Below are 144,179 nucleotides of genomic sequence, written 5' to 3'. Positions count from 1 at the left end.
GCCTGCATTGATGGAAACCTTAGCAGACAGAAGATGGGATGGATGGCTCAGCAAGTATCCAAGTTATCAGGAAGCAGTTGGTCGATGTGCGCAAATAGTAAACTCGCCAGTCTTTTGGCGTAATGTAGAAAGAATAGTAATTGTGTCAAAGCCATTTGTAGATATTTTGAGAGCAGTTGACACAGATTCTTTTATTTTTGGTCGGGTCTACTGGTATATGTCAGAGGCTATACGCAAGCTAAGAGAAAATGTCAGTTTTGGTGCAAAGGATAAAGCTACCATGATTACAATTGTTAACAAGCGTTGGGTGCAGTTGCATACGCCATTGCATGGTGCGGCTTTTGTATTGGATCCTAAGTTTCAAATGCATCAGCAATCTGCCAACAAAGAAGTTATGTCCGACTTCAAAATAGTGTGCTCCCAACTCTTAGGGCACGAAGATGGAAAAACGGCTTTTCATCAACAAGTAGATTCTGCCAACAGAACTGGTATGTTTCAGGATCCGTGGCATATAGATGCCATTGGCAAAAAAAGTGCACCTTTATGGTGGAAGGAGTATGGTGGAGAGAAAGTGGAGCTGCAACACATTGCAGTTAGAGTTTTATCAGTAGCTGCATCAAGTGGAAGTTGTGAGAGAAACTGGTCACCATTCGACTTTGTGCACACTAAAAAGCGAAACAGACTTCATACTAAACAGGCTACTGATTTGGTGTATGTTTTTTGCAATATGAGACTTATTTATAAGCCTCAAAACATTGCAACTAGAGCCGCTCAAAAGCAATATGAAGTCTTCCAAACGCATGAAGCTATTTCTGCAGAAGTTGATGATGATGATGATATGGAATGGGAGATAGTTTCAGAATGCTCAGATATGGACGAAGTAGATGATATGGTTGCAGTTTTTGAAGATGGAGATGATTTGTGAGAGTACCATTGTAATACTTACTCAACAAGTTTTTGTATATGATGAAAGAAATTGTTATCTCGTTGTCGTTCACATCAAAACCTCTCTCTTTCTCTCTCTCATACGCACATATTCACTCACACTCAAATATAAACTGCCGATAATATCTTGTCGAATAACAATTACATAAAGTCGATGTAGGTTTGAAATTACAACAAGGTTCTAGGAAATTACTCAATCGAAAAGAGTTTGATATAATTTTGAGATTACAAAAAGCTTCTGAGTGACTTATGAGTTTGATAGATTTGCTATAAGTTCGTCTATGGTAAAATCTGTAATTCCTAGCTCAGGGGATGGTTGAGCAACATCTTTATGTGAAGTGGTAGTATCATCTAGCAAAGGTCCATACAATGATTCATATCGTTGAAGCTTTGCTTGTGCATCACTTAACTCTATTTCAAGCTCAAGAATACGGCCACGAAGCATGTCCGGTGTTTCTCCTTGGCTGGCAAGGTCTTGTCCTCGGCTGGCTAATTCAGTCAGTGTTTCTGACTCTTCAAGAAGTAAAACAATAGGACGCTTGCGAGGAGGCATTGGATTATTTGCATTGCGTGCTGCCACCTTTTCTGCAATGCGTCCACGTCCAACGCCAGCGGTGCCTGGACGATCTGACCAATCCACTCTCTTCAGCAAAACATATGGAACATAGCATTGCTAGATAAAGTACATTGCTACTTGGTTGTTGTTTGGTAGGCATCTCTCTTGTCGTATAAACCTTTGCAGCAATACACGTGCTAGTCCTTTATGTTGCAAATCAGAGAGCTTTAACGGAGCTGTATCTTTTGCATTGCCACTTATTTGAAATAGTTGATGGCATACAAAGTGATTAGGGAAAAGCTTTTTGCACTCTTTAAGGGTTCATGGTTCGTCCTGCACATTAGATTCATCTTCTTCAATGTTGGCAATAGTAGAAAGATCTGCTTGTCCACATCTAACTTGTTCTTCTTTAAAAATTGCATGAGCTTCAGTGTGGTTGAGTTCTTCTTCCATATTTGCATATTAGGTGAACATGTCATTACTTTTAAATACCCATTCAATTAATTTGACATTGGACAGTATATCGAATGACAAACATAGATATTTTGTTCAATTAAACATACAATTAAATCTGACACCAAAAGTAAAACAATGATGAAATCATGAGAGTGTGTTTTCATTAATCATCAGCTGTTCGTAAGCCAGATGTCATTACAATGTTGTAACCCACTCTATGGGCACCATTTAAACATAAGGAGAGATCAAAAGCATTAGGCCGTGTTTTGGGGTTTTGGCACTTGCTGGTTTCAAGATGAGCAAGTACATTACTCAAAAAATGTATCTTGCTTTGTTCTTGGGGCTCTGGTAAGCACTTCAAAATGCGTTTACATGTATGACACATGGAATAAATATCCATAGCTTTGGTCCAGGAGGGAGGATTACTAGATATACATTCGAGGGCTGCCCATGGATAATCTCTCTCATATTGTTTTCTAGTTTCTATCTGCATATCGCGTAGAGGAGGAAAACCGGCTGTCGTATTTGTTTTGGTGCATGAACCCCAATCCACAATGCCGGCGTAAACACCTTTTTCGCCAAAATGCAGCATCATATTCTGAGAGTGTAGATCATTGTGGAGGTAGTTATGCGTATGTATATACTTCAGAGTTTGGAGGAGAGCATTGATAATCTGCAAAATATTCTCATGGAATAGCTCTATTGTTCCTGCAGTGAGTACGTAATCGCGAATGACAGGCTGGCTGCCGTCTGCAGTGCATTCTTTGATCCATTGCTCCACATGGCCGCCATTCCAAAATCGTGAAATGAGCATTGGTCGCTCCACGTGGCGCACCATGGCAAGAGGGTAGATAATACCTCGATGTGAAATATCCAAAATTGTTGCTTCGTCTTTGACCTGTTGCTCCATGGTGGGCCCATGTAAGTGTACTTTGAACACTTTTGAAACATACACTTGATCTTTGAAAGCGGGATGTGTGACACCCACACACTTCACATGTGCCCATCTTCCCTCTCCCATCTGTGGAGCTTGGATATTGAAGACGGCTGTGTCGGGTAAAAGGTGTAAAATAGGTGGTAGCTGAGAGGTCTAATGTAGCAACGGATGACATTGCAGGCTCTGTTCTAAGAATGATTTCTGGTTCAACAGCAGCTTCAGAAGAGCTGGCTTCCACTCTTGCACGCTTTGCTGCTCTTTCTAACTTTTCCTTGCTCTTGAACTCCGTGTAAAGCTGTTACACAAGATGTATGCGCTCAGCTATGTTTGGCAAGGAAGTAATTGCAGGATTTTTCAGTTCTTGAAAGGTTTTCATGATCTATCCAATGGTTTGTTTGACCATGTTTACTAAAGCACCTGATTTTAGGAGGGCTATGTCAAAAATAGCTGGTGCAAACTCTGCCTGGAGAGAGATGCTCAAACACAGACTTGGTTAGAGTCTCTGTAAGCTGATAAAAATGCTCCGAAGCGACAGGGTTTAAACCCTAATCTCTGCCTCTGACGTGTAATGGAAGTGTCTCACAATCACTTCGGAGACGAACTTTCGTTGATGTTTCGCTAGCTTCGTGTCTGCCATATCTGTATGACAAAATTATAAATTAAGAATCTTACGAAAATATTGTACACCATAGTAACATAGTTATTATATAATGAGTGTTAATCCTATATATATTAAATGATGATTCAAATTTATTAAATAATATTAAATTATTGCAAATTAAAGAGAAAATCTTATGATTACAAACCACATTGTGCGAATCGACCATGAAAATTAAATTAGACAGAGAGAGAGAGAGAGAGAGAGAGAGAGAGAGAGAGAGAGAGAGAGAGAGAGAGAGAGAGAGAGAGAGAGAGAGAAACAGGCCAGGAGTGTGAGATGCTTTCAGCACAAGAACTGGACCCTGCTATGTGCAGAAGTGTAAGATGATGAAAGAAATTACATCTAAAGGGTTGGAAAATCGTACATGTGAACAGCTCAGCTAGTGTGAGATAATCTCAGCACAAGTTCTCGATGCTCTTGTAAAATAGATTGATAGTTTTTATCAATCTAATCCCTGATAAAGTGTGTGGAACTCACAACACAACTATCAGTGGATAAATTAACAATTGCATATGTAAGTTGCCTATCGTATGTGTTTATGTCCAAAACAACACCAAGTCATTTAATGATGAAAAATGTTCTTTTGGAATATGAAACACATGAGTAACCAGTATGTCACATTAAGATGAAGAGGGCATGAAAATATGCATCTCTTCACTCTTAATATAACGAGTGGTAACGGTTGTGTTTCTATGTAACACATATGACAGAAAAACTTAATCTAAAATTGTAAATTTTATAAGCTATTTCTAATAAAGTGTGTGGAACGCACAACACAACCATCAGCAAACAACTCAACAATCTCAAATGTAAATCAATTGTTGTATATATCTACGTTCAGAGTAACACCAATTCATCTGCTGATGAACAATGATGTTACTACAGAAATAGAAGCACAAAAATAACGAAAGTCGCATTAAGATGAAGAGGGCATAAAGTATACATCTCTACACTCTTAAAATGACAAACGTTAATCTTTGTGCTTCTATGTAGAATAATCAATAATGATTTACTTTAAGATTGTAAATTTTATAGGCCACTCTGAAGTGAGAGGTGTAGCATCATGCCTACTACACTCCACGAGTCGACCTCTAATCCTAACTCATCTCTATGGTGAGAGATATACTACTACACCATACGAGTGAGAATCTAAATTTACCCTAAGCCTTCCCTAGAGTGAGTTATATAACTACACACCACGGGAAAGGAAACTATATTCTACACACCTCTGGAGTGAACCATATGGCTACACACCACGAAGTGGCCTACGACCTACAAGCCAACTTTGTGGTGAGAGCCGAAACTACTGCACCACACAAGTCTGGCACAACAACAAAAAAAAATTAGTATTTACTGAAAATTTAAAAAATTTACCTGAAAACCGCTGTAAACCAAAGACGCTGTCGCTATCTGTCAAACTCTCAAAAGCTTCAAGCTCTCTAAACTCCAAAAAAGTCCACAATGCTTTTCGATCGAATATGGCGACGATTGTATATATATATACAGTTTTTCAATCGAAATATTTTTCGATCGAAAACGGTTTTATACGGCTATTCGGTAATTATTCGGAAATACAGCGTATATTGACGTTTTATAGGTATAATTTTTGTTATACGAGCGTATAAATGCAACGCAGATGGAGAAGATGGAAAGCTTAAGCATTTAAACATGGCTCTTGGTTGGATTTGCATTCCATAGCCAAGAGTGTTGGTGTAGGCTCTCAACTTCTCAACAAGCTTGAAGAAGGAGATGGAGCTCTTGCACTTTGCAGTTCAACAATGAGAGAGAGAGAGAGAGTGAGGGAAAGTATAAGGATGCCCAAATCAGCACCCCCTCTCATGCTTGGTCAACCCCTCTCTCTCCCTCTCTCTCTCTCTCTCTCTCTCTCTTTTGAATTATTTAATTATATCATTTGGACAAGTGTCCTCTTTTATCTCTTTGAGAGAAAGAGCTTAATTATTTATTTAAATACATCTAAATTCTCATTGGACCCTTTTAAATCCTATCCAATAGGATTCAAGCATACCATGAAGGCAAGAAAAATGGGGAGGATCTTGACATGTGTCTTTTACGCTTCTTAAGAGACCATGTTTGAGTTGAACACTTCAAGCACCTTAATCATTTAAGAATGACAATCTTTTATGCCTCTTGAGAGATTATGTTTGAAATTGCTTAGTCATTTAAGCATGACAAGCACCTCAAGGTGCTTGGGCACGGTTTCCACAAACACCTTAAGCACCTTAGTCAGCAAGCATGAAAGGAACCTCAAGCTTGGGTAGGGTTCCCACCTCAAGGTCAGCCCCAACTTGCTTAAGGTTCTAGGTCTAAGGATTTTTGAACACTAGCCTTTGGAGGTCTTTAATGAAGCTAACCCTAAGGTCTTTAAGATCCATTAGGTAGCATTACTCTTTGACAGAGCATCTCTCATTTGGACCCTTTTACCTTGGCCCCTTGTTGAGATAGATCCATAAGCAAATGTCTATATCCTAATCCTTGTTCCTGTTTATTCTCCCACATTAAATGATCAGTTTAATATGAGAAAATCATTTGGCTTGGTTAGATATTACATTTTATGACAAACATGTGGAGACTCAACGACATTGAGCCCCACGATCTTCACATTGCTTTTAGGAGGTGCACAACTTACGACAATGGATTTACCCTTCTCTTTTTGCAAAAAACAAGAATCCTTTTTCATGTGTCCTTTCTTGTAACAATGGTAGCATTCAATGTTCCTACACGTCCATGACTCTTGCTACATGCATTCTTGCGATCCTGAGAACGACAATGACAATGACTACAATCTCTCTACCTTTGATTGTTTCTCTTGTTGTTTCCACTAGCCATATACGCATCACCATCCCCACTAGTGTCAAGAGATTGATGTCTGATCTCTTCCATGAGCAAAGCGCCAGTAACATCACTAAAAACAAGGTTGCCCTTAGGGGCGGAATTACTAATGGCAATGTTGAATATATCCCATGATGCGGGCAAAGAACATGGCAAGAAAATGGCTTTCATTTTTTCATCGAAATTAAGCCCCTTTTATTTAAGTTGCACACAAGCTATTGAACTCATTTAAGTCCAAGCTTACACTGGTGTGCTCTTTCATATTCAAAGGCATGAGCTTTTTCATGAATGAAACTTTGTGCAAGGCACTTTTGCCATCCCAAGCTGAGCATAATGATTCCCATAATTCCTTTGCAATAGTCTTGTCCATAATCGTAAAGAAAATGTACTCACCAAGGTGCAGGCAAATGGACACAGTCTCCTTTGTACAGAGATGAAAATCTCAACTGAAAACTCAGCAAAATCACTACAATGTCAATGCAGAAGAGTGTTATAAGCAGAGTCTCCTATGTACGGAGATCAAAGTCGCAAGCAAAACTCAAGACAAAATCAACGCATAAAATATCAAGAGTGCTCTCTGGGCATAACTGGCATATATTGCTCAAAAAAATTATCAAAAGACTGTCAACTTGGTATCAAAGCACCTATACTTGTCTATACATATCATATGTCGAGGTCACAAATGGGGATCTCCAACAACCTAATCCACCTCACATTGGGTAACACCGCCCCCAATTGTTGGCTTCCAAAAACCTCATGCAATGACCCTCACAAAAGGTTATGCAAACACGACTAGCCAGAGTCTCAAAAAGAGCTCTTTTGGACCGAGTCTCAAAAACAGTCGAGACTATCAAAACAAGCCAAAATTGGCTCCACAATGACATACAATGGCAGTATCCATAACACAACGTACATCCAAAATGTGAAATTGTCATTGCAAAGCCGTAGGACACACACTCAGGTGCCAATGAGTATGCAAACAAAAGCACAGAGCCATCTCTTTGTGGGGAGAAACGCTCTCAACAGAGCATAAGCACTCTCAAGTGCTACTCATGCATAAACTATATGCATCCAAAACTCCCGTTGGAATTGTAATGGCCGTCACTACCAAAGATGCTTGCAAATACACTATGTCAAGAGAACCTGTGAGACTGTCTCTGTGCGTGTAAAACTATATCTAAGAGTTGTCTCTGAGAATCCATCAACAGCTATGCATAAGCAATACCACAAAGAACATGCATATGTCAATCCAAATTTTCTCTCAAAAAATACATAGAAATATTGCCAATGGCAATCTCTAACCTATCTCCCAGTGTTGCTCTCTACAATGTTAGAGAGCATGTGAAAATCTACAGTTGATGTTGCAAAGTAGATGCCAATTATTTTTGCGGGATGGAAACACCTCGGCGATACCAAGTGTCAAGAAAGCCAATGTGCTCTTGTTGTCACTCACCATGCCCAAAAAGATGATACCATTGATGTGGAGAGCCGAGACCAAAAGTAAAACCATGTGTGTGTGTGTGTGTGTGTGTGTGATACTACGCACACAATCCCTCTCTTTTTGTTGAATCCTCTTTCTCTTCTTTGTCAAGAGTGTGTGTATTCAAGGCCTTCAATGTTGAAGTTGAGATGAAGTTATCTCTTTCTACACTTTCTCTCCTCTCTTATTCAAGTCGGATGCATAATCTGTCCTGAGAAAATAGCTTCTATGTTTTTTCATTTAGTTCTACAAAATGGATGCTAGTTCTAGTTATTGGTGCAATTTTACTCCAAACGGGTCGACTAATGGCTTTCAAGAGCAAGAAACTTGAAAGCATACAACATAATTACTCCAAAAGAGAAATTGGAGACATTATTTGTGTGGAGCCAGTTTGTTGACAATGAAAGAATAAAATGGTTCACAAATCAAACCAATTTATAATTATATTTAAGCATGCGAAGCACTTTGTTCTAGAGCAAAAGGAAAGGAGGTGGGGGTGGGTTACCATAACGCAAAGGTCGATATAACGTTATAGTAGGTGCTCTTAGTAGAACGCCAAATTCTATTGCCTGGTCTCCTCAAGAGACTCTTGTTTGTTTTAGTTTACTTGGACGTTGTTTTCAGAACTATACCTTCAATGTTGATCAAGATTTGCACATGTTAGTCAATGCATGTGGTGTATTAAAGTAATAAATGCATAAGTAGTGAATACATGAGTACATTACAGTAGTAAATGCACCTTGTAAATCTTTACTTTAGAATAAACAATTGATGCCATTATATATATAGCCTCAATTGGATATAATGTTCTACAAGCTCATCCCCCTCACTACTACAAGAAAGACATGTTCTTGAAACAAAAAAGAAAGATTTAAATTTTCCTTTGCCACTGTCGTACACATCTCATTGAAAGCTGTTGTTCTCTCTGCGAACTCAACATCCTCTTTCTTTCTTTTCTCAATTATTGTGCCCATAATCCATTTGAAATTCACACAAGTATATTGGTTCATTGTTAAAATACTTGCTATTTTATTTAAACCAACATGTTGATTTCTAATATCAATCTATTTGATTCTCATAAATTTGTACTCCCACAATAAATAAACATAATAACAATTTTAAAATGTGTCTGCTTCTACTAACTAACCCTCTCAGGTCTTAACTTTGCGTCCTCCCAAAAACATAATATCATTTTCCACGTGTATATCCCTTTCACGCAATGCCACCGTTGCCAAATTACTCATGCTCTTGTTTCTTTTAGTGTGCGATACTAAATGTCAACTTTTATATGTCTTGCTATATTCTATAGATGTTATATAGCAAAGCCCACCAAGCTAGACTAGTTTCTAGACCAAAGGGTGGTGTGTTTTCATTGAAATGTGCACTGAAGATGAAGTATGCATTTACAATTTTAAAAAGTGATTTTTTTGTGTTAAACCGTTTTAAAAGTATCCGTAGACTTTTAAGCTTTAAGTAAGTTTGGCTATCAAAATAGATAACTAACAAAGCAGTGTTGACCAGTAGGCAATGTCACAGGGTGCAAGATCGCTCCCCCCTTTATATATAGTATAGATGCTTTCAATGCTTACCTTATGTCCCCACATAGAACACATAAGAACAATGACATACCTAAGGAGAAAGAGTGAACATCAATCAAAACAATCTCTCAAAGATGAAGAAACTAGGCTATATAGGGTGCCATGCCCCATCCAATACCCCCCTTCACTGCCACCAATACACACTCATGTTGCCACCAGAAGAGTCACCTCTTGAAGGGTGTCATCACACCATCAAGTCCTCAGATTTTTCTCTCTATCATTGGGGAGAAATCCCACCATGAACTCTAGCACCTCCAGTAGCTGCAACCACGTGCAAGCCCTATCGCAAGCTACCGTGATCTTCCTTGCTCTATGGTCTCACATGCTACTCTGTGTCTAGCATAGATCTCCCTCTTGTAACTTCCAAAAGTCTCTTTAATAAGATCTCTTTTTTTTGTGCAGAACTCACGATGGTGAGTGAATTATATTAGCATAACGCAAGAATTACAAATTCTAGTCATGCTTGTGCCAAGCCATGATGTCTCCCAAGCATAGATACATCGACTGACTGGGGATCCACCCCAAAATAATGAAAAGGACACCAAAGAGAAACTTGGTTAAACATCGAGTAAACCTTGACCTAAGCAAGGACCAAAGTACTAACTATTCATTGTGGCACAAATTGCCTCGTTCCACTCATCAGAGTTCATCCATTTCCCAATGGCGACAATTGCTTCCCTGATTTCTTGTATAATCTTTGTGAACCTAGCTATTTTCAGGGTGTTCTCAAAGACCGGATAGTTCTTGGCCTTCCACACGTTGGTACAGCCAAATGCTGTCGACGGTAGAAGATGGCCCATGCAGTGATCTATATGCAAGCTTGTGCATGGTATGGTGATAGTGTGGCTATGAAGTGTGGCTGCAGCGAGGTGGATGTGGAAATGTAGGTTTGACGTGGCTTTTTAGGCCGATGGTATGCTACCAGGTGCTAAATTGGATGGTGGCCTCATGTGTCCGAAGTGATGGTTTTGTGTGCCAAAATGTGGTGCTTGGTGTGTTTTTCAAGCAAGTCCAGGCAGCTCGTCAAACGGAGCCCGGATGTGCAAGATATGGCAAGTTGAAGTGGGATGCGTTTGCAAATCCTCGCCGGATTGGGCGGGCACGGGTGGTTGGTCAAGGCGGGTGTGAAATCATACACTGGAAGTGCTCCAGTTGTGGAGCACGCCGGTCTTTTCGGATTGAGAATCGGGCTTCTGGATGGAAAGTTATGGATAGTCATGTTTTGACAGGGGCTAGTTTCGAGGCGGTCGGGGGCTACATTAGGAAACGCTCCATTTGGTGTTTTCTTGAGCTCGCCAAGTGTCTGGTGGGTAGTATGCAGCATGTGATGCTAGTCGGAGTCGACGGCACCTGAATCGAAGTCCGGAGCATGGAGATATGCTTGGCCGAGGTCGACAGTTCGTAGCAAACGTGGATGGTCGGATGCTTTTTTCTATGTTTGGGACACGCCATTTGAGGCCGTCGAGTCGTCATGATGCGGAGCCAACAGGTGGATCTCCCATGTGGCATGATCGAAGAACTTATTGGGCGAACCTGAGCACCAACGATATTCAAATCAAATGCTTAAGTCTTCTTAGTTGTAAATAAAAGAAGAAAAGGGTGGCTGGACTCAAGAGGGGAAGAAGGAAAAAAAAAAAGAAGTTCAAACCTTATTTTTTAGGGGGGGGCTAAGTGAGGGCAGTGGCTCCATGCACTACTGCAAAAAAAAAAAAAAAGGGAGGGTTTTTTTGGGACGCTCGGCGATCAAAGTTGGCACGCAATAGAGAAGCTTCGTGCGTTTGCTAATGGAAGCCAGGACGTGTTGTCTGTGAAGTGGCTCGGAGGAGTGAGCGCCTCGCAGAAGAATAAGCCAACGAGGGCTTCCACGAGGAGGAGCCACTATGCGAGCGAAGACAGCGGTGGATTTGTTGTCAAAGTGTTTGTCGATGGAATTGAGTTACGAAAGCGGTGTGCGCCCCTTTGTATGAAGCGGCGATGGCCATGGTGTAGCCTTGAGCACGGTTCATGGAGTTTGTATACGCTGTTTTCTTTTGAAGAAGAAGCATTCACTACTAGTTTTGGCGTCGTCTCCCCCCCTTCCCCCCTTTCTTCTTTGCCCGTCTCCAAGGTGTGTGGTGCCGGTGTGTGTGAGCGTGTGCGCCCCCCGAGCCCCCTGTGTGTGTGAGAGAGAAAGAGAGAGAGGTGTTGAATTGTGGAAGTGCGAGAAGCGGGCAAGATCGGTGTGGTAGCTGTCTGAGGATTTTGCAAAGTGGGTGTGCATTGGCCGAAGTGTATGCAAGGCCCTGCTAGTGTGAATTGTTTTTTTTGAAGGTGTTTTTCGAGAGGACAAGGGTGTTGTGAATACCCTGAGCTATATAGGGGCAGTTGTTTGTGTGTCGGGTGTGTTCCCCATTCCCCCTCTCCAACGTGTTTGAAGTAGTAAAAATTAACAATTTGCATGCCGATAAGTAGCACTTGGCTCTTGAGCACCTTCCCACCCAAGAAGAAATCGTTCTTGAAGAACCCTATCTTCCAAGACTTTTGAACCCATTTGCAAATCTTCCCTGCTAGACCACAAATTGTTAAGCACTTCTTGAATAAGTGAGGGAGGTCCTCACTAGCCGTTCTGCATTGTGAGCATCTATATGGAACAATACCTCTGGCTACCCATAAAACCTTCCATAGAAAAACCTTCATCCCAAGTTTTAGCTTAGACTACGGAGGGGCAAGCAACTTGTTGTGCATCTCAACCCCTTTCCACCAGCCACCTTGCAAGCATAGGTTGACATTTTCCATCATGGACTTTGTCATAATAGCCCAAGCTTGGTATTGCTTTGTAATTGCTACCATAAACTTGGCACACTAGGCCTCCACATGAGTACTAGGGTTAACAATCCCAATATCACCTTGCTCTACAGGTCTCGCAACGGATTCCCACCCTGCCTTATGCCATGGAATTGAGTCTTTATTGTTGTTTTTCATAAGAATATTTTCACCAATTTCAAGAACTCTTTCCAATTGCATTTGGCTAACTTTAGCAGTGGACCATTGAAGGCTATGTAAGGAAGCATAGAAAACTTGACCATGTTCACTTTGCTCGAAAAATCAAGAAGCAAATACTCTCACCTTCGCATCTTGCTCCTTACCTTATCCAAGACCATAGGAATCTTTTCATGTGGGTTACGTCCCTTCCCCAGAGGGGGCCCCAGGTGCTGAAATACCTTCCCTTTTAGCATTATCTCCTCGGTCCTTTTCTTCTTATTGTTTGAGCTAGTGGTGTTCCCTATAGAGTTGCACTGTTGATTGAGAGTATGCTCATAGATCACAATCCATCTCCATGGATCACGACCCATCACCAAAATATGTAGGGTACAAGGTAAATACTGTGAGAGTTTTCCTTTACTTGGTGCGGGTGTGCTTGTGCTACCGGTGGTTGCCGTCTAAGGTGAGGCCTTGGTCATGGATTGCGATACATCCACTCCTAAGGGCCATGAGCCATGACCTATCAAAGGGCTTTAAAATCCTTTTGATGCTTTGGATTAGGGCCAGATCACACCAACACCTTCTCTTGAGGTATGGCCATGGAAAACATGCACAAGTTGACATACACAGAGGTGGTGGTGGGGGCCCAAGGGGAGGCAAAGGACCCATCACCTAGCATGGCAACTAAAGGCCCAAAAGTAGTAATAGCTCAGCACAACAGAGGTGACCAGGGTGGCATTTTTGGGCAAAACAAGGAGGAGTTGAAAGTATGCAAGGCACATATCAAGAAAGAATTGGCCAAGATTCTTAGTGTGGTGTCCTTGAATAAAGAAAACTTTGGAGGAAAGCAGAGGCACCCTCGGGCCTCTAGATGTTTCCAAGGGAGATAGGGCCTATCAAGCTCTTAAAAGAATGCTCCCACAAAGAGTGGAAGTAAAGGATGCACTCACCATTGTAGTCCCTCCTACTCTGACAAGAGACAACTCATCGAGCTTTCTAACTCTACGTTGGTCTTCAGATTCATGGGCAGGGTGCTTGCCAAAGCCAAACTTGTCAATTGGCTTCATAGCTCCAACATCCTCAATCAGGGTGGATCTATAATGATAAGTTAGCCCTAGAGTGATGGGCGTATACACAATGCACGAGGAGAAAAAACCTCCTAGTGTATGGAAAAAAATTCCCCGGTAGTTCTGAGTGTGTTCACACACATCACTACCACATGTATATGGTAACAAATCCCCCCTAGAAGTGATGCGGTGAATGAGAGCTGGCACCTAGAGTAGACAAAAGTGACATTCCTATGAGGACATGATCAGTCCGCAAAGGGGAGTAAGCCCAAAGCTTTGCGGAAAGCTTTGAACTTCTCATGAGACAATACCTTTGTGAAAAGATCAGCAGGGTTGTCCTCTGTTGGCACATAAGCCAAGCTAATATCTCCTGCTAAGAGCATCTCCTCGACATAGTGGTAATGCACCTCAATGTGCTTTGAACGAGCAAGAAAAACTGGGTTCCTCGTAGCTGCCAATGCGCTCTCACTGTCAGTGTAGATAGTGTTGGCAGTGTCCTGTCCAACACCCAAATCAACCATAAGGCATCTGAGCCATACACATTTGATCGTAGCTATGAAGACTACCATGTACTCAGTCTCACAACTGGAAGTGGCTTCTTGCTCAACCATGATATGCATGAGTTGTGAAGCATGAAACAAAAACCACTTGTGGACACTCGTCTGTTAAAACAACCATCCCAATTTGAGTCCAAAAAAGCATGTAAATCTAGCAGCAATGATGCCCCCTTGGGATAAAACAAGCCAAGATGTAAAGTGCCACTCAAGTAGCAAAAAATCCTCTTGACAACCTACCAATGCTTAGACACTGGACTATGCATGAATATGTTGACTGAATATGCGGCCTCGTGTTGCATACATAAATGAGGTAGCCAACAGCAGTTTGGTAAAGAGTGACATTGGTAGGATCACCAGCACCATGAAGAATTCAAACTTGTTTCCATGGAAGTGGCAATAGGTTTGCAATCCTTAAGTCCAAACTTACATAGCAATGTCTCTATGTAACGTTTTTGACACAAGTTAATACCACCATCACACTACTTAAATTGTATACCCAAGTAATGATGCAACAACCCCAAATCTTTCATCTTGAAAGTAGCATTCAAATCAACCTTAAATTCAGCAATATGTCTCTCATTTGGTCCACCTGTGATCAACAAATCATCTACATAGAGAACCACAATGAGAAGTACATCATCCTCACGCTTCACATACATGCTTTTTGTTGGACTATTATGAAAGCCTTATTTGACCAAATGAGTGTCATCCTTCTCATACCAAGCATGAGGAGATTGCTTCAACCCATACAAAGCTTTCTTACACTTGCACACTTTGTCGTCTTGTCCTTTCTTGACAAAACCGCGAGGCTGCATTACATTAACTTCCTCAAATATGTCACCATCCAAGGAAGCAGTAACAATGTCTGATTAACGTACATCCCAACCAAAATGAGCTGCCAATGCACATAGAAAATGCACAGTAGTCATAAGAAAATGGGAGCAAAAGTCTCTTCATAATCTATGCCTTTTTGTTGTGCATAACCTTTTGCAACAAATCGAGCCTTATATAGCAATCAATCTCACCATCCGGCTTGCGTCTCAACTTGTAAACCCACTTTGTACCAGTGGAATTTTTGCCAGGAGGCAAATCACATAAATTCCATGTGTCATTTCCTATAAGTGCATCATATTCTGATTGCATGGCAGCCATCCTATTTTTTGAATTTTGTGCTTCCTCAAAAGACAAAGGTTCCTCAACATCATGTAAGCTAGACACAGCCAAAGCATAACAAGTTGATGCATAAGATGCATGGCAAGAACCTAAACAAGTACGACTAGACAAAGGTGCATCCAATTTACTATCACACAAAGTATGCACCAACCATTTAGGCATACCTCTAGCATGCTCATTCTCAGGCCTTTCCTCATCAAGTAAATCATGTACATTTGCTTGAGTGATAGGCTGATCTGTAACATTTTCAGAAACCCCTATAGGCTGTACATTTTCCTCATTGGGAATTACACTCAAACTTCCACCACTGAAAAGAGGCAACAAAGTGTCATAAATGTGCTGTGAGCAGATTACTATCTCTAGTACATGACAACAAGGGCTAAAAAGAATCTTCCACAAACACAACATCCTGTGAGATCAAGATATGCTTATTTTGTGGATGATACAAGATGTAACCTTTGTTTTCAGCACTGTAACAAACAAAAATACATTTGACAGCCTTATCATCCAATTTCCTGCACTACGTTTGTGGCACCAAAGCATATGCCAAAAAACCAAAAACACGCTGATTACCGAAAATGACATGCCATATGGGGTGGCCTCTACACCACACATAGCTTGCAACCAAACATGATGCCATGAGCTCTCTAGCTTGGGGGGTGCATTATGTGCTTAATGGTGCTTGAAATGTAGAGTGCATGGAGGTAATGTGTTTCTCCTTCACATGTGCATCTTTGTGCTTAGCAAAGGCCTCTTTATATAGGCTTGAGAGGTGGTCCTTACCCAATGGTCCTTGCAAATATCCACTGGTCGCTGTAGAAGGTCTAGATGCCTCTCTAGTAAGAGAGATAGAGAGAGAGAGAAGGTAGAGATAGAGAGAGAGGAAAGAGTGGGGTGGGGAGAGTTTTTTTTTTACAATCCACTAGCCACTGGCTAGGTTATTAGGAAAGAGTGGAGTTCGGGGAATTTACAAGGGTTTTGTTGATGGTTCGGGTGGTCGGTGTGAGGTTTAAGGCTGCCAGAATTGGTAGTTGTTGCGGGAATCCGAAATGCTACGTGTTGCTTCCTCTCGGTGCTGGCCGAGGCGTGCCTTCGGTGCCACTTCTTGTTTTGGTGTTGGCAGAGCGCGAGCTGGCCGTCTTCTTTTTTGTTGTTGGTGTTAAGTCCTTAAATTTTTTTATTATTATTTCGTGTGTGCGTATATGCGTGCGTGTTCGGTGTGCCTATGGGTGAGTTTGTGTAGACGTGTGTGTATATAGGTGACTGCGTGATTGTGTTTATGTGTTGTGTGTGCGTGCATATGTGTATGTATATGTGTGCGTATGTGCATGTATATGTGTGTGTATGTGTATGTATATGTGTGTGTATGTGCACGTATAGAGGGTGCGATGTGTGGGAACGAGAGAGAGGGGGGGTAATTTTATAAATTATGTGTATATACAATATATAGAGAGAGATGGGAGCAAGCCGCCGATAGTGAGATGGCGAGGGTGGGTGTGTGTGTGTGTGTGTGTGTGTGTGTGTGTGTGTGTGTGTGTGTGTGTGTGTGTGTGTGTGTGTGTGTGTGTTGGTGTGTGGATAAGAATAAGAGAGAGAGAGAGAGAGAGAGCGAGAGAAAGACTTTATATGTGGCTGCCTTCAGGCCTGAACCAGGAGAGGGAGAGAGAAAGAGAGAGAGAGGGGGGCCCGGGCTACTTCTGGCCATCAGCGAGCGAGGAGGGGGGGGGGGGGCGGTTTAAGGGTCAACGGGGTGGGGTAAGGTAGGGAATTATTAGAGAGAGAGTGTGTGAGAGAGAAATTATGCAACCCTGGCGGTGGTATCCACAAGAAGAGATAGTAAGAGAGAGAGATAGTAAGGGAAAGAGAGAGAAAGAGGGAAATAAGAGAGAGAGAGAGAGAGAGAGAGAGAGAGAGAGAGTATTATTGTTCTTAGGAGCGCGGTGGCCCACCGGTGGGAGAGAAAACAAGAGGGAAGAGAGGGAGGAGAGAGTGAGGTCGAGGGAGCGAGGTAAGAGAGAGAGGGATGGTTGTGGAAAATAATGAAAGAGAGAGAGACTTAAAAAACAAAACGACGGCCCGCCCTGGAAAGACGGTAGTTCTTTTATGCGCCCTGCGGGGTTTTTGCGAAAGAGCGAGAAGGAAAAAAGTGAGAGGGAGTGTGGGGTTAGTGGCGGCAGTGATGATAAGAAAAAAATGCTTTTTTTGTGGTTTTCTTCACCTCCGGCTCCCCGAATGGATTGATTCATACGATCTCGGCTTCGAAAACCAAGAACTTTAAACTCTCAGGCCGGGCTAGAGGCCGGTGCGGTTAACCTCATTAGCCCTCCCTCTAAGGTTAGGGCCATTCATGCCTCTAACTCATCTGTTTGATCATTGTCGTCGGAGGTGGAGGTTGATGTTGTATCCTCATCAGGAATGTCGATAGGTGGAATCTGATCAAATCGAAGAAAATAAGGTTTGAGCCGCCAACCATTTACTATGGTCTTATGAAGCTTGCCATCGGCTTCCATAAGCTGGTAGCTCCCATTGGCATACTTTTTCCTGATGATGAAAGGGACCTCCCATCGGAGTAGGAGCTTCTTATATTTGCGTGTGTCAAAGCGATTGTCATAGCGGAGCACTAACATTCCTATCTTTAAATCTTTGCACCGAAAATGCTGGTTGAAACTAAATCGTCTGTGCTCTGCCTGTGTCGCATAATAATTGATTGCTTCTTCTCTGTCCAGCTGTAGTCTTTCCAAGTCGAGGATGTGATCTCTCAAATGCATGTTGGGCCGTTGAAGCTGTCTTGCCATCACTCTGAGACTTTGTAGTTGCACCTCAATAGGCAAGATTGTCTCCTTGCCAAATACCAAATGATATGGTGTGAACCCAAAAGATGTACGGAATGAGGTTCTGTAGGCCCACAAAGCTGGGAGTAGATACTTATCCCAATCTCCAGGATGATTGTTAACATGTTTGGTGATAATTTTACAAACCATTCCATTCACTTTTTCAACTAAGCCATTACATTAAGGGTAATATGGCGAGGAGTGCCTCCTTGTAATGCCAAGTTTTTGCATTAACTCTCCTACAAAGTCTACTCTGAAACCTGGTCCTCTATCAAAGATGATTTCTAATGGTGTGCCAAACCTGTAGCATATGTGCTCATAGACAAACTTAGCTACCTCTACATCTGTGATCCTAGTTGTGGCTGTAGCTTCCACCCATCTAGTCATATAGTCGACTCCCATGATGATGTAGAACTTCCCTGAGTTAGCCCTAGGCAATGGTCCTATGGCATCTATACCCCATTTTTCAAATGGTCCATATGAAAGGATAGGTGTATGTGGTTCAGGCATGAGTGACCTAGTGACGGCCTTTTGACATAACTTACATGTCTTACACCAGTGGTGTACATCACAGTGGAGGCTAGGCCTACAAAACCAGCCTACAAGATTTTCCTACTTGCTATATCTAGGGCAAAGTGACCACCACAAACACCATCATGACAACTGGCAATTACCCCCGTAATTTCATTAGAGAGAGAGACCTTCCTGAGTATTTGGTCCTTACCCTTACAATACAAACCGTCATTGATAAGCCGAAACCTTGTGGCCTTCCGGGTAAGCCATTGCTTATGTCCTTTTGTTAGATCCAGTGGACATTCCCTTGTTTCCAAAAAATGCATGATGCTAGGTAAAGCGTCACTACCTTGGAATAGAGGGAGCTTTAGCTTTATAACCTCAACCACCACTTCCTGTACTCTTTCGCTTGCTAGGGCATCAGCTTCATGGTTTTGAGCCCTTGGGATGTGGTGTGATGAACTGCTTCAAACTTACCCAACAAGGTTTTTACACAACTTAAGTGAGTCCTCAAGCTAGGATTCTTGCACGTCCATACTCCATTTACTTGCCTTATCAAAAGTAGAGCATCCCCAAATACGTTAAGGCGCTTTACCCCTTGCGAGACGGACCATTGTAAACCCTTGGTTAGTGCTGCATACTCAGCTTCATTGTTAGAATGTGATTCTAACAAATGGCCAAGCGAAAATACATTGATACTTTTGTCATCAAAGACCACTATGCATGCAGCTGCTTTGTCAGATGCTTGCTTGTAGGCTCCATCAAAGTAGAGAGAGTGTGCTCTTTCTACCATCGGTGGCTCTGGAAGTGATTGAATTCCCTCCCCTTTAGATTGCTTCACCTTCTTCTCAAAGTTTTGGTAGGTCATGAGTCTCCCCAAGCTTGCCCTTGTCGTGCTTTCTACCTGTACGTGTAGTCAAATTCTTGCAGACGAACTAGCCATTTAGTAATCCTAGCAGAAACATCCACGTGTTGTACAACATAGGGAAACATCTCATCCATGGTTAAAATGACAAATTGCCTAGGCAGCAAATATGACATGAACTTTGTAGTTGCACATCTAAGGGGTAGGACTAGGTGTTCCACATGGGTGAAACCTTTCTCTGCTGCTGTCATCATTCGACTGAAGAAGTAAATTGGCCTCATGAAAGATGTTGTATCCTTCTGGAGTAGCACAACCCCCAATGAGTCATCACCCACACTTGAGGTGACATAGAATTTTTCATCCCACTTAGGTGGTGAGATAGTTGGTAGGGTGGCTAAGACCTCCTTTACCTTGTTGTAATGATATTCGCTCTCCTCGTCCCAGGTGAAAGTTGATCTTTGAGTGAGTTGTTGCAGTGGTAGAACAAGTTGGGATAGTAGATGTATGAATCTACTCAAGTACCTCACCTTTTGTAAAAAAGAGACCAGTTGACGTGCGGTTTTTGGTGAAGGTAGGGCTATGAGTGCAGACACCTTACTTGGATCGGTGTTGATACCCTTTGCTAAAATTTCATGGCCTAACAGAATGACTCTACTTTCCCCAATGTGGCACTTGTCCACATTTAATTGACCACCTAGGCTTTGCAACCTTGCCAAACCCTCAGTTACCTTTTCTAAGTGTGAAATGCGAGGGCTATATATACAAAAATCATCAATAAACACTCTGGATGTTCCAAAGAATAGTTGAAAGACATATGTGACATATCTTTGGAATGTGGTAGGTGCATTTGTGAGACCAAATGGCATAACTTTGTATGCAAAACAACCCCATGGCGTAATGAAAGTGGTTTTTAGCTGATCTTCCAAGGCTATGCGTATTTGAAAATACCCGGAATAACCATCACACACGGTGTAGCATTCAAAACCCGCCACTTCATTCAGAATTTCATCTAAGAAAGGGAGAGGAAAGTGGTCTCTCTTTGTAGCTGCATTAAGTGGTTTGTAGTCAATGCAAACCCTCCACTTACCATTCTTCTTAGGTGTCACTACTACGGGTGACACCCACTCTGAGTTTTCTACAGGATAGATGAACCCTGCTTCAAGTAGCTTCCTTACCTCGGCCAGGAGTGCCTTTCCTTGTATGACCCCCAGCTGTCGTAGCTTTTGCACAACTGGTTTTACCCCTTCCTTCAGCTTAATATGATGTTCCACTACTGTAATACCTGTGATTCTTTCATAGTTGTCAATGAAAAGTTTAGGAAATCCCATCAACATTTCCAAAAATTTATCTTTTTCCTCAATTGTTAATTCCATAGATAACATGCCCTTCAACCTCCTTTCTCCTAGGCCAGGTGATTTACTTTCCTCTTCGTTGTTTTGCCCTTCTGATGACGGGCCGCTAGTTGTGCTTACCCTTTGTGGATCCTTCATGATGATACCCATCACATCGATGGAATTGTCACTTTCGTCGGTGGATGTGATCTCCTCCTCAGAAGTGGAAGACTCACTAGTGGTTTCATCTGCTGATGTCTCTAGGTCCATTTGCTTCTGCTTACCAGTCTTCATGTCGTAGTAGATTGTCTCCCCTTTCTTAACAGTCATGCGTAGAAGGCCAGTGCCCCAATCCTGTTTTGCCTTCATGGCCATCAACCATGGCCTTCCCAAGATTAATGGATAGCCCTCCCCCTTAGTAGGAATTACAAAAACATCTACTTCTACCTCAGTGTTGAAAGTTTTTATCTTCACAGCACTTACCACACCTGCACATTTTACTTTTGTGTTGTTTGCCATCTTTTCCTTGCATGGAGAAGGCCTATCAACCTTCAGCCCTAGCCGAAGCATCATAGCTTCACTCATCACACAAATTTGTGCACCTCCATCAATGTAGGTGTTTCCAACCCTCTTACCTTTTATGTTGACGTCGACAATTGGAAGGATGTCATCCATGTTGCAACCCGAAATTGCTCCGGCTACCTTTGCTTTGGAGCGCCTTGTACTTACCAGTTTGGACCATTGCCGCCTTACCTTTGGTGCGAGATGTAGCAGCTGTGGCCATGTAATATTTGGTCCTTGCTCCACCATATCCAATGTTAGATCATAGGGCCTAGAACTTTCCCCTAACTGTAAGTCGGTGATGCCTAATTTCCGTTGTGGCCTTGATGGCCTCTTGCTAGTCTCTCCTTTCATGCTCCTCTCATCATGAGATTGTGTAGCTTTCTCCCTCCTAGCTCTCTTTACAGTCATGGCTTCAAATGGTTCTACAAAGGTTACCTTCTCCTTACCCTTATCCCTCTCCTTTACTCTAGGTGGATCCACTACTACGGCCTTTCCTTTCTCTTCTAGCCTTATGATCTTTACAGGGCGATCAGGTGGTGGTGTCGGTGGAAGAGGTGGAATGGGTGCTTGTGGTGGTGCCTGGGGTGGACGTAGAATTTGTGTTGGTGGGGCTGGTGCTCGGGGTGGGGGTGTTCTCTCTCTAGGGGGTGACAGTTGGTTCCTCCTACCTCCTCTATTATAGTTTTACCATGGTTTGGGACAGTAGTACATATCGTGACCATCTCCTCCGCAGTTGTAGCAGTGATACTCCCTGTTTTGTCGTCGTGCTCTTCCTGGGTCTTGATCTCTTTTTTGATTCCTTCCTTGCTGTATCAAGTGGATAGACAAATTCTGCAGTTGGTTAGTAATATGGGCCAACATATCTTGTTGGTCATTTCTTACCCCAGGAGCCGGTGGTGGTGGAGGAATGGTGGTTGTCATGGTTGTTGGTTAACGTGATGTTTCTGCTTCTGTTGCCTCGGTTTCTTTGGCTTTCATCCGTAGCTTCTTGTCCTTAAGGCGAGCAATCTCGACGGCTAACTCGTACGTAGCCGAGAATCTACCCTTCACCTTCTCCTTGAGAAGCGGCCATAAGCCATGCGTGAACCGGTCCCCTTTTACGAAATCGGGTGTAGCTTCCCCTCTTGCCAGTGACTCAACCCACCGTTCCCACAAATCCACAAACTTGGACTCATAGGTGGCATATTCTAAAAGACCCTCCTACTTCAAGTCTCTCAACTTGTCCCACAGCTTCTCTGACGTGGTACCTCCCCCAAAGCACCTCTTAAAAGCAGTTTTTAAGGGCTCCCAGTCATCCTTAGTTGCTTGTGGAAGTGCGTTGTACCATGACCTAGCTTCTAGCTTCCTGAGATGCTTAAAGATTCTAACCTGGGATTCATATGTATCTTTGTTGCTTACTACACATGCTACTTCAAAGTCATCTAGGAAATCTGTTACCAAATCCTCCTCCTTCTTTCCTTTAAATGTTGGAAATGCTACACTTGCCATGATTACTGAGAGAGAGAGCTAGAAAGACAGACTACTTAGCTTGCAATGAAAAGTTTTTTTTTTTTAATACAAGGAGGCGTGTATACCCTTTACACTAGAACATAGATTAAAATCTCAAACGGTACATTGCCTTGTACCAAAGGTAAGACAAATGGCTGATCTGATGCCATAACCTCAAAGAAGCGCTCCCCACCCAGCATGGTGTCCATGACGTGCTGGTAGTGAGCCTTCAAGTCCAGTATTACCTTGATTGAGCGTACTTGTATCGGAATGTGTGATCTGCCTTGAGGTAAGTTGTACTGATTCATGTGCAGCTTAGAGGTGCTTAGTCACTATCCAAGCTTGTGGGAGAGGGTGGTGTTCTTTCCTGAAACAAGCTCAGTAGATCCCTAGTCTCTCTAGTGAGAGCGTGAGCATGTGCTTCCGTTATCTGTGTTGCAGCATCAGGTGCAACTTGGAAACTGACTGTGATAATTACCTCGGTGACTTATGTTACCCGATTCTCAAAGTAGAATAGTGTTGATTCTCTATTGTGTAGAGCTCCCTCCATCTTCTTGTTGCGGGTTGGTTGTAGGTTGCGGACATGGTCTTGACTTTCTCCTTCTTCTTCTTGGCACTTGGCCTATGTATATCCACTGAGTTTGGCGTGTTGGTTGACTCTCCCACTGCAAATTGATTAACGTTACCCCTAGCACTCGAGCTTCGATGGAGATGCGGAGTTCGTATAGTTGTGCTTGGAGCTCTTCTTCTTCTGTCGTCCAGTTAGCAAACCCTACTAACCAGTCATCCATCCACAAAAGTTTAGGGGTTTCAGTCTTGTAAATTGGAGGGTTTCATGTAAGGATCCTTGATGGGGGAGCCAAGAAAATGATTACCAAAAATGACATGCCATACGGGGTGGCCTCTACACCACACATAGCCTGAACATCCCCAAGCATCATCTCAAGGTAGGAGTAATCCTATAGGTAGAGAGGGGCACCACCTAGCATAAGTGCGGCTAGGACACAGATATACATGATCTAGGGTAGCAAAAGTGAAATGCCCTCTAGGTAACCAACATGAAATAGTGATATAGCAAACGTCCACATGTAGAAAATGCCTAGTCAACAGTGAGGAGTGTGTGTACAAGGGAGGTATGTGACAAGGTTGGAATGGAACATACTGACTGTTTGGAGAGGCTTCACGTGATGGAGCACAAGCAAAGTGATGGAGCACGTGATGGAGCACAAGCAGAGTGATATACAAGAGACAAAACATCCTGTGAATGTGGGAAAACAAAAGCAAGGAGAACAGAGAATGGACCCCAAAGATCAAGACAACATTGCACCATTTTATTGGCGATGATGATACTTACAAATGGTGGTCTTGACGGTTACAAACCTGGCTCTTGGCACTAGGGATGCATGATGGAATGTGAGTGCCATATGGTGCATGGCGAAGTTGGAGTTAGCGGGGAGGTTAGTTGAGGAAAAGCATCAAGACAATGCAACCACCAACGACAACAATCACCAACATCGAGAGTGGCCCAAGGTAGCATGGTGTCGATGCATTCAATCCTAGCGTGCTCATGTTGCCTTGCGGGAGAGTAGTGACTACCTTATGTGCACGGAGTGGTCGTGACTAGTAACTCAACCATGGTGTGGTGGATAATGGGGGAAATGGTGATGTTGCCAATGCTAAAATTCCCAAGCTTGCAACCAAACATGATGCCATGAGCTCTTGATCTTGGGGGGTGAATTATGTGCTTAGTGGTGCTTGAAATGTAGAGTGCATGGAGCTAATGTGTTTCTCCTTCACTTGTGCTTCTTTGTGCTTAGCGGAGGCCTCTTTATATAGGCTTGAGAAGTGGTCCTTACCCAATGGTCCTTGCAAATATCCACTGGTCGTTGTAGAAGGTCTAGATGCCTCTCTAGTAAGAGAGAGAGAGAGAGAGAGAGAGAGAGAGAAGGTAGAGATAGAGAGAGAGGAAAGAGTGGGGTGGGGAGAGTTTTTTTTTACAATCCACTAGCCACTGGCTAGGTTACTAGGGAAGAGTGGAGTTCGGGGAATTTACAAAGGTTTTTGTTGATGGTTTGAGTGGTCGATGTGAGGTTTAAGGCTGCCAGAATTGGTAGTTGTTGCGGGAATCCGAAATGCTACGTGTTGCTTCCTCTCGGTGCCGGCCGGGGCGTGCCTTCGGCGCCACTTCTTGTTTTGGTGTTAGCGGCACGCGAGCTGGCCGTCTTATTTTTTGTTGTTGGCGTTGAGTCCTTGGATTTTTTTATTATTCTCTGGTGTGTGCGTATATGCGTGCGTGTTCGGTGTGCCTATGGGTGAGTTTGTGTAGACGTGTGTGTATATAGGTGACTGCATGATTGTGTTTATGTGTTGTGTGTGTGTGCGTATGTGTATGTATATGTGTGCGTATGTGCATGTATATGTGTGCATATGTGTATGTATATGTGTGCATATGTGCACGTATAGAGGGTGCGGTGTGTGGGAACGAGAGAGAGGGGGGTAATTTTATAAATTATGTGTATATACAATATATATATACTTTTATTTACGTGCTTACTGTGCACAAGGAAACAGAGCGAGAGAACGAGAGTGAGAAAGAGAGGGAACGCGGGCGCGGGGAGAGGGAGGGGGTGAAGGGTGTATGTGTGTGTGTAGTTAGAGAGAGAGAGAGACCGGTTCCGTTTACTGCTGCACGCCTTCGGGCTGCTCGACTCAGAGAGCGAGCGAGAGAGCGGGGTGAGGTGGCAAGGGAGGGAGAAGGTGAGGGAGTGGGGTGTGTGGGTGTGGATAAGAGAGAGAGAGAGAGAGAGACAGAGAGAGAGAGAGAGAGAGTGTGTGTTCAGAGCTGCGTCTGCACAGGCCTGCGAGAGAGAGAGAGAGAGATGGGAGCAAGCCATCGACAGTGAGATGGCGAGGGTGGGGGTGTGTGTGTGTGTGTGTGTGTGTGTGTGTGTGTGTGTGTGTGTGTGTGTGTGTGTGTGTGTGTGTGTGTGTGTGTGTGTGTGTGTGTGTGTGTGTGTGTGTGTGTGGATAAGAATAACAGAGAGAGAGAGAGAGACTTTGTATGCGGCTGCCTTCGGGCCTAAACCGGGAGAGGGAGAGAGAAAGAGAGAGAGGGGGCCCCGGGCTGCTTCTGGCAGTGAGCGAGCGAGGAGGGGGGGGGGGGGTAAGGTAGGGAATTATTAGAGAGAGAGAGTGTGTGTGTGAGAGAGAAATTATGTAGCCCTGGTGGTGGTATCCACAGGAAGAGATAGTAAGAAAGAGAGAGATAGTAAGGGAAAGAGAGAGAAAGAGGGAAAGAAGAGAGAGAGAGAGAGAGAGTATTATTGTTCTTAGGAGAACGGTGGCCCGCCGGTGGGAGAAAAAACAAGAGGGAACAGAGGGAGGAGAGAGTGAGGTCAAGGGAGGGAGGTAAGAGAGAGAGGGATGGTTGTGGAAAATAATTAAAGAGTGAGAGACTTAAAAAACAAAACAACGGCCCGCCCTGGAAAGAGGGTAGTTCTTTTATGCGCCCTGCGGCGGGGTTTGGCAGAAGAGCGAGAAGGAAAAAAAAATGAGAGGGTGTCTGGGGTTAGTGGCAGCGGTGATAATAAGAAAAAATGCTTTTTTATGGTTTTCTTCACCTCCGGCTCCCCGAATGGATTGATTCATGCGATCTCGGCTTCAAAAACCAAGAACTTTAAACTCTCAGGCCGGGCTAGAGGGCGGTGCGGTTAACCTCGTATCAACGCATGTGCTCAATAGAAGGCTTTTTATCATGCCATGCTTCATATGGAGTCATAGACTGCAAAGCATTCGTAGGACACCTGTTCAGTACATAAGTGGCACACATGATGGCCTCAAGCCAAAATGAAGGTGGGAAAGCTTGACTTTTGACCATACATCATGCCATTTTTGTAAGTGACCTATTTTTCCTCTCAGCAACACCATTTTGATGAGGCATATAAGGCATTGTACATTGATGTTTTATCCCATGACTAGCCAGAAATGCATTAAATTCATGAGACATATACTCCCCCCTCAATCGGAATGGAGGGTGCCCATAGTACATTTCGAGACATTTTTAGCCATAGCCAGAAATTGTTTGAAGCACATAAATACTTTAGACTTCACTTTAAGTGGATATACCCATGCATGCCTAGAGTAATCATCAATAAAAGTCACGAAGTAAAGGTAATTGCCCAAGGACAAAGTTTGCATGGGCTCACAAACATCACTATGCACAAGCTGCAACCTACATGTGGCCCTAACTGAACCATCCTTTGGAAACTTAGAGCATTGCATCTTACCCAAAATACAGCCTTCACAGACATGTTGGCAAAGAAGCAACCATATCAGATTTTTGCAAACGCAACAAACTGGTAAAATTCAAATGTCCAAAACGTGCATGCCAAAGTTTTTCCTCTAAAATAGCCTTAGAATCTACAACTGCATTTGAAAAATTCTACCCACCCTTGTCATACAAAGTGAGCTCATACAATCCACGACATAAAATGCCAGATGCAATAATTTCATCACCAAAACTGAGATCATGTATTGTACATCTGTCATCCACAAATTTGACTACAAGACCAAGCCTAGCAAGTGCAAATATAGACAAAAGATTCTTCTTGATCTTATGTACATACAATGCATCAACAAGTGTGAAAGAACTACCATTTGTAGCAGTAAGCACAATTCCAACTCCCTTGATCGGAAAAGAGGCATTGTTGGCATAAGTGACTGAATTCCCATGAGGGACACCCTTGACAGAGGTAAACAGGTCATGATGAGAGGTAATGTGCTTTGTAGCACCACTATATCAAAGTACCACACTTGAGCATCTGCCGCAACTGACAAACATGCATCATGGACAAAGGAATCATAAGTGCACTCGGCACTAAAAGACCATTCTGTATCAACATCAGTAACACAGTGTCCTTTCACAAAAAACTCGACAATAGCTGCATTTGTAGTGGAACTAGCCTCTTTCTTCTTAGCCTCTTTGGCCTTCAACTTAGGACACTTCTTGATCAATTGATCATTAGCTTTACAGTAATGGCAACACATCTTCTTTTTGTCCTTTCACCAAAATTTCCAGATAAATTTCTACCGACAGAAGCATTAGGAACATGTAATTTTCCACTCGCAGAAGAACCATGAGAAGTGGTTGCATTGTTGTTACCACATTTTCTTTGAAGCAGTAATGAAAGCTTGTTCAACTGCACACTGTCTAGTCCTGTTTTTTTCTAGAAAGTGACTCTTGCAACAACAATGTGCACAATGCATCAAACTTGGCTTTAGGATATCCTTGGGTCATAAGTCTCCATGTACTAGCAAAATTCTTGTAAGAATCTGGCAAGGCATCAAGAACAGTCAGCACAAGGTAACTGTTAGAAATGACTTCACCTGCAAAAATAAGTTGTTGATTGATATCCTTGACACCAGCAAGGAAAGTTTCCATGCCATCTTTCTCATGCATAATCTTCGACTCCAGCTCTTTACACAGCAATGCAATTTTTGCCTCATTGCGACTTGCATAAAGACCAGCCAAAATATCCCAAGCATTTGCAGATTTCACTGAACAAATATGGGGAGTAAAAGTGTGCTTCACAAACAACCACAATCAATGCATGAGCGTGCACATCTTTTACATCCCAACGAGCTTGCTCAGCTGTAGGCAAAACAGTTCTAACAGCAGCAATCCTTGCAGCAAGACCTGCAACATCCTCAACATCGTCTGTATCCTCATTACTAGGATTTACATCGATCCCCTGCACAATGTTCCAAACAACCTTTGACACAAGAACATGTTGCATCATATGAGCCCACATAAGGTAATCATCCCCATCCAATTTGTCCTCTACAGCAAACATCTTGAACACATCTGTGTTGTTGTCAGCCATGGTAAATGATGCACCTGATGTGAAAACAGCCCGAAAAGAGGAGAAACCAAGTGGGAACAACACGTGCTATATAGCAAAAACCATAGAAGACTATAAGGAACATGTTATGCAGGAAAAGGCACTAACAAAAAATTTGCACACAAAATGACAAAATAGTACGCACACTACTGCAACGGAGGCCGAAATGAGCTCAAATCATGAATCAGAGTGGACTAAGCTCTTTGAGCCATCCCAAAATATTTGTCGACGTGAAAATGCTCAGCAAAGCTCACAAAAATTGGAGAAAGTGAGCAGGCGTGTGTTGTAGCTATTGGCGACTAAGCCCGAGAGGATGCAACCTGCTCTGATACCAATTGTTGGAATTAGGGTTTCAAGAGAACACACATAGCTTGGAGAAGATGAAGGAAGCTCAAGGCACATAATAGAGAGTATATTAATTAGTGTGCAATGGAAAGATAAGTTAGCCCTAGAGTGATGGGCGTATATACAATGCACAGGGAAAAAACCTCCTAGTGAAGGAAAAAATGCCTCGGTAGTCCTAAGTGTGTTCACACACATCACTAGCACATGTATATGGTAACATGGGCAAATGCTAAGCTTTTCAATATAGAGTCTATCTCTGTGGCAGGCATTGGACTATTATAGAACTTTTGAGACTCTACTAATTAATAGCCTTTCATTTAGATTCAACTATGTTGCACCACCAACTGGTCCACGTCCTTCAATTAGGAGTTGCCATCTTTCCAAAAATGTGCCAGCTTGGAGATCCTTTGTTATTCACCTTTCCTCCAAAAGGTATTTAGGGATCTCCTCCTAGCTTGGAGAGCCAAAGGGATCATTGTAAGATGGAGTACTTTCAGGTCTCCTCCCATCCAATGACAATGTTTCTTTGTTGCACTTTTTTTAGCATCTCCCGTATGTAGCCTCCTAGCTTCAAAAAACTCTAGCTTGGAGTTAGAATTTTGTCATGTACTTTAGCCTCCTTCCATGGGCATCCTTGTGACAAAAGCTCTACTTTGTCAATTGTATCATAGGCCATGGCTGCCCAATCGTGCCTTTGATTTGTTAAGGAGACTACTAGCTTTGCATACATGGGTTTTGTGTGCATTGTTGGGTCTAGGATCCCAATGCCGTCTTGGTCCATGGGTCTCGCTACCCATTTTGATTTCGCCCACATTGCCATGGACTTGTATTTTGTATGATTTTTCCAAAGGAGTCATTTGATGGATTTTAGAAGTTTCCAATTTCATTCCGCCATTTTCAACAAAATAGGTGAGACAAAGAATACGTATGGTATAATATGTCTTATTTTCAAAGTTTTAGCAATAACTTCTGTTTGAAGCAAAATTTGATTGTTTTAAAAGTTGTCCACAGTTTTGGAGTTTATTCTGATTGTTTTCATTTTTTAAATTTTGACCTGGGACACACTTTGGGAGCCACTTTTGAGGGTGTTAATGCAAGATTTGGAAAAAGTTTTTCACGCAAAAACACAAGGAAAAGTGTTGGTTCTTTGAGTATTTTTAGAATTCATCATTTTGATGCTCGTTTCAACTCCGTTTTGATGCTTGTTTCAAATTTTAGATTAACAAAAAATTGAAAAATGCATGTTTTATGTTGTTTTTGTAGAATCCGACCAAGATATGACTTTTTTGCATCACACGACTGTCAAAGAGTAGCATGAGGCAAAGAAATTTATGTGAGATAAGCCCAGATAGATTTGGACCCGACTGGGAGCTACAAGCTGCTGAAAATAGCCAAACTTTTAAGTTTTTTGAAAAAGTTTTCTACTTTCTTGAGATTCACACATATGGGATGGGATGCCTCCTTTTGACCCTATTTTCATCATGCTTTACCAAAGATGGAAGTTGGCTATGCAAATAGCCACTTTTCGTCCAGCTATTTTGGGAGATGGTCTCTATCAGTATAGCTGAGGCTCCACAATTGTGATTATGATTGAGATGATTGTAATTGCAAGTGTGTGTGAGATTGGGATTGTGAGTGAGAGTGACATGTGATTGAGAGCGAGATAGCTTGGGGGTGGTCGGGAGGTTATGACACAAGCTAAGCTCTTTGTCAATCATTACTCATCAATACAGATTCTCTATTTTCTCTATGTATTTATCAATTTTCTACTTGTCAATCTATTTTGCTCTCCGGTGTCGCATCACAAGTGGTATCAAAGTAGCTTTGACTCTACGGTGAGATGGAAGAAAATGAGTAGAGATTGAAGGAACAAGCTGAGCTTATCCAACGGCTCATTGAGGATCTTAATAGGCATGAGAAACCTGACAAAGAAAAGGGAATACCTAATGCAGAAGGTGAAAGTGGAGGAGAAGGTGGAGGTGGGATTTGGGTGGAGTTGCCAGGCGGCAAAAAAGGTCCATCATCACCTCCACAAGGTGAAGGGTCAAAGAAGAAGAAGCAAAGGAGAAATGATGACAATGATGAGGATGACAATGTGAGAGAAGCAGCAATCAAACAAGTTTATCAAGACGGCTAAGCTTTAATGAATTTGATGAAAGGATGGGTGAAGATTTGGAGGCATGGATTGAAGAACTCAAAGACTTCTTTGCCTCTTTCTTTTCTGAAGAAGAAAATGCAAAGATCGCTATCTTGCAACTTCGTAGCATTGCAAAGCTATGCTAGAAATCATACATGCAGACTCATACCAATGAAAATTTAATTGAATGGAAGGAAATTTGTACACAAGCTGAGAAAAGGTATTTTTTTACCTCACCTACAATATGGAAAAGAAGATGGAATTTTATGGTTTCAAGTAGCATGAAGCCGACAAACCAATGCTAACCATGAATGAGTACAAAGAGAAAGTTTTGCATTTACATAAGTATGCTCCAGAGTTGGGTGATGCATAAGGGATGAAGTTTATTGAGGACTTGCAAGACATGTTGAAGTTTTAACTGAAGGGTGTAGGCTGTGTTGATTTCTTAGATACTGTGGCAAAGGCAAAAGATTAGGAGAAGTGGGATAAATTTATACAGACTAGGAGGATGACTTTAACGATCCATCCTTTGAATAACGCAGCAACAAATCTTGGAAACCTACCAGATCATTCTTTTCCTAATCGACAAAGTAACAATGCACAACAACAACGAGGATTGTTCCCTAACTAATTGGGGAAGTTGTGAGGCTAAGTACAGGGCAATCTTCATAGCTACGGTTGAGTGTGTATGGCCAGACGCCTTATGGCTGATTTGGGTGTTGGACAGGACACTGCCCACACTATCTACACTTCATGCTCGCACAAAGCACATTGACGTGCATTACCACTATGTCAGGGAGAGATCCAATTGGCTTATGTGCCAACACCGGACAACCTTGCAGATCTTTTCACAAAGCTTTGGGCTTGCTCCCCTTTATTTCTGGACTGATCATGTCCTCAGGGCATGGCACTTCCCTTTACTCATGTGCCAGCTCACATTCACCGCATCACTCCAGAAGGGATTTGTTGCCATATACATGTGGTAGTGATGTGTGTAAACACACTAGAACCGCCACGGCATTTTTTCCCTCTTTAGGAGGTTTCTTCCCCAGTGCATTGTATATACGTCCATCACTCTAGGGCTATTAATCTTTCCATTTCACACTAAGTAACACACTCTCTATTGTGTTCCTTGAGCTTCCTTCATCTTCTCCAAGCTGTGTGCGTTTCTCTGCAAACCTAAGTCCAACAGCTTGCTGATACACACAAAACTGTTTTACAAAAAAGGTTTGGACAGTATGAGTTTTTGGTTATGTCCTTTGGGTTGACCAATACACCGACTACTTTCATGATGCTTATGGACAGTGTTTTGAAACCATATCTAGGTGTAACGGAATTGGACTTGCAACATGAAAAGTAGCGGAATTAAAATAACTACAGTGATCATTTTTAAGAAAATTCTTCAAGAGCATAAAGAGAAGACTTGATCATAAATAGTAACATATTCATTATACCTAATAAGCTTGACATGAACAATACTTTGCAAGAGAGAGAATTAGAGAAGTTGACAACAGTTGAGGACCGGATCTACTTGGAGCCGGTCCCCCCTCCAAAAGCCTTTTTGTATTATAGATTCTCCCATAATGAGAGACTTGGTACAATACAAGCTTTGTGTTCCTTAAAACCTAATCGATGCAATTAAGATGGAAAGCTTCATGCATAAAAATTATACCCTTAATCAACTTAATGAAAGCATTAACTTGTCCCCAACCTCAATCCCAGGACCTCAAACACCTTCACAGGTGGAGAGAGCTAGCAGGGAATGAGGGTAGGGAAGAGGAAGAAGAAGTAACATACGAGAAATAAGTACCTTCCTCACCATAGATTACTCTTGTAGCTTAGCTTAGCATAGTAATATAGATGATAGAGAAGATGACCATGCCATTGAAGCTTGGCTCTTGGTTGGATTTTCATTCCATAGCCAAGAGTTGTTGGTGTAGGCTCTCAACTTCTCAAGCTTGGAGAAGGAGATGGGGTTATTTGCTTCACATAATCAATGTGTGTGTGTGTGTGTGTGTGTGTTGGAATGAGAATAAGGATGTCCAAATTAGCCCCCCTCTCATGCTTGGTCGAACCTCTCTCTCTCTCTCTCTCTCTCTCTCTCTCTCTCTCTCTCTCTCTCTCTCGTATTATTTAATTTTATCATTTGGACAAGTATCCTTTTTTCCATTTTTGAAAGAAAGAGATTAATCATTTATTTAAATGCATCTAAATTCTCATTGGACCCCTTTAAAGCCTCTCCAATAGGATTCAAGCACATCATGAGGGAAAAATGGGGAGGATCTTGACATGTGTCTTTTATGCTTCTTAAGAGATTATGTTTGAATTAAACACTTCAAGCACCTTAGTCGTTTAAGCATGACAATCTTCTATGCCTCTTGAGAGATCATGTTTGAATTGAACACTTCAAGCACCTTAGTCATTTAAGCATGGCAAGCACCTCAAGCTTGGGCAAGGTTCCCACAAACACCTTAAGCACCTTAGTCAACAACCACGACAAGCACCTCAAGCTTGGGTAGGGTTCCCACCTCAAGGTCAGCCCCAGCTTGCTTAAGGTTCTAGGTCTAAGGACTTTTAACACTAACCTTTGTTAATGAAGCCAACCCTAAGGTCTTCTAAGATCCATTATATACACATGTCTATATTCTACCTCTTGTTTCCTTTCATCTCCCCCATATTAAATGATCGGTTCAATATGAGAAAGTCTTTTTGGAATAGGTAGATATTAGATTTTATGACATTACCTCTCTCTTGAAACCATAGTCATCCTCGAATATGAGGTAGAAGAGATAAAGTCTTAGTTATTAATCTATGTTTCTTAGCGGGTAGAGGATCCCTTTTTACCCTACGACATCATTCTAGAATGGATGACTAGTCCATTTGGTGCTTTGGAGACTTTGCGGCTTGACAGACTTAGCGATCGAAAGCATGTCTGCTCTTTAGTCCATATCATACTCCCAAAGTAGAGTGACAAATTCTACTTGGTTTTGAGTGACGTCGTCATCACAAACATGATTCTAAGCATGCATACTATTTAAATTTATGCACAAAAGTGGTTTAGTTTTATAAGACAAAAACATTGTTCATTTAGAAAGCATTTACATTTGTTGACTCTAGTGTAGCATTGTAAGCTTAAGCTGCTGGGTTCCTTGCATCCATCTAGCATCTTCAAAATGATAGTTTTTTAATTTAATAAGATACCATCAGATAATCTTAGCATGTCTTAGTACTTTGTCTTCGTGTCCAAGAATCAATTTGGGCTACAACACCTTTCTTGGTCTTCAATCTCTGGCTGGTCCTCAATTATTGGTTCTTTTGGTGGCTCGCCTTTGAGTAGGCTCACATGAAAAGCATTGTGAATGATCCAATGGTTGGGCAACTTGATTTGATAGGCCATCTCATTGATTGGTTTTAAGATTTGGAAAGGACCATAGTATCTTTTTGCTAGCTTAGCATAATACTTTTGGTGGCCCGTAGGATTTTTGCCCATAGTTTGCCTCAATTGAGCCTTGGGAAACTTGAGTAGGACCCAATCATTTTCCTTGGGCCCGTAGGATTTTTGCCCATAGTTTGCCTCAATTGAGCCTTGGGAAACTTGAGTAGGACCCAATCATTTTCCTTGAAAGCTAAGGCCCTTTTGTGCTTGTCAGCAGTAGCCTTTGTCCTTTGTTGGGAGATGGATATAGCCCCCTTAATATTTTGAAAAGATTCTTGTAGGTCTTGTCTATACTCATCAACGGCGAAGATCTTTCCATGTACCTTAAGTAGAAAGGGACTTTTAGGTCTTCCCTCAATGATTTCAAAATGAGCCTTCCATGTAGTGGTATGGACAATATTATTGTATGCATACTCTACAAGAGGTAAGTAATTCTCCCATTGGGCACATTGGTCTACTTCTGTAACATAAGTCTTGAGCAGATCGAGAATCGTAAGGTTGGCTATTTCACTTTGGCCATCCATTTGTGGGTGATAGGCCGAAGAGAAATTTAGCCGTGTACCTAGATTCTCAAAGAGGCCCTTTCAAAAATTACTGGTCATTCGAGGATCTCTATCCGAGACTATTGATGTTGGCAAGCCATGGTGTTTAAAAATTTGGGATATGAAGAGGGTTGCCATTTGGTCTGACTTGATAGTCTTTTTTACATGTATAAAATGTGATTGTTTGCTAAACGTGTTAGCTATCGTCCATATTCCCGTATTCCCATGGATAGACTTGGGCAATCCAAAGATAAAATCCATGGATATGCTCTCCCATGGTGAATTAGGAATTGGCATTGGTTGGAGTAATCCAGGTTGCTTCCCCCTATCATACTTGGTCTTTTGGCATACCATACATTTGGAAACATACTCTTGTATATCCACTTTCATGGTAGGCCAATAGAAATATGTCTCTACTCCTAGAAGAGTAGGTTGAAGGAGCATGGGACTCATACTTTACTTTCTCACGAAGAGAGTGAGTAACACATAGCCGATGGCCATGGAGAAGATAACCATCCTACAAAGTGAATGGTTCTTCTTTCTTCCCGAAGGCAAGGGCTGAAACTACATCTTTAAAGTCGGGGTCAGTAGCATACTCATCTATCATGGAAGATAGATCATTGTGAGTTACTATGGACACTGCATTGGCCCTTGGTCGCCGTGATAGTGCATCAGCTACTTGATTGTGCTTGCCAACAATATGAAAATTAAATTGCGAAAGAAAATTTTTCCACCTTATTTGTTTGTCGGAGAGCTTGGTTTGCGTCATGAAGTACTTAAGACTTTGGTGATCCGTTTGTAGGATGAATGGAATCCCCAAAAGGTAGTGCTTCCATGTATCAAGGGCATGTAGGATAGCTAGTAGCTCCTTTTTGTAGATGCCCGAGACATGCTCATCGGAATTGAGTCTTTGACTCTCATATGCTATGGAATGCCCTTCTTGAAGCAAGACTGCTCCAAGGCAATCTCCACAAGCATCACATTGGACCTCAAATGGTTTTTAGAGGTTTGGAAGTGTAAGCACAGGTTGAGAGGTAAGCTTTTCTTTAAGCTTATCAATAGCATTTTGCTCCTTGGCATACCAGACGTACTTAACATTATTCTTTGTCAAGTCATGTAATGGTCCCGTCATTTGGGAGAACTTAGCTATGAAGCATCTATAGTATGCACACATGCCAATAAAGCTTTGTAGCTCATGTAGATTCCTTGGGTTAGGCAATCCATTTATTACCTCTAACTTTGTTGGTATCCATACAGATACCATCTTGAGAGATAATGTGACCTAAGTATTGAATCTCTTCAAGGAAAAATTCACTCTTCTTTGGATTAATAAAAAGTTTATTCTCCCTTAAAGCTTGAAAAAGTACCTGGAGGTGTTGCTTATGCTCCTCAATGGATTTGGAGTAGATGATGATATCATCAAAGAACACTCCAGTAAACATACGGTAGAGTCAAAAGATTTTCTCCATCAAGCAGTTGAATGTGGCTAGAGCATTTGTCAAGCCAAAAGGCATTACAAGATATTCATAAAGACCAAACGTTGTGTGAAATGCGGTCTTTATGATATCTTCATTCACTATCCTTATTTGATAATAGCCACTTTTAAGGTCAATCCGACTGAAGTAGGTCAAGCCTTGTAGCTTATTGAACAGATCGTCTACCTATGGTACAGGATATCTGTTTTTGATAGTGATACTATTCAGTTCTCAATAGTCCACACACATGCGGTATGTGCCATCTTTTTTTGCAGTAGGAGGACTAGTATACAAAAGGGAGAGGAACTAGGCCTTACCATCCCTTTATCTACCAGTTCATGCACTTGCCTCATAATCTTCTCTTGTTTAGCTTGAGAAACTCTATAAGGAGGCTTATTAGGTGGTATGCTCCCAGGTAGAAGCTCTATGTCATTGTCATCATCCCCTCATTTTGGAGGTAGCTCTCCAGGGATGTCTTCGATAAAAACATCTTGGAATCCATTTAAGAAATTAGACAACTCTAATTCCTCTTGATTCCTATCATCTTTACCTAAAACATTAGGGTCATTAGTGGATTCTTTGACAAAAATCATGTACATAAAAACCGAGTTTTTCATTGACTTATCAAAAGCAGGTGAATTTACAAGTGGTATAGTATGACCAGATTCATTAGCATCTATCTAGATGCTCTTTTTCCTCTAGGTGAAGTAGATTCTCCTTTCAAGAATCTTTATGTTGGCAGCCATGGAGTTGAACCATGGTATCCCTATGATAGCATCCTCATATTGGAGAGGGGAGATGAACTTCCCAATTAAGGGTGTAGCAGAGGCTTGTTTTCCCTTGAAAGCTCCATCAGCAGTGACCGTATCTCCCATCTCAAAAGCTTGTATGCCTAGCTTGGTGGCCAACTCCTCTGATATAAAGTTGTGAGTAGAGCCAAGGTCAAACAGAATAAGGGAATCATGATCCCTCACCTTTCCCCAAGTGTAGGAAAGGGATAAGCCTTTGTAATGAGTATCCTCTTTTGGAGCTTCAACCATGGAAGCTCTAGGAGTGTCATTGTGTACATTTCTTTTGGGGCAAGAACGATAACCATGTCCTTGCTCCCCACACTTAAATCATTTATGGTCTTTACAAAAGGCCTCTAATTCTTTGGGAGAGAACTTATTTTTACCTTTGTAAGCTCCTGTCTCCTTGGCCTTGTTGTTGTTGTTGTTGGTGTTGCCTTGGGAAGGGTTTTGAGCATTGCTCTTCCCTTTAGCTTCATTTTGATCCTTGTTTTCCATGGGCTTGAAATTTCTTATCGCCCCTTGTTGGAAATTGATCCTTGAAGCAACCATAGTGTGGTGGAAGACTTCGGTGATAGCGTTAGGCCGTTGTGAGTTGACATACTCCCCTCATTTCTTTAGGTAATCCCGCACAAAGTTATTGCTTTTGTTAGGCAAAGTCTATCCTTTGAAAGACTGTAGCTTTGAGATGTAAATCCCAAAACTTGCCTACACATTTGTGGATAGACTCATTGAAGAGTAGCTTTTAACTTTGCCATTCGGTGAGAACTTTGTCCTTGGCATCGCTTGCAAGGAATTGCTTCATTATGGAAACTCGTAGAGTTTTCCATGTTCTTGGGGCTTCGCCATTCCCACGGAGACTAGCCCACCATTGACGGTCAAACTTTTGGAAGTGCATAGCTACATGGTGTAGTTTGGAGGACTCTGTGAAGCCCTCGTCTCCAAAGGCCACATCGAACTGTTGGATGAAGTCCAAAACTTTGTCTGTAGCACCAAAGGTGCCATCATAGGTGAGAAAAGAGATGCTCTTTCCTGCCTCCTTGAACTTATTTAGCTTGTAAGACCTTTTCCAAGAATCATGGGACTTGCGATGTCCTCTCCTCTTGTATTCTTTAGGAAAATAGCTGCTCCATTTATTGGGAGAGGAGGAAGATGATGAAGATGGAGAAGAGGGTGACCTCTTTCTTGTCTTTTTCTTCCTTTGGTTCCTCCATTCCTTGTCAGAATGACAAGAAGAAGGACTATGCGGCATTCGTTTCCTCTTAGGAGGAGTTGGTAATTGTTGAGATTGTCGTCTTCATGGAGCCACATCCTCCGAATCACTTCTTTCTCTTACAGTGGTTTCCTCTTCTTCTTCCCGAAGGGGAGAGAGTCTTCTTTTGGAAGTCTCATTGCTTCCTAAGCTCTCTCTTGTCTTGGGGAGTTTGAAGGAGTCCATAGTTGCGAAGTTGCTGGGCAACTTTGGCTTGTAGGGCAAGGTTGCCCATAGCTTGTTGCAGCCTACTGACAAGTTAGTTCACAAGCATTGGGGCATCTTTAGAAGCACCTTCATGTGCAAAATCAAAGTTACCAACATTCGTTCTACTCTCTTTATTATTGTCAGCCATGCTAAATAAACCTATGTAAGTAGTACTTTGTGCTTTGGTACCCTCAAAATCATAGTTGCTGCCCTTCTCGACTCTTGAAAATCAGCTCTCAAGCAACCACACCCGTGGTTTAGAGATTGTTGATTGCAAAGAGTAGTGGAAAGGGTCTAATAGTGCTCGATAGATTATGGTTCCTGATGAGTTTGCTATTAGCTCAATGATCAAAGGCAAGTCCCAAAAGACTCCATTATTAAGTTTATAGTTCTCAACGGTGTACCTTAAGCTAAGCTCTTCCCATCGAGAAAATAAATCCATGTCCCATTTATCCTCTTGCAATTAACAAGTCCAACCTTTTGTGGAAAACTTAAGGACCTTTCTTCTTAAGCAAGAAAATAGAAACCAATAGCTCTGATACCAATGTAATGGAATTGGACTTGCAACATGGAAAGTAGCGGAATTAAAAATAACTATAGTGATCATTTCTAAGAGAATATTTAAGAGCATAAAGATAAGACTTAATGATAGATAGAAAATATTCATTATACCGAATTAGCTTGGCATGAACAATACTTTGCAAGAGAGAGAATTAGAGAATTTGACAACAGTTGAGGACCGGATTTACTTGGAGTCGGTCTCCCCTCCAAAAGGCTTTTGTATTATAGATTCTCCCATAATGAAAGACTTGGTACAATACAAGCTTTGTGTTCCTTAAGACCTAATCGATGCAATGAAGATAGAAAGCTTCATGCATCAAAATTATGCCCTTAATCAACTTAATGAAAGCATTAACTGGTCCCTATCCTCAATCCCAAGACCTCAAACAGCTTCAAAGGTGGAGAGAGCTAGCAGGAAATGAGGGTAGGAAAGAGAAAGAAGAAGTAACATACGAGAAATAAGTACCTTCCTTGCCATAGATTACTCTTGTAGCTTAGCTTAGCATAGTAATATAGATGGTAGAGAAGATGAGCATGCCATTAAAGCTTGGCTCTCTTGGTTGGATTTGCATTCCATAGCCAAGAGTGGTGTAGGCTCTCGACTTCTCAAGCTTGGAGAAGGATATGGAGTTCTTTGCTTCACACTATCAAAGTGTGTAAGTGTGTGTGTGTGTGTGTGTGTGTGTGTGTGTGAGAGAGAGAGAGAGAGAAAGACTGAGAATAAGGATGCCCAAATTAGTCCTCTCTCTCTCTCTCTCTCTCTCTCTCTCTCTCTCTCTCTCTCTTTTGTATTATTTAATTATATCATTTGAACAAGTGTCCTCTTTTCCCTCTTTGAGAGAAAGAGCTTAATTATTTATTTAAGTACATCTAAATTCTCATTGGACCCCTTTAAAGCCTCCAATAGGATTCAAGCACATCATGAGGGAAAATTGGGGAGGATCTTGACATGTGTCTTTTTATGCTTCTTAAGAGATAATGTTTGAATTGAACTCTTTGAGCACCTTAGTCATTTAAGCATGATAATTTTTTATGCCTCTTGAGAGATCATGTATGAATTCAACACTTCAAGCACCTTAGTCATTTAAGCATGACAAGCACCTCAAGCTTGGGCAAGGTTCTCACAAACACCTTAAGCACCTTAGTCAACACCCACGACAAGCACCTAAATCTTGGGTAGGGTTCCACCTCAAGGTCAGCCCCAACTTGCTTAAGGTCCTAGGTCTAAGGACTTTTAACACTAACCTTTGGAGGTCTTTAATGAAGCTAGCCCTAAGGTCTTACAAACTCCATTATATGCACATGTCTATATTCTACTTCTTGTTTCCATTCATCTCCCCCATATTAAATAATCGATTCAATATGAGAAAGTCTTTTTGGAATAGGTAGATATTAGATTTTATGACATCTGGGAATGTTATCCTTTTCCTCAATGAAATTCTAATGTATAGTGCCTCGGAGACAGAGCACTGACAACATCTAAAGTAGATGTATGAGTTGTTACGGCAAAACATTTTATATGCCAAGGAATCCAAGTGTGATTTTCTCCACGAGGAAAATCACTATTTGGGGCATGTAATTTTAGCTGCCAGGCTATATATGGATAAATCCAAAGTGGATGCCATTAGGAGATGGGTCTTTTTTCAAAAATCGAGAAGAACTTCTTATTTTCTTGGAATTTGTAGGTATTTACCGATTGTTCTTTAAAAATTATTCTCATATTGATGTCACGATGATGGAACAAATGAAAGCCAAGGTAAAAACCTTTCAATGGGGAGAATCTCAACAGCAAAGTTTGACACTCTCAAGGTTGAATTAGCTGCAGTTCCTATGTTAGCTATTGTGGACCCTATGAAATTGTTTGAGTTAGAAATGGATGCTAGTAATCATACTATTGGAGTAGTCCTTCTACAAAATGGAAGGCCAATTGCATTTAAAAGCAAGAAGTTTGATTTTGCATGACAGCATTGTTCTGCTTATGAAAGAGAACTCTAATGCAATAGTTTTGACTTTGAAAACGTGGCGGCATTATTTGTATGGGGCTCAGTTTGAGATTGTGTTTGACCATGAAAGTATAAAATGGTTTACACAAAAAACCAATTTAAAGGTCGAAAGGCCAGGTGGGCTAAGATTCTTCAGGAGTATGATGCAAAGCTCTAGTATCATAAAGGATTATACAATGTGGTAGCTAATGTCTTAGCCGTATTACCATCATCAAGTCTCTTCTCTTTACAGAGTTTATAGTGATTAATTGGAATCTCTAAAGGGCAAATATGAGCATGATGAAACATATTCCAAAGTGTGGAGCCATGTGAAAATGAGGAATCTTCTCACTCCAATGCTGGCAGTGTATCTTTTTCCTCCACACTCAGTTCTCCTCTTTCAAGTGATGACTTGTGAAGATGGATGAATTCTTCCATAGATGATGGATACCTCTCCACAAGGAGAGAGTTTGTGAACCGACGAACGTAGACATTCAGTACCAAATTGTCTATGAATATCATGACAGTGTCAATGTAGGGAACCCAAGCATTAAAAAAACTTATGCACTCGTATGAGGACAGTTTTACTTTATAGCGGTATGTTAAAGACTATGTCTTGCATTGCCAAAAATGTCAAGTGAATAAAGCCAAGCGCCTAAAAGCAGGAGGTCTCTTGCATCCATTGGAGATTCCCAATTGTAAATGGGAAAGTATCTTTATGGACTTTATTGTGGATTTACTAACGAGTATACATGGTCATGACTTAGTATGGGTGGTCGTAAATTGGTTGACTAAACTTTGACAATTTATTTCAACCAAGTCCAAAATTAAAACTTCAAAGTTAGCTAAGTTATTTGTTGACAATCTATATAGGATGTATGGGTTGTCCAACAATATTGTGAGTCATGATCCCAAGTTTAACAGTCATATTCAGAGGGTTGTGTTTAAACAATTGGGTACACAACTCAATATTAGTATTGCAGATCGTCCTAAAATGCTATGTGTGTTAATCAAGTGGTAGAGAATATGCTAAGCACATACGTTAGCAAAAAGCAATTAGATTGGGAAGATTATCTCTCTATTGTCGAGTTTGCTTACAATAGTGCCAAGCATGTGATGACTAGTTTCAGTCCTTTCATGCTTATGTATGGTTTTCAACTTAGATCACCAGTTATGGTGGGGTTGGCAACTGAGAAATTTCAACATGTCAAGGATGTTCTCCAAGACCAACACAGACATGCTGAAAATTGCTTGTCAAAATGTTCGACAAGCATAGGATTGATACAAAAAAGTATGATGATGAGAAACATCGTCAACTAACCTTCACGAAAGGGGAAGAGGCGTTTTTACGTGTGCTAGAGCATTCAAAAAGTCTGAAGATTGGGACAATACCAAAATTGTTGACCTTTTAAAATACTCAAGCAAGTTGGAGATATGGCTTACAAACTCTCTTTATATGTGCACTCTCATATTCATCTAGTTTCATGTAGCTCGTTTACATAAACGCTTACATAGGGACGACAATGTCATTGACCAACAGATTTTTGTCGATTTCATTGAACCTCCAACCTAGCCGCATGAACCTGAGCGCATTCTCAACTATCATAATCGATGTATTCGTTATCATGTACGTTGCCAAGTATTAGTCAAGTGGAAAGACAGGCCTGAGGAAGGTGCCACTTGGGAAAACATTACTGCTCTTAAGAAGAAATTTCCCACTTTTGTTTTTTAGGATGAAAATATTCTCCAAGGGGAGAGTAATATCAGGCTAAGGACAGAGGCCAGGGGCCAATTTGAACCGAGCTAAGGGATTTGCCTATATAAGGGGCAAGAGGCTGGGAGGTGAGACAGGTTACAGATTCCCTAGTCTCACAACTAAAACTTCAAATACCCGAACAAAGTGATCGATAAGGTAGAGCGGTCCAAGATGGCTGAAGTGGAGACTGTTGGAAATGCGGATGATAAAGGTAACTCATTTGAACCTCCTTTGCGGTGCTTTACGTCTTCTGTGTGTCATTCAAAAGCTTCTATAATGAAATTTGTAGGTAAAATAAAAAATCTAAATTTGATTTTATCAATCAATTCAAGTAGAACACATTGCTTCATGTCCTCTGAATTGGTAGATAAATTAAACTTAAAATTAACCCGAGAGATTGAAAGACTTGTGGAATTAGCCAACGGTAACAAAAACTTTACGAAAGGGCTATTTGAAAATCTATCTTTTTCTTTGAATGGTCAAAACCATAAAGGCAATTTTTATGTCATGACAAGGGTGTGCATGATGTAATTATTGGCATGTATTGGATGATTGAAAATCACGTTCTGATTGATTGTGAAGAAAGGAAAATTTGTTTTCAAATTTTTTGATGGGTCTAATCACACTATTCATAGGGAAGAAAGGGATTCCAAGTCTATTCTAATTTTGGATATGAATCTAATAAGGGGACTGAGACAGGGATGTGAGACCTTTATAATTTTTACAAATGTGAAAAAGAAAAGGGGAGAAATCCATTGTATGTGGAACTACTTGTTGATCAGTTCAAGAACGTTTTTCCTGACAAACTATCAGGTATGCCTTCTCCTAGATCACTAGACCATGGGATAGAACTATATCCAAGAACCAAACCCTACTCACAATCTCCATACAGATTCAACACAGATCTAAAGAACTAAAACTCCAACTTGACGACTTGTTGAAGAAAGGTTTAATCAGACTTAGTCTATCTCCTTGCGACAGTCCTATTAATCGAACCTAGTGCATTTCCTTTGGGCAGCCATGTTGAAGAAAGGGTTAATCAGACATAGTGTATCTCATTGGGGTATCCCTGCTCTTTTTTAGAGGAAAAAGGATGTGACATATAGGTTGTGTATTGATCACAAGGGTCTGAATAAACAAACCATTAAAATAAACATCTCCTTCCACATATCAATGAATTGATAACTTAGCAGTGCCCAAGTGTTTTCAAAGCTTGATCTACAATCTGGATAGCATTAGATCAGAATTAAGAAAGGAGATATTTTCAAAACTGCTTTTGGTACATGTTGTGAATACTTTGAATTTATAGTTTTGGCTTTTGGTTTGACTGATGCACCTGCAACATTCATGTGTTTAATGAAAAATATATTTCATCCTTATCTTGATGACTTTATTTTGATGTTTTTGGATGATATTTTTGTTTCTTCTAAGAATGAAAAGGAACATGAACTACATTTAAGAAAAACTCTTGAAGTATTGCATGAAAAATCACTTGTATGCCAAATTGAGTAAGTGCTTCTTTGCTAAAGAACAAATTGTATATTTGGGAAGGGTAATCTCTAAAGAGGCATCCATATTGATTCTGATAAGACCAAGGCCATCCTAGATTGGCCGATACCAAAACCTGTGAGAGATGTGAGGAATTTCATGGGGCTGGAACAGTATGAGCGAGCATATATTAATAATTTTTCTAATTTTGTGAGTCCTCTAGCTAAACTAACAAAGAAAAACAAAGGTTTTGTATTGTCTAAAGCATGTCAAGCTGCATTTAAAACACTAAAAATAATTGAGGACACCTATATGCAATAGCCACATGATTTTATTGAGAATGACAAAGAGAAGTTGGTGTGTAAGTTGAAGAGAAGCCTTTATGGTTTGAAGCACGAACCACAGGATGGCATCCTATGTTTGATGCTTTTATGAAGTCTCAAGGTACACCCTACGCAAAATTGATCATTGCCTCTACATGAAGAAAGCTACAGATGGTAGTCTTTTGATTTTGATGCTCTATGTGGATGATATGCTTATTGCTGATAAAAATAGTCTTGAGGTAGATGCATTGAAGTTGAAGTTGCATGAAAAATTTGGCATGAAGGATATGGGTGAATCAGACTATATTCTTGGATGTGGATTATGCAAGATAGGTCAAAGAGGATTCTTTACTTATCACAAAATAATACATTTTTCATGTATTGAAGCGTTTGCATATGGGGGAGGGGGGGTATCTACCCCATCGTCTCCATATGTGAAACTAATCTAAGAGGATTGATCTAAATTTGATGAGGAAAAGGTTGAGGTGGCCAAGATTCCTCATGTATATGTAGGTGGCTCTTTGATGTACACCATGATTGGGACTTATTTAGACATTGCATTTGTAGTGGGAGTTGTGAGCATTTTTATGGTGAATTCTGACATGAAGCATTGGAATGCAATGAAGGGTGTAATGAGATATTTGAATGGTACAAAGGAGTTGTGCATTTTCTTTGGAGGCGAAGATCCTTGTATATTTAGCTACATTGATGCTGATTATGCAAGAAATGTGGACAACAGAACGTTTACAGTAGGTTATGTCTTTACATTCACTGGTGGTGAGATTTTAGCAAAGAAGCTATATGGCTTCCTCCACTAGTGGGAGATTTGGGCATTAATGTAGAGATTCTATTTTTACATTGTGATAGCCAGAGTGCTACCCAACTAGCACGGAATCCAATGTTTCATTTGAAGACAAAGTACATCGATGTGAGATATCACTTCATTCGTGAGGTGCTTGTGGACAAGCACATAGAGCTTTTCAAGATTCACACAGATAATAAGCCTATTGATCTACAAACCAAAGGTCTACACTGTGCACGTTGTCAGTTGCTTATGGGCTTTGGGTAGATATCTAAACTCTACATACTTTGCACATGTGTCCATAGCTTTTTTAAAGGCAAATTGACCTAGTGGGAGATTTTTGGGGTTCAAGGGCTACTATGGTCGAGGCATGTGTCCGAACCACTAACCCATAATAGTAATCATTTTGTTCTTATCTCAATAATAATACAATAAGGAGCTACAGGTCCGTTGTTGCAATAGCTCCATCCTACTTAGTGTGTGTTCTCTCTCTCTCTCTCTCTCTCTCTCTCTCTCTCTCTCTCTCTCTCTCTCTCTCTCTCTCTCTCTCGCTCTCTCTCTGTGTGTGTGTGTGTGTGTGTGTGAGTGTGTGTGTGTGTGTGTGCACACGTGCACACACGAGGCATTATTGACATAAAAAAGAGACCATAAAATACTTAGTTTAAGGCTTCACTTTTGTTCATTAAAAATTAATCGAGTAAATAAGTTATGCAATGCAATGGTGTGTATTGAATAAAATAAACCCAAAATATCTTCACAAATAGAGTGGAAGAGAAAAAAAATTCCATGATGAATGCCTGAAGGAATCTTAAATTCCTTCAATCTCAAATTCCATAATACTTCTTGTAGTAGAACAATAGAGAATATTTTAATCACATCAATCTTATCATTGCTTTCTTAACCCACATCAAAAAGTAATCATCATTTTTTAGTTAGCTTATAAAAATTTACCGGCTCCACTTTCACAAGAAGTTTTGGACAAATTCTCACACTTACCTGAACAATCATGAGCTTCTGTGAGGGAGGCACCACATACCTATCTAGGTACGATTGGGGGCACGATTGGGGGCAGGGGACCGCCGGCCCGGTGGGGGGGTCGGTGGTCCCCTGCCCCCAATCTTACCTAGATAGGTATGTGGTGCCTCTCGAGCAGAAGCTCATGATGTTATGCATTGCGAAAAAGACTCCGTTTTCCTACATGAGAAAATTTCTAAATCTTCTTGTGATAGTCTTTCCGGTGGAAGGCCAAAATGCTTTTGGTGAGCCTTGAGAGTGTGAATTGTGAAGGCTCTCTCTCTCTCTCTCTCTCTCTCTCTCTCTCTCTCCGACTGAATTCGATACTGGGGTTATTCATACATGCTCCCATTTGCAGCATCGCAAGAGCGTGTCGGATTGGACTTTTGAAAGTGGGCACTATGGAAGGACATGACAGGAGGAGGGCTTGCCCAAGGTTGCTCGGCTTTAGCACTATCTCACATGCGCTGCCCCCATCTCAAGTGAGGGGATAGATGCGTGTGAGCTTGCCTCACAAGTGGGCGTGCCACTTGATGGGGAGGGTTGTCCAGGTAGCCAGCATGGAGGGCTCTTTGCAATTTTAACACAAATACCTACTGCTAGCTTCCATTGAGGCAGTTGATGGCATGACAGACTCCAATGCCTCCTCCTCACAAAGACTCGGTTATTTGTAAAAGAAACTTGATAAGTCTTAGCTCATGCGAATTCAAGGACTTATGTGATATACATTTCTCCAAAGATCCTTGCTTATTTGGTTAACTTTGCCAAGAAAATGAAGAATATACATTGTATCATGTATGCCCAATGTACATATCTAGAGCCATCGAAGGATGTAAGCATACAATTAAGGAGAGTCTGAGATCTATTCAGTCCTAGCTTTCTAGGAGTAAGCAAGATAAGAGCAGTAACATCAAGCAAGGTTTGGAAGGAATTGAATCTTCCCAAACAATGATAGGTTAAACAAGTTTTTTGCATCACATTTGTGTATAAATCATGCTTGGACAAAGTTTATAGAGATGGTGTGTGCTAGGTGTCTCTATGACAAGTGCATCGCATATATAGTTTTGCTTTTTTTGTACATACGAGTGAGTCAAGGCCACCTTGAAGCACTTTGAGACATAGTATTTTATAACATCTTAAAGTCAATGGTCTACAATGTGGTGGGGTTTGCAAGCTTTGTTATGTTTAGGGAATTCCCTTGGAGTGAATATATATTGCCACTACTAGCATTCCAAGTAAGAACACTATCAAAGGATTGTTTTCATAAAAAAACAAGAGGGTGAATCCCTTATCTAGCAAAGCAAATTGTTTCATCCCTTTTCTTGCTACCTATCACTCTGCTTTTGTGTACATTTGAAGCCCTCTCTCCTCTCTAGCTTTGAATACGCTAAAACGCTGAAAATAAGGATTTTCAAAGCTTGATTTTATTTTATGTTATTTTATCGATAAGAGGCTCTTTGCGTCTTTCTATGCGTGCTAGAGGTATGTGCATTGGAGGCTAAGAGTGCCTTTGTGTGTATGGGTTCATTCATATGGTTGGCCAATAATGCTTAGGTACACATGGACAAGTTGAATGTTGGAAAAGGGTACATTCATTTGTTAAGCTTAAAAACCAATCTACATTACTACAAGAACATAGTCTCACCTAGGGTAGAGGAGCCTAATTAGACACACTTAGTAAAAAATAGTAATTTTGGGCGGAGTTTGCAGATCTAGTCATTTTTGCAATGTGAAAATAGTAATGAACTTGTCATGAGAAGGCGAATCAAATAATATTAACATCGATATTTTTTGAAATTTATCGGTGCTCTATTTGAGGAAATTTACTCTTTGAGGTTTCTTGAGGCATTAGAGACAATCAAGGCCTATTAATAATAAACTTTTTGACAAATCACAAAAAGACACATGTTGAGATAGTTGGTTGGTAGGAACATGAGAGAGAGAGAGAGAGAGAGAGAGAGAGAGTTTTAACGTCGTAGGAAACCATCCCAAGATACCTTAAAGATCTAGCCGACGAGGAGAGTTGAACGAGAGAGAGAGAGAGAGAGAGAGAGATGTACCTATCACAAGGGGAGTTTCAATTTGTGCTTGACACGGTTTGAACTAGCTAGTTGACCAAAGATGACCAGTTGAGCACATGGATCTGGTGAGCAATGTGAGCTATGAGGGAAACCCTTCTACCTGTTAAGGCTTCACATAGGAGCATTGTGCACCAAGGGGGAGCCCACCCTGGTTATCCACTTGCTTAATGCTCCTACACAATTGTGATAGGCTCTCCAGTTGCAAAATACTCTTACATATTACCTTTACAAGTCCCTTGGTTTCATTCGCCGCTCACATTGCTCACCAGATTCATGCACTCGGTCTTTGTGGCTAAAAGAGGGCCCACAAAGGGCTCCCCCTAAAGGTGGTTTTAGGGGGCCCTCTAAAAATAGTTAGGTGCTCCATAGGCCCTCTAACAAAGTGGAGGTTTGTAAAGGCCCATCACCAAAAAAATTCTCCCAAGAAATGTAGGGGGTGCTTTGACCAACACCACATTATGCAAACACCTTTTTCAACTTGGAGTTCAAGAGGTCACAATTACGGTGTGTACTTTGAATCCAACCGTGGAGTAGCATTCAGACTTGGTTTTAGAAGGCATATGGGCACACCCATAAAATTTTAAAGGGCCCTCTACGTGCGAAGTTTCAATGTTTGGGAAAAGTGTTTCTCGAGCTCTCAACTTACAATCATGCCACTTTGAAATCCAAAAATGCCACTTCAGAGGAAAAGGAAAAACCCCCCCTAGATTTTGAGGGAAACAGTGCAAAATTAATATAAACCAACTCAATTTTCTCTTGGGAAACCATGAAAAGGGAGTGTGGTTGCAAAACTGAGAATATAGGTTCTACAAAAGACATGACATGAATATCGTCTCAATGTACAGTTGATGCCATTGGCAAGACTGGCGCCATGAATAACTGTTTTTTGAAAGCAAAATGCCTTATCACAAATGAGCAACCCATTTATGAAAAACATTACGAGGAAAAGAACTTTGATGGACCAGACTTCAGAGCTCCATTTAGTGAATACCACATATGGATTGAAAATGCGTGGGTTCTTTGAAGTTTGTGACTATGCCGGTTCTATCCTCAGCCAACTTACTTTTGCTTGGATTACCACAAGCATCTAAGTTTTAGTCTGCAAATTACGAGACAACCCACACTTCACCATTGCCTGAAGATAGTGAGCAAGAAATAACCCTCAAAATCAAGAGACCAAGACACCCTAAAATTCAACCCTGAAAATCTAGTTTTCAAACCTTGCACCTTTTATGCTGCAAAGACTTGTCATGCAATTAACTGCGGCCATTCATAACTCTTGCCACATTGACAATTTAAAGGCTAGGTATTCTTCTTAACAGTTCAAAGCTTAGCGCTGGGCTTATCTATTTTTTCTTTGATGAAGAACTTGTTTTCCAAACTGAAAAAAAATTAGGTTCAAGCCATTTCTTGACAAGCAGTATATGTATGCATGTGTGCATGCATGTGCATGTCTCACACATGAACCCTTCCATCTCCATCTGAGGAGCCTCGATGAGGATATTTTGCTGGCTAATACACAGTGGGTCACCCTTAATTTTCTTGCATTGTAGCAAATGCTCAAGATTTCATGAATCAAAAAGGATAGCTAAGCCATACAATTCAATGAGCATCCCCAGAGGTCTTCCGTACATAATATATAGCTCCTTTTCGCTCCCAAAAAATAAAATAAAAAAAAAAACAAGACTCACAATGACAGCCTACACTAGTGCCGCGATTGTCTTCCCGATGCCCTTGCCCAATTGAAATCGGTGGGGTGGTTGAACCCAAACAAGCAATTTTGCTCTGTAAACTTCAAAACATCAATTCTGCTAAGTACTCCTCAAAAAACAATGCTTTCTCCATCCTCCTATGCTTATTTCCTTCCCTTAAAACTCTTGAAATTTTTGCTTCCCTGGGATGAAAACCCTTTTTGCTTCTTGAACTTCGTCAGTTTCTGCAACCATAACAAAGAAACTCTCTCTCTCTCTCTCTCTCTCTCTCTCTCTCTCTCTCTCTCTCTCTCTCTCATATATATATATATATATATATATAGATAGATAGATAGATATACACAAGTTACAAGGCCCGTAGGCATCACAAGATAGCAAGAACTGGTAGTGAAAAAACCCAGGCTAGGGACAAGGGAGGGAAGGATGCATGTAGCAGAGAGCTAAAGCAGAAACAAGCCTCCCCAACTTGTGACGAAGAGGCCGAAAACACCAAAGAATCCGTCACAAAAGTGATGACGTGGAATGACTCAAGACAGACCAGAGACAACGGAAAACAGCAGCGATAATGTGGCTGGCCGTGCTGATGACATAGCAAATTATCATAAAACGCGGCACATTTTCTGTTGGTGATATGGCAGGTCCTTATGTAAGCTTTTGGGTCAATTTTGGCCAAGCCTTTGGAGGGTTCCAAATTTTAGCTGTGATAGCTTTTGGAGGCATGCTGCTTTTGAGCCTCATGCTTTTTACTGAACTCTTTAAAAGAATGCCAGGAGGGGCGAGTCTACAGATCAAGTGTATGGTTACACATCACAGAGCTAGTCCCTCCAGCAGTTGAACTCTATGATTATCAATATAAAAGAAGTACCAAAAGAGACTCCAGCCTTTGGGGCCAGTGCATCTGGAAGGGGGGTTCCAACAGTGAATACGACAAAGAGGAACATAGTCCTGTTGCTGTTTTGCACCCCAACTCCAGTGGGATGCAGACAAGACCAATGGAGATTCTAACAGCCGCAAGCTCTCTTCTCAAGATTCAGAAGATGATCAGGGCAAGCCTGCAGTAGAAGTTCTCGATATAGCAGATGTCAAGTGACAATTGCAAGTGGACAGGTGTGCTAGGCGACTACTCAGGTAGTCAAAGGATCCGAAATACGCCAAGCATCTACAGAATCAGCCGAATCCAGGGCTTTACGACAGATGGCAGCAAGTCGTCAAGACACCGCTCAAGTCAGCATTCAAGACCAAAGCCAAGCAGAAGGGCAGAAAAGCAAAAACTTCACTCCAAAGAAGCGTTTGGTTAGGCTCTTGATGTCAAGTGCAACAGAATTGAAATGGTGACAAGATCTAGACTTCAAACTTCCACGAATCTTTACTTCTTTCCTTGCACAAATGATGGTTCCTTTATGAGAGAGAGGTCGAGATCTGTACACACACACACACACACACACACACACACACACACACACACACACACAGACCCGATGAGGTCCCAACCAACCCTCTCAAGGGCCCCCCCATACCCTTGCCGATGTGGTATTTGCTTTTGATTACGTAAATGGAATGTACACATGCAATACCTCAATGCAAACTCTACTGACTTGAATGGGGAATGTCGCCGCGGTGACTCTTCAAAATGAAGCACCTCCATGCCTGATTTGATGCACCTTTGGATCCATCTCGATGACGGGTTGTTGATGGCCACCAAGAGGTAGATCTGAGGCTGATTTGTGCTCCCGATGTGAGAGGAATGGAGGGCTGAAAGCACACATGATGATGGAGCCGATAATGGACAGTGATAGGAGCATTGGATGCGGCGAGGGAATGGCCGAGAAGAGGCTCAATGGGCTGCCTAAGTACCGGGCTGCAGGAGGGAGGTTAGCGTTAGCACATCCACCGCATTTCCAGCGAGGAAAGGGGCTGAAAATTGAAAATGCTGGCCTGCAGGGCTGATCCGGCACAAGGCTCGCAAGGATGATCAAAACGCTGAGCTGTTCTAATTCTGCAAAAACGCTAGGGCTGCTCTAGCGCTTGCTCATCTGTCTCCAAAACGTTGAGCACTCTGCTTCCTTTATAGGGTAGGGTTACTTGTTATGAACCCCTTAAGACTTAAATAGGGCAAACTTGGAAGACAAAGTTATAAAAATAAATCATTTAAGTGATTTATTAATAAACTTGTCTAGGCAAAGTTTCTAGGTGAAATTGTCGCACATCTGCCAACCGGAAATCCGATTGACGTAGGGAATGCCTCATTGAGTTCCTCTTAACCTGAAACTACATGCACGTCATGCTAGATGCCCACCGTAGTGTAACAGCATATGCCAAAACGCTTGTACAACCATTTATGCAGGAGGGTTCCAAAACTGGAAAACCTGATCTAATGTACTCGTCCGGACATGCGAGTCCTGCAAACAGGCTCACAAAATTGCCGGTACTAATCCTCCTAGTATTCTAGACAGTCCTATCTAGAGATATGTACAAAATTGGCTCTAGAAGTCGATGAAGCATGTCCACGTGGCACATAGAGCCATGTGCACATGACACTTAAGGTCAAGGTCAACGATTTGATGAAATCTAAGAAGAATTCTTGGAAGGGGCACAAATCTAAGGATTTTGCCGGCTATTTAGGTCAAAAATCTTCTTTCGAGGATCTTGCAGCAAAGGGATATGAGAAACACAGTAACCTGAAGGCAACTTTATGGAGGCCTCTAAAGTGCAAAAGGTGGCATCTTTTTTAAAGGAGAATGCTCTCACAAGGTGGTCCATTCTTCGGCTTTACTACAAAGCACCAACCAAGTGGGCTAAGTACAAGAAATTGTTTTCTTCATTGTGGCATAACAGTACGAGCCGATGTCATTACTGCCTTGAACCATCTGAGGATGTGGGAACATGATACATTGACCACCTACAAGGATTCTTCTCAAGTTTCCTACTACGAAAACATGGCGAAGAAGAAGAGGCGTAAGGAGTTCAAAAATGGTGGCCAAGCGGTGGAGTTTGATACTGTTTCTAGCTACAAGGATTCTTCTCGAGTACTTTCTTTCATATAGCAGTTTGACACTACTTTCTCTGGAGGCAACTTTATGAAGCCTCTAAAGTGCCGCCTCCACTCTTTTGCTTCACTGCAAAGTGTCAGCCAAGTGGGTTAAGTTCAAGAAACTGTTTTCTTCAATGAGAACCATCTGACTAAATGGAAGATGATACTTTGGCCACCTACATGGGATACATTTTTCCAGTTGCTTCCTTTCAATAGCTGCCTTTATGTAGATTACCCAAAAAGATCCGATGTCACAACTCAATAGAATACGAATTGAGAAATACATATCCTTTTTGCTAATTGATATCAAGTTATAAATGTGTTTTCCTTCTTTAAAATAAAAGGTAGCGAGATAAGTTCATTTGAGTAGGCCATTGATGAGTGGTCACAAGTTATGGTGGATCCACGCAATGGGTTAGAACAAGCTAGCCAAAAAGGAGCGCATGTGGCTTGTAACTCTTGCATATCAAGGTCATACTCATACATAGAAAGAATTGATGCCTTGGAGTGTGCGCTAGATCGGCCAGAAATGACGGTTACAATCAATAAGATGGCATGACCATGAAAGACTGTCAATGTGCATACATGTGGTCTCATTGCATTGAATACGTTTATCTCTTCATAACAGCTTGGATTGATGTCCTAAAGTTGTACTCGGAAAGAGCTTTTATTTAATAGCCATATTGATATTTCTTTTTGTTAGCAAAAGAGCACAAGGGGTAAAGATGGACCCAATGAAAGTGTTTACTATTCAAAATTGGCCAAAATTGATGCCGTATGTAGCTTTTTGGGTTTGTGCTGAGCGGTTTATTCGACAATTTGCGGAGATTGCTTCGCCTTTGCATACCCCGTTTCAGAAGGGTGTTACATTTACTTGGGGTCCTTCACAAATTGCAACATTTGAGAGGACTCAACCAAAAGTTCACGACTGGTCCTGTTTTGAGATTGCCAGATTTATAGAAGCCTTTTGAGGTATACATGACACTTGTGGTAGCAATTTGAAGGCAGTCTTAATGCACGAGGGCCATTTTGTAGCTTACGAGAGTTGCATGTTTTCTAAACCTGAGAGGGTTGCACACTTTTATGAAAAGGATCTTAGTCATTATTCACGCTTTGACTCAATGGAGGAGCTGATTTTATAGTGTTGAAGGATCATCAAAGTTTGAAGTAATTCTTGTCCTAGAAACAGCTTTCAAGCTTTTAGAGAAGCACATGAGATGGGCGAACATATTGTCACAGTTCCATTTCCAAATTATATATCTTATGGGAAAGAAGAATACAGTGGTTGATGTGTTGTCTCACAAGACACAGATATCCGCTATCACTGCACTGCATCACCAAAATTTGATAAGATGCTCGAGCAATAACTACAGATTCAGATTTTACAGAAACCTTTGACAAGGTACATAGTGGGAAGACACTTGGAGGATACTCTACCCGGGAAGGTTATTTGATGCAAAAAATCATGTTCTGTGATGCACGTTTGAGGAAAAAGGTGTTGATGAAGGTGCCACAATCCTCCTTTTGTTGGGAATAGGGCCATACAGGAGACACTAAAGGGTGTTGAGAAGTACTTCTACTGCCTTGGCTCAAGAAGGACGTGGATGAGTTTGGGCGTACTTGTTTAGTATATCAGAGGGTTAAATTTGGCACGCACAAAGTGGCAACACTCCTACAACCTTTATCTATTCTGGACCGACCTTGGGAAAGTACAGCAATAGACTTTAGCTTTGATCTTCCAAGGACAACTATGCCATAGTTACCCGGAACGCGGAACGCGGAACGGCAACGGCGACGGGCCTCCCCGCGGAACAGGGGAACGGTAAGGGGTCCGGAACGCGAACGGCGCAGAACGGGAGGCATAAAAAACACCCAAACAATGCAATTTTTAGAGTTATGTGTTTGAATACAAGTAGTATTAGAGTCCTTTGACTCTAATACTCACAAAAAACATGATTTGAAGACCATTCCACCTTATTATGGCTTGATTGCATCGTGTGGTGATGCGCGGTCATAGTACATTCACAACAGACACAGTGCATGCTTGAGATAGGGAGCTTGAGAGAGGCTTTACTTCTTGAGACCAAGGGAGAGAGAGCTTGAAGCCTTGAAAGTTGAGGGCAAGCCCAAGAGAGAGAGCTTGAGAGCTTGAGGATAGAGCTTGAGAGCTTGAGGCCCGAGCGCGAGGGTAGAGCTTGAGAGCAAGGAAGAGAGAGAGATCCTTGAGGCTTGTTGCGTTTGTGAAGGAAAGGGGATGAGGGGGGAGCAATTTATAAGGAAACATCACACCCAAAATCTGCCCCTTTATGCTTTCTTACCATTGCTGCCGTTCCGGCCCCGTTCCCCCCGCCGTTCCGGTGATGATTGGTTTGTCGGAACGCCCTGCCGTTCCAGGTTGTTCCAAGCACCTCTAGCCAGCCGGAACGCGGTTCCGGCGTTCCAATGCCTGGTAGGGGCGTTCCCCAGTAACTCTGATTTGTGCTCTTGTACTTGTCATATTTTCCCCCCTGAGCACTACGGTCATTTGCTGCCCTCTCCCATTATTCTCCTATTTTCTCCCTTTTTTCCAAGGTCATGGAGGTAAATGTCACGTGCACATCTAACCCTATGTGCATGTGGACAAGCTACTTCAAGTCTAGGGTTCAGGTCAGCTTAGGAAGTGTTATGGCACCTTTGTGAGCCTGTGAGCAGGTCGTGCATGTCCAGGCACTAAGAGTAGTTGCATATCCTCTGGTTGCACACAACATGATCATCAACATGACATTCAGTACCCATCATGAGCATTTTACAGTGCATAGAACCCATTTTCTCTATTTACTCATTTTTCATTTATTATTTAATAAGTGACTTTGTTGAAAAAGTGAGTAGGGAAAATTTGCTTAGTCTCTATAAAAGAAACCTAGCGCTAGCACTTATTGGCAGAAGAGGCAGAAGAAGTTCCAGCAACTTGCAGTGCACCTTCTAACCAAGACCAGCGGCAGGCCCCAACGTTTTCAGCCAACAGAGCAGATAGCGTTTTGGAAATACAGTTTCCCTAGCGTTTTTGCTACAGAGCAATCTGGCGTTTTCACTTTGCAGATTCAGCCTAGCGTTTGCAGATTCCAGCGTCAAATCAGCCCAGTACATCAACGTTTTCAGTTTTCAGCACTTAGACACTGCAGATTCAGCCGTTACCCTCTCTGATCTCTCCTACCCGCAGCAGATCCTCGCAGTAGCAAAAAGTCAGCGTTTTGCAGATTTCAGCAGTTCAGCCCTAGCGTTTTCTGATTTCAGCCCGTCCTTGTCATCATCATCATTGTCATCGGCAAGTCCATTGCATCTAGACCATTGTACCAGATTTGTGTAATCAATAGCATAGACCGCTCTCGCCATAGAGAGGTGGGCCCTTGGAGGAGGGTTTGAGAACCGTTTGATGTCGTATTCTTCTCTCTCTCTCTCTCTCTCTCTCTCTCTCTCTCTCTCTCTCTCTCTCTCTCTCTCTCTCTCTCACACACACACACACACACACACCTTCATTCACAGTAGCATTCACTTTGTTTGTGATCATTGCACTCTCTCACTAAAGGAACGGAAGGCTCTCCCTTCCGTAAGTAAAAGGAACCCTTGAGCACAGTTCGGAGCACTCATCTTCAGCAACATCAACATTCACTTCCGCTACACCTTACATTGGTATCAGAGCTTTGGCAATGTTCAGTATCACTCAAGGAAAGAACCACAAGAAATTTTTTGCTTGTTGTAGTCGCACGTAACCCAAATCCACTTGGGCGTGTTGATTCCTAATCATGTCTTAGAAGAGTGACAGGTAACCCAAAAAAGAAGGGCTTGTCCAACCTCCCCTTGTTCCTCTTTTCACTCATTGAGAGTGGACCACGCACTTAGCGGCCGGCCAATCGACGTGAGGTGGAAAAAAGTAACTTTGTGAGCACAAGGCCGCCAAGGGGTACGCCCGCAGGGAAGAGTCGAGCTTGGATAAGAGAAAAGCCTTCTCAAACACCGACAACAAGCTAAAGAACTCCAGAACCTCAAGAACTCACGAACCTCGAGAACCCAAGTTCCTCGAGAACTTAAGTACTCAAGACCTCAGTGTATGGTCATCACCCAAAGCGAAATGGGTACTTTGCGTGAAGGTCATGGAGGTGGTGACAAAACTTTTCCCACCAGGAGGATTTTTTTCCGACCCTCCCCCTTCCCCATCTACGCCACAGGTTGCATCAAATCCTATGGAGGCTTTGGTCAAGTCGATGATGGACATGATGCTACAACAAGAGGCGTAACGCGCCACCTTGGATCGCGAGCGTGATCAAGCGCGCTTGGCGGCCGAAGAAAGAAGGGCAACTATGGAGCTTGAGTGTGAGCAAGCACGCGAAGCCCAATGCATAGCGGCCGAAGAAAGACGAGCGGCCTTGGAATTAGAGCGTGAGGCGCATAGAGATCAAAGCATGCAAGAGTTGGTCCTACACGTACTCACCTCGAAGTCCGAGCCGATCAAAGATGTGGGCAGTTCATCAAGTAGCACAAGCAAAGATTCGGACTCCAACAATCCAATCACTAAGAAGTTGACGTTCAATAAGTATGACGGTAAAATGGATGCTAATGTTATTCATTCTTGGTTGCATCAATTTAATGCTTACTTTGCGACAACTAAGAAAATAGGAAAAAGAAGGTTTTGACGGCAACAATGTAGCTTGCCGCTGATGCCATTAATTGGTATCACGCAATGTGCATGGCAAGAGGCACAGTTGACCGCGCACCTAGAGGAAGCCGAAGAAGGCATGCCCCTTTCCTTCAATTGGGCCGACTTCCAAGACAAGCTCAAGGCGCAGTTTATGCCACCTCAGTACCTAGCGCGGTTGAAAGACGATTGGCGCAATCTCGAGCAAAATGGTATGCCAGTTATGTCTTTCTATAATCGTGTTTGGAGCTCGGCACCATATTACGCAAATCATGATGAGCGCAAAGAGGCATTGCCTTACGGGTTGGACGAGTACATCAAGTTTGATGTCGAAGTACTCGACCCAATAGATCTCAACAAGGCGGTAGCGATTGCTCTCGCAGAGGAGACGAAGCACAACAAAGGAAAGCCTAAGGAGAACAAGTCTTCTCACAGTACCTCTCAGACTCCTTAGAACCCACAGAACGGTAAGAATGGTAAGAATGGTAAGAACTGTAACTCTTCTAGCCAGTCTTTCTCTAATCCTTCAGAAAAGAACTCTCAAAATGAATCTAAGGGTAAAGCTAAAGCACCTATTAAACCTAAGCTACCCCCGAATGAAAAAGCCACACAAGGATTATAGGAGGATACATAACGCCAAAAGAACAAGTCATTTATGCTAAGGAAGGTAGATGTTATCAATGTCACATCAAGGGTCACATTAAAACAGCACCACCTAAAGAACCCAAAGCACCGACAGCTACCACAAGCACTTTAGTGAACCAAACTGAGTCTCCACATGTTTCTGACACACAATTAATGAGTCTCTCTTTAAATGTTATGGTGATGTGAAGGGTCACCGTTTTGTCATATTGTTTAATTCAGGCAGTATGCATGATGTGATTGGTGCCTCTCTTGTAGAGAGAGCCCGCCTAGAGGTTAGCCAGACAACTCCTCTCGAGGTGTTGGGCTTCGCTCCTGGTATGGACTCTCTCAATACGCAAGAGTGCCTTGATGTGTTATTCATTAATCAATGAGCTTCCTTCCGTAGAAAATTTGTTGTGTCTGCTCTCTCAGGATGTGATAGATGGTTTCGTGAGCATAACCTCTCATTGATTGGGCAGACAATACTCTCACTCTAAATGCCAAAAGTGACTATCCCATGATCATTCATGGTGAGGAGGGTCTGCATTCTTTACCTCTCATTTCTCATGTGCAGGCAAAACGTGCAATAGAAGAGGAGCACAAGCGGCATTCATCTATGCCTCTCCAGTTACCCAAAGCATTAAGGCTCCAGACAGGTATTCAGCTTTGTGTACCAAGTATAAGCACCTCTTTTTGCAGGAAGATCTTCCACCCCGTCTCCCTCCCGAGCGGCCGAATGACCATCGCATCGAACTCACGTAAGGGACACAGCCAATCAGTAAGTCTCCCTACCGTTTGAAAAAGACTCAGAAAGAAGAGTTAGAGCGGCAACTCACGGAGTTGGTGGCCAGAGGATTCATACGTCCTAGTGTAAGTCCTTTTGCTGCTCCTATTTTATTTGTCTGCAAGCAGGATGGTTCGTCTCGTTTGTGTGTTGATTACAGGACATTGAACAAGATGATTGTCAAGAACGAGTTTCCGATGCCTCGCATTGAGTATATCCTCGATAGGCTCAATGGGGCAAAGCTTTTCAGTAGGGTCAATCTCAAAAGTGGTTACCTGTAACAAACTGCTAACGTGTCAAGGCCCTGAAGAAGGGGGCCAACTTGCAGATGTCGGCCGAGGGGCCTAAACCCTAAGAAGAACAAGTCATAGAAGAAGAAGTCCTACCAACTTATGGGACCCCGTTCGATGGGGCCCCAAGTGACAAAGTGTAACAGACTTGGACACTCCAAGTCAAGAATCAATCACGACAGCACCAAATAACCACTTCAAAACAGTTCACAATTCACAATAGATTTGCACTGGCCCGACGGAGTTTCGTGCCTAGAGATATTGGCCCCAAAGACTTGCGCCCCTTTCGGTATTTCTTTTTGTATTAATCAGTGTTCGAAGTACAAGAGTGGTTCGGGTCTCACTCTCAGACTCTACGTCCAGATGCTCTACAGAGTGGGAGCCCAAACCACATAGTTATTTTACAAGGGTTGCCAAAAGCAGAGCCCCAAAAACTCAAAATCAAAAGCCTAAAAAATAAAGCAGAGGCTCTTTTCTCTCACAAACTCTCTCTTGAGTTTCAAGAATAAAGCAAAAGATTTTCTCTCCCTCTTTCTCTGAGATTGCGTAAGCAAACTGCCGCAAAAGCAATCTCACGCCAAAAGCAACATGTGCCGCAATTCTCGAGCCTTGCCGTACGGTGCCACGTCAACATACCTGCACATTTATCGGGATCTGCCCTTGCTGCCTTTAGGGTTAGGGTTAGGGTTAGGTCAGGGCAAAAATTAGGGTTAGGGTTTCTGGCAGCATTTAGGGTTTTTGCAAATTAGGGTTTCTGGCCATTAGGGTTAGGGTTTCAGCACATCCGAGCCCTAATAATCGGGTAGCCACGTCATCACTTTGTGACATACCCCCCTCTTGAGAGCATTGTAATCGCCCCCATTACGCCTGCAAAACAGACAGAGGCCATAAACAGTCTTAGCAGAAACTGATTGTTAGTACCTACGCACTAGGAACACACATCTAGCACATGCACCAATCGACAGTCACATCACACGACATCACATGACATTCAACATTCATTCGGATCTTAGACCATGATTTATCGGCAATGTAGCTAGCAATCGCATCTAGATCCAATTTGGGACCTCATCGATGTCCGATTGACTAACCCCTATTGCAACCATGTCTATTCGAGATCAATCAGACCAAAATGCTGCAGTCATTTCGTCTATCAGTTCTTGCACTTAAAAAGAAGTCAAGAACAAATCAATATCATAATCAGGAATTCCATTTCATAAAGTCATCCAGCAGAACACTATCAGCTCTCAGTATCCCTGAAGCTCAAAGAGACATCGATGACTTTAGTATCAAAATCGAGCATCTGTTGACAAAGGAGCGGAGTAACTCCCCTCTTGTGCATCCCACTGCACCAAATCTCCGACCAAGCTAAATTCTGGGTTTCATTTGGAGTAGACTATGCTAAACCAAAAGCCTCGAGATAAAGTTTCACAATCTGAGGAGTATCTGCTAGGTCCTCCTCCTCCATCCACTTCGCATCCAATGCAGGATAGTTCTTGAACTTAACCAAGAACCACCTTCGGACTTTACCTTTATTCTTCGTATCCTTATGTGCCAAAATCTGTTCAGGAACAAGGATCTCCTCGTTTTCTTCCACTTCGGGTTGCTCATCAGGCTCCCCATCATCAGGCACATCACCTTTAAAAGGTTTCCAGAGACACATGAAATGCATTGTGAATCCTCCAAGTATCAAGCAGTTTCAGTCGGAAGGAGACATCACTTATCTTTTCAGAGATCTGAAAAGGTCCGTAGTATCACATACTAAGCTTTGGAAAAAGCCTCTCCTTTTCTTTCTCAGGCGTGCCTTCTCAAAACGTAAGAGCACCCAATCATCCTCCTTCAATTTCAAGTCGCGACGATGGCGATCCGCTGCCTTTTTCTGTCGTTCTTGAGACTTCTGCAAACCCTCGCGAACCTTGGCAAAAGCCGTATCTAAGTCTCGCGTATATTCATCTGCTTCAAAAATCTTATCTTTAGTGCTTAGGAAGGGTTGAACCTTCGCAGCACCTTCAACAATCTCAAATGGCGCATTTCCCATCAAAGAGTGTATCGTGTTATTGTAGGCAAATTCCACCAAAGGTAGGTAATTTTCCCATTGAGTCTTCTGATCCGAGATATAAGACTTCAATAAATCTAGAACCACTGAATTGGCAATCTCAGATTGCACGTCAGTCTACGGGTGGAACGATGATGAGAACTGCAACCGCATGCCAATGTTCTCCCAAATTGCCTTCCAAAACAAACTCGTAAATCTGGGATCCCTGTCGGAGACAATCGTCTCAGGCATGCCATGTAATCTGAAGATCTGGGCCACAAATAGTCTCGCTAAGTGATCCGGCTTGACTGTTTTCTTCACTAGAATGAAATGAGATTGTTTACTAAATCTGTCAATAACAGTCCAGATACCATCGTGACCATTTTGTGTTCTCGGGAGATCAAAAATGAAATCCATTGCAATACTTTCCCAAGGACAGGTGAATATGGGTAAAGGTTGTAACAATCCCTGTGCTTTATGCATGTCAAACTTGACCTTCAGGCATACTAAGCAACTGCGCACAAACTCTTCCACATCCTTTTTGAGTCTCGGCCAAAAGAAGTATCTCTCTACCCCTTTCATGGTGGTGGCAATGCCACGATGACCTGTAAAAGGTGGACAGTGGCATTCAGTCATAACCTTTTCCCTCAACAGCTGTGTAACGCACAACATGGTTTTTCTCATCAAGTAGCCATCCCGAATGGAATATCCCGCTACTAACTCCTCATTCCGTATCCGAGTGAAAATATCTGCAAAATTTGTATCTGTGGTATACTGGTCGACCATATCCTTGAAGCTCCTATGATGTATCGTGGAAATAGCCAGAACCAACGGCTTGCGAGACAAAGCATCTGCCACCACATTCTTCTGTCCCTGAACATGGACAATCTGGAAGTGAAACTGTGACAAGATGTTCGCCCACCGCATTTGCTTTTCCGAAAGCTGCTTCTGTGACAAGAAGTGGTACAAACTCTGATGGTCTGTAAAGACAGTAAAATCCGCTCCGAGTAGGTAATGCCACCACTAAGTAAGAGCGTGGATAACTGCCAAAAGCTCTTTCTCATAAATCTGCGCTGTCATTTCCGGCCTTGAGAACAATCGGCTCTCGTAAGCAATGACATAGCCTTCTTGCATTAAGACCGCACCCAGACTACGAACACAAGCATCGCAATATGCTTCAAATGACTTCTGCAAGTCCGGCAAAGTCAAAATTGGTCCTGTACTCAATTTCTCTTTCAATGTCTGAAAGGCAGTCACCTCTGTGGGTCCCCATGAGAAAGGGACTCCTTTCTGTGTCAAGATATGCAAAGGGGAAGCAACCTCTGGAAACTTTCGAATGAACCGCCTGTAGTACGAACACAGTCCCAAGAAGCTTCTAGCTTCATGGACATTCTTCAAATCGGGCCAATCGCGGATAGTCTCTATCTTGGCCGGATCCATTCTGAGACAATGTGTCCCAAAAAATGTATCTCTGGTAGGAAAAATTCACTTTTCTTTGCATTAATCAGAAACTTGTGATCTCGTAATGCCTGAAAGACCTGAAGCAGATGATCTCTGTGTTTTGCCTCATTCTTGGAGAGAACAATGATATCATCAAAGAAAGTGCCAACAAATAGCCTGTACTCTCGAAAAATCCTATCCATCATCCGGTTAAATGTCGCAGGAGCATTGGTTAAGCCAAAAGGCATCACCAAAAACTCAAATAACCCAAAAGTCGTCCGAAAAGCTGTCTTGTAGACGTCTCCCGGCACGATTGTGATCGGATGATATCCACTCTTCAAATCAATCTTGCTAAAGCACGAGGATCCCTGTAATTTGTCGAGTATATCATCGATCCTAGGAATCGGAAATCTGTTCTTGATGGTGATTTTGTTGAGAGCTCTATAATCGATGCACATTCTCCAAGATCCATCTTTCTTCAAAACCAACGACACTGGAGAGCAATACGGTGAAGTACTAGGCTGGATAAGACCCTTTTCCAAGAGGTCTTTCACTTGGTTCATAATCTCTTCATTCTGTGCTCGGCTCACACGATAAGGTGGCCGGTTCCGTGGCGTGCTTCCGGGTATCAGATTAATGATATGATCCTCAGGCCCTCTAAAAAGCAATCGGCATGAGTGTGGAGAAAAATCTTGGCGTTCTTTTGTTCAGGTCAAAACATAATCGACCTTTATCCTTTGTTCAGTTCTCTCCCAAAAGAATGAGTACAGAAACTGAAGTTCATCAAGTACAATCTTTGAGCCCTTCATTTGTCAAAGTCGCTTTCTCGGCCCGGTAGTCAACCACGGCGTAGTTCTTGTGGTACCAAGGGATTTCGAGTAGAACGTCACTCGCGTGCCCTGAACACCCCTGTCATTGCAAACGAAGTTTGCCAATGCTCGGTGTGATGGCAACATCCCGTCCGGGTGCCACTCGAACTACCTCCGCCAGTGGCCTCAACCTGTTGGGCGTAGTTCTAAATCGAGCCGCCAATTCCAAGTGAAAGTTCCAAGTGAAAAGAATTTGGCCTTGGCTCCAAGAGCTTCCTGATCCTTCACTTTGCCCCAAAAGCGGCAAAGTTTGTACTTTCATTCATTTGATTCGGTTCAAGCCCCACGCTATGTGGTACCAGTTCTTCTTTTTATCTGCCTTTTCTGCCACGTCTCTCAGCTGCTTTAGAACTTTCTGGCCTTTCTTCATCTTGTTCATTCGGTGCCTTGTTAGGGCACTTCGCAGAGATATGTCCAGGTTCCCCGCATCCAAAGCACTTCCCCTCCCTGATGAAGAGAGCTCTCTCCTCGGGAGTAAGCTTGGGTCGTGCATCCTTCTTTTCTGGGTTTCTCTTTCTCTTTCTACTTTCATTTGCTTAAGTCTGTTCGGCTAGTTGTGTCATGACCTCATCGGTGGGGTAGGTCAGACTGCCAGAGTGAATGGCAAAGCCCCGTTTCGCATGACTCATCAACTCCTGAATAGAAGCTGACTTTTGTTCCAAGCAGTGATCTCGGATCTCTGTAGGTAGACCCAAGGTAAACCGCTCAATCTGTTCTCTGAACGAGATCTTCTTGAATGAAGAGGTGGGTAGAAAAGAGCTCCAGAATCTCTCGCAATAAGCATCCACTGTATCTCTCTTGGTCATCCGAAGATGGTTCCAAGCAACTCATACATCGCGTTCATACTCTTGCATCAGCCAAGAAGAAATAAAAAGCTTCTTAAATTTCAGCCATTTAACTCGCGCAGTCTTGTTTAAAAGAAGCGTGGACCACCAAGTTTGAGCATTCCCCTTAAAATAAGAGGCAGCTCTCCGAATCTTGGAGTGCTCTGAGTAGCGTCCTCCCGCGAAAGCAATGTCAAACTGCAGTATAAAAGACGAAGCCTTCAAAAATCTTTATATCCTGAAAAAGTGTCAAATTTGATCGACTGTCCACCTTCCTTAAAACTCTCAGACTTTCTTGCTTTTATCTTCCACAAAGTCATACTGATTGGCTTTATAAAAATTCTTCTTGTTCGCATAAAAGTTGCCGTCATTAGAGTCTGAACTGTCTGTAGACAAGTCCTCTGTAGAATTGTCACTCACTAAGCGAGATTTAGACTTCTTTGCCTTTTTCTTGCCCTTTCCGAAGCGTTGTTTCTTGCGTCACTTTTTGCGTTTTCTGTCTTCTTTGCTCGAATCTGAAGAGCTAGAAGAACTGTCAGAAGAAGAAGAACTGGGTACTCCTTCAAATCGAACACGCTTCTTCTGTTTCTTTGCCTTATCAAATGTCGACTGACGACCCAAATAACCCGGGAAGTCAGTGCCTTTCTTTTGCTTTTTGCGGTGCATTTTAGCTTTGTTCTGCGCATCAAAAAGCTGAGCAATCCGTGCATCAATCACCTCTTCTAATTCCTTCTCTGAATATTTCTTGTGAGCAGAAGGTTTCTTGAGAGCGGGTTTCGGGGGTGGTGGTGTGGTTTTCTGCCACTGCTCGTGCACTTCCTGAAAAGAAGTCTCGCTCATATATTTTGCCAATTTTGGGTCCTTCGCAAAACTGAGCATCATCTTTGTTGCATCGCCGATCAATTGACGACGCTTCATCTCTCGTTGCTCCGCCTGAGTAGGCCGAGGCGGGCCATACTCTTTGCCGGAATCTTCGTTGTGATCCCTGCCCGCATCTCCGGATGCAGAGGGAGTCGACTGATCCTTGCGTGAAGCCATAGGTGTCGCGGAAAAAAAATTGGGATCGGTTTTCCTGTGGAAGAGAAATCGGTCGTGCTCTAATACCACTGTAACAGACTTGGACACTCCAAGTCAATTATCAATCACGACAGCACCAAATAACCACTTCAAAACAGTTCACAATAGATTTGCACTGGCCCGGCGGAGTTCTGTGCTTAGAGATATTGGCCCCAAAGACTCGCGCCCCTTTCGGTATTTCTTTTTGTATTAATCAGTGTTCTAAGTACAAGAGTGGTTCGGGTCTCACTCTCAGACTCTGCGTCCAGATGCTCTGCAGAGTGGGAGCCCAAGCCACATAGTTATTTTACAAGGGTTGCCAAAAGCAGAGCCCCAAAAACTCAAAATCAAAAGCCTAAAAAATAAAGCAGAGGCTCTTTTCTCTCACAAACTCTCTCTTGAGTTTCAAGAATAAAGCAAAAGATTTTCTAAGATTGCGTAGCATGAAAAGCAAACTGTCGCAAAAGCAATCTCACGCCAAAAGCCACATGTGCCGCAATTTCCAGGCCTTGCCGTATTGTGCCACGTCAACATACCTCCACATTTATCGGGATCTGCCCTTGCTGCCTTTAGGGTTAGGGTTAGGGTTAGGTCAGGGTAGAATTAAGGTTTGGCAAAAATTAGGGTTACGATTTTTGGTAGCATTTAGGGTTTCTGCAGATTAGGGTTTTTGGCCATTAGGGTTAGGGTTTCACAATAATCGGGCAGCCACGTCATCACTTTGTGACACAAAGGATTAAAATAAAGCACAATGTGCACACACACACACACAAACTGATGACGTGGCAGATTTCCGAAAATTGCGCTGATATGATGACGTGGCACGTTGTACAGATTTCCGCGTTTTGCGTTGGCTGAGGACGTGGCAGGCTGTATTCTGTGATTTACGCTGGCAGCTTTTTGGCTTTGCTTTTGGACCAGATGCTTTTAAGTTTGAAGGCATTTTACTGTAGACTGCTTTTGGGACCTAGGGCCTTTAAATATGAGGTTAGGGCTCATTCTCTAGCATGCTTCCTAGAGAAGGTACAGAGTCTAAAGTACTCGCTTGTACTGTGTTGATGCAATATAAAGAAATACCGGAAGGGGCGCCAAGGTTTGGGGCCAATACTCCCTAGGATGGAATTCCGTCACTCTGTGTCGCGTGTCGTCTCTCTCTATCAGTTCGATTGTTACTGAAGTGCTAAAAGTCTATTTAGTCTATTCTTTTCTATTGGCACGTGGTGCCTGTCTTGTGACGATACCATCATGTAAGGGTATTCAAAGGTGACATCTACAAGACCGCTTTTCACACAGAGCGAGGGCAATGGGAGTATGTGGTCATGTCTTTTGGATTGACAAGTGTCGTGGGTACATTTAACCATCTCATGGTAGGCCGTTTTGGCGATATGGTTGGCGTGTGTGTGTTCATCTTTCTTGATGATATTCTCATTTTTTTCTGCATCGTGGTAACAACATGAAAAGGATGTAGAAAGAGTTTTAACCCGTTTGGATGAGTGTCAGTTGTACATCGCAGCTAAGAAATCTGAGTTTTTTCTCACTGAAGTTACTTATCTGGGTTATATCATTTCTGCAGAAGACGTCAAGCTAGATCCTGCGAAGGTGGAACAGGTTCGTAATTGGGATTTGCCCAACACTGCATATGATATGCGTTCTTTTCTTGGTTTGTGTCAAGCATATAGTTCGCACATAGAGAATTTTGCACGCATTGCCGCACCCATGACAGATGTTTGGAAAAGAGTAAAGACTTGCCGACAGCGCGTGGATTTGCCCGAAGCAGCCATTGAGACTTTCACAGCTCTCAAGGTTATGGTGACAGAAGCGCCGTGTCTTATCCTTGCCTCTTGGGATGACCCCTTTGAGGTATGGACGGATGCAAGCACTGTCGCCACAGGCATTGTGCTTCAGCAGCATGGCCGTCCAGTTGCATTCATTAGTCGAAAATTAAATAGTGCAGAAAAGAACTATTCAATTTATGACAAAGAACTTCTTGATCAAAAGAGCAGAAAGGAGAAGCTAACTCCTTAATAAAAAGAGCAAACTGATTGTCCCTCGGAATGTCCCTCGAAATGACCCTCGGAAATTTTGAGCTAACTTGAATTGTTTTGCAGATATGCTGTAATCGAGGACGATTAATCTCTTTCAAGAAGGGGAGATGTAACAAACTGCTGACGTGTCAAAGCCTAAAGAATGGAGCCAACTTACAGATGTGGCCCCTAAACCCTAAGAAGAACAAGTAACAGAAGAAGTGTCACAAAGTGATGACGTGTTGCCCGAGAGCAAAACCCTAACCCTAATTTCCACAAGAAACCCTAACTGCTAAACCCTAATTGTGAAAACCCTAACCCTAAAATCTGCAAACCCTAATTCTGGAAACCCTAACCCTAAAACTTGCAAACCCTAATTCTGGAAACCCTAACCCTAAAACCTGCAAACCCTAACCCTAAAATTGTAGAAACCCTAATCCTAATCCTAAGGGCAGCAGGGAGATTTGCGAAAATTGCACTGGTTGATGACGTGGCAGGCTGTACGGATTTCCATGATTTACGCTGACAGCTTTTTGGCTTTGCTTTTGGACCAGAAGCTTTTGAGTTTTAAAAGGCTTTTTATTTTAAAAGGCTTTTTACTGTAACTGCTTTTCAAGCCAAGGGCCTTTAAATATGAGGTTAGGGCTCATTCTCTGGCATGCTTCTTGGAGAAGGTGCAGAGTTTGGAGTACCGGCTTGTACTTTGATGATGCAATATAAAGAAATACCGAAAGGGGCGCCAAGGTTTGGGGCCAATACTCTCTCGGGTGAAATTCCACCACTCCGTGTCGCGTGTCGTCTCTCTCTCTCTCTCTCTCAGTTCAGTTGTTATTGAAGTGCTAAAGTCTGTTCAGTCTGTTCTTTTCTATTGGCAAGTGGTGCCCGCCTTGTGACAGCCGACCCCAGATGAAGAAATCATGGACCAAGTGAAAGACCTTGAAAAGGGTCGTATCCAACCGAGTACTTCACCCTACTGCTCTCCGGTTTTGTTGGTATTAAAGAAAGACGGATCTTGGAGAATGTGCATTGATTATAGAGCTCTCAATAAAATCACTATGAAGAACAGATTTCCGATTCCAACGATCGATGACATTCTTGACAGATTTCATGGATCCTCTTGTTTCAGCACGATTGATTTGAAAAGCGGATATCATCAGATCAGAATCGCTCGGGGAGATGTCTACAAGACAGCCTTTCGAACAAGCTTTGGTTTATACGAATTTTTGGTGATGCCTTTTGGACTTACCAATGCTCCAACGACTTTCAACCAAAATGATGGATAGGAATTTCCGAGAGCATCGATCTTTTGTCGGCACTTTCTTTGATGATATTATAGTTTTCTCCAAGGATGAAGCAGAACATCAACACCATCTACTACACGTCTTTCAGGCATTGCGTGATCACAAGATTAGTTATCAATGCCAAAAAGAGTGAAATTTTCTTGCCTAAGATACACTTTCTGGGACACATCGTCTCAACAGCAGGAGTACAGATGGACCCGGCCAAGATTAAGACTATCCGCAATTGGCCAGACTTGAAGAATGTTCATGAAGTTAGAAGCTTCTTGGGCTTGTGTTCTTACTAGAGGCGGTTCATTCGGAAGTTTGCAGAGGTAGCTTCCCTTTTGACTCAGAAAACAGTCAAGCCGGATCATTTGACGAGACTGTTCATTGCACAGATATTTCGATTACATGGCATCCCTGAGACAATAGTCTCCGACAGAGATCCCTGATTCACGAGTTTGTTTTGAGGGCTATTTGGAACAACATTGGCACATGGTTGCAATTCTCGTCATCATTCCACCCGCAGACAGATGGGCAATCTCAGATTGCAAATTCAGTTGTTTTAGATTTATTGAAGTCTTACATCTCTGATCAGAAGACTCAACGGGAAAAAAATTTGCCTTTGGTGGAATTTTCCTACAACAACTCGGTTCACTCTTCGACGGGGAAGGCGCCATTTGAGATAATTGAAGGTGCTCCGAAGGTTCCAACCTTTCTCAGCACTAAAGACAAGATTTTCAAAGCCGACCAGTACACGAGAGACTTGGACACTGCTTTTGCCAAGGTCCAAGAAGCTTTAGAGAAATCTCAAGAACGACATAAGAAGGCAGCAAATCGACATCAACTTACGTTTTGAGAAGGCACGCCTAAGGAAACAAAAGGGAAAGGAGCAGCTTTTTCCAAAGCTTAGCATGAGGTATTATGGCCCTTTCCAAATTAAGGAAAAGATAAATGATGTCTCCTTTCGATTCAAGCTGCCCGATACTTGGAAGATTGACAATGCATTCCATGTGAATCTCTTGAAACCTTTTAAAGGTGATGTGCCAGTTCATGGGGAGCCTGATGAGCAACCCGAAGTGGAAGAAAGCGAGGAGATACTCGTTCCTGAACAGATTTTGACACACAAGGAAAGAAGAGGAGAGGTAAAGTGGTTCGGCACTTCTTGGTTAAATTCAAGAACTATCTGGCATTGGATGCGAAGATGGAGGAGGACCTAGCAGATACCCCTCAGATTTTGGAACTTTACCTTGAAGCATTCGATTTAGCATAGTCTACTCTGATAGAACCACGTACTCAGCAAGGGTGAATCTGGTGCAACGGGTTTGCACAAGAGGGGAGTCACTCTGCTCCTTTGTCAATATATTACCTCGATTTGAATAAGGTCACTAATGTCCCCTTTGGATTTCAAGGATACTAATGGGCTGACAGTATTCTGTTGTATGAATATATGAAACGGAATTCCCGAAATTGAATATGATTGATTTGTACTCTCTCACTTGACTTGTTTGAGTGCAGGAACTAAAAGACAAAATGATTGCAGCATTTCGGTCTCATAAATCTCTATTAGTTAATCGGGCATCAGTGAGGTCCGGGATGGATCTAGATGCGATTACTAAATACGTTGCTAGCAATCATGGTCTGAGATTTGGAATGAATTTTTTTGTGATTTGTCATGTGAAGTCCTGTGATGTGACTGTCGTCTTTGTACAAGTTCTAGATGTGTCGTGTCTAGTGCGCGGTACTAATAGTCAGTGTCTACTAAGACGGTTTATGGCCTCTGTCCGTTTTGCAGGCGTAATCGAGAGCGATTACAATTCTTTCAAGAGGGGGGTATGTCACAAATTGATGACGTGGCATGTCCAACTTATGGAACTTTGCCGAGGGGCCTAGGTGCCATTAAAATTTAAGCGAAGAGCATGCTGACGTGGTTGCTGTATGGACGGTTGCAAATTACGCTGACTAAACAGACTGCCGGAAAACGCGTTGATTGGCTGACGTGGCACTATACGGATTCTCCGTGTTTTATGCTAGCTGGCTGTACAGTTTTAGAAAACAGTGCTAACTGTTTTTATTGGCAGATTTTACCCAAGATGCTTTTGGGAGCTCATTGCTTTTGATTTACTACTTTTGGGGACTCTACTTTTTGCATCCCTTGTAACCTTTATAATGGACCCAAGGGGCTCACTTCTCAGAGCATCTGGACGTAGAGTCTGAGAGCGAGAACCCGCGGGCAGTTGTACTTTGCTCAAAAATTAATATAAAAGAAATATAGAAAGGGGCGTCAGTCTTTGGGGCCTAGCTCTCTTGGCACAGAACTACGTCGGGCCGTGTCGACTCTCTCTCTTAATTTGTGAAGTGATTTAAAGTAAATCTCTGCTGTGTCGCGACAAAATCTTGACTTGAGTTGTCCAAGTTTGTTACAACATCCTAGCGTTTTTGGCATGACCTCGAACTAGCGTTTTTGCTCAGCAGCTCAGCCCTAGCATTTTTCATGGGTAGCAAATGCATTGCTTGGAGATCACTTCTACGGTGCAGCACTACCTCGCGGTAGCACGTTTCCTCGATCGAGACCTAGATCTGCATCTAGATCTAGCCAGGAGGAGATGCACCATATCTATGCTCTCAGAGCATGTTGGAGGTGATGCCCATGTGGAGACCGTGTCAATGGTCTCGTGTGCACGAGCAATTGGCAGTGTCAGTAACAGTCGCAATTGTGTGCATCTCGGGTCTATCCATTGGGCATGTCAGTTCTATGTCGGACCACCCTTGGTCACTTGTATGAGCAGATTGTTATCAGCATGGAAAGCCATTTCCAGATCTCTCTCTCTCTCTCTCTCTCTCTCTCTCTCTCTCTCTCTCTCTCTCTCTCTCTCTCAGATGTCCTGTCTCTTTCTACCTCAATGATCTCTCTTCTCCGCAGGTGTGCCTTGTTCATGTGTTTGGCCTTGCAGGTGTTCTAGATTGGAGTCGAGGTACCCACCGGATCACGAGCAAGTTCTTGTATTCATTGCATCTTCCGCTGCCACCTTTGACATAAAGGAGACAGTGAAGGCCGATCATTTGCATATCTTCAGATTACATGGCATGCCCAAATCTAGTGTTAGATAGAGATCCCACATTCGCAAGCTTGTTTTGAAAAGCAATGTAGGAGAATATAGGCACGCAACTTAAATTCTCTTCGTCGTTTTATCCATAGACAGATGGGCAATTAGATATAGCCAACTTGGTGGTTTTGGATTCGTTGAAAGTCCTATATTTCTAACAATAAGACTCTGTGGGAGAAATATTTGCCATTGGTGGAGTTTGCTTTGCAGAAATCTGAAGCACGGCATAAGAAGGCAGCAGACAAGCATCAACACGACGTGCAATTGAAGGAGAATGATTGGGTGCTATTTCGGTTTGAAAAAATATGCCTACCAAAGAGGAAGGATAAGGAGAATCTTTTCCCAAAGCTTAGTATGCGATACTATGGGCCCTCCAAATTCATGAAAAGATAAACGATGTATCCTCCACACTTAAGTTGCCAAATACTTGGAGGATTCACAATGCTTTTCATGTGAGTCTTTTGAGACCTTTCAAAAGCAAGGTGCCAGAGGACAAGGAGCTAAAGTAGCAAGGTAGAAGAGATAGAAGAGATTTATACCAGAACAGATCCTAGCGTGCACAAGGAAAAGAAAGTGAAAGGTAAGCTGGTCCATCGATATTTGGTCAAGTTCAAGAATTGTCCCCGCTCTTGATGCGAAGTGGATGGAGGAGAAGGACCTAGCAGATACTCCTCAATTACTAGAGCTATACCTTGAGACTTAGTTTAGCTCCGACTATTCCAAAAGTGCACCTCGAATCAATGGGTTGAACGTGGTGCAATGTGTGTTGCACAAGAGGGGAACCACTCCACTCCTTTGTCGCGGATTGCCTAGAAGGAATAAAGTCAACTAATTTCTCTGTTAGGTTTTAGGGGTGCTAACAAGTTGACTGTACTCTACAAGATGACTTCATGAAAAATGTACATTCTGTTTGATTTTAATTGCAAAATTTGCGGGGAACTAAGTTGGTCCTTCTTAATTTTGTTGTTACATATATGCAAGGCACCAAAAAAACCGCCTCTTGATCGTTGAGGCCAATTAACTTTTCATACACATCATCACTCTAAAAGGGCGTTTCCTTCTGGTCAATACACAAGGCGAGTATGTACAAGTTGGCGCATATGAATGTGAAGTTGTGAGAATGGCATCTACAATATACACATTGACGACAAGTTTTGACTAGCACATGTCAAACCTCATCCTTGTGATGGTTAGTAGCCATCTCACCCATAAATAACACCACAATGCTATAGCAAAACAACAGACCTTTGGATTCCTCAAATGCACGTCAACTTGTGAGAGAGATGAATCTGGTTCACGGGATGAGACCCTACCACGCTTGTTCTCCTCCACATCAACCAGATAGGAAATATCATCATCAAAATCATCAAGCATTCCCATCAACCTGAAGAAAATTCAGTGCCTTAAAAGAATCAATACAGCCAAGATCCCAGTACTTCTCGGACAACAATATATTGAATAAACATACCCATTTCTAGACTGCTTGAGATGTTTGAGCCTCTTCTTCTCAACTCTAGAGAGTGGAACACGTGCAAAAAGATTCTCTTCCTGCTGTGCACGTGCCTCAAGCCGAGACAACTCACGTGTCATCTCTTTGCTTTCATGCCCAATAAACTCCTTAACCTACATCAGTAAATCAGGCCAGTAAGAATAGAGAACGAATTTGATAATGGATGAATATTTTAAAGTAAATCAGGCCTACCTCTTCAGGCCGGCCTTCCAATTCGCTAGCAAGCTCCTTGACCAAACTGCTCCTGGAGGCCTTTCGCAGAGCATCTTTCCGTGCTCGTATATCAGATTTCTTATCCCTTGAGATTCTGTCATCATCCATAACTGTGGGAGCAATCATAGGAGGACGATAAACTGCATCTTTTCCCTGTCAGATTGTTGGTATTAAGAGGAATTACAATACCCCACTATATCAGCATATTCTTCAAATAAGAATAATACCATGTTACTCTCATCAATTTTAGCAACAAGCATGTCCGGATTCGGTTTATATAAAAGATCATCTGGAACAGTTGTTGGTTCATTGCGTTCTGCTCCACCAGAAACACCAGTAGCCAACTTCAAAAGCTTTTCTATTTGATAATGAAGTTTCTTGTCAATTGGTCGAATCTGCATAAATCATCAGTTTATAAACCCAAGCCACTAGTCATAGCAAGATTGTAACAGGTATATAGCAGAAAACAGCACGTTACCTTTTCCAAATACAGGCGTATTTCAATAAGCCTTGCAATGACAGGGTGGTTTACAACAGACCGCCCATTTGCCTTCAATAGGATGTAGAAAACAATAGACTGACAATAAAACAGAAGCAGAAGGTGCTTCGAGTCAAGGTAACTTAAGCCATTGTTTGAACTGTACTCCCCTTTCTTCACCTGCCACGAGGCCAATATCAGAACAGCCTTTGAGAAAACCAACATTGACAACATGAAATCCTCATGCAGAATTCAAAGCGAGTATAAATGAACAAAAAGCATGCACAGGTACATCAGTGGAGGCTAGTGAACAAGGTTTACTAATGTTTGTGTAGCTTTAAAAAAGCACTGTACTTGGCAGCGAGACAAACCTTTTCTAGGAAAGGGACCAATTTACTCTGAACTTCCTCCAACCCTGTAGTCATATCTCCAAGAACTTTCACCAGCTCTGCTTCATCACTTTCATACCAACCACAAACCCTTCGTTACAAAAGTAGCAGCTCAAAGAGACCATAGTTTAAGTGCACCTTTCTAGTCACACTCTTAGAAATTATGATCGCCAAGGCATTTTTTTACTCGCTCGGAGGTTTTTCACCACATGCATTGTATACACACTTATCATTCTAGGGCTAATTTATCTTTGTACTTCCATTCTCAATAATACTACCTCTTGCAGGGGGCCCTTGAACTTCTCCTTGTTCTCCAAGCTTTGTATGTGCATTCCTGCAACCCTGATTCCAACATCTGATATTGGAGCAACGTTCCCCAGCAACATCACCAACATCCCTTGCTTCACTATCTCAGATCGAGGTGAGCATTTGCAGGGCGATACTTCGGGTTAGCTCATCGAGCTTCATGTGTTCGTTGGCATGGTAGAGATGCACAGGCTCGTTTAACAAGTTGATGACATGGCAATACATGGAAAGCATCCACAGAATCAGCAACCGATCGAGGAATCTCAATTCTCTCTGAGCACTTACGCTCATAAAATTCTCTGCTGCAAATTGCGGGGAGTACAGGCTGCTTATGTGGAAGAAAGCGTACAGACATCGTACACTGCTGAGATGGCTGAACACTAGGGATGCTTTTCATTTATTAGTTATTGAAAGCAGATGCCTTTTGAGCCTCTGAGCACTTTGTAATAGCATGTGATTTTAGGATTGCTTTCGGTTCAAAGTGCTTACAAATTGAGCCGAGTGTGCCAATTGTAAAAACAAATGGAGTGTGTGGCCTCACGAACAGTTGTAAACTCTCTTTATTAATAAATAGAGAGAGAAATACCGCCAGGGATGCTCGACGAGGGCCAATACTCTCTGATTACCGCCTCTTCCATGTTAGTTTTGACATATTATTCACTTCTATTACAGACTTCTGATATGGTTTTGCAATGGAGTGGATCATCTGTCTGGTGGATGATTACAATGAGCACTTCTCTTGTTCTCAGAGAGATCATATAGGCAAGATGGAAGCTTTTACGAATTCAATGACAGAGAAGGAGAATGCGGCACAACAAGGGGAGGATTTCTATAGCAGATAAATATAAAGTAGATAATCATAACCAGAATTTTATGTGCCCATGCCAATGAACTAATGATGTTTTATTATAATTATGTATGCAACAGCACAAGAGATATATTTTGAAAGATATATCAATAGACATTAGAAGGTGTTTAATTGTATACACAATCTTTTTGTTGTGGATTGGAATTGGGGAATCAAGAAACACTACGCAAAGATGGATAAGTCAGGGGTTCACGATTACTTCCTCCTTGATTACTTCCTCCTTAGTTCGTGAATTATTCCAATATTTACAATTCGTTGGCCAATGCGAAGCTGCGAAGGTGCTTCATCCATGAAAAGGCTTGATGCGTGTCAAGCTTTATTAGAGACCGAAATTGATTAGGGACATGCATCACCTAGGAGAAAATAAATAAATAAATTACATATATATTGAAGGACGAAGTTAAGGAGCGCGCTTGACCACTTTGCGACAGGTTGACTACTGTTGACCAAAGGTTGATCAATGCGGAAGTGCATGGAAGAGAATGCAAGCATGGGAAGTTATCCACAAATCATTTTTACAGTTCAACAAGGTCGCTTTTGCTCTAAAAAGCATGATAAACAAGCTTTAAAAGCTTTTCTGTGTATCAGAATACCCTAAAAGCTATCAACCAAGTGAGAATTCCACAATGCTGCAGAAGAAAAAGTTGATCCACTCCTCAAGCTCTACGCATTCATATCAATTTCAGTTTTGACCACATACACAAATTAGGGTTTGCCAAAGTAAATTCTTGTTTTTGCAAAAATTTTACACATGGACATTTGAAAATCCTTGATTTTTTCTGGTTTTAAGCATATCGAAGTGGAAGATTCATGATGATTTGTTTGAAACAAAAGACGAGGAGTGTTTTGAGATCACTAGACCTCTGCACTCTCTCACGAGGGTTTGTCAGTTTCAGATATAGGACGGCTTGTTAAGGTAGGAGCCGCATGAGATCAAAGAGATTACCACAGCTATCTACAGAGAGCTTTTGTCTACAGAGTAACCTTAAGCACACATGGATACTTGCAAAGCAGAGGTCTCGGCTCATATGAGGTGATGGATCACTAATGACATGCGTATTAGACTTGAGAGACCTCTCCCCGAGTTTGAGTTGTTGGATGCACAAGGGCTTTGTCGTGCTAGAGCTACCCGAGAGGATAACCTCACCCTTGGTTTTTCTTGAGATATTGGGGGTTGTTGGGGCTTGGTTTATGCAATGGATTGTAGAATGTGTTGGACACGGATGCGATGCCACAAAGTCTGTCAAAGGGATTTGATTTATCTTATCCCCAAGGAGGGTGGTTGTAATCACTTTCCGCGAGTGATCAGACGAAAACATGGAGATAACTGCAATCTACACACTTGGCAACGGTTTCAGTACGTCAAAACACTTGAATTAAAGAGAGAGAAGATGAGCGGTACCCCCTCCTCCGGCATCAAAAAGTGCAAGAGCCTCTAACCAACAACCTTCTTAACCGTCTGTTCCATTGGGGGGGGGGGGGGTTAGGAATATGGTGCATCCATTTGACCCTAATCCAGTGCAACCGCCTCCCCCACCACCACTACTGTCACGTGCACATCTATGTGCATGTGGACGAGCTATCTCAAGTCTAGGGTTCACGTCGGCTTAGAAAGTGTTCTGGCACCTTTGTGAACCTGTGAGCAGGCCGTGCATGTCCGGGCACTTAGAGTAGTTGCATATCCTCGGGTTGCACACAGCATGATCATCAGCATGACATTCAATACCCATCATGAGCATTTTACATTGCATACAACCCATTTTCCCTATTTATCCATTTTTCACTTATTATTTAATAAGTTACTTTTGTTGGAAAACTAAGTGGGGCAAATTTGCTAAGCTACTAAAAAAGAAACCTAGCGCTAGCACTTTTTGGCAGACGAGGCACAAGAAGTTCCAGCAACTTGCAATGCACCTTCTCAGCAAGACCGGCAGGAGACCCTAGCGTTTCCAGCCAACAGATTCAGCATAGCGTTTTCAGGTTGCAGATCAACCTTGGCGTTTTTGCTAAAGCTCGACCGGAATTTTCAGTTTGCAGCACTTAGCCAAGTGTTCGCACATTCCGGCGTCAGATGAGCCCAAGCACATCAGCGTGTTCAGTTTTCAGCACTTAGACACAGCACATCCAGCCCCTAGCCTCGCAGATCTCACCTACCCGCCGCAGATCCTCACCGTACCGTCAAATCAGCCAACATTTTCAGATTCAGCCGCTGTCCACAGATTTCAGCACCTGCGTTTCCAGTGCATCGTCATTGCCGTCACCGTCCTCGCTGACAAAGTGTCAGTATTCAGCAGAAGTCAGCGTTTTCAGATTTCAGCCCGTCCTCATTGTCGTCGTCATTGTCGTCGACATCATCGGAAAATCCATTGCATCTAGACCATTGTACCAGATTTGTGCAATCAATAGCATAGACCTCTCTCGCCATAGAGAGGGAGGCCCTTGGAGGAGGGTTTGAGAACCGTTCAGTGTCGTGATCTTCTCTCTCTCTCTCTCTCTCTCTCTCTCTCTCTCTCTCTCTCTCTCTCTCTCTCTCTGCACCTTCATTCACAATAGCATTCACTTTGTTTGTGATCATTGCACTCTCCCACTAACGGAACAGAAGGCTCTCCCTTCCGTAAGTAAAAGGAACCCTTGAGCACAGTTCGGAGCACTTATCTTGAGCAAAACAACATTCACATCCGTTGCACCTTACATTTGTATCAGAGCTTTGGCAACGTTTTGTATCACTCAAGGAAAGAACCACAAGAATTTTTTTAGCTTGTTGCGGTCGCACGTAACCCAAGTCCACTTGGGCGTGTCAATTCCTAATCGTCTTTTTAAAGAGTGACAGGTAACCCAAGAAAGAAGAGCTTGTCCAACCTCCCCTTGTTCCTCTTTTCACTCATTGAGAGCAGCCTGTGCACTTAGCGGCCAGCCATGAGGTGGGAAAAAGCAACTTTGGTGTGAGCGCAAGGCCGCCAAGGGGTGCGCCCACAGGGAAGAATCGAGCTCGGGTAAGAGAAAAGCCTTCTCAAACACCGATTGCAAGCTACAGAATCGAAGAACCTCAAGACCCCAAGAACCTCAAGAACCCAAGTTCCTCAAGCGGAATGGATACTTTGAGTGAAGGTGATGAGCATGGAGGTGGGACGAAGAATTTTCCCCACCATGAGGATTTTTTTCCGACCCTCCTCCTTCCCCATCTACGCCACGGGTTGCACCAACTCCTATGGAGGCTGTGGTCAAGTCGATGATGCACATCTAACCTATGTGCATGTGGACAAGCTATCTCAAGTCTAGGGTTCAGGTCAGCTTAGGAAGTGTTCTAGCACCTTTGTGAGCCTGTGAGCAGGCCGTGCATGTCCAAGCACTTAGAGTAGTTGCATATCCTCTGGTTGCACACAGCATGATCATCAGCATGACATTCAATACCCACCATGAGCATTTTACAGTGCATAGAACGCATTTTCCCAATTTATCCTATGGAGGCTTTGGTCAAGTCGATGATGCACATCTAACCTATGTGCATGTGGACAAGCTATCTCAAGTCTAGGGTTCAGGTCAGCTTAGGAAGTGTTCTAGCACCTTTGTGAGCCTGTGAGCAGGCCGTGCATGTCCAAGCACTTAGAGTAGTTGCATATCCTCTGGTTGCACACAGCATGATCATCAGCATGACATTCAATACCCACCATGAGCATTTTACAGTGCATAGAACGCATTTTCCCAATTTATCCATTTTTCACTTATTATTTAATAAATGACTTTTTTTGGAAAACTGGGTAGGGCAAATTTGCTAAGCTACTATAAAAGAAACCTAGCGCTAGCACTTTCTGGCAAAAGAGGCAGAAGAAGTTCCAGCAACTTGCAGTGCACCTTCTCAGCAAGACCGACAGGAGACCCTAGCATTTCCAGCCAACAATTCAACATAGCGTTTTCAGGTTGCAGATCAGCCTTTGCGTTTTTGCTACAGATCCACTGGCATTTTCAGTTTGCAGCACTTAGCCTAGCATTTGCAGATTTCGGCGTCAGATCAGCCACATCAATGTTTTCAGTTTTCAGCACTTAGACACAGCAGATCCAGTCCCTAGCCTCGCAGATGTCACCTACCTGCCGCAGATCCTCGCCGATTTAGGGCTAGCCAGCGTTTTCAGATTCAGCCGTTGTCCCAGATTTCAGCACCTGCGTTTTCAGTGCATCGTTGTCGCCATCGCCGTCCTCGCCGACACAGTGTCATAATTCAGCAGAAGTCAGCGTTTTGCAGATTTCAGCCCTAGAGTTTTTAGATTTAAGCCCGTCCTCGTCGTCATCATTGTCGGCAACATCGTCGGCAAATCCATTGCATCTAGACCATTGTACCAGATTTGTGCAATCAATAGCATAGACCTCTCTCGCCATAGAGAGGGGGGCCCTTGGAGGAGGGTTTGAGAACCGTCTAGTGTCGTATTCTTCTCTCTCTCTCTCTCTCTCTCTCTCTCTCTCTCTCTCTCTCTCTCTCTCTCTCTCTCAGCACCTTCATTCACAGAAGCATTCATTTTGTTTGTGATCATTGCACTCTCTCACTAAAGGAACGGAAGGCTCTCCCTTCCGTAAGTAAAAGGAACCCTTGAGCACATTTCGGAGCACTCATCTTGAGCAAAGCAACATTCACTTCCGCTGCACCTTACAACTGCCACCTTGGTACAATGGTTGGCGCCCATATGGATATCCTTATTATCCATATCCGAGGTATGCGCCTAACCAGCCAAAGGATTTCAAGGTTGGCGGGACGAGAATAAAAAATTTCACTTTCTCTGGAGTGAAAGGTCGAAAGAAAGCCTTACAGTTTCGACAACAACTATGCTTTGGCAATTATATAGAAGAATCAAAGATTTGTCAAGCTGTGGGATTTCTTAAAGATAATGCTATGCACTGGTGGAGTTCTGTCGCGACACAACCGCATGTGGACTTCGCAAGCTTTTAAGACAATTTTTGCACGAAGTTATATGACCTCCTTGTTTGAAGTCCAGATTTTATCAGAATGGAGCAACTTGAAAATGCTTGCCACGAAGACCATGGAAGACTATAGCCAAAGGTTTCTCAATATCTACCTTCCGGTGTCTTTCTTGATTCCCTTGGAGGACGAGTGCGAGCGATACACAATTGGACTACCATCACCATTACAGATATAATGTCTGTCTAAGCAAGTATCCACAATGCAAGAGCTTGTGGACCATGCCACAGTCCGTTAGAAGCTTATGAAAGGAAAGCTAGAGTTTACCACAAAAGAAACTCCGGCAACAAACCAAAATCCTCAACCACAATAAACAAATCCTCGAGATTCTAGTGAAAGTCAACCTCGAAGGCCTCGTTGACGCCTCAACAATGAGACACTTGAAATATCAAGAGCTCCGATATGGAATGAGAAAACTGAATGCCCCTCGGAATGACCCTCCGATATCTTGTAATCGCGGACGATTACTCTTCTTTCAAATTGATGACGTGTCAAGCCACTGAAGATGTCACAATCCAGTGACGCGACAACCCGTGACACACACCTTCCCCTTTGGCATGGACAATCCCGGGGAAAACAGGCTGAAATGATGATGTGGCACTGCCGTACGGTCAACACCCGCAAATTGCAGGGAAAATTACAGACAGCCACGTGGCAGGCAACGTACGGAAAAGCAGCACGTACGGGAGCTTTTGGGCCTGGTTTATTCTACGCAAGCTTGAGAAAGAGAAAGGGGCTTTATTTTTAAAGTTGCTTTATTTTGTAAGCTTTATGGGCAGCTTTTGGGGCTCTGCTTTTGGCATCCCTTGTAACTCTTTATAAGTGCGGTTTGGGCTCCCACTTCTCAGAGCATCTGGACGCAGAGTCCGAGAGTGAGACTCACCCACTCCCTTGTACTTTGTGCAACAAATTTAATATAAAAAGAAATACCGAAAGGGGTGCCAGCCTTTGGGGCCAATACCTCCTGGCATGGAACTCCGTCGAGCCGGTGTCGAATCAAATTGTGAACTGTTTTGAAGCGAATTCCTATCGTGTCGCAGTAGATTCTTGACTTGTAGTGTCCAAGTCTGTTACAGTGGTATCAGAGCACGGTCGATTACTCTTCTATCAGGAAATCCGATCCTTTTTACGCGGCACTTATGGATTCAAGCAAAGGATAGTCGACTTCCTCTGCATCAGGAGATGCGGCAAGAGATCACGAAGAAGATTCACGCAAGTAGTATGGCCCGCCTCAACCTACTCAGGCGGAGCTTGAAGAGATGGAACATCGAAGCTTGGTCGATGATGCGACAAAGTTAATGATAAATTTTGCGAAGGACCCTAAACTTGTAAAATTTTTGACCCAGATTGCCTTCAATGAGGTGCACTCACAATGGCAGCAAACCACGGAGCCACCCCTCAAACCGGCACTCAACAACCTCCTACGCCGAGGATGTTTACAGAGCAAGAATTAGAAGAGGTGGTTGATGGACGGATTAGCCAGCTTTTTGAGGCCCAGAACAAAGCTAAAAAGCACGACAAAAAGCAGAAGAAAAGAACTAACCTCCCGGGTTATTTGGGTCATCAATCTACTTTTGCCTCGGCAAGAAAGCAGAAGAAGCGTGTGCGATTTGAAGGAGTACCCAGTTCTTCTTCTTCTTCTTCTTCTTCTTCTTCTTCTTCTTCTTACAGTTCTTCTAGCTCTTCTGACTCGAGCGAAGAAGATAGAAAAGGGAAAAAGCGAAGCAAAAAGCAACACTTCAGAAAGGGCAAGAAAAAGGCAAAGAAGTCTAAATCTCGCCCAGTTGTTGACAGTTCTACAGAGGACTCGTCTTCGGATAGTTCGGACTCCGATGACAACAGATTTTATGCAAGGAAGAAGAATTTTTATAAAGCCAACCCGTATGACTTTTTGAAAGATAAAAGCAAGAAAGTCCGAGAGTTTAAAGAAGGTAGACAGTCACTTAAATTTGACAAGTTTTCTGGATTTCAAGATGCTTCGAAGGCTTTGGCCTTCATATAGCAGTTTGACATAGCTTTCTCTGGAGGACATTACTCAGAGCACTCCAAGATTCGGAGGGCTACCTCTTACTTCGAGGGAAATGCTCGAACTTGGTGGTCCACTCTTCTATTGAACAAGAAAGCACTAGTTAAATGGCTGAAATTTAAGAGGCTTTTTATTTCTTTTTGGTTGACTCGGGAGTACGAACGCAACATACAAGCTACTTGGAACCATCTTCGGATGACCAAGAAGGACACATTGGACGCATATTGCGAGATTCTGGAGCTCTTTTCTACCAGCTTCTTCATTTAAGAAGATCTTGTTTAAAGAACAGATTGAGCGGTTTACCTTGGGACTTCCTACGGAGATCCGAGATCACTGCTTAGAGCAAAAGTCAGATTCCATCCGGGAACTGATGAGTCATGCGAAACGGGGTTTTGCCATTCATTCAGGCAATTTGACCTACCCCACAGATGAAATCATGACGCAAAGGACCAAACAGACTTCGAACAATGAAAGTAGAAAGAAGAAGAGCAACCCAGAAAAGAAAGAAAAGGATGCACTCCCAAGCTCACTCTTTGAGACAAGGCTAACTACATCAAAGAGGGGAAGTGCTTTGGATGCGGGGAAACTGGGCACATCTCCGCAAAGTGCCCTAAAAAGGCACCAAAAGAACCGAACGACAACGATGAAGAAAGGCCCGAGAGTTAGAAAGCAGCTAAGGAACGTGGACGAAAAGGCAAGATGAAAGCAAGACTGGTTCCAGATTGTATGGGTACTGACCCTAGCACGATGGATGAGAGTACAAAACTTTGCCCAGCATGGGGCAAAGTGAAAGACCAAGAAGCCTTGATTTTCTTTGATGGAGGAGCCAAGGCCAACTTCATTTCACCTGAATTGGCGGTGCGGCTCGAGATCACACCCAATCTGATGGGACCACTAGCAGAGGCAGTTCTAGCGGCACTCGGCAGGGACGTAGCCATTGGCAAACTTCGGTTACATTGTCAGGGTATTTGGGGCACAAGGACTTCTACATAATGCCCTTGGAAGGTTGTGATGTCCTCCTGGGAATTCCTTGGTACCCTAAGAACAACGCCGTGGTCGACTATCGGGCGAGAAAAGCGACTTTGACTACAGAGAAGGGCCAAACCATTGTACTTGATGTGAAACTTAAGGGCGAGACTGTCCCTATTGTATCAACTTCAGCCGTTTCAAAATTAATGAAATCCAATCTGTTTGTTTACTCGATCTTTTTGAAAGAGTTGAATGATGAGAATAGGACAAATATGTCTGAACTTGATAAAGAACGTCAAGATTTTCTCCACTCATGCCCATTGCTTTTCAGAGGGCCTACAAGGCGAGTTACCACCAGCTCATCCTGAGGATCATACCATTGATCTGATACCTGAAAGCACACCACCGAACAGGCCTCCTTACCGTGTGAGCCGAGCCCAGAACGAAGAAATTATGAACCAAGTGAAAGACCTCTTGGAAAAGGGTCTTGTCCAACCTAGTACTTCACCGTACTGCTCTCCAATGTTGTTGGTTTTGAAAAAAGACGAATCTTAGAGAATGTGCATCGATTATAGAGCTCTCAACAAAATCACTATCAAGAACACATTTCCGATTCCTAGAATCGATGATATTCTAGACAGACTACAGGGATCCTCTTGTTTCAACGGGATCGATTTGAAGAGCAGATATTCGAATTGCGCCGGGAGATGTCTACAAGACACCTTTTCGAACAACTTTTGGATTATTTGAGTTTTTGGTGATGCCTTTTGGCCTTACCAATGCTCCAACGACATTTAACCGGATGATGGACAGGATTTTTCAAGAGTACAGACTATTTGTTGGCACTTTCTTTGACGACATCATTGTTTTCTCCAAGGATGAGGCAACACATAGAGAACATCTGCTACAGGTCTTTCAAGCATTACGAGATCACAAGTTGGTGATTATTGCAAAGAAAAGTGAATTACAGCTTTTCGAACAACTTTTGGATTATTTGAGTTTTTGGTGATGCCTTTTGGCCTTACCAATGCTCCAGCGACATTTAATCGGATGATGGACAGGATTTTTCGAGAGAGTAGACTATTTGTTGGCACTTTCTTTGACGACATCATTGTTTTCTCCAAGGATGAGGCAGCACATAGAGAACATCTACTACAGGTCTTTCAAGCATTACGAGATCACAAGTTGGTGATTATTGCAAAGAAAAGTGAATTTTTCCTACCCGAGATACACTTTTTGGGACACATTGTCTCAGCAGCAGGAGTGCAGATGGACCCGGCCAAGATAGAGACTATCCTTGATTGGCCCGATTTGAAGAATGTCCATGAAGTTAGAAGCTTCTTGGGCTTATGTTCGTACTGCAGGCACTTCATTAAAAAGTTTGATGAGGTTGCTTCCCCTTTGCATATTTCGACACAGAAAGGAGTCCCTTTCTCGTGGGGACCCAAAGAGGTGACTGCCTTCCAAGCATTGAAAGAGAAATTGACTACAGGACCAGTTTTAACTTTGCCGGATTTGTAGAAGTCATTTGAAGTATATTGTGATGCTTCTGGTCGTACTCTTGGTGCGGTCTTAATGCAAGAAGGCCATGTCATTGCCTACGAAAGCCGATTATTTTCAAGGCCAGAATTGACAGCACAGATTTATGAGAAAGAGCTTTTGGCGGTTATCCATGCTCTTACTTAGTGGCGACATACCTACTCGGAGTGAATTTTACTGTTTTCACAGACCATCAGAGTTTACGCTACTTCTTGTCACAGAAGCAACTATCGGAAAAGCAGACGTGGTGGGCGAACATCTTGTCACAGTTTCACTTCAAGATTGTCCATGTGCAGGGACAGAAGAACTTGGTGGTAGATGTTTTGTCCCGGAAGCCGTTAGTTCTGGCTATTTCTGCGATACACCATAGGAGCTTCGAGGATATGGTTGATCAATAAGCCACAAATACAAATTTTGCAGATATTTTCACTCGATACGGAATGGGGAGGTAGTAGCGGGATATTCCATTCGGGATGGCTACTTGATGAGGAAAACGATGTTGTGCGTTACACAGCCGTTGAGGGAAAAGGTTTTAACCGAATGCCACTGTCCACCTTTTACGGGTCACCGCGGCATAGCTACTACCTTGAGAGGTGTAGAGAGATACTTCTTTTGGCCGAGACTCAAGAAGGACGTGGACCATTTTGTACGTAGTTGCTTGGTATGCCAGAAGGTCAAGTTTGACATGCATAAAGCACAGGGATTGTTACAGCCTTTACCCATACCCACCCGCCCCTGGGAAAATATTGCAATGGATTTCATTTTTAATCTCCCGAGAACACAGAGTGGTCACGATGGTATCTGAACTGTTATTGACAGATTTAGCAAGCAAGCTCATTTCATTCCAATGAAGAAAACACTCAAGCCGGATCACTTAGCGAGACTGTTTGTGGCCCAGATCTTCAGATTACATGGCATGCTTGAGACAATTGTCTTCGACAGAGACCCCAAATTCACGAGTTTGTTTTGGAAGGCTATTTCGGAGAACATTAAAACATGGTTGCAATTCTCGTCATCGTTCCACCCGCAGACTGACGGGCAATCAGAGATTGCTAATTCAGTGGTACTAAATTTATTGAAGTCTTACACCTTGGATCAGAAGACTCAATGGAAAAGTATTTACCTTTGGTGGAATTTGCCTACAATAACACGATACACTCTTCGACGGGGAAGGCGCCATTTGAGATTATTGAAGGTTCTACAAAGGTTCCACCCTTCCTAAGCACGAAAGATAAGATTTTTGAATCCGACGAGTACATGCGTGACTTGGACACTGCTTTTGCCAAGGTCCGCGAGGCTTTGCAGAAATCTCAAGAAAGAAAGAAAAAGGTAGCAGATCGCCATCGTCGCGAATTGAAATTGAAGGAGAACGATTGGGTGCTCTTACGTTTTTGAGAAGGCACGTCTGAGAAAGAAAAAGGGAAAGGAGAGGCTTTTTCCAAAGCTTAGTATGCGATACTACGGACCTTTCCAAATTCCCGAAAAGATAAATGATGTCTCCTTTAGACTGAAGCTACCCGATACTTAGAGAATTCACAATGCTTTTCATGTGAGTCTCTTGAAGCCTTTTAAAGGCGATGTGCCCGATGATGGGGAGCCTAATGAGCAACCCGAAGTGGAAGAAAACGAGGAGATCCTTGTTCCCAAACAAATATTGGCACATAAAGACAGAAAGATAAAGGGTAAAGCGATAAGAAGGTTCTTGGTTATATTCAAGAACTATCCCACATTGGATGCGAAGTGGATGGAGGAGAAGGACCTAGCAGATACTCCTCAGATTGTGAATCTTTACCTTGAAGCATTTGAATTAGCATAGTCTATTCTAAATGAAACCACGAACTCAGCTTGGGTGGGTGGAATCTGGTGCAGCGGGTATGCACAAGAGGGGAGTCGCTCCGCTCCTTTGTCAACAGATTGCCTCGATTTTTTATACTAAAGTCATTGATGTCTCTTTTGAGTTTCAGGGATACTGTGATCTGAGAGTATTCTGCTGTAATGACTTTATGAACTGGAATTCCCGATAATACAATACCAACTTGTTCTTGACTTGTTTAAGTGCAGAAACTGATAGACGAAATGATTGCAGCATTTCGGTCTAAACAATCTCGACAGACATGGTTGCAATAAGGATTAGTCAATCGGGCATCTATGAGGTCCCGAGTGGATCTAGATGCGATTGTTAAATACGTTGCCGATAAATCATGGTCTAAGATCTGAATGAATTTTGAATGTGATTTGTCATGTGATGTCTTGTGATTTCAAGTGATGTCCTGTGATGTGACTCTCGATTGGTACATGTGCTAGACGTGTGTTCCTAGTGCGTCGGTACTAACAGTCAGTGTCTGCTAAGACAGTTTATGGCCTTTGTCTGTTTTGCAGGCGTAATGAGGGCGATTACAATGCTTTTAAGAGGGGAGTATGTCACAACCCAGTGACGTAGCAACCCGTGTACACACACCTTCCCCTTTGGCATGGATAGTCCCGGGGAAAACAGACTGAACACATGGCACTGCAGTACGGTCAACACCCGCAAATTGCGACGGAAATTACGGACAGCCACGTGGCAGGCAACGTACGGAAAAGCAACAGCGTACGGCAGCTTTTGGGCCTACTTTATTCTACGCAAGCTTGAGAAAGAGAAAGGGGCTTTATTTTTAACGTTGCTTTCTTTTGTAAGTCTATTTTTGGGGCTTTGCTTTTGGTATCCCTTGTAACTCTTTATAAGTGTGGTTTAGGCTCCCACTTCTCACAGCATCTGGACGCAGAGTCTGAGAGTGAGACCCACCCACTCCCTTGTACTTTGTGCAACAGATTTAAAATAAAAAGAAATACCGAAAGGGGCACCAGTCTTTGGGGTCAATACCTCTTGGCAGGAACTCCGTCGGGCCGGTCTCGAATCAAATTGTGAACTGTTTTGAAGCGAATTCTTGTCGTGTCGCGGCGGTAGATTCTTGACTTGGAGTGTCCAAGTCTGTTACAGAAGACCCGGTAGGTTAAGCTACCGGAGTCTAACCCTAGCTGACTTGCACATCCTGGGCGAGCGGCCTAAACCCTGGAAGAAGTAGAAGAAGCACAAGCTCTCACCAACTTAGAAATCCTCATCGAGTGGGGCAAATTATTGAAAGAGTTTCTACCAACTTATAGGACCCCGTCCATGGGGCAACGGTTGATGACGTGGCTGGATTGTACAGATTCTCCGCAATTGCAATGACTGCCATGTGGCACTGTACAAATTTTCGCGAATCGGCTAGCTTTTGGGAGATCATAAGCTTTTAGACTTGTAGCTTTTCATGTACTGCTTTTGAATGGCCGTGAGTCTTTAAATTATGGTGGTGGGCTCTGTCTTACAGGAGCTGTAAAGTGTTGAAGCATTATAAAGAAATATCGAAAGGGGCGCCAAGGTTTGGGGCGAGTGCTCTCTTGGAGTGGAACTCTCCCACTCAATGTCTCGTGTGTCGAGCGTCTCTTTTAGTTCAATTGTTTGAAGTGCTAAAAAGTTTGTTCAGTCTGTTCTTTTCTGTTGGCACATGATGCCCTACCGTTACAAATCATCAAAGTTTGTGGAATTTCCTCACGCAACGGAAATTATCTGAGAAGCAAATGAGATGGGCAAACTTATTGTCTATGTTTCACTTCCAAATCCTCCATATGGCTGGGAGTAAAAACGTGGTTGTGGATGCACTGTCTCGATGGCCAAGGGTGAATGCAATTAGTTCTATACATGACGAGGAACCGGAATCACTTCCGGATTTGTATCCAAACGACCCAGAGTTCTCCTCCATTTGGAGCAAGTTACAGAACGGAGAGAATGAATATCCCTATTCCATTCGGGATGGTTACCTCTATCACCACCAGGCAATTTTGTGTCACGGTGCCATTGAGGAAGAAAATCATAGATGGAGCACATGCTTCGCCTTATGCAGGTCAATACGACCTTAGCGTTGAAAAGATATTTCTTTTGGCCAAGCCTTAAAGCAAACATCGACCAGTATCTCAGGGAATGCTTGGTTTGCCAAAAAGTGAAGTATGATCAGCATAAGACGCCTCGATTATTCCAACCTTTGCCTGTGTCTAATCAACCTTAGGAGAGTATTGCCATGGATTTTATTATGGATCTCCCTAAGACTCATACTGAAAACGATGCGATCTGGACCTTAGTGGACAAAATTAGCAAGCAAGTTCACTTTATTCCAGTCTGGAAAACAATCAAAGCGGATTATATGGCTTGGTTTTTCTAACACAGATTTTCAAGCATCACGGGATACCCAAGTCTATTGTGAGTGATGGAGATCCTCGCATGATAAGAACTTTTTTGGCATGCCTTGTTTGAGAAGTTCAATTTTTCTTTTGCATAACATCCCCAAACCGATGGGCAAAGTGAGATCGCCAATTCCGCAATATTGGATATGTTGAAATTCTATGTGTCAAATAGACAGTATGACCGGAAGAAGTATTTGCCCCTTGTCGAGTACGCGTATAATAATACCGTACATTTGTCTATGGGGAAGGTACCTTGAGTTTGTCCGAGATATGGACACTACGTATGGGCAAGTTAAGAGAGCAATACTACGCTCTCACAAAAAGCATAAGAAAGTTAAGGACAAGCACATAAGGAATTTGGACTTAATTCATACAATTGGTCTTTGCACAACACAAAAGCAAAAAATGGATAAAACAAATGAGATGTGAAGAATAAAAGCAAAAAAGTTTATTAGCATACTACCACTCTTCTAGATATGCCAGCAGCGTCTACATATATGATGTAGAAAAGTAAGCCCATTTATAACTTCTACATAAGTTTTTAGAAAGTTAAGTACATTGAGATGGTAGAATGCACAATAACATTGATGGGGATGGCACCCTATCATTGAAACACAGTCTTTGTGGCATGATGATTGACAAAAGCATCCTCAACTGAATTTAAAATAACACACAAACTAAGAAAAGAACTGCAATAAACGTATGTAAACATCAAATTTATACAGCATTCTGATTGCAACCCTTTTGAGACGGGTCAAATGCCTACGTTGGAGATGAGTGTTCCTGGAACTCAGCTTCTACGTTCGCCATTTTTCTTTTTCCTGAAAAATACAGAAGAAGGATATGACAACAACAAAACAAGGTCACTAACACTCACAAGAGCCTGCCTACCTCTGCCTCTCTCTGTGATTTTTCAGAAGGTTATGACAACAAAAAAGACAAGGTCAATAACACCCACAAGGGCCTGCATCAGGCTGCCTACCTCTGCACGTGTGTGTGTGTGTGTGTGTGTGTGCATTACAAAAAAAAAAGTGTGTGTGTGTGTGTGAGGGAAAGCAAGGTCCAAACGTGTGTGTGTGTGTGTGAGTGTGTGTGTGTGTGTGGGAATACATGTGTGACGAGCGAACTGAAAACCGTGCACGCGAACTGCAATCCCTGCGCGTTGCTGGTTCCTGCACGACTTTACCTCTGCGAACTGGGCGTTTCTCCACAGCAGTCCCCTAGCGCACAGCAATCAGCACCTGCCTGTTCGCGTTCCGTCTGCTGCTTGTGTGTGTGCGTGTTGCGGACAGCAGTTCAGGTTTGGCGCTCTCTGTAGCGCACACACTGGTGTTGCGGACAGCAGTTCACGTTTGGCGCTCTGTAGCACAGACAGTATCTAAGTATCAGTCACCTTAGGCGCAGTTCATTTTTAATAAACTTGTGTTCAGAGGACTTTTTTGGGTGCAATATTCTTGGCAGTGTACAGAATTTGTTTTTTTTTTTTGCTTCAAGTAGGGGATACCCAGCTGTAAAAAATCAAAAAATAAGGAGAATCAAATGAGATCCCTATAACGGGCATCGTAGCAGGCACATACCAGAAGCAAATGAGCAGGTGCTGACGATGCAACAGGCGCACAAACACATTGCATGCAAAGATAGAGGGCGACGGACACAAGAGCAGCAGGCACACAGAGATTTAAAACCTTTTTTATGATTAATGGGGTTGCATTACACGGCAAGGTTTCATGCTTGATGTTCTAGTTACGGGGGAAGATTAGTGGTGATTGTTGTGCCTGAATGTGTTCGATTCGTCTATTGCCTTTTAGAGGGTGGAGGAACTGAACTCGAGGAATGTGACACCTGGATGAGATTCGGGGGCATCTGTTGAATAAATGAATTAAAGTACCAAGCTGCCAGTAGTAGTATTGCAGAGGTACATAACATTAAGCTCTTAGTGTATGTTCGATTCAGTTGTGCCCTTTATCAGCTCATACAAATGCAGAAAACCTGAGTCTTCGGAAATGAAAAAAGAAGCATTGGAAATTTTGCCTAGGAGAAGATTTTGAAGGTGCTCGGAACGCTTGGGAGGCGCAGGAACCTACTGCTGAAGTGCTCATTCCTGTTCAAGTTTTGATGGACCTAGTGGCGCAATATGCCTTAAATGCAATTATTCTGTTCTTCTCCGGGCAAGATGCCTACTGCACAAGATGTGGGTCGGTGGGTAGACTTTCTTCTTAAACGCAAAGTGATTCGAGGTGTTTACTTCAGTGCCAGAGGATTCTATGAAGTTTTGTTGGCAGACACTGATGCACGTAATATGTTGCTTGAGTTGTCTCCGTTGTTCTTTGGTACTCAAATGACACATGTATTGTTGTGGGCCCTTACCAAGGACTATCAAAGTCTAATCCGTCATAAGTACACGGTATGGGTGCAAATTCTCGATTTTCCATGAACTTGGCGCCGCTTTCTTCCTATGCTTGCCTCGCATTTGGGGAAAGTAATTTGTCCTCCTAAGCTTGATGCCAATAGAAATCGCTTTTGTGTGCTTTGGGATACGGATTCTGCCACCCCTGAAGGTATTACTGTCAATTCGGGAGACCCTCTCATTGGGAAACACCCTTTTAAGCTCGAATGAGGAAAATTTTCAAATTCATGTTTTCGCTGTGGAAAATTTGGTTACATGTAATCAGAATGTTCTGAGCCTATTTTGCAAACCCCCCCCCCCCCCCCCTTCCGTTGTTCCTCAGATTGTGGTTTCTACTGAGAGACAAGTCCCTCATCCCAGATCTGTCGTTGTTACGGCTTCTGCATTGCCTAATGTTTTATTTGTAGATAAAGGCAAGGTCAAACCTGGTGTTTTCCCCAATCCTCGGGGTAAAGGAAAGTATGTGTCTACTCTTGAAACCAAAAATAGGGGGAAAAGCTGGACTTGGCGGTTGGATCTCCCTGGGTGACTCCCAAGAAAATTGTTGAGATACGTTCGCAGCTCTCCACTCGTAATTATGCACCTCTTGAAGTGAAATCTGTGAGGCAAAAACCTCTTCCTTGTAATGATAACCGCACTCTTGCAGATACATGTAATAAGGTGGTGCACTCTTACAGAGATGTCGTGGTTCATGGTACTTCTCAATCACTTGCAGGCTTTGTTGCCTCTGAGACACGCATGCAGAACACAGTGGTTGAGTCACGGGATGCTGATGTTGATGTGCTTATGGGCACGTCAACTTAGTCCCTTCCTTACTTTGCCTCTGTACATATCTCTTAAATGCTTAGTTGTGTTAAATGCATTTCATATAATGTGTGTGGGTTATGTAACCATGACAAATGGGGATTAACCTGGCACTATGTACATACATGTATGGCAGACAGTGTGGTTTTGCAAGAGCATAATCAACATGAATACGTTGGGCAATGCTCGTACTTTGCAGGATACTCGATAGAATATGCTGGTTTATTGGGTTTTTCGGGTGTTTTGATTATGATTAGGCATGAGTTGCAGCCTGTTCTGGCTTATAATGATCCAGAGGGTCATTGGATGGTGGTCCAATGCACGATCAATGGCCATATTTATGAATTTGGTGGTGTCTATACGTATACAGCCTCGGGGCAACGAGCTGCATTGTGGCGTGAGATAACTTCTTATCCATGGCTTTCCAATGCCCTGCTTTGTGGTGATTTAAACAATGCACCCGCTTTATCGGATAACACGGGACATCCCCACATGCTTAGCATAGAATTGCAGGCCTGGACAAATCTTGTTGCATGCACACAGATGTTGGACTTGTGGAACCTCTTGCATCCTAATGTTTCGGGGTACACTTTTCAACATAATGCCTTTTCTACATATCGTGCCAGATTAGATCGATGGTATGTATTTGGCATGCAACAATTTGATGAGTTTGTAAGTGAAATGCGCATCGACCATTCTTTGCTTTAATCTGATCATACTCCTATTGTGATGCTGTTGCGCTATGGGCAACAACGCTCTAATCAACCGCTTTCTAAGAAACGCCTATTGCACATCAACAATGCTTATCTTTCACATGAAGCATTCCACGAGATGATTTATGATGTTATTCCCCCTTTAGTTGCTCAAATGTATCTTGATCTTGATGTTGCTTGGGTTCACTTTGTTGTACGAGTACAGAGTGTAATTCACGACTATGGTAAGCATTACATGTTTCAACTACGTGGCGATGTTCACGACACCAAACATCTGTATCAACATCTCCAACTCTTAGCTGACACACGTTCATGTCAGAAAGTGAATTGACAGCCCTTTGTCAGGCCCGGGGGAGTTTGCAGTGTAATGATAAACAAAAATTGGTTAAATGGCAGACTCGTGCATGCCATCGAGCTTTTGTGGACAAGGGATGTGCCTCAAAATAGCTTTTAAAGAACTTGCATCATTCAAGGGCTTCTCGAACTATTAAGCGGGTTATGTTCCGACCTGGAGCCTAGACAACCTCAAAGCGTGAGTTGCGGATGCCATGGTGTCACATTTTAGGAATGTTTTTGCCCCCCTCCCCCCGGCTGAAGTTATTAATGCACGCCAAATTTTGTTATCTACAGTGCATTCAATTGTCCTGCCTCATGATGCTTTGGCCATGGAGGTGGATTTTACTGAAACTGAATTGCACTTGGCATTGCTCGCTCTTGGTAGATGGTGTTCGCCTGGTTGGGACGGGCTCACTGTGGAAATTTTTATCGCCTTTTGGGAGCCTCTGAAAGAACCTTTGCTTTACATGATGAACATTGCATGGGCAAAACAGTGTTTGCCGATGTCTTGGAAAGAGGGTTTGCTGAAGTTATTGCCCAAACAAGCGCTTTGTGAGCAGTTCTCGCATTGGCGGCCAATAACTCTTATGCCGGTTATAAATAAAATCTTGGCTAAAATCATTGTGAACTATATCAAGGAACCTCTTATGGCTAGTATCCATTCCGTGCAGTATGGCTTTATTCCTCGTCGCCAGATTTTGGATAATCTGGCTAATGTATTGATTGGAATGGAATATGCAAAGTATACCTAGCAGGATGTTCTTGTGATGCAGGTGGACATTGAAAGGCTGTCGATACGGTACAATGGGATTTCATTGTTGTCACGATGCGGGCCCTTGAATTTGTCCTAAGATGGTTAATGTGGTATACTTCTTGTATGCTCACAATACATCTTCAGGCCTCCTTGATGGGGAGCTGACAGAACCTTGGCCTCTTGGATGCTTTGTGAGACAGGGTTGCCCGCTTAGCACCTTGTTATATGCTATTGCCACCCACCCCTTGTTATTGTTTGGATCATTTGATTTCACTCGGTCGTCTTCATGGGCTGAAATTATCAACTGGCAAAGACTTCGCAAGGCAGGCCTATGCTGAGGATTCGTTGTTCATGCCCTGCACTAAACAGGATTATGTGCGTGACATTATGCAGGCATTGGATGCATTTGGCCTGGCAATAGCAGGCCTTAAGGTTAACTTTCATAAATCTAAACTCTTGCCTTTGGATGTTTGTAACTGGCATCGTCTTCTGTGGCCTGGTGAGATTCTTGATCCGCAGGTGGTGGTCAGGCACTTAGGATACCCTATCGGCTGGCAAGTAACCAATACACAACAAATTTATTGGGTTATGCACTGGCTGAATGTCGAATTGCACTATTGGAAACTGTCTACATGGCCGCTACATGTTCGACTTCATATTGTACAAAGTATCATGATGGCATATGTTCAATTTTACTTGTCGTTGTTGCATTGGCCTCGCTCTCGTCTCTCATTGCTTATGTCCAATATTGTATCTCACTTGTGGTGCACTAGTCCTCATAAGAAAGGCCTCCGTTTGTTAGCAATGGAGAAACTTTACACTCCGAAGCGTCTTGGGGGGCTGAATATTTTGGACCTTCGACGCCATGCATTGGCAAGGAAGGCTATGTTATTACCTACTCTTGTGCGACAATGTCGACCTTGGACAGTTATGGTTGCTGATCTTTGTCGACACGCTACCACTCTTGCTTTTGGTCGTTGGCAGAATTTCCTTTGGGAGATTGTATTTGGCAAGATGGATGGTTATATTCCTGGTTGCTTATTCACCTCTGCCTTTTGCTCTCCGCTTGGAAAGTTGTTACGGATCATGTCTACTGGCATGGCAGGCAGCAAGCAGATGGCAATTCCTTGCATTTGGAAAGCATTCACTGGAGTAAGGTGTTTTCTCCCTGGTTGATCACTCACCTCGTCAAGCCTACTTTCTCTCTAGTCGAGGCATATGCACAGTGGATGATGTGGTGGATTTATATGGGAATTTTCTTACGTTTTCTCAGGCAGCAGCATGCTTTGGGTTGGGCATGCAGACGGCACGTCAGAAATATGGGCGCCACTGGTTGTAATTGGGAGAGTGGGTTGTTAGAAAGCGAACGAACTGTTGAGAAAGTGAGAGAGAGTGAGAGTGAGAGATTACCATGGGTGTGTGGCCGCAAGCTAAGAAATAGAGAGAGATTGTTGGTGGCAATTCTGAGAGAGAGAAGGGAGAGCTTTGGTCGAGAGAGTGGACGGCCGAGAGAGAGAGCATATCCCACTTTGCATGGCTTGTGTGAGCCTGTTAGTGAGGAAGGTGGGTACATGGTGTGTGTAGTCGCCGGTTGACAAAGAGAGAGAGTAAATGTTTTTGGTGGCTAAACGAGAGAGAGAGAGAGAGAGAGAGAGAGAGAGAGAGAGAGAGAGAGAGAGAGAGAGAGAGAGAGAGAGAGAGTGGCTCTAGTTTGCTACCGTTTGGTGTTCGTCGCCCCTTTCTTGCTTCTCCTGCGTCAAGTCACTCATTTGTTGTTGCTTCTGTATCGACGAATGGCCGCCACCCTCTATACATATAAATCTTTCTAGGGTGGTTTCTCACGGGTTAAACTCGTTGAAGACACCTTGAGCTTCATTCTACGCAGATTTAATACTCCTCATCCCACCTCTTTGAGCTTTTTAAGCATCACTCATCTTTCTTACTCGCTCCTTTTACTGTAATTTATTTAATGTTTATTCCACACACACACATGTATATCTATATATCAGATTCAAGCAAATAATTTCCATAGTCGGATTGATCTCTCTACTATAGTAAAAGTGTTTACGTCAATACAATAAAAAATTAATGACTATGTTAACAATATTTACGCTTTCCTAAGTATGTAAGATATCATCATTTTTTTAATTGATTAATTTATTTTTGTCCGATTCATGTTCACTTGTTAACGTCAAAAATTATACAAGGGTTACTACTGAATGTATCCCAAAATTCCCGAAGATATACATCATTAAAAAGAGATATTGATTTAAAAACAAAATTATATAAAACAAAATAAAAGTGTGTAATTGTACTTATCTATGCTATAGAATTGGGTAGAGCTACGTTGCTGAAAGGTAAATCCTACCTCGGGTGTTTTTCTTGCTACCAAGAGTGTATCCTTAGCTCTGATACCATTGCTACAAATGGAAGTGCAAAGGGCCCTGCAAAATACCAAAATAACATGCTACAAGCAATAAACAAACAAATCTACATACCTGACGACTCGCACAAATCCATAATCGAGCTCAACACAAACAGAGAGAGACAGAGAGCGAGATAGAGTGAGAGAACACGTGTATGCGTACCTCCTAGAGCGGAGTGCTACGCCGGCATGACGAGAGAGGAGAGGGAAGAGGAGAGGAAAATAACACAAGCCCTGGGTGCAATCTCCCCACGTGCAAGAGTGAGCATTTTCCTTTTGCACATGTTTACTTATAGATTTTTGAATGCTCATAAATGGATACACATTGTCCACCCGGACAAAAAGTGACTATAGCTCACAAAGAGCTCTTTAATAATACAATGATAATGAATCTGCTTCCTTTGTACATAGAGCAGTTATGCATTTTCCACCTATCAGCTGCAATAAATCAAAATATCAATTCCATTACAGGTGCGAAGCTCATGAGAATTTAAAACCTTTTTGAGTTCATGAGGGATGGTTGGCGGTTTGATAAGGTCAACTAACACACCTGTGCCAATGACATTATCATTCTGTACTAGCTATTTTCGTAAACGGCTAACACGAAAAACGGGATGAACTCGTGAGTGCTCGAGAAGAGCTAACTTATAGACAACTTGACCTATGCGTTTGAGAACGGTAAATGGTCCACAATATTGTGGTGAAAGTTTAGCAACTTTTCTCGTCTTTAGATTTTCTAAATGCTCCGGAACCTCGAGGAAAACGTTGTCGCCTCCTTGGAAAGTAGCAAGAACTCATCTGTGTACTTCTTATCTTATATCGATCTTGAGCTTGCTTAACATTCTGTCGAGCAACTTGAAGCATATCAAAATGGTCTTGGAGAAAATCCTTCGCTTGTTGTATCTTCTCCGTAGCCAACCCCAGGGTAACGGGTGATCTAGGTTGAAAACCATATAAAAGCATAAACGGACTAAACCCTGTAGTCACATGGTTTGAACTATTATAAGCAAATTCCAATATAGGCAATGCTAACGTACGCTCACAGCATATGGTATATTTTTCTCACCAAGCAAAAGCACATGTTTACCATTGGTATATTTTTTTTCACCAAGCAAAAGCACATGTTTACCATTGGCCATAAAGGATGGTATATTTTTCTCACCAAGCAAAATCACATGTTTACCATTGGCCATAAAGGATAAGGAGTTGTGTTCATAACTATCGTGCAATGTGTTTCCTAAACCATGCAGCCACTCTCGTCCTAAAACTACATTAGCATGGTCCATGTTCATAGCTTGAAATTCAAGGGTCATCGTATGATCTTGAATAATAAGCTCAACCCCTTGAACTACCGTGTCCCATACTTCTTTATCATATCTAGACATCTGCTCTACCACATACTTGTGGGAGCTCTGTGTAAGCTTCAATTTCTTGACTAGCTTATAGTTCAGGAAGTTATGAGTTGCACCATCATCGACTAACATATGAACACATTGTCCGGTAATAGTGCCATGCATGAAAATCAACTCATGGGGGACAAAGGTGGGGACTGCCACATTGAAGCAGCCACACAACACTTATGCTTTTTTTTCCCAAATGAAGAACCTCTACATCACAATATTTAGGAGATAAATATAATGTGAGGCGTTGCACCATGTGCATGACCTTTTTCTTTGCCTTGCAAAAGAGGACAATCATTCTTGTTATGCTGGTTCGAACGACATCTAAAACACAAATTGTGTTTCTTTTCACGCTCAAAATCAGCAATGCTGAGAGACCCATGTGGAGTATCTCGTGATTACTTAGGCTTCTTAGCCTCTTGCAGGTGCGGAGAGGTAGATTGTCTCTTGCTCCTCTTGGAACGTGTGGGAGATCTACCTCGCCATTGGCTCTTAGCCAAATTACTTTTATCAAAAGTATTCTTGGAGAGTAGGGAACATTTCCCTTCCTCTCTTGGTCATCATCATATCTTTGGGCACGATCGATGGCCTCTTCTAAAGTTTTTGGATGTTGGGTCTTGACGTGAAGATGATAGTCTTTGTCAAGACCCCTATTAAAACCCCGTATCTTTTGAAATTCATTTAGACATTCTAGTTTTACTATGATTTCCCAATACTTAGAAAGATACTAAGTGAGAGAGAGGCGTGACATGCGGCATGCATCTTATGCTAACGGATTCTTATCCTCTTCATTGGAGTCCAAAACTCTTTGGAGAAAGAAGCTTGAAATGCAGCCCAAGATGGAGGACGAGTATCTATTGGAAATGTCATCCACCACTTATATGCCTTGCCTTTAAGAGATAGACTTGTTTCCATAGTTGTCTTAATATCTAGGGTGGGTCTTAGCCTATGAATATCACTCCATTTGCGTAAGAACGTTGTCATGCCGCTTTGTGGGCACGGGTGAAAGATGCAAATCTGCATACAAATTCAAGGTTTTGACAAACTTAGGGACAATGTTACCAGTGAGACCAGTACCAATATGACCAGGCCAGTCATACCAGTACATTATTGTCAAGTTATCAATAGTTGAAGTTTGCGGGCGCCAGGCCAGTCATACCAAGTACAATATTGCCAAGTTATCAGTAGTTGAAGTTTGAGGGGGACCAGGCCAGTCATACCAGTACCAGTGAGATCAGTGGGTGCAGCCGAGCCGATGGGCTTTGTTCTCGCTCACTAGTGAGACCAATACCAATATGGACAGGTCAGTCATACCAGTACAGTATGCCAAGTTATTAGCATTTGAAGTTTCGTCAGAGCCAACTTTATGCCGGGTTATTCGCCAATATAGCAGTATACTTGCACCATTACCAGTGAGACCAGTACTAGTATGGCCAGGCCAGTCATACCACTTTAATATTGTCAAGTTATCACAGCAGTTGAAGTTTGTGAGGGCCAGGTCAGTTATATTAGTACATTATTGCCAAGTTATCAGCAGTTGAAGTTTGCGGGGGCCAGGCCAGTCATGCCAGTACAATATTGCCAAGTTATTAGTAGTTAAAGTTTGCGGGGGCCAGTCCAGTCATACCAGTCCAGTATTACCAAGTTATTAGTAGTTGAAGTTTGCGGGGGCCATGCCAGTCATACCAGTACAATATTGCCTAGTTATCAACAATTAAAGTTTGCAAGGGTCAGGCCAGTCATACCAATACTAGTATTGCCAGACCAATGTTACCAACTGTTATGTCAGCCAGAGGGCCAGAGATGTATGCTTTATGTGGATTCATGGACCAAAGTGGGCTCCAGATAGGGCCAGACAGGTTGAAAGATCGGTAACCAGTACCTGGATGCCAAGTTATCAGCAATTGAAGTTTCATCAGAGCCAGCTTTGTGCCGGGTTAGCCACCAATATAGCAGTATAGCTGTACCAGTACCAGTGAGATCGGTACCAGTATGGCCAGGCCAGTCATACCAGTACAATATTGCCAAGTTATTAGCAGTTGAAGTTTTGACGGAGCCAAGTTTGTGCTGGGTTAGCCGCCAGTATAGCAGTATAGCTGCACCAGTACCAATGAAACCAGTACCAGTATGGCCAGGCCTGTCACACCAGTACAGTATTGCCAAGTTATCATCAGTTGAAGTTTCACTAGAGCCAGGTTTGTGCCGGGTTAGCCACCAGTATCGCAGTATAGTTGCACCAGACTAGTACAACGAAAATCTGAGACCAGTATCAATATTAAAGTATTGAGTCGTGGAGCTTAAGGCAAGCTAAGAATAGTGGCGATGGACATGAGAAGGATCCGAAAAATAGGGAAAAGTGGGAATTACACACGCCATGAAAAAGCTAAATAAATATGGGGCTAAATAAAGATGGGGGGCTAAAAATAGGGGGTCGGATGTGCCTTAAGGGGGGCAGTTTTTTGGATAGTTTTGATGGGGGGAGGAGAGGAATTTTTGACGAGCAGAAGGAAGAGGAAGAAGGAGCAGGCTTTAGAGGTTGAAGTTTATTTAGCAAGTTGTGGATTTTTTCCATCCGGTTTGGGTTATCTGAATAGGGGATTTCAAATCAGTAGGCATACCGATGTTGGCGCATGCAACCAATTTGTATCAAGGGTTCCAGATATCTGTTTAATGGATACATCTTTTACTTGCTAGCTCAATTAAGTGTTAATATCTATTGTAAGACGGATTTTAGCCAATTAACTCTGTTTTGATCTATGATATTCTCTTGCAATTCTCTCTAAACACCTCTATATCATCTTATTAACACTAAATTGGCCCTAATCACACTACTTTCCCTTGGTTTACGCCTCGATTGCTTCTCCGTCTACAGCTAGAAGCTTGACGCTTTCCCAGCCGACCCTGAAGAGATGCGCACTCTGACAAAATTTGGTGAACCCGACGTGAAACTAACCGAGGTAGGCAAAAGTAGTGATGTCGGCATGCCAAGATAATGGTATGCAACAATTAATACAACAATTTGCTGCACTTATGCATCAACAACATCTGCACCACCAACAGATGATGACTCAAAGTATGGAAAGAGAAATGGAAGCTCGGATTCGTGAAGCTAGACAAGCAGTGACATATAAATTGGGGCGGTTTGAAGGTTGTGACATTTTTAACTTTTGCAAAGTTTATGAGCAGGTTATGTAAGACAAGGGAGCAGAGGAGCATGCTGCAGTGGAGAATTTTGTACCCGTTGTTGTGCCTGAATTACGTGCACGGATTGAGGAACTAAGAATTGCACATGGTGCTACGTGGACGTAGTTCAAACAAGCTCTCAAGGATGAATATTTTCTTGAGGATAAGGAACGTGTTACAAAGAAGAGTTTTTTGAAGTAGGTGCAATAGCATAATAAGGGGCTATCTGCTCTTGAATTGTTAAGAGAATTTGAAAAAAGATTTGCCTAATTGTCTTCAACCGAACGGGCTGCTCTTAATTCGGAGAAAGTAGAACTCTTTGTGTAGGCTACAAATCTGAAATTGCAAAAAAGCTTACTGGGTCTCTTCGAGGATCCCACAGGGGACTTGGGGCTGAAATTGGATTGGAAAGAAGTCATTGAAGCAGTCAATATGGTGGTGAAACGACAAAAAAGACTGGATAAGTTGGTTGGGATGAATGCAAAGACGGGAGAAAGGGAAAAAGAGGTTCTTGTGCCGATAAAGGAGAAGATTCCAAAGCTAGAGGAGTCATTCATGGATGATCTTGTGAAGGGAAAGCTGTGAAGCTTGAAGAGAAAGGTTCAACCTCCTGGTCGAGACAAGGTGATCCACAGAGAGGAAGTGGGAGTCAATACGGTATGTGTTGGTGTGACAGTCTTGACCATGTCAGGAATGATTGCGAGGAGTTTGCTGAAGCCAAGTGTAAAGATGTGGTTTTTTGGAAAGATGGTCTGATACACTTGCGAGAAACAGGGTTGCCTCTAAAGACCAAATATGGAAGAGGTGGTATGAAGAAAAGCATGGAAGAGATGTTGTAGGAACACCATGCAAGTGTAGCTGAAGCACTAACTTACGATATGCAGATTGAGAACAAAGGGCATGAAAAACCAATTGAAGGTTCTAACGGGAATGGGGTCATGACAACATCAAAAAAAGGAAAGGTTGGGTATCAACAATTGTGTCAAGTGGGAAATTGTATTAGAAAGACTACTGGATGGGAAGACCTTGTAGATTCCCTCTCAGTATATGCATACATAGCTAAATCTCAAAACAATGAAGCTTTTGTAGAAGAGAAGCGAAAGAGGGAAGAGGATCTGGCAGGAACTTCAAAGGGAAAGGAGTCTATCTCAGGAGCGCCTCTTACCATGCCCGACATCTCAATGGATGAAGCCGAGAAGGAGAAAAAGGTGGGAAAAGCACGAGGCCCTTCATATAAGCTGAGATTTGATATTGAACAAGCTACCGATGTGAGGAAGGTACTTGAGGAACGCATTTTGAATAGTAGGGTGGAGTTCACCCTAGGTGAGATCCTAGGAATTGCAAAGCGGGAATTCCATGACAATATTATTGATCTCATGAAAAGGAAGCGCCAAATAGTGTATGGGCCTGAAAACGACCCAACCAGGACACAGGGGGTGCATAGAATTTATGAAGAAATTGAAGCTATTATGGGCAGTGTTAATGAAGAAGAACTGGGGCAAGATGAATGGGGAAGCATAGTTGACAACGATGAGCTTCCAAAACGGGTAAAGCATGATGAGTATGGAGAAGATGTACCTCGCATCCATTTTACACAAAATCATTGGGCCAAGGCTACTACTGAAACTTTGGTAAAGGTAGGTGATTCAGAGGAACCAACTGTTGCATTGGTAGATCATGGGTCAGAAGTGAATCTTATGTCAAAGAGCTTATTCTTGAAAGGAAAGTGGCCTGTTGATGTGGAGCATGGGTGGCATATCCGAGCTGCCAATGCACAATCAGAGGATTTGTATGGTGCATGCCCTAATGTTAAAATAACCATAGGGGATGTAAGCGATGAACAAAATTTTTTCATACAAGATCACTCTACATATCTAGTCATCTTAGGGCAGCCTTACATTATGGCAGTGAGAATGGAAACCAAGGTTTTAGATGATGGATCCACGTATGCTAGAATCAGAAGTCGTGATGGTAAGAAGGCAATTCAATTTTGTGGATCACGCTAGGAAAAGGGATACCTTAAGAGATCATCCGATGAAAGAATTCAAAGAGAACAGAGGTTTTCATGATTTTTTCCAAGTGCCATTGTAAAGCGGGACTACGATGGTGCTTTGGAGGAGAAGTTCTCGCTGAAAGGATGAGACTTTTTCTTCAGGATATTTGGGATTGGCTTCAGAGGGTTCGATATCTTACAAAAAATCCAATGATTTGTGCAAATGGGAGAGTAAACATGTTTGCAATGTCCAAGGCATACTTCAAGGATATGAAATACTGGACCCAGATGAAGCAATTTCAAGAATTTTTGAAGAATAGTGTTTGTGGATATAGTGGGAGAATTGGATAAAGTGATACAATCTAATGATCAAGCTGGGATAAATATGGTTAACATAAACTCTCTTAACATGTATGATTATATTTTGCAATTCAAAGATGAGTTGGATGCAGAGGAGGTACAAGTGAATACAAAATACAAAACAGTGGCAAAGAAGGTCAGACCAGTGGCCATTCCGTTGCCAAAAGAGAGTGATATAGTTATGGAGAAATCATCTGAGCAACCTATCCTCCGAGATCCAAGTAAAGTTGGGCACTACAGGAATTAAAGATTCGTGATGCAAATTTTCTAAATCAAGAAGAGATAGAATGTTTTTGAGAAATGTTGAAGAAGCATGGGAAGGCTTTCGCTTTCCAACCGGGTAAGATCGTTTGCATTGATCATAGTGTTGTAGCTCCCATGGTAATATTTATAGTTCCGCATTTGCCTTGGAATTTATGGCATATTCCAGTTCTAAAGGCTCATCTTCCTAAGTTGGTTGATTTGCTCAATGAGAAGATTAAGATGGGCATTTTGGAGCCCTCATGTGATCCTTATTGTAGCATGTGGTTTATGGTTCCCAATAAGAATGGTACATTGAGGTTCATGCAGGATATGCAGCCGGTAAACAAGGTAATTATAAAAAATGTGGGAACAGGTCCAGTGGTTGATGATTTTGAAGGAAGAGCCATCTATTTCATGGGGGACTTGTATTCAGGCTATGATCAATTTCAAATGGCTATGGAAAGTAGGGATCTAACAATCATGCATACTCCTTTGGGATTAGTAAGAATCTATACTTCGCCATAGGGAGCAACCAATTCAAGTGCTCACATGATGAATGGGATGAATAAAGTGTTGCAGGATTTCATTCCTCAGGTTACCATGCCTTTTATTGATGATCTGCCGATAAAAGGGTGTGAAGAGGGTGAAAAAGATGAAGTCAAAGATAAGAGGGGGTGCAGACAATTTGTGGCTAACCATATTGTTTATTGTGACAGGATATTATCAAGGCTTGAAGAGGTCAACCTTACACTCTCAGGCCAAAAGTCTATGTTTGGGGTAAAAGAAGTCTTGATCGTGGGACACTTATGTGGACCATCTGGTAGAAGACCCAGCCCTATGAAAGTGGATGCTATTCAAATGATGAAAGAGACATGTAATTCAATTTCATAAGTGCAAAGATTTGTAGGTGCGTGTGTTTTTTACCTGATATGGTTACCCCATTTTTCACATGTTGTAGACGTATTATACCAGTTGCTCAGAAAGGGACAAAAATTCGTTTGGAAAGAGGAACACTCAAAGGCTATTCGTAAACTGAAGAAGATGTTACAAGAGGCTCCTACATTAAGGAAAGCAGACTACAAAAGCGGAAGGCCAATCATTGTGACGATTGACATGAGCCCCACAGGTATTGGGTGGGCTATTGGACAAGATGACGAGGAGGGGAAAAGGTATACTATCAGATTTGGTGCCAAAGTATTAAGTGCCTGGCAGAGAGCATATCCGCAAGTAAAAAGGGAAATTTGGGGCATAGCAACTGCCCTAAGGTGAGGCAAGGAGTACTTTTTTTGTGCTTCTATAATAGTGGAGATAGATTGCTTGCCATTACTCGGGATGATCACAAGTTGTTCTACACCAGATGTAGCTATGCTACGTTGGACAGCATATGTAAAGTCGTTAAATCCTGAGTTTCATCACATTGCAAGTAAGGATAGTCCAGTAGCTCATATGTTGTCCAGGGCCAGATTTGATGATGAAGAAACTATGGTTTCAAAAGATGAAGTCGTGGGCTTGAGGTTCTTTACCTCTTCAAAAAGGATTATGGATATTTCTTACAAGATGGGCTTTTATGGAAACATCCAAAGAAGCGGAAAGGAACCCCTCAACGAGTGGTTTGTGATAGGGTAACATAACTCCAAGTACTTAAAGAGTTCCACGAGTCATTATGGGCAGGTCATAGGGAATTTGGGCCACTTTTGCTAAAATCAAAGATCGATGTTGGTGGAAGGGAATGTATAAAGGTGTGGTACACTTTGTTGAAACTTGTAATATGTGTCAAATGTACTCAAATGTAAAGCACCGTGAGGGTTACATCCAACATATCCAGTGTGTATGCATTTCAAATGGGTAGTCAATTTGATTACAATGCCTACATGATTATGGCAAATGAGGTATATTGTGCTTGCCAGGGAAGATTGACAAACCAGGTTGAAGGGAGGGCTTTGTTAACCAAAGCTACAAGTGCGGTATGGAAGTTTTTACTTGAACATGTAATATGCAGATATGGACATGTTGGGAATATTACCACAGATAGAGGAGAACTTGATGTTGATGAGGCCGGAGAATTCTTTGCTCGTCTAGGTATTAAATTATTTCTCACTATGGCATATAACCCAGAAGGAAATGGTAAAAGTGAGAGGAGATATCCCCCCATTATCAAGGCATTGGCTAAAGCATGCAAAGGAAATCTTGGTGATTGGCCTCGATTGCTACCCTATGCTTTATGGGCTGACCGTACCACACATAGTACTGTTACAGGGTTCATGCCGTCAAAGTTGATGTATGGCCAAAAACCTGTTATGCCTCTTGAGGAGACATTAGCTACATGGAGTGTCTTGGGATAAGGAGATGAGCAGAGAAGGTCTACTTGCTTTGAGGATTCAACAACTGGAAAGGAGGAATGAGGATGTGGAGAATGCAAGGGAAAAACTGAGAGATGCTCGAACAAGGATGCTTTTGACAAACAACATAGGCTAAGACCAAGAGCTATTCAAGAAGGGGATTGGGTTCTTGTTTATGATAGCAGTCTAGATAGTCAATACACAACTATGTGAAAAATGGTTAAGCGGCGGTTTGGCCCTTATGTGGTCAAGCATGCTTTTCGGGAATGCTACTTACAAGTTATGTGAAATGGATGGTACAGAGTTAAAGGTTCCAATTGTGGGAAAACGTGTCAAAATATATAAGAAAAGGGATGCAGAGCTTCAAATTGGAGATGGAGACTTCAATATGTCTGAAGATACATATTTAAATAATGAAGGTGCGCCTTCTGATGATGAATTCACCTTGGAGAACTTCTAAAGATTGGCACATATCGAAGAATGTGCAGGTTTAGAGGGGGTGAATGTCGTGTCGCTTTGCGGGCACGGGGTGAAAGATGCAAATCTGCATACAAATTCGAGGTTTTGACAAACTTATGGAGAGAGAGAGAGAGAGAGAGAGAGAGAGAGAGAGAGAGAGAGAGAGAGAGAGAGAGAGAGAGAGAGAGAGAGACCAAATCATACCAAATTCCTATATCCAACCACTTACTCTTTCCTACATATCTACCAATACAAGAATAAAGAGAAAAAAGATTCTTTTAAAATTCTTTGATGTAGACAAAACAAATAGAAGAAACAACTTAGCTCTCGGGATTGAGTACTTGTGGTTGCACCTATCATTGCATAAACTTGATATTGATGTCAAATTCCATTCCATGAACATCCCATCACCAAGAGTGTAGTTTGTGTTTTGATACCACGACTACAAGCGGAGAAAGTAGCACCTTTGCAAATACATAAAATAGCATGCATAGCAGCAACAAAATTGACCAACCTACATTCTTGAAGAATCATATGTACGTATAATCAAACACGAGAGAGAGAGAGAGAGAGAGAGAGAGAGAGAGAGAAAGAGAGAGGACTTAGGGTTACTAATAGCCATACTAATGTAGTCTATCTATCGTTCCCTATTTATTGTAGTTTATCTACGTTCAGTTGCATGAGTGTCATGGGAATCACACAAGGTTCATGAGGGCCCTCTTTCTCTCTCTGTAATGGAATGGCCTATGAACTTTGAGAATAGCAGAATTAAGAGAATTCAAATAAGAATTTTTGTGAGATCACTTTGAGAACATAGAGGGTGAACTTAATTGATGGTAGCAACATGAACATAGTACTTAATTAACTTGGCATGAACAATACTTTTGCAAGATTGAGAGTATTAGAGAACATGACAATAGTTGAGGACCCGATTTACTTGGAGCCGGTCCCCCCTCCAAAAGCCATTTGTATTATAAATTCTCCCATCAAGAGAGACTTGGTACAATACAATCTTTGTGTTCCTTGTGACCTTGGTGATGCTATGAAGATGGAAAGCTTCATGTATTACGAGCATAACATAAACTTTGCAAAAACCATCAACTATCCCAAGCCTCAGTCCCAAGGCCTCAAACACCTTCGAAGGTGGAGAGAGCTAGCAGGGAATGAGGGTAGGGAAGAGGAAGAAGAATCATTCATAGGACAAAGAAATAGTTCCTCACTTATCATCACTCTTCTTGCTTAGCATAGCATAATAGCATAGTAATGAAGATGAAGAAGATGGCAAGCTTAAGCATTGAAGCAGGGCTCTTGGTTGGATTTGCATTCCATAGCCAAGAGTGTTGGTGTAGGCTCTCAACTTTTCAACAAGCTTGGAGAAGGAGATGGAGCTCTTGCACTTTGCACTTCAGACAATGAGTGTGTTTGTGTGTGTGTGTGGGAGAGTATACCCCCTCTCATGCTTGGTACACACCTCTCTCTCTCTCTCTCCCGCTCCCTCTCTCTCTTGTGTGTGTGTGTGTGGGAGAGTATACCCCCTCTCATGCTTGGTACACACCTCTCTCTCTCTCTCTCTCCCTCTCCCTCTCTCTCTTGTATTATTTAATTATATCATTTGGACATGTGTCCTCTTTTTCTTCTTTGAGAGAAAGAACTTAATTATTTATTTTTGTGCATCTAAATTCTCATTGGACCCCTTTAAAGCCTATCCAATAGGATTCAAGCATATCATGAGGGACACATGTGGAGGATTTTGACATGTGTCTTTTATGCTTCTGAAGTCATTTGGTTTGAATTGAACACTTCAAACACTTAGTCAATTAAGCATGGAAACTTTTATGCCTCTTGAGAGTTTATCTTTGAATGAACACTTCAAGAACCTTAGTCATTTAAGCATAAAAATCCCCTCAAGCTTTGGGCAAGGTTCCCACAAATACTTTAAGCACTTTAGTTAGCAAGTCGAAAAGCACCTCATGCTTGGGTAGGATCCTTAGCTTGCCTAAGGTTGCCTAAGGTCAAAGGACTTTTTAACACTAACTTTTGGAGGTCTTTAATGAAGCTAACTCTAAGGTCTTGTAAGCTTCATTAGATGCACTTTTCTCTTTGATAGACTACCTCCTTTTGGACCCCTATTGAGATGTAATCATCTCTCCTCTTGGTCCCTTGCTAAGGTAAATCTAGAAGCACTTATTGCACATTGCTCTCTGGTAGACCGTCTCCTTTTAGACCCCTATTGAGATGCAATCATTCTCCTTTTGGTCCCTTGTTGAGATAGGTCTAGAAGCACATATCGATATCCTAACTCTTGTTCCCCTTTTATCTTCCCATATTAAATGATCATTTTAATATGAGAAAATCATTTGGTAAAGTTAGATATTATATTTTATGACATTACCTCTCTCTTGAAATCATAGTCATCCTCGACTATGAGGTAGAGAAGATAAAGCCTAGTCACTAGTCCATGTTTCTTAGAGGGTGATCCCTTTTTACCCTACGACATCATTCGAGAATGGATGACTAATCCATTTGGTGCTCGGGAGACTTAGGTGCCGCCCGCAAGCATGTCTAATCTTTAGTCCATATTATGCTTCCAAAGTAGAGTGACAAGTTTTACTTGGTGTTTGGGAGACGTCGTCACCACAAACATGATCCTAAGCATGCATACTTTTTAAATTTTCATCACAATAAAAGAAAGAGAATGAGTCTTATAAGACAAAAACATTGTTAATTTTTTACGAATTTTCATTTGCTTACTCTAGTTTAGCATTGTAAGCATTGACAAGGTTCATATTATCCTTAAGCTAGGTTCCTTGCATCCATCTAGCATCTTTAAAAGGATAATTCTTAAACTTAACAAGATATCGTTGGATAATCTTACCATTTCTTAGTACCTTGTCTTCATGTCGAAGAATCGATTCGGGTTGCAATACCTCTTCTCGATCTTTGATCTCCGGCGAGTTCTCAGTTATTGGTTCTTTTTTTGTGGCTCTCCTTTGAAAGGCTTGAGTAGGCTCGCATGGTTAACATTGTGAATGAGCCAATGGTTGGGCAACTTTAACTGATTAGCCATCTCGTTGATTGGCTTAAGAATTTAAAAAGGACCATAGTATCTTTTTGCTAGTTTAGCATAATACTCTTGGTGGCCCGTAGGATTCTTGCCCGTAGTATTCCTTAGACGAGCCTTGAGAAAGTTTAGCAAGACCCAATCATTTTTATTAAAGGCTAAGGCTCCTCTATGCTTATTAGCAGCAGCCCTTTTGCCTTTGCTTTGAGATGGATATAACCTCTTTAATCTTTGAAAAGATTCTTGTGAGTCTCGACTATATTCATAAGCAGCAGAGCGAAGATCTTCCCATGTACTTTAAGTAGTAAGGGACTTTTGGATCTTCCCTCTTTAACCCCGAGAGTTGCTTTCCCCATAGAAGTATGTACAATGTCATTGTACGCATACTCTATAAGAGGTAGGTACTTCTCTCATTGAGGACGTTGATCTACTTCCATGACATAGGCTTTTAGTAGATTCAAGAATCATCAGATTAGTTATTTCACTTTGGTCATCTATTTGTGGATGATAGGCCGAAAGAGAAATTTAATCTACTTCCTAGATTCTCAAAGAGACCCTTCTAGAAATTACTGTTCATTCTAGGATCTTTGTCCAACACTATGGATGTTGGCAAGCCATGATACTTGAAAATTTGAGATCTAAAGAGGGTTGCCGTTTGATGTGCCTTAATAGTTTTTTTGACATGCATAGAGTGTGTTTTCTTGCTAAGCCCGTCGACTAAAACAATCCAAGTTGCTTTCCTCGATCAAATTTCAATTTTTGGTATACCACACGTTTTGAAACATACTCTTGTATGTTTACTTTTCATGATAGACCAACAGAAATACATTTCTACTCCTCGAAGAGTAGATTATGGAATCCTTCTTTGCTCCGCATAATGAGAAGCATTGGATTAATACATGACTTTCTTACTGTATGGGTGAGTAACACAGCCTATTGCCGTTTGGAAGATAACCATCCTCTAAGGTGAATGATTCTTTTTTTTTTCTTCCCTAATGCAAAGACTGTAGTTACGTACTTAAAGTCTCGGTCAATAGCATACTCATCTATCATAAAAGATAGATCATTGTGAGTTGCTATAGATGCCACATTTTTCCTTGGCTGTCGTGAAATTGCATGGACCACTTGATTGTGCTTGCCAGCAATGTGAGCAATATGGAATTTGAATTGCGAAAGAAAATTTGCCCACCTCATTTTTTTGTCGGAGAGCTTGGTTTGCATCATGAAGTTCTTGAGGCTTTGTGATCCATTTGTAAGATGAATGGAGCCCCCAAGAGATAGCGTTTCCATGTGTCTAGGGCATATAGAACAACTAGTAGTTCTTTTTCATATTTGCCCAATACTTGCTTATCGAAGTTGACGCTTTGACTCTCATATGCTATGGCATGCCCTTCTTGAAGCAAAATAGCTCCAAGACAATCACCACAAGCATCACATTGGACCTCAAATGACTTTGAGAGATCTAGTAGTGTGAGTACAAATTGAGAGATAAGCTTCTCAAAAGCTTCTTGCACTTTTGCAGTCATGAATACTTAACGTTCTTTTTTGTTAAGTCATGTAATGGGCCTGCTATTAGCGAGAATTTTTTGATGAAGCATCTATAGGATGCACACATACATATAAAGCTTTGTAGCTCGTGTAGATTCCTTGGATTAGGCCATCCTTTTATTACCTCTAACATTGTTGGATCCATACGGGTGTCGTCTTCAGAGATAATGTGACCTAAATATTGAATCTCTTGTAGGCAAAATTCACTTTTCTTTTGATTAATGAAAAGCTTATTCTCTCTCACAACTTGAAAGATTACCTAGAGGTGTTGCTTGTAATCCTCCAAATAATTTGAGTGGCGTGAAGATTTTTGTCCATCATGAGTTTGAATGCATCTGAAGCATTTGTCGGGCCAAAACTTGTAACTTATCAAGTAGATATTCTACTTGCGACACATGAAATCTCTTTTTTTAGTAGTGATCCTATTTGGTTCTCTATAGTGGACAAATATGTGATATGTGCCATCTTTCTTTTTCGCTGACAGTACTGGTGAATAGAATGGAGAGGAGCTAGGCCTCACCATTCCCTTTTCCACCAATTCTTGCACTTGCCTCATGATCTTCTCTTGTTGAGCTTGGGAAACTCAATAAGGAGGCTTGTTAGGCGGTGAGCTTCCTGGTAGGAGCTCAATTGCATGGTCATCATCCCTCATTTTGGAGGTAGCTCACTAGGGATGTCATCAACGAAAACATCTTGGAAACCATTTAGGAAAGTAGACAACTCTAATTCCTCTTGATTCTTTTTATTGCTACTTGTGAGAAAACATTAGGATCATTTACAGATTCTCTAACAAAAATCATATACGCAAAAAATAGAGCTTTTCATTGACTTATCAAAAGCAAGCATACTTACCAGGGATATGGTGTTCCCCAACTCATTAGTATCTATGTACATGCTCTTCTCCCTGTACGTGAAGTAGATTCTCCTTTTAGGGAACTTCATGTTGGCAGCCATGCGGTTGAACCATGGTGCCCCTAGGATAACATCCTCATGTTGGAGAGAAGAGATAAAAAAGTCTTCTTTGTCGACGTAGCTTTGGACACATGAAGCCTCAACTTCCCAATCAAGAGAGTAACGAAGGCTTGCTATCCCTTGAAAGCTGTGTTAGCAGTTACATTATCTCCCATCTCAAAAGCTTGAATGCCCAACTTGGTGGCCAACTCCGTTGATATAAAGTTATGAGTAGAGCCATGGTCAAACAAGATGAAGACATCATGCTTCCTTACTTTTCCCCAAACATAGGAAATGGATGAGTCTTTGCAATGAGTATCCTCTTTTGGAGCTTCAACCATGGAAACTCTAGGAGTGTCATTGTGTACATTTCTTTTGGGGCAAGAACGATAACCATGTCCTTGCTCCTACACTTAAAGCATTTATGGTCTTTACGAAAAGCCTCTAATTCTTTGAGAGAGAGCTTATTTTTACCTTTGTAAGCTCTTTTCTTCTTGGACTTGTTTTTGTTGGTGTTGCCTTGGGAAGAGTTTTGAGCATTGCTCTTCCCTTTAGCTTCATTTTGATCTTTGTTTTCCATGGGCTTGAAATTTCTTCTTGCTCCTTGTTGGAAATTGATCCTTGAAGCAACCATAGTCTGGTGGATGACTTCGGTGATAGTGCTAGGCCATTGTGAGTTGACATACTCGGCCATTTCTTCAGGTAATCTCGCACAAAATTGTTACTTTTGTTTGGTGCAGTCTATCCTTTGAAAGACTGTAGCTTTGAGATGTAAATCCCAAAACTTGTCTACATATTTGTGGATAGACTCATTGAAGAGCAATTCAAACTTTGCCATTCGGTGAGCACTTTGTCCTTGGCATCACTTGCAAGGAATTGATTCATTATGGAAACTCGAGATTTCCATGTCTTTCGGGCCTCGCCGTTGCCACGAGGCTAGCCCACCATTGACGAGCATATTTCTGGAAGTGTATAGCTACATGGTGTAGCTTGGAGGACTCCGTGAAGCCCTCCTCTCCAAAGGCCACATCAAATTGTTGGATGAAGGCCAATACTTTGTCAGTGGCACCAAAGGTGCCATTATAGGTGAGAAAAGAGATACTCTTTCCTCCCTCTTTGAATTTCTTGAGCTTTTGGAACCTTCGCCATGGAGGGTAAGTTTTGCGACGTCCTCTCCTCTTGTATTCTCTAGGAGCTAACTATTGCTTTCGTCAGGACAGGAGGAAGGTGAAGAAGAAGGAGAAGAGGGTGACCTCTTTCTTGCCTTTTTCTTCCTTTGTTTCCTCTCTTCCCTCTTGGAATGACGAGGAGAAGGACTATGGGTTGACCGTTTCCTCTTGGGAGGAGTTGGCGACAGTCTAAACCGCCACCTTCGTGGAGTCACATCTTCAGAGGAACTTAGGGATTTGCTTCTTTCTCGTTCTTTGGATTCCTTCTCTCTTATGGGAGAGAGTCTTGTTTTTGGGAGTCTCATCGAGAGGCCTCCTAAACTCTCTCTCCTCTTGGAGAGGAAGGGAAATCCCATAAGCACGAAGTTGTTGGGTAACTTCGGCTTGCAAAGTAGGGTTGCCCATAGCTTGATGCAACCTAGTAACAAGATAATTGATAAACATGGGGGCATCATCATTAGCACCTTCATGTGCAAAATCAAAGTTATCAATGTTCATTCTACTCTATTAGTTATTGTCAGCCATGCTAATTATACTTATGTGTTTGCTTAGTGTAGTTTTTAGCAATTCAAAACCTTAGTTGCTACTCCTCTTAGCCTTTAAAAATAAGCACTTAAGTATCTACACCCATGGCTCGAATTGGTTAATTATAGAGTGGGGTGGGTCTAACATAGCAAAATTGCCGAGGGATAGCTTCTTTAGGACTTCTTATGGCTCAATAATGGTAAAGTCGTAGGCAAATCTAAAAAGACTCCATTATTAAGACCAAAGCTCCTGAGGTGTGCATTATATCCCACATAATGGGCTCAACAAAACCGATAATAGATTCCAATCCCACTTATCCTAATATAATTAACAAAATCAACCATTAATAGGCTACTTAAGGACCTCTCTTCTTAAGCAAGAAAAGAGAAACCAAACACTCTGATACTAATGTAATGGAAATGGCCTATGAACTTTGAGAATAACGGAATTAAGAGAACTAAAGTGAGCATTTTTGTGAGATCACTTTGAGAACATAGAGGGTGAACTTAATTGATGGTAGCAACATGAACATAGTACTTAATTAACTTAGCATGAACAATACTTTGTAAGATTGAGAGTGTTAGAGAACATGACAAAAATAGTCGAGGACCGGATTTACTTGGAGCCGGTTCCCCCTCCAAAAGGCGTTTGTATTATAAATTCTCCCATCAAGAGAGACTTGGTACAATACAATCTTTGTGTTCCTTGTGACCTTGGTGATGCTATGAAGATGGAAAGCTTCATGCATCTTGAGCATAACATAGACTTTGCAAAAAGCATCAACTATCCAAAGGATCAGTTCCAAGGCCTCAAACACCTTCGAAGGTGGAGAGAGCTAGCAGGGAATGAGGGTAGGGAAGAGGAAGAAGAATCATTCATAGGAGAAAGAAATAGTTTCTCACTTATCATCACTCTTCTTGCTTAGCATAGCATAATAGCATATTAATGAAGATAAAGAAGATGGCAAGCTTAAGCATTGAAGCATGGCTCTTGGTTGGATTTACATTCCATAGCCAAGAGTGTTGGTGTAGGCTCTCAACTTCTCAACAAGCTTGGAGAAGGAGATGGAGCTCTTACACTTTGCACTTCAGACAATGAGTGTGTTTGTGTGTGTGTGTGTGTGTGTGTGGGAGAGTATACCCCCTCTCATGCTTGGTACACACCTCTCTCTCTCTCTTCCTCTCCCTCTCTCTCTTGTATTATTTAATTATATCATTTGGACATGTGTCCTCTTTTTTCTCTTTGAGAGAAAGAACTTAATGATTGATTTTTGTGCATCTAAATTCTCATTGGACTCCTTTAAAGCATATCATGAGGGCTACATGTGGAGGATTTTGACATGTGTCTTGTATGCTTCTTAAGTCATTTGGTTTGAATTGAACACTTCAAGTACTTAGTCAATTAAGCATGGAAACGTTTATGCCTCTTGAGAGTTTATCTTTGAATTGAACACTTCAAGAACCTTAGTCATTTAAGCATAAAAATCACCTCAAGCTTTGGGCAAGGTTCCCACAAATACTTTAAGCACTTTAGTTAGCAAGATTGCTCTTTGATATACTACCTCCTTTTGAACCCATATTGAGATGTAACCATCTCTCCTCTTGGTCCCTTGCTGAGGTAAATCTAGAAGCACTTATTGCACATTGCTCTCTGGTAGACCGTCTCCTTTTGAACCCCTATTGAGATGCAATAATTTCTCCTTTTGGTCCCCTGTTGAGATAGGTCTAGAAGCAAATATCTATATCCTAACTCTTGTTTCCCTTTTATCTTCCCATATTAAATGACCAGTTTAATATGATAAAATCATTTGGTAAAGTTAGATATTATATTTTATGACTCTCTCTCTCTCTCTCTCTCTCTCTCTTGATGACTTAAGAGAGGGCACAAAGCTATAATTATAGCCCATATGTGGTAGAACCTTGCACGTCATCATCATCTGCCAAAAAAAATGAGTTGTAGCTTCACACAACTCTAGACATACATAGATGTAGATTCCTCCTTGATGTCTTTCCTTGTGTTCGTCAATCTTGGAGCATACATCATACACATAAACTTATCCATCCACAAGTCCTCTCTCTGACCTTCTTCAAAAACACATATGTGAGCTGAAAACCCATATTTACTTTGCAATACATGCACCCCCTCTCAATAAGCATTCCCATTAGTAGGGTTATCACCACATGTTGAACAATATGCATGTAAAGCAATAGGAAAGTATCAATAACATGATCCTCTTTCTCTTTTGCATCATTGTCATATGCACATATGTTATGATATTAGGCTCCCTTCCATAGTATGTGGTTAAGCATTACAATTGATATAGCTAAGCATGTAATGGTTAACTACTATATTGTCTTTCTTGTTCACTAATAAATGAGTTGATGATGTGTAGATTGAAACTCTAGAAATTGAGGAGAAGAAGTTGGAAATAAAACTAATAATCCTCTTGGCCATTTATTTGAGCATGTGTGTTGTAGTTATTTTTTCCAATAGGCCTATGTGGCTCAGTTGTACAAAGTAAGTGAGGTCCTACCCTGTGAAGGTTCATGCAATAAGTGGTAGGTACCCCCCATGAACTCAAGTGTAAAGAGAGGCCTCTATTTTTTGGCACCAACTTGGTTTAATGAACAATTAAAAATATCCAACTTCAAAAGAGGTGCCGTGGTGTTTGGGGGTTATCACTTTAGTCCATTGTCTTGCGCAATTCTCTCTCTCCTTCTCTTAAGCTATGATGTGTGAAGTAATATTGTCTACATCATTCTAGAAGCTTTCACCATCTGAACTATGTTAGTGTGTATGTGTGTGTATAGATTGTGTTGTCTTTGTCTACATGTGTGTGCGTATTTGCTTAGAAAGGGTGAGATGGTGAGAGGTATGAAGGGTGTGTGTGTGTGTGTGTGTGTGTGGAAAGCTTGAGATTTTTGGCATCCGTTCTCTTGAATCGTCTAGCTGTGGTATTAGAGCCCTTGGGTTTGAGGAAATTGGCAATGTGATCAAAGTTCTTGAAGACTAGTATCAACTTGGAAAGGATTGGATTGGAAAATTTGAGTCTCAATCAACACTAAGCGGAGTTTAATCAGCAAATTCTCCATCAGATTACACTTATCAACAAGCATTGAATCCAAAATTGCTAATCTTGGTCAAATTTGTGAACGAAGTCTTGCGAGGAAATGAGAAGACGAATCCATTGAGGAAGAGCTGATCAAACACTGATCAAGTTTGAGATAGAGGAGTATTGAACGAACTTTGGAAGAGCCGATCTTGGCTTTGGAGAAAGACTGAAGTATCCACCTGGTTTTGAGCCCAAAGAAGAAGCAACAGAAAATGATCTTGCCAAAGCTTTGCTTGCATATGAGGTATCCAAGATCACTTGGATTCCTCTCGAAGAAATGCTCAAAGGAAAATATAACGAAGGGATAGTAGTTGGAAGACATTCTCCAACATATTCAAAATAATTTAAAAGTCATTTTGCATAGCATAAATAATTTGAGGGTTTTTTTCCACGTGGTTTTTCCCTCCATTGTACATATGTGTGCATTGTGTCTTTCTTTGCATTTTCACATTCTGCATCGGATCAAACCATCGACAACAACAACATCAAGATATGTCAAGGACAACAAAAATTACAACAAGTTTTGCAGTACGTGGGGGAGAAAATCCTCCAACAACCAACAAACAAATGTGATGTGCACTCAAATGTACTTCCCTGTTTTTTGTGTGTATGGGAGGATTTGTGAATCCCACCTTGTGACTGGGGGAATACTTTGTGTTCCATACCCTACTATCACCTTGTGTGCCTACCTTGTGTGTGTTTTGAGGGGAGGAGTGTGTGTGAGTAGTGCAATAAAACCCACATAGGGGAGGATTGTTGGGATGCATGCTTTTGTTCCATCTCTTGTGTGAACAACCTCTTCCACCTAGAAAAGCGATGTGCCAATAACCCATGTGAAGAACCTCTTACAATCCATGTGTAAAGCATAGCCACTTGTGTTTGTGCATAAGAAGCCACATATATGCTTCATGTGTCAAAAGGCTTCCTCTTTGTATATGCCTATATAGAGGCACATTATGCTCAATAAAAAAACTAAGTCTATCATTTTGCAACTATACTCTATTGTAATGTGTGCCCAATATCAAACCCTAAGTTAACTCTATTCTAATTATGCTTATGCTATCAATGGCACATTAACCCATCCACCTTAACCTAATATGCCCAATATCAAGCCTTAAGTTAACTCTATTCTAATTATGCTTATGCCATTTAATGGCACATTAACCCATCCACCTTAACCTATTAGATGTCAGATGCTCATGGATAAACTCTCTCTCTCTCTCTCTCTCTCTCTCTCTCTCTCGTTTGAACATTTTTGGAATTCATAAATAGGCTAACATGGGTTCGTCGAGGGACTCTTGTGGAGGAGGAGTAGTCTTTGCCCCATTAGGTGTTGATCATCTCCTCTCTTCCCTTTACTCTCCCGTGCATGTGTAGCACTCACCTATAAGAGGTGCACATACGTGTTCTCTTTCCCTCTCTGCATCTCTTCCTTGTGCCTCTCAAATATACATGCTTCAATTTGCTATTTTGCACATACTTTTGCATATGTTTTTCATGGCCGTTGTGCTCTCTGCTTGTTGTAAATACAACTTCGGAGTTGAATGCTATAGCATTAGTGATTTATTAGCCTTTGATTTTAATGATCTACCGTCTCCACAAGCTCTAATAACGGGCCATGGAACAATTCTGTAGTTTAGGAGCCCTTGATGAGGAAAAGCTTTGGACAAAGTTGGGAATGAAGATGGTTGAGTTTCCTTTGGAACCTCCTTTGTAAAAAATGCTGTTTGCTAGCATGGAGCTTGGCTACAATAATGATATTTTCATCCTCATTGCCATGTTATCTGCACGAAACGTTTTCTATAGGCCTCGGGAGAAAGAGACACAGGCTTACAAAAACAAAGCAAATTTAAGGGGCCCATTTGACCCTTTTGGCTATTTACAAGGCATGGAAAGCTTGAATCTCTGTGGAAATGTCACTCTCTCCCTCTCTCTTGTTGTTGCTCACCATCATGCTATATGAGCGTTTTAGTGATGCCATCATGCCAATCTCTTAAGTTAAGAACAACTCTATGTTAGCCTGAGCATTTGTGTTTAAAGTTAAGACGGTAATAAGAGCCTCGAAGGCTGTTTGCAGCCTCACTGTTCACAAGAGGCGGAGGTAGGAAACTCTACTGATTCGTAGCAAACATGAGAGCCGCCAATTGAGGTTCAACCTCAGAGATCTACATTTTGCACTGCAAAAGCAGATGGAGCTCTGCATTTTTGGGGGGCGGGGGGCGGGGGGGTCGGGCTCGTTCATCTTGAGGTGGGTCCGAAAGTTTGTAGCCTCCTTTTTGCCCAGTGAGAGAGCGCCACCAAGGCAACACGCCCCTTTCCTTACCTCTGCCTCTGCCTCGTTTGATCCCAGCCTTATTCAGCAGAAGAGGCATTTTCCAACTTTGCCGATTTCGGAAGAGTTGAGACTCACAGGCAGCATTTGCTAACAGAAGCAGGCTCCTTAACAGTATACAGCAAGGCGCCAAATCTGAGTACGTTAGCTTAAACCCTGCCCAGTGCCCATCGACGTGCGAATGCGCTCTTACTTGGCAACTCCAATTCAATGGCACTCTGGCACTTCAGTCAGGTCGAGTCTGGTCGAGTCGGGAGAGCGGCTCACTGTGAGAGAGAGAACATGCGGTGCACAAAGATGCCATGGTAGCACTTAATTTGCTGGATGCTGCTGCTGCTACAATACAACCAAAGCAAGATGAGCTGCACACGCATGAAAAGGAGAAAAACCTCCAGAGGCACTCGCCCAAGCCTAGGCCCATTCTGGCTGAACCCTCCAAAAGTCCAGTTGTTTCCCTCTGCAACCATGGCCTTCTTGATCAAGCCGTCCATGCCCTCTCACTCTACGATCCATCATCATCTTCTGTGTCCCGCAGTACATACATGGCCCTTCTCAAAGCCTGCAATCGAAAGAAGTCTCTTCTGCATGCAAAGCAGGTCCGTTCCCATCTCGACGAGCATCATGTTTGCCTCGAAGGTTCTCTTGGTGACTATCTGGTGGTCACTCTTGCCAAGTGCGGTGGTCTGAGAGATGCATGCCTCATTCATCATGGATTGTCTTTGCGAACTGTCTACTCTTGGACTGCCATCATCACCGCATTTGTGGACTGTGGTCACAGCGAGGAAGCACTTCGCCTGTATCATAGGATGCGGGAAGATGGTGTTGAACCAGATGATTTTACTTTTGTGAGCCTTTTTAGAGCGTGTGGAAACATTCTTGATCTCGGACAAGGCAGAAAGCTACATGACGAAGCACGGAGCAAAGGCTACCACATGGACCTCTTTGTGGGTGCCAGCCTCATTACCATGTATGCTAATTGTGGGTCAGTAATTGAAGCTGAAAATACATTCTGTGGCCTTCACTCTCGAGATGTTGTGTGCTGGTCAGCTATGCTTTCAGCATATGTGCAACACGGCCAGGGAGAAAAGGCTTTGCTTCTCTACCGTCAGATGCGACAGGAAGGTGTCAGGTTGGACATGCAGACATTTGTAGCTGCTCTTCAAGCTTGCGAAACTCTCGGAGACATGGAAGAGCAGAGTGTGAAGACTATCACCCTAGAAATTACTCGAGCATTACATGCGGATGCTAGAAAGAAGAGCTTATCTTTGGACCTTTATGTAAGTACAATATTGGTAAGCTTGTATGAAAAGTTTGGGACCCTGGCAGAGGCTGAGAATGTATTTCTGAATTCACCTGAAAGAAATAGTGCAATATGGACGGTCATGTTTTCCGCTTATGTACAAAATAATCAAGCAAAGAAATCTTTGCAGTTCTATGAGCAGATGGTAAAAGCAGGTGTTCGCCCAGATGAGCAGACATTTGTGATTGTGCTTCAAGCTTGCTGCATTCTTGCAAGAGAACAATCTGTCAGTGATGCTGGCGTTCCAGCCATGGATATAGTTCGGGCCATACATATGGATGTGCGTTCGAAAGGTTTTTCTTCCAATGTTGTAATTGGCACTGTCCTTATAACCATGTATGGTAAACATGGGTCCCTTTCAGAGGCAGAAAAGGTGTTTAATGAATTGTACCAGCGTGATATCATGGCATGGAATGCCATGCTTTCAGCATATGCAGAACATGGTCAAGAAGAAAAAGCTTTTTCTCTGTTTGAAAGGATAAAAGCACAGTCTATGCCACTCAGTGATGTTACATTATTGTGCACTTTACAAGCTTGCAGTGAAATTGGAAGCCTGGAATTGTGCAGAGAGCTTCATTTCATCATTGTTTCTGCAGGAATGGACCAAAATTCTTCTTTGACCAACACTCTTATTCATGCATATGGGAGCTGTGCAAGCATGGCAGATGCTCAAGCAGTCTTCAATAGCTTGGAAAATAGCGATGCTGTGTCGTGGACTGCATGTATAACGGGCTATGCAGGAGTCGGCAACAGCACAGCTTGCTTTGACACTTTTGATCGAATGGTACAGGCTGATATGAAGCCAGATGCGATCACATTTGCTTCGCTGCTGTCTGCTTGTAGCCATAAAGGCCTTGTTATCCGGGGTGTTGAATACTTCCATCACATGACGACTGACTGTGGGATAGCACCAGGTCTTCAACATTTTTGCAGCATGGTAGATCTTCTTGGACGTGCTGGTGATTTTGAAAGATTGGAGAACATCTTACAGGGGATGAATATACGGCCAGATCTTGGCTTCTGGGTATGCTTGCTAGGTACGAGCAGGACCCATAATGAATTGGATATAGGCAGAACAGCTTTTCGTGCGGCTATGGTCTCTCAAATTCAGGATGGTGCGGCATTTATCTTGATGTCTAATATTATTTGCAATGTTGGCTGTGGAGGTGTGTAGATGTTTTTGAAGATTTAGATTTAGAGTGCTTGTGAGCTCAATGATTGATCACATCAGCTTGATGATGGAAAGTGTCACGGCGCTCAATTTCCTGGTTGAAGTGGATTATCGTTGGTTAAACAAGTAACATGTGTGTAAGGTGTATGTATCCATTAGGTAACCTGAACTGAGGTACACCTTTTGCACAGGCCAGGGACCCTTTTCATTAAAAGGTGATGCTACTTGTCAGAATATTATTACATTCTTTAGTCGTCAAACTTGGCTTCTCACACGCAAGCCTCTCATCTTTACCATGAGACAGAATCCAGACCTCTGGCATCATAAAGGGGCTTGCATTAAATTGAGAATACTCTTCTATTTCAATCAAGAAGAGCCATTCTATAGGGTCAATGCAGCATCTGTAATGGAAAATCTAACAATAAGACTGGCTTTGTGTCTTGTTTCAATTGAGAAGAGCCATTTTGTGGGGTCAATGCAGCATGTTTCCATTGGAGAATATTGGGATGGAATCACTGTGGCATCAAGGATTGACACTGAGAGACCTGAGCTGTCGGGGACATTCATTCATGTTGAGTATGGCCGGGTCAGGAGAGATGCATAGTCCAGCTTGTTGGACATGAAGACCTATCCTTGGGGGGCTATGTGTAAGAACTCAGTGGGAACCATGGATCGGAGCTGGCTGGGTACTTCCAGGTCTTTTGAAGCTCTAGGCTGATCCTATGTCTACAAAAGCTTTTTGTTCTGAAGTCTATGTAGCATAAGTAGCAGATTTAACAGGAAAAGATTAAGACCGCCGGCATATTTCATGGATTTCATTCAAATCACAAGATTTGCACAGGCAATTTCTTGTTGAGTGCAGTAACAACTTCATCAGACCGCATCATAGTATGAGAGCCATCTTTGTTGATGTGTGAGAAAGCTTCATGTAGATAGTCACCCTGACAACCAATTTTTTTCTCAAAACAATATGCTAAGCTATTATTTAAAGTCAACTCTTAAAGCAGAAACACATTCAGATGGTGTGCATATGCAGGTAGGAACCACTTACTTGGAAAGACCTTTAGCAGCCCTTGCAGTAGGAACTGTTGAATATGCTTAATCTATCATAAGTACCATGTTTGGCCACCTTCCTATGGCAGAAGCCTGGATGCTGTCTTTTGAAAGACGCTTGCTGGCTTTTGAAAGACACAGACTCTATCCTCCTGGTTTTCAGGCTGTTTTGTTATGAAGCAAAGGTTGTAGGAGGGTGCAAATTGACACAATACAACTTTTAAAGAGAACCATGGACATTATCTTTTTCTCAATATAGCTAAAAGGGCAATGCCAAGGTATAACTTGGTGGCTGTAGGTTGTACAGAATGAGCGATGGTGAGATGGAGTGGGAAATAGGAAGTGATTGCTCCAATATGAAGGAGGTGGATGACCATGGCCTCTTGTACATATCCTGAAACTGTGGAGTGATTTCAATCCTCTTGGATAGTCCACCTTAGAACAATGAATCGACCAATGCACCTTGTGAGTGTAGGTGCCCTTTTCCTTGTGAGAATTATGTATAACAATTGTTATACATAAAGAATCATGGTGATGGTTTTCTCAACGTACCTAAAAGGCTGTAGATGGTGGGAACCTACCCTTGGAGTGGCGTCTACATAGCAGAGTTACTAGTAGTACCAGTAATTACTAGTCGGTAACTCTACAGTCAGAACTCTACTCTACAGGTAGACAACTGGTTAGAACCTAGTGTGGGCGCTTATAAATAGGACCCGCTACTTTCATTTTGAGGATCTGACTTGTAGGTCTTTCACTAAGCTTAATTGTATCACAAGAGTCGTCGTTGGAACTCTTGTACTGTTTTGTAATTCAGCACTCAGTGTAACATCAATTGTACTTCTGAACTCATTAATATGAACATCGAATTTTTATCTCAAGTTCTCATCATTTGATTCTATTTTTTCAGTTTAGTTCAGTTCAGTTGTCTGTCTTACTTTTCTATCTAGTCTGATTTCATTCATTCCATCCGATCTGATGTCTGATAGGAACTAGTCTCCTACTTTAGAATTCGGAGACATTCAATTGTTTGTAATGCTGCCACGTCGTTTGACACGAGGAAGGAGAACGACTACAACGTTTGTTTGATGACTAGGATCACATTAGCATAGTAGTTGAGGAATCCGAGTAAGAATTTGATGGAGAACTATGCTTTGAGAATGAGAAAAATGATTCCAATCCAGGGAGAAGAGGGAAAGAGAGACATTGGGCTTCTTAGCATTTAGCACATTCGAGGATACGCCATTCAGAGAGAGCTGAGAGATGTTCTCTTCACATGGGTCTTGGCATGTAGATCACAGGGGCAAAATAAAGGATCACACGGTGTCGTGCCGCTCCACTTCCATGATGGAAAAAAGAGCAAAGAAATGCAAGCTAAGCTTCTTTGAATCCCACACATTTATTGAGCAGTGATCAAGGCTTGTTAGATGCGGCTTTAAAGGGCCAACAGATGCCTTAATGATGCTAAAAAAGGAGTATGCTTGAAGTGAGCACAGATGGGAGTTTATGATCTAGAACTGCGGTGCTTGAAGTGCTCTACTTGCCTGTCTTTACGGCTCGTCAATTGGAGCTATGGTGAGGAAGTTATGTCAGTTTGAAGTTTGAGTTGATGCAGACCCGTACTCGATTGAGCAACTACAACTGAGAGAACAGAAATGAAGTGAATGCATGGGGCTAAAGTGCTCACTTTGTGGAGCGTGTCGGTCTTTTTAGATCACCAATCGGAGTTACGGTTACCAAGATATCGCCATATTAAATTTCATCGGGCCAGTTCCATACCAGTTTGGATGGCTTGGTTGGTGTGCCATCTGGGAATTTTTGAGGTTCAACCAGGATCTGGAGTACAATGCAATTAATAGACCAGTAAGTGCTCGAGGAGCATCTTGTCCAGAATGTCATCTCTTGGAGTGCATTGAAAGAGGGGTATGCTGATGGATCGATGCTCGACACTATCGAGGTCGAGATGTATACATTTGATAATGTTTTGATTGAACGTATATAAGAAGTAATGGACACTCGAGAAATATATTGTGCCAGGAAACTCACTCGGGTGTTTCTCTTGTGAGATCACTTAAAGACTGTGCTAAGAACAAGAATTTGTACCAAGGAAACACGATATATGCTATATTCGCGATAGTGGGTTATTTGAAAATAACACATATTTAGACTATGCGTCACTCAGTATGTATGTCCAGTGTGGTGTACTTGTCGAAGAGAACCAAGTTCTTGATGAGCTTGCGGTCAAGAATGTTGTCTCCTAGAGTGCATTGATTGCGGGAAATGCCCAGCAATGGCAGAAACTTGGTCGTGCTTGGCATTGTTTTGGTCGGCATGTAAACCAAATATGGTATATGTGGCCACCCAAGGAGTGTGAAGGGGAAGAAAAAAGAGAGGGATGGCGTGAGCAGAGCTGCGAGCAGTGCAAGAGGAGGTGGAAGAGCTCGCGTAGGGCTCTATGGAGCTCGGTTGGCTTCGACCATGCAACGAAAGTTGAAGAGCTTCTCAAGGCGCACCTTTTCGGCCCAAGCTTCGGAAAATTTTGCACCGCTCCACAGCCGGGTTGCCACATCATCAATTTATGGTTTTTACGCTCCCTAGCAACGACGACGCCGTCGTTGCTAAGGGAGGGGGGGAAAGCTAATAATAGGGGAAAGTACATCCAAGGAGAAAAAGCTCACGCTCTCGACCAAGAGGAGTGGAAGGCTCTTGAAGAGAAGTTGAAGGCTCTGGAAAGGGAGAGCTCGTACGTGAAGAAAAGGAAGGGAGAGCTCGGACGAGAGCATGAGCAAGGGAGGAAAGGAACTCTCTCGCTCTTGTGCATGAGCGAGGAGAAGCCTCCCTCGTTCTCGGACAAGCAAAGAGAGTTCTCTCTCTCTCGTTCTCGAACAAGCAGAGAGAGTTCGATCTCTCCCCCTCTTGGATCACAAGCAAGACTCTCTCTCTCTCTCTCTCTCGGGTCAGAAGCAAGGTCAAGCCTCGATTGAAGAGGCCGTGTTGCATGAGAGAAGGGTGCTCGAGAAAAGGCAAGCAAGGATTTTTTGACCTAATAAAAAGGGAGAAGGCACAACAACAGGAGTGCATGAGCAAGCTGGGTGTCTCTCTTGTGGATGAGCAAGCAGCGAAAGATAACAAGAGTCATGAAAGCTTAAGCTATCGGTGAGCTTGGCAGAACCCTTTTAAGGGAATTTGAAGACAATTTGAGAGCAGGTTTTACAGATTTTTGGGCGGCAATTGAAGGCACACAAAAGAAGAAATTTCGTAGAGCTTTTGAGAGTTGTTGATAGAAATTGAAGCAAATAAAAGCGACATGGAGAAAAACACCATCACCGTCATCACCTAGAGATTGATTAATCATCTTGTAAAGTCTCGATGTCATTAACGGCCCGGTTAACCCTATAAAAAGGGAGCTTAAACTCCTAGGTATTAGATGATCCAAGTGACGGGGTTGTTAACAGTCCGCCTTGGCTAAGGATTAAGATGTACTTAAAGTTTTAACTCAATTTATTGATGGTTACGGTGATTACAAGATCTTTCAGTGTTCGTTGTTCTCTCTCTTTCACACTTCTCACAGCCAGAGGCCCAGTGCCTTCCCGGCTCACGTTTCGAACACATATCCCTCGACATATTTGGTGAGCCCGACGCGAAACTGAGCCGGGGTGGGAGGTAAAGATGGAGAATTTAGAGTAGATGATGAAGTTGATTGAAGAGTTAAGTGCAAATGGTTTTGATGATAAGTCAACAGTTCCAAATTTTTTGAAGACGTTTCAATTGGTTCAAGGATCTCTACTTGAAATGGAGACCATGAAGAAGAAGATCAAGTGGATGAAGCTTTTGATGCAGCTTTAGACGCGGTAACGACGAGAGGCAAGTCTTCAATGGATATGATCCAGAAGGCTAAGTAGAGTGTTATGAGTTGGAAACCAAGTCAAGAGGGATACCAGAAGAGTTAATCATTAGATCCTTTGAGCAGTTAGTGAGTTCAAATTTGAAGGAGCAGATTCAAAAGGTTACCAAAGCCTGCAATGACAATTGGGAATACTTCAAAGAAGCCATTGCACAAGTAAGTTATGAGCATTATGCAAGCTATCAAGAATAGAGTCCAAGTTTACCAAACTATGGAGATATTTTAGGACAAGTACGATAGAAATTAGAAGCTGTGATTGATGAGTGTATTGTACAAGATGCTACCTTCTTATAAGCTAATGATGACGACATAGTTAAAGCTGTGTACGAAAAATTGGGTTTTGCACATGCCTTGCATGAAGTAGAAGTCTTTGAGGGTGAGGCTCTACAGCCTCAAGATACACAGGGTGAATTTTACAAAGAACCTATACGTGCAGTACAGGAGGAAAAGAAATCAGGGGATCAAAACAACGAAGTGGCTAAAGCTCAAGAAGAATTTGCGCAGGTGAATGAGTGCAACCATATTCAAGTAGACATGTATAAAGATTCGGTTACAACTAATAATTTTGCTACTGAGTCAGAATTAGAGGAATTTTTTTTTGGTACAGATTCTACCATAGAGTTGATTGATGATAGGGATGGTATAGGTCAAAGCAAGGCTGCTGTTGAGAGCAGCAGGACCATGGATTTGGGTATACTAGATTTATCGAATTTGGATATACCAGATTTTGAGGACTTGGTTAAACAAGAGTATGTGTTTGAAGGTCTACAAAATGTTGATTTAGAGGGGGTGCAGACTCCTTTGTTGACAATTTGTTGTGACGCCGAGCTACCAAAGTGGAAAACCGATCTTGAATGTGATGCTAATGATTCAGAGGGGGTGCAGATTCCTTTTTTGACAAGTTTTTGTGACCCAGAGCTATCGATGTGGCAAACTGATCCTGAATTTGGTGATGATTTAGAGGAGGTGCAGACTTCTTCTTTATCAAGATTTTTGTGACACAAGGCTCACACTATGACAGAATGATCATGAACTTGATGTTGCTGATTCAGAGGGGATGCATAGTGAAGTGAAATCTCTTGGTGTTGGATATGATTGGTTTCATTGTGCCGATGATACAGATAGGGCAGTAGATGAAATTTTCAATGTGCATGCTGAACTTTGTGCTACAGAAGTGCAAAGATATTTGGATGAGGGTGATAGACTTGAAGAGCAGTTTACAACAGATGTGTTTAGTACACATTTCATATGTGGAATCTTAGTTTTCAACAGCCTGAGATGTGCAGGAAGGAGGAACCTTCTGAAGCGGTGGACGTAGATCTTATGTGCTTATTGGACGAATCTTTTGAAGGATTCTCAAATACAGATGCTAAGGATACCAATCAATCTAGATTTATGCATGAGCAAGTTTGTTTAGATGTAGCTGATGATGACCTTATGTAGTTGTTGAATGATGCTCTACTTAATTTTGAGTCTCTATAATATAGAGAATTGTTTTCTGATGCATTGTTAACCCTCACGGCTCACGGACACTCCATCACCTACGACGGACGTGTATTATGTATTTGGTAGAGTCAGGTACCGGGCTTGTCGGACCAATAGGAAAAGGGTAAGAGTGATCGCCGATGAGAGGCGCACTCTAACTGGGACATTCAAGGGATTAGTTGGCTAAGCATGGGCGCCCAAGTGTGAATGGGGTGAGCTCATATAAAAGCCAACTAAACCTAAAATTCACTCATTCTCTCATTTGTGCAATAGAAGAGTGCTCTTGCTCCATCTCCATCTCCATCTTCTTCTTCTTCACCTCCTTGTGTGTGTGTATGTGTGTGTGTGTGTGTGTGTGTGTGTGTGTGTGTGTGTGTGTGTGTGAGAGAGAGAGAGAGAGAGAGAGAGAGAGAGAGAGAGAGAGAGAGTGCGATAGAGCATTGCGCCGGCACGACGGCGGTGAAGCGGTTGAGCGCGACGTAGCGGCGTCTCCTTCTTCTTCGCGGCGAGGAATCCTCCACGGCAGGAGCATAAAGCGGTGAGTGACACACCATTGCCCTCTTTTGAGCTTACTAGTTAAGCTAGTTGTGTGCTTGGAGCCGTCTATGGCTCGCACACGGTGTAACGGCAAGTCCCTTGCTTCGACAGTGCGGCAAGGAGCGCACATTTTTGGCGCCGCTGCCGGGGAATCGCCCTGCACTAAGCCCAAGAGGCACTTTGTGCTTCTCCTATGAGTTGTTTGTAGTAGGAAAGAAGAGGAAGAGGAAGAGGAATGAGTTGTTTTTCTGTAAGTTGTTAATTTCTGTGTTGTCTGCATAATGTTGTGTTTTCTGTTTGCACACAGTCTTTGCAAAATTAGTAGTCGTTAGCTTGTTTGCAGTGAATGAATAAGCAGGTAGGCAGTTAGCAATTTCTGTTTGCACACAGTCTGGACACAGTTTTCTGTCAAGGTTTGGCTGCACACAGTGTTTGCACAACAAGGTAGTGAGAGAGGAAGTAGGTGAACAGTTAGCTCACGGTCAGCAAGCAGTTAACAGATTAGTTAGTGGTTAGCAGCACTGTTAGTAAGTAGATAAGGTAGTGAGCTGTCTGTGAGCTGTGAGCTGTTGACTGGGAGGTTAGGTAGGTGACAGTGTGTGTGGCCAAGAAAGGGTCACCAAAACCACGCACAGTCGTCGCCAAAAAAAAAATATAATAAAAAAAATATGATATTTAAGCGTGAGTGACTGGGGGGCTACACTAAAATTTTGATCGGGATCGGGATCTTTTCCCCAAGCCCAAGCCCAAGCCCAGGCCCCAGGCCTCAGTCTTATGAGATATACTAGACTCACTCTTATATATATACCCTACCCCCTCAAGAGGGAATGAGAGCATGTGGGGCAAGTCCTCCACTCTCCTCCCTTCTCTTCCCACTTGCACCCTTAGACTTTCTAATTGGGGCCTAGTTCCCTACTAGAAATTGACGGTTTTAGGGATTCCGAGGGCATAAAGTGACCAAACGGAGGGCTGTAAAGCACGGCACGTCCCTTTGACCGAGACGCTCGTTTTGAGCTATCATACGTTCTATTCTATAGTTGGGTCAAAAAAAAAAGGACCAAAAAATCAAAAAATAAGAAAAGACTTGGGTTGCAAAACACCCAAAATTACTAGGTGAGCAGCCTTCACGGGCCCTCACTGACACTTCTAGGGGATCCAAGTCATATGAACCTACGCTCTGGACGAGTGTTAGAGCACGAGCATATTGGTAGTGCCTCCATTTACGCGGGCACCGATTATTCCTCTACCCTAGGTTCTGGACCTTCGGCCGGGACTCAAGGTAGCGCGACCCAAGATCCTCATATCGCGTCTAGTGATTCTTCCTCTGACTACGAAGTCATGGAGGGGTATCCTACACCAAACCCTGATAGTTCAAGTCAAGACATGCATGCCATGGGCCCACGGCCCGGGTCCAGCGTGTTTAGCCGCTTAAAAGAGACCCTTAGTAGAGCTACTCGCTCCGAACATGCGGTTAATGAAATAAATGAAGGGAGTGGGGAAGTAAATTCGTCATTCATGCCTAAAATGGACCCTATGCTTCTTGAGAGTGTGCATGTGAATGTTCCATCCACTGCATCTCCTGATCCTTTAGGACTATCTCCCTCTGAGGTTTTACTACCCGATGGTAGGAGTCTTGCCGAAGTCCAAGAGATCAAACGCTATATGCAAGCAACAAGGGAGAGGGAAATTGAGAACCTACGAAGGCTAGAACAAAGTCGAGTCCTAAAAGCAAAGGCTCCTATGACATAAATCATGCCAGCCGAGCAACCGAGTGCTCCCAAGGTAGCAGTCACGGAGGGGCAAGCTATGGGGAGCAATAATGCTTCCACTTCAAGGGAAACCTCCAGCACGCCGGGCCTAGATGGGATATTCCTAAACGAAAATTGGGAGTATGACCTACAAGCAGAAGCTTTAACTGATCGGTACACAGGACACACCTATCATGTGGGTTGGTTAGATGTTCTACAATCCACATCGGGTGCTACTAGCATAGATGAGCAACAACAGAAAGTCTGTGATGTCCTCCATAGGATTGTCGAGTTAGAAAGACAAAACACAGGGATCAACATGCCTTCAACAGGCCTAATGAGATTCTTGGATACGGGAAAGGCCAACCAACCAACCCTATCACAAATGGAGACTCCCTCAGTGAGCCCCATTGATCCTCCATATGTTGTTTTGCCAGGAGCCTCAGTACAATCTGAGCCCACAAGTGGCAGCTTTACCTTCCCAAATCTAGCTCATCTTTCTCTTAATGACACTACGGCTACCATGCATATCCCAGTGGTGAGCATGACAAGAAGTACACCATGGAGTTCATTTGTTAATACTGCGCCGATGCCTAGTAGCACAGTGCCCCCAACTATAGCTACATGTATGTATCAATCATGTGCACCTGTCGTACCTCAGCCTCATGTAGCTCCTACACCTTCGATTATTCCAAGAGCTTACAATCCACAATGGAATTATCCAAGCTCTTATACAAGTGGAGCCATGCCATTTAATAATAACGTGCCATATCAGGCACCCCCTATGCCTAGGGCCACGCCTGTAAACTTTGGACCACCGTCTGGTACACCACCATACGAAATATGGGACCCAAGAGCCGCGCGTATGCTAAGGCCAAGGCCAACTCCCATCTCACATGTGGTTCCAGGAGCACATACACCCATTATACCTGCTCAAATAGGAGATTTGGCAGCATTTTCTCAAACTATCGATCGCTCTATTGCGGAAAACATGCGTAGTGCACCTGATAGAGAGCCTAGGAGCAAGGCAGTTCAAGTAGCTAAGCTCACATAGAAATTCACTGGAGACGGAGATGATAGAAATCATATGGAAGTCTTTGAACATGTTTGCCATTCCTTGGAAGAGCACAATGAGCTACATAAGTGTAAGGCTTTGAGTTTGACCCTAAGCGGAAAGGCTGGAGATTGGTATAGAACCTTAAGAGTAGAAGAGAAAACGATCTACTCTACTCTTAGGAGACTGTTCTTAAAAGAATACATACGAGAGAGAGTACTTTGGGGTGTAGCCTCTCAGCTCCAGAAAGCCCAACGAGAAGAAGGTGAATCCGTGAGAGACTTCATTAGTCGCCTAAAGAATTTGAATTCTCGATGCAATCCAAATGAGCGATTCAACAACAACCAATTGCTCGATAGATTCATTAGGGGACTACGACATGAAAGTATCTATAATGGCCTAGTCATTAGAGGTATCACTACTTGGGAAGCAGTCACCATGAATGCAATCCAATTGGAGAATAATTTAATGATTGCAAGAGAAAGAGTGTCTGCCGAGCCGAAGTCAAGTAGCTCGCAAGCATCAGGGCATGAGCCAATGAAGATAAAGCCAATCGTGAAAGAGCAAACGATATCTGAGATGACTTTGGCAGATCTCACAAAGGCCATCCAAGAAAGCCTTAGGGGTAATCGTGCTCCACAAAACACTCATATGTATCCAAGAAGGGAGCAACAATTGTGCTCAATTTGATTGGGCCCACATACTACGAGTGAATGCCCTACTTTCAAAGTAAAGTTTAACGGGACTTGTAACGCGTGTGGTAGGTATGGCTATCAAGCGAGATGCCTACCCCACCCATGGAGCAACAGTTGCCATTACAGCACATGGTCCCTAGAACCCAAAATGTGGTCCAAACCACACCGTTGCCACCTCCAGTGCTAGGACCGCAACCCCCTCATCCAAGAGTTACACCTATGAACCAAATAGGTTGCGAGTCATCTAGTACTTATGTAGATTGCGAAGAAGACATAGACTCTAGTATCACCTATGGAGTCGACATGCTTGAGGAGTGTCCCATGTACTATATGGAAGACCATTGGGGACAAATCAAACCGGTATATCAAGCTACTGCGCTAGCAGCAAGAGGCCAAAACATTAATAGTTTTGCCAGGAGACCACCTCTTCAGTGCTACGAATGTGGTGGACCACATCGAGTAGCTGAGTGCCCCATTAGAATACAAAAGAATGCCGCACTAATGCAAACAAGTCAAGGGAGTGCATTGGCAATGCCAATACTCACTTGTAATCGTTGTGGCATAGATCATTTGATCGCACAGTGTCCTAACAATCCAAACGCACCAAAAATCACACCATTGAACATAATAGAGATTGTTGATGGGACACCACCAACTATAAACATAGCACCAGTGAATGCACTCACACGGTCGATGCTCCAAAAGCAAAATTACATCCTCGAAGAGAGAGATGCTGCATCCATTGGCCGAGCGAGAAAGAAGAAAACACGAAGAAAGAAATCCCTTAATGCTTCTAGCTCAAAACCTAGTTCAAAGACTAACATAGGGACAGGAGAGGATCCCGTGTATATGAATGATCCTGAGGATGACTCAGATTCGATAGAGACCACGGAGACCAAAACTATTACTACAAAGGAAAAAGCTAGTGAGGAGGATCACGAGAGGGAATTACGACGAGCACCAAAAGAGTATTCAAAGTTAAACCACCCAGTTGCGAACCCCCAAGATAAGCCACGAGAGACGAAAAATGAGGATTGCAAGAGAAAGATTGGAACCTATCCAAACCCAACAGTGGAAATTGAACGAATCCAACAACTGAGGGGTTTGGTGGAAGAAACTCAACGAACATTAGAACCTCAACCCAAACATATCCAGATGTCGGACACAGTGTTTCCCACACAAGTTCAACCTCACAAGAACTACAGGCCGTTAGCTATACCCAGTATCATTCGGGAAGAGAGTGAGGGTAGGACATATGAAAGTGGACACACACCTTTCCTACTAGAGAGAATGTTTGGTGAGGGAATGCCCTACCCCCTTGAGGAAGTGGAGATTCCATCTTCACCATTCTCTTGTCAGGGTCCTACGTCCCACAAGATGCCATTAAATGTTGCCAAATTGATGGATTTCATGTCTTCAGAAGTTAGAACCACCATCATGTCCAAAATATATAAAGACCCCGAGCTAGTCTCAGCTCTTCGAGCCTTCCTCAATGGAGAATTACAGGCTGGATTACCACAGTTTGCACATATGAACAAACCTGACTCGGTAATGAATGATGAGGAACATTTAGCACCACCATCTGACCTAGCGGGACATGAATCTGTAATTGAAGTACCCGTTAACAAGTTGGGGCAATAATTTGAAGGTGATGAATCTAATGCTACTCTGCCAATCACTACTAAAGGATTAACTGTAAAGGGAGTCCTTGACGGTGGTGCGGGAGTCAGCATGGTGACAAAGAGTTGTTGGGAGTCTATGGGGCGACCTCACCTTGAAGCCACAAGCGTAGTGGTAAAAATGGCTAATGGATCTATTGTTACGCCTATTGGAATCCTTAATGATCTCAGGATCAAGGTCTTGGGACACAAGGTAAGGCAGACTTTCATTGTTATGAATTTTTCCAAGCATCCTATGTCATTTGAGATGATCTTAGGGCGTCCATTCATGAGGGAAGCAAAAATGGTGCATGACTGGTCCAAAAACCACGTCTACTTACAGTTCCAAGACTCTGTCATTCGAGTTGATCTTTTAAGTGGTCGAACGCATCCTCTAGGAAATAAATTCATCATTGATAATCGATCAGACACAACAATTCACTCAGCTCCATTACAGTATTGTTACACGTGTAACGAAGACACGGATATTGGGAAGAACTCTCCTTATATGGATATCCTACCCGGAACGGCTGAGTCAGACAATGTCGATTGGGTACACCTAGCGGCAACTATAGATACATGGGGAGCTAGAGGAACAACCTGGGTAACACCAGATGGGGAAGAGATACCACACATTGCACCAGTAAACATGTTAGGTATAGCGCATGGAACATCCGATGATAAGAAAGAGGCACACCTACCTGAGAGTGAAACCGATGATTCCTCAAAGGCTTCAGGCCAATACACATCAGAAATGGAATCTCAGGGAAAAATGGATTCAGAACCTGAGGAAACATCGAGTGGGCCAAGTATAGAAACTGAACACTCAAGGTCTAGTACGACCATCTATGGTAATTTATATGAGAGTGAAGAAGATACAAGCGAAGACCTATCAAGCGAGTCGAGTTCAAACATTTACCAAAATCAAAACCTTAACAAGAAACAAAGGTCATATAAGAGACGACGATATCAAGCAAATGTGAGAGCTAGGATAAACAAGGAAAGATCTACTGCAGAATGGCTTAGATATCTAGGGGCATGTGATGCTCATCGAAAGCTAGTAGACAATTGGGGTGAACATCTCCAGAGTGTCATATGGTGCAGCCCGCGACCCATTGACCTCGCTCAATTGGAGGTTACAGAGCCGAAATTGAGTCGAACTATAAGAAGACGTCAAAACCGAGAGTTAGCACAACAACAAAAGGAGGCAGAACTAAAAGAAAGGTCTCCGTCAAGACAAGAGCCTGCTGACTTACATACGGCTCCTGAACATTTTAAATCTTATACCACGGGGGAGCGAAAGGTTGTGTATGCCAAAGCCCAACGAATACCTACCAATGGAAGCAGTGGAGTCTATGATGGTCCAGCGGTAGTTAAAGAGATAGAATTAGCAGAACCAGGTGAAGAGTCTAAACCAGTCTTTATTGCTCAAGACCTTACCGAAACTGAAGAGGCTGTACTAAAGGAGCTCCTCAAGGAATACAAGGATATCTTTGCTTGGACATATCATGACATGAAGGGCGTTCCACCTTCTGTGGTGCAACATACAATTCCCATGATCAACACTGCTAAACCCGTCCAACAACGACCCTATCCAATGAATCGTAAGTACGCCAAAATTGTACAAGAGGAGATTGAAAAACTTATCCAATGTGGATTCATATACCCTATTGAGCACTCAGAATGGGTTTCTCCAATAGTCATTGTGCCAAAAAAGAATGGGAAACTAAGAGTGTGCGTGGACCTCAAGAAAGTTAATGCAGCCACTAGGAGAGATCATTATCCCTTGCCATATTCAGAACATGTGCTTGAAAGAGTTGCGGGCAAGGAAGCTTATAGCTTTTTAGATGGGTACTCTGGTTACAATCAAATCACAATTGCATTAGAGGACCAAGCTAAAACTGCTTTTATCACAGAGTTTGGAGTGTTTGCATTTTGTGTTATGGCTTTTGGCTTAACAAATGCCCCTGCTACATTCCAACGATTAATAAACACTGCGTTTAAAGAATTTCTAAGGGAGTTTTGTGAAGCTTTCCTAGAAGACCTTTGTGTTTATTCTTCTTGGGAGAAGCATTTGTTATATCTACGAAAAATATTTGAAAGGTGCAGATTTTATCGCATCTCATTGAACCCTTTCAAATGCCAATTTTGGGTTAAGCATGGAGTCATTCTAGGGCATATAGTGTCCAAGAACGGGATATCCACAGATGAGAGTAAGATTAAAGCCATTGCCGATTTGCCACCACCTACGAACTATAAAGGAGTTCAAAGATTTATGGGCCATGTTGGTTATTATCGAAGATTTATTTTAAACTTTGCCGAGATAGCGCGTCCATTGTACAAGCTTCTTATCGAGTTTCACTGGACGGAAGAATGTCATCAATCTTATGAGTTATTAAAGAAGGCCCTAACAAGTGCTCCAATCCTGCGAACACCCGATTGGAATGTACCTTTTCATGTGCATATTGATGCATCAAATTTTGCTATTAGGGTGTGTTCTAACTCAACCAGGAGAACATAAATTGGACTACCCTATTAGCTTTGCAAGTCGCCAATTAAATGATGCCGAGATGAACTACACTACTACAGAGCGCGAAGGTCTAGCTATGATTTACGCAGTAAAGAAATTTCGCTATTACCTTCTTGCTACCAAGTTTGTGTTTAATTTTGATCATCAAGCATTGCTATATTTGGTAAACAAGCTGTGTTCCACAGGTCGAATTACACGATGGTTGTTAATTCTTCTTGAGTTTGACTTCACCGTTGTTGTGAGGCCTGGGAGGAAACATGTCTTGGCGGATCATTTATCTCGTATCCCTAATGGCGAAGCTCCTACGGGGGTTGATGATGAATTGCCTGATACTCCTTTGTTCATTGTTGAGACAATGCCTGAATGGAGTGAAAAGATTGTTAACTTCTTAGTTAATGGTTTTCCACCCAAAGAACTGCGAAAAGATATAGCTCGAAAATTAATCAAGGAATGAGAACCCTATTGCTTATTGGCTGGAACTCTCTATAAGAGAGGAAAAGATGATGTTCTTAGACGCTGTGCCCGCGAGAATGAGTATTTATATATTCTACAAGAGGCACACATGGGCGTAGCTGGTGGTCACTTTTTAGGAAACTTGACTGCTCGAAAGATCTTACAGTCAGGCTATTGGTGGCCCACTCTGTTTAAGGATGCATCACTTTTTGCAAAGGGATGTGATGAATGCCAACGCTTCAACAAGCCACAAAGAAGGGATAGGATGCCTCTACATCCCATCAAGGTAACCCAACCATTTGAAAAGTGGGGCTTAGACTTTGTAGGACCGATTAGTCCGGCTGCACGTAACACGCAATCATGATATATCATTGTGGCTATCGACTATGTAACCAAATGGGCTGAAGCAAAAGCAACACGAAAGGCGGATGCAAAAACAACAGCTAATTTCCTCTTTGAGAACATTATCACACGTTTTGGATGCCCCTTTGAACTTGTGAGTGACAATGGAACTCATTTTATAAATGAAGTAATAAAAGAACTCACATCAAACTTCATGATATCACACCACAAATCTACACCCTATTATCCCCAAGCAAATGGCCAAGCTGAGAGTACCAACAAAACTCTCATCTCCATTTTGACAAAGACACTCGAGGCTCATCGCACTGATTGGGACCTAAAGCTTACGTCAGCTTTATGGGCTTATCGTATTGCGTATAAAGTTGCTATTAATTGCACACCGTTTAAGATGGTGTATGGCCAAGAAGCAGTTATGCCATGGGAGTTTGCCATTCCTGGTCTTCGAGTAGCTTCTCAAGAAGGTTGGGATGGTAACCCCTTAGTGGAGCGATTATATATCCTGGAAAAGCTAGATGAAGAGAGGCAATTAGCTGTGCGAAATGCTCTAGTGGAGAAGGATAGGAGAAAGAAGTGGTTTGATAGCCATTTAAAGGATAAAGACATCAAGGTTGGTGATAAAGTTCTTATGTACGGGGTACGTAATGAAAAGAAGAAATTGAAATACACTGGTAAGGGGCCATATCGAGTGTGTGAAATTACCCCGCAAGGTACCATTCGTGTGGAGACTCTAGATGGAGTTGAAACCATTGGATTCCTTAATGGGAGTAAATTCAAAAGATATTATGATCCTCTAAGCCAGGAAGAGTTGCAAGCCATCCATCAAAAGAAGGCTGCCAAGGAACAAGCAGAGCTTAAAAAAATCCAAGCAAGAGTTGAGGCTCGAGAACGACAACAACGTCTTAGACGCCAATGAGAGGCTAATCTGGGAATCACGCAAGCATTTTTCGAGGACACAGATGACGACTCATTAGAATCTGAGCCACCCCTACGATACCCAATTGAGCTAAATAGCCCCTATGGGAAAGTACTACACAATGCCTTATTAGATACGGGAGCTAAACACAATTTGTTATCCTATGGAGTTTGGTGTCAATTAGGGAAACCGACCCTATCCCCGAGTACGATGCAAGTCAAGGGCATTAATAAAAAGAAAACTGCTATTCTTGGAGTCCTTCAGACCCCTGTTGTCTATGACAATGGAAGCATAGTGCAGAGATTTCTAGTCATGCCCGCGGGAGCTATGGAAGGCAACGTAAACCTGGGACGCACGTGGATGTTGGCAACCAAATGCACTATTGATTGGGATACTGGTAGTGTCACGACGTGACCACCGACTCTTACCCCTATCATTCAAGCAAAGTCACCTACGTTGCAAACTCTAGCAAAGTTGAAGGATAGCCAACATTCACAAGCCAAGGTGGTTAACTCGTCTTTGCCGGCTACCCATGAACCTAGCACTTCAACACTTGTAGTTGCAGCAAGCAGTAATATTGCAAGTACTCAACCTGCACGACCTAAGAGTACATATCAATGGGTCCCCAAGGCCTTACTTCCAACTACCTCAACCCTCCCATCCATTCCAAGAAAAAATTTCCCGGGAAAACCAAGAGCGCGCCCTAGGAGAGTCAAGACCAAATCACGATGGATTCCAAAACAACTATTAGAAGCCCAAGGCTACTATGATGGAAATGAGCAAATTTGGGTACCTAAACGTAAAATGTGTCCTTCCCTATCGACAACAAACCCATATGAGTCAAACAGTGTAACGCTAAAGCCAATGGCAGACTGTGGGAAGGGAAAGATCACAGAATGCTACACACCTAGTCCAGAGCTAGTTTGGGCTCCAAGGCAAAACCAATTTATTCCACCTAGCTCAGGAAGGGGGGAGTTCCATAAAGCTTCTAGCTCCTCATGTAATACATCCATAGAGGTTAAAGCTTCTACACAGCCTCCATCTATAGTAGTCGACCTCCATGAAGCTACAAAAGAATCCACACCTCCCAGTGTTCAAGAATCACCTGATGAACCACTTCAAGTTCGATCCTGGGAGAGTACCTTACCACCCTTGCAACTTGACGAGGCACCTAGGGTAATAGAAAACTACTGGCAAAAATCCTCACCTATTACCAACTGGAACAATTGGTTTCAAAGGGTGATGACATCATTTCAAATGATATGATCTACCCAAGGAAGGGGGGAGTGTTTGTGGACATCCATTATTCACTTGCTTCCCTCTCAACCTTTCTCCCTGACCTCTTAATCTCCAATCTTAGGGAATGTATATATAAAGCCTTATACTCACAAAAACAAGATAAAAAAGTAAAAGAGCAAGAGCCATAACACAAATCATAAAAACAAATTATGCACAAGAACACGACCCTTGTAATATTTGCACTCTAACCATCATCTATTTGCGTGTACAGATATGGCTAGTATGCTAGAGTCATCCACTCCTGCCTTGGGTGAGAGGTACCCTCGTTACTTTTCACAAATATTTCACATGGTCTTTCCAGTGCTTGCATGTGAATGGGATTTGATAGGTACGCTAGCATGTGAGAGGAATTTTGAGGAGTTAGAATGGCTGATACGTCTCTTGACCACGTCTGATCCATACTTAGTAGAGAGCATTTCTCCCATTGCACAAGCCTACCCTTTTGACCAAGATGACTATAGGCGTCTAGTGACCTTCTTAGTAAACATGGGCACCTATGATGAAGAAGAAAATTTACACGACTACAGTGATGGCACATATGGTCTCATGGATGATGACTTTGTTTATCTCGACGACGAAGATAGGGGTTTAGCCTTAGGGTTTCCCCCCAACCTCTACAATATCCTATTCCCTTGACTCTCTAGGGGGAGTGCAAATAATTAGGTTAGGGTTCCTTATGTTTTTTGTTGTGTTCAATAAGTGTTAGTACCTTTTTCCACTAATGTGCCTCCTGGAGGTATTCCTTTTGTTTCCTAGTGTGTACAGGAGCGTGTTGCTATTGGTAGGATTTGGACCTTCATGGAATCTTTATCTCGACTCACTCTTCAAATCAAGCGCGACCATCGACACAAACAGGTGTTTCTAGTCCATTAGCATTGCCCCTTATTTTTTTTGCATCTATGATTGTCAACTTTAATTGTGATTGGTAGCCTAATATTCACCGCATTTGCTTAGCATCAAACATTTAATTCAATGTAATTTTTTGTCATAATCACTTGTCTAGGTTTAAAAATCAAGCAGTCCGACAAACTAGTTTGACCAAGTTAGGTGTTAGAAATCTTCTCTTAATACCATGGGGAATGCCTTCCTAATAATTAATGGTTACTTAGGTTCTTAATCCGATTTAGGCAGCATTGTGTGAAATGTACTAGGGCTTTCTAGTGGGCTTGACCCTATTGACCTTTAGCTTAAGTATTATAAAGGGAGTTTACTAGTGTGATGAGCCTGGGGAGGTGTATCAGTGTTATATGACCCCACAAAGTTACAAAATTAAAATGCTGAAAAAGAACAAACAAAAAATCAAAGTGCCAAACTGTAAAATCTTAAGCTGGAAGAGAAATCTCAGCTTGATTTGGTACTTCACTCACATGTATTGCCTATGGTACTAGAGCCCTAGAGGTTCCCAGTATGGGCTCTTTTACTTGAAAAGCAAAAAACCCAAGGCATACAAAATAAACACACACATCAAAATTGAATCACTGTGAAAAGACTTTGGGGGGTCAAAGAAAAAGTAATCAGTTAGGCGATGATTTCATGAGAAATTCCTTTTATGGTAGCTTAACTACAAGGTCTTCTAGATATAGCCTCTAGTTAGCCCTCGAACATGAATACTTGACTCTCGCGATTAAACAACTTAATTGACCACAAAAAAATTAAGAAGCTTACCCATGGTATTAATATTCGATCTCTATTGCCTTTCGACCGTCAAATTAGCGACCCCAGACTTGTTTAATTTTTTACCTTTACATCTGTTTATGTATTTGATTACATTGCAATTTAATGTTCATTGCTGACAAATTGTTTGAAATTCTTTTACCAATCAATTTGTCTACCTAAAACTACATATGCTTTTTAATCACTTATGAGAATGCAATTACTGTGCCAATGTTGTTTGATTTTGCAGTGAATGAAGAAGGCTAAGGACATTCATCTCAAATGCTCTTCCACCTCGACGAACGAGCTTTAATTCAATAGCTTCCGAGGACGAAATCTACATCAGGAAGGGGGGCATGTTAACCCTCACGGCTCACGGACACCCCATCACCTACGACGGACGTGTATTATGTATTTGGTAGAGTCAGGTACCGGGCTTGTCGGACCAATAGGAAAAGGGTAAGAGTGACCGTCGATGAGAGGCGCACTCTAACTAGGACATTCAAGGGATTAGTTGGCTAAGCATGGGCACCCAAGTGTGAATGGGGTGAGCTCATATAAAAGCCAACTAAACCTAAAATTCACTCATTCTCTCATTTGTGCAATAGAAGAGTGCTCTTGCTCCATCTCCATCTCCATCTTCTTCTTCTTCACCTCCTTGTGTGTGTGTATGTGTGTGTGTGTGTGTGTGTGTGTGTGTGTGTGTGTGTGTGTGTGTGTGTGAGAGAGAGAGAGAGAGAGAGAGAGAGAGAGAGAGAGAGAGAGAGAGAGAGAGAGAGTGCGATCGAGCATTGCGGCGGCACGACGGCGGTGAAGCGGTTGAGCGCGACGTAGCGGCGTCTCCTTCTTCTTCGCGGCGAGGAATCCTCCACGGCAGGAGCATAAAGCGGTGAGTGACACACCATTGTCCTCTTTTGAGCTTACTAGTTAAGCTAGTTGTGTGCTTGGAGCCGTCTATGGCTCGCACACGGTGTAACGGCAAGTCCCTTGCTTCGACAGTGCGGCAAGGAGCGCACATGCATCTTGTGAGCCTAATGAAGAGAGTTTTTCTAGAGACTTGATGTATTCAGATATACATGATTGGGATTCCAATACTAGTGAGAGTGAAGGTGCACTATCAATGCTCTTACCTGTGATTGATGATCAACAATTGGATGAGCGAATTGCACATGGGATATGGCAGTATCTAGTGATACCTGATGCTATATGGGATCTGATGTTACCCTATGATGTAGGAGATTTTGAGCTAGCTTTGACCCAGGAGGTGGCAGGTATATGCATGGTCCAAGGCAATTGACTTATATGCCATATGATCCAGGCGGTTTTCATGAAGATTTGTGGGTTAATTTATGTTTATGCTCTATTGATTGGAAATTCTTGTGTTTTCCCTATGATCCTGGTGGATGGTGCTATTTTTAAAAAAAGAAATGCTCACAGTGGGGCAAATGATTGGTTTCCTGTTTGATCCCGGGGGATACTAAAGTGCAAGTTGCAGATTTAAAGAGTACCAGTTATCTGTTGTAGCAGGTTGCATGGTACAAGGTAGTCTAGATTATGCTAAGTCAGAAGAGTTTTTGGTTATATGATCAATTGTCTTACTTGGCTAGCTTCCAGTTGAGTTCTTTGGTGATGAAGTATCTTCACGTCTTTTGAGTTGCTTCTACTACTATAACTTGAAGTAAAGGACTTGACATCCATTCCGTGTGTAGACATAGTAAGGCATACTTGAGCTTATAGGGTTCCCTAAAGGGATCTTTATGTTCAAGCCGTGTACATCATTAACTAGAGCACTTGAGTCTGGTGGGGTTCACTAAACAGGTTTTCCATAATTGAATGCTTTGAAGATACAACAGATACGGTTCAAAGATTTGTGATGGGCAGCTACTTAATGATTAAGCTAGAACATTGATGATAGGGTATAAGCCTTAGATTAGTTTCCATATGTTTATCAATTACGTGAGTTTGATGATGGCGCTTAAGGTACCTATAGCAGATGCAGATTGAAGTGGAGTTGGCACAGAGACCGGAGGTTGTGCAGGTTCAGAGGGGGTGGAT

The 144,179-nt window shown here is 42.5% G+C and overlaps 2 protein-coding genes across 3 annotated transcripts; one reads left to right on the top strand and one right to left on the bottom strand.

Moving 5' to 3' along the window:
- Positions 1–50,487: 50,487 nt before the first annotated feature.
- Positions 50,488–91,607, bottom strand: LOC147461145 (Sas10/Utp3/C1D family). Of its 2 annotated transcripts, none has more exons than XM_086508766.1 (9): positions 91,384–91,607; positions 90,964–91,018; positions 75,243–75,330; positions 74,872–75,051; positions 74,621–74,788; positions 74,373–74,546; positions 74,139–74,293; positions 73,984–74,054; positions 50,488–50,858 (listed from the first exon to the last, which is right to left on the bottom strand). In XM_086508766.1, the coding sequence occupies exons 2-9, from the start codon at positions 91,005–91,007 to the stop codon at positions 50,791–50,793; spliced, it is 948 nt and encodes a 315-aa protein (XP_086364892.1). In that variant the 5' UTR covers positions 91,008–91,018; positions 91,384–91,607; the 3' UTR covers positions 50,488–50,790. The 2 variants fall into 2 exon arrangements, with proteins under 2 accessions (XP_086364892.1, XP_086364891.1); XM_086508765.1 differs by having other exon boundaries at positions 73,916–74,054; positions 91,384–91,604.
- Positions 91,608–120,091: 28,484 nt separating this feature from the next.
- Positions 120,092–124,219, top strand: LOC147461144 (pentatricopeptide repeat-containing protein At1g15510, chloroplastic-like). Its single transcript, XM_086508764.1, has one exon. It carries the CDS (start codon positions 120,614–120,616, stop codon positions 122,783–122,785), a length of 2,172 nt encoding a protein of 723 aa, XP_086364890.1. The 5' UTR covers positions 120,092–120,613; the 3' UTR covers positions 122,786–124,219.
- The last annotated feature ends 19,960 nt before the right edge of the window (positions 124,220–144,179 follow it).

The sequence above is a fragment of the Adiantum capillus-veneris genome, chromosome 3, assembly GCF_014529385.1.
Source record: "Adiantum capillus-veneris isolate H3 chromosome 3, ASM1452938v2, whole genome shotgun sequence".
Lineage (NCBI taxonomy): Eukaryota > Viridiplantae > Streptophyta > Polypodiopsida > Polypodiales > Pteridaceae > Adiantum > Adiantum capillus-veneris.
Note: the sequence above shows the minus strand (reverse complement) of the source record. Positions and strands in the feature narration are given on the sequence as shown.

Bases quoted from the DNA above. Each gene is read 5' to 3' on its own strand.
- LOC147461145 (XM_086508765.1), bottom strand. From the start codon at position 91,007: ATGGCGAACGTAGAAGCTGAGTTCCAGGAACACTCATCTCCAAC. The intron at 74,547-74,620 runs GTATTATTCTTA...ACAATCTGACAG, and splicing joins AAATTGATGAGAGTAACATG to GGAAAAGATGCAGTTTATCG. The intron at 74,294-74,372 runs GTAGGCCTGATT...TTACTGATGTAG, and splicing joins TGGAAGGCCGGCCTGAAGAG to GTTAAGGAGTTTATTGGGCA.
- LOC147461144 (XM_086508764.1), top strand. From the start codon at position 120,614: ATGGTAGCACTTAATTTGCTGGATGCTGCTGCTGCTACAATACAACCA.